The sequence below is a fragment of the Daktulosphaira vitifoliae genome, unplaced genomic scaffold (genome assembly GCF_025091365.1).
Source record: "Daktulosphaira vitifoliae isolate Bord-2020 unplaced genomic scaffold, ASM2509136v1 Scaffold_1, whole genome shotgun sequence".
Classification (NCBI taxonomy): Eukaryota; Metazoa; Arthropoda; class Insecta; order Hemiptera; family Phylloxeridae; genus Daktulosphaira; species Daktulosphaira vitifoliae.
This window is the reverse complement of record NW_026099572.1, coordinates 75,542,927-75,687,105: the sequence shown is the minus strand read 5'-3', so window position 1 is coordinate 75,687,105 and position 144,179 is coordinate 75,542,927. Positions and strand designations below refer to the sequence as shown.

Here is a 144,179-nt window from a genome sequence, read left to right as displayed (position 1 = left end):
AATAATATTTATAATGATAATTATAATTTTTCTCTTTTTAAAAATTGTAAGTTTCTTATAGTATCTGAGAAAATGAGTGTCTTACCAAAAATTAATCATTCTGTATATTTATTGTTACTTAAAATAAACGTTATAAGCTGGGTGATAATATTATTAGAACATTTCCCACTCTTTTATATTGGAAATAAAGGTCTACTCGGCAGCCTCCGAGTACAATTTTTTGATATTTCATAAAAAAATGATACAACATTTTATTGTTCATTTTCTTAATTAGATGTTTTATTATTTTTAAGCTAGATAAATATGATTGTTAATTTTTCAATTAATAGTACGTATTATTATCACAATATGATGATATTGTCTAAGGAATAATTATTATATCACTGTATATGTAATAATAAATATTTGAAGTGTGATAGAATATTTTTGAGTAACAATTGTTTAGTTTTATATTTGTCAAACGATTATTATGTAAAATGTGACTTCAAATATAAAGACTTACACTTCTATCAATAAACTATTTTTACTTAAATGGTATATTTAGTTAAAAATAATGATTATCGAATAAAAAAGCGTAATACCATTGACTAAGAATATAAAGTTTGAGATTAATGTTGAATGCTTTTTCACACCTAATGTTTGTGCGTTATTTGTCCATTTAATTATGTTATTAATTGCTTCAATTTAAAATAATTAAATAATTACCTCATTTGTTTTATTTTTTTTATCGTTTTTTATTGTTGTTTTGAACAGATTTTATGCGTATAAAAAAAGTTGGTCTACAATCAAAACTTGTACAAAACTTAATAAATTCGTTAAGACGAGATGTTTTGTTGTGCTATTTTCCTGTAGACGTACAAAAACAGCGATTTTCGTCAAATTATCGTCATTTATTGTTTGGCTCTTGTTAGTTCTCCTTCACATCTACCAACATTTTTGCTATTTCAGTGCTCCGTTTTCTATCCAGTACCCCTCAAGCAAAGACTTTGTGTATTTATTTTCCTTTCGTGTGTGTTTGTGTCTGCTTGTTTACACGTCTGAACCGTTGACTGCAATTGTCGTGTCGGATAATTCGCCAAAAAACAACCATTTACGTGACCCGATCGGTTTGTAGTTTTACCCTTCGTAGTCCGTACAATCGAGTAAACGCATAGTTTATATATATATATATATATATATATATATATATGGAAAAACTCTACTAAATAAATATCATTGACAATAATATGCATTAAAAAAATTATTCCTGAAATTTTAATAGAATAATTAGAATTTTTATTATATCAAATATCAATATGAAATATCGTTATGAACATGTAGTCGCCGTTGTGTAATATATGATTAACAGATAGTTTTATTATTTGTCTTTCAAATGTCTTTTTTGAAACAGTATCTTTGTTAGACTAAAAATTATTAATTTATATGTCATTGAACTATTGAATATTAAAATCTCTTTTTTAATTACTGAAGAATTTTTGATCTTTTTTAAACAATTCGAAAAATTACTTACACACTTTTTGCATTCATTGACTACACAATGTGAAAAATGTATATAATTTGTTTTCAATCATAATGGAATAAAATTTAAATAAACAAGCTCAATTTATGAAAATTAAATATTCATGAAAAATTATTAGTTTTTTTCACTATAACTCTGTTTATTTAAAAAACAAGAATTTTGTTATTTGTGTATTTTTTTCTCAATTACTATTGTCAAGATAAAATACATAAATATCTCTTTTTATCGGAATTAAGTTTGAAAGAAACGTTATGAGTGAGGTTTACTGTGATACAGTACATTACTTTTTTTTAAACCAATGTAAAATCGCCAGACTGTAAGTAACAGGATTAAAAAAAATACTATTAATGTGAACATCTTGTTCGTCCTAATCTAAGGGGTCCCATCAAAGTCAATATAATTGCTTTTTACAACAACATTTTCTAATAGTTCAACATGGTATGCAAATAGACTAATATTATTTTTGCGGCAGTGTTTATATGAAAAAGTAAAATGTTACCGTTGAGGGTCGTTCTAATGTAATTACTTTATAAAAACATTATATCGCTACTTTATTTTTAAATTGTATAATTAACATTTAAATCATTCTTGCAACCATCAAGAATTTTTAAGAAACGTAAATAAATAAATGAAACGTGTTTTGTAATTATTGTGATTTTTTGGGACATTTTTCTTTAATGCAGGGATCAAAGAAAATTTCCAAAATTGTGCCGCAAAAAGCTTCATCTATGTATGATTTGTGATCTTTTGATGTATCGATGAGTAAAAGAGGAGTATTATTATGGACAGACACAAAAAAATAATATATATACATAAATAAGGGACTTATTGCTTAGGTTATTATTCAATCGACTTAGGCCGTAGTTTAACCTATGATTATACGAATGACCCAATGTATTTTAATTTAATTTTTAATATTATTCTGTTTATTTCTAATATAGAAGCTATATCAATTATACTATCCCGTATGTAGTATACTTTTTTAATTAATTTTTGATATTTGATTACAAGGAATAACTAAAAACACTCAAATAATCTATCCCCAATCATCTCAAATTTTTATTATTCTCTTAAATTTTTTAGTACAATAATTTTACATTTTTTTTATGAGTTTCTTTAAATTTTTATATTTACAAGTATATGGATAGCTCTAACGTATTCAGTTATACAACTATTACATATGCATATTATATTTGCACAACCAGACCAGAAAAGTGGCATCTAAAGTGTCTGAATTACATGACCAACAAAAATAACGGTAATAAATATTAAATTCTGGGCGTTGAAAAATCCTCTACGACCCCTTAACTACTACAAACCTTCCTGAGCAACGTTTCGGATCCCTCTTCTCCTATCACCCTTCATCCATTTAAATATTGTAAAAGTTTAGGCACTGATGAAATATTCTTTTCTGTAACACTGGAGAGCTGCAAAAATAAATCTGGCTTAACCTGTCTGATTTATATCTGTACACTGCTGTTTTATACAATGTTTCATTAAAAAAAAGAAAGAAAGAAGGAAACAATGAAATTTATTCATATATTCTATCGAACTTGTTAAACGGTACTTTTTTAGACAGTGGCCCTGACATTAGATAAAAAATTAATAGTCTCGCAACAATATGAGTGTAGTATTTACACAGTAACTGCGTTCATTATTTTTATATTAAATTGACTTTTTGCAATTTAAATACCAATCTTGGTGTGTAATATAATTTCAACACTCAAGTAAATAAACGGATTAAAATCTTGTACTTTTTTACAACGAATCAATTATGAATTGATAATACTATTGCGAATCATAAATCTGGTATAAATAATAAGTGAATAAAAATGTGTAAGTCCGTAAATTTATCACAAAAACATTTCATATCTAGTTTTTGAAACGGAATATTATGAATCTCATCACGTGGTCATTTCTCTTTTAATATCAATTTTATTGATTATTGATTCTACGTTTAAATTTTAATAAAATTAAGAAATCTAATAATATTAGGTAGTACTTTAAAGTACTACATTGATTTACACTTAAAAAAACTAACCAAAAGGATATTCATGCATTCACATGAACATTATATCGCTTGACAAAGCATAAAAAAGCTTTCAACAAAATAATAGCTCCAAACTCATATTTTATTTTAGATTTAAATTTAATACTGCTAAATCTATGTCGGTATAAATTTCATTTAGTATTAAGAATTTATTTATTATCATATTTAATTGATAAATATAAAAGAATTATAATTATAACTGAGAGATAAAGATGACCTTAATAAAACAATTATTTGAAATCATCAAAATCATCATCAAGCATTTTCACATATTATTTGAAAATGGGAATTTTAAAAAAGTATTTTACTTCACGTGTCGCATTAACGAAGTATCGTTAATCAATGACAATCGTTGAAAGTCTTATTTAAAATCAACTATATATAACATATTATAAAAATAAAATGATTCGCTGACAAATGTATTAAATTTTAAGTAACAAAGTTAATAGTTAAACGCAATAGAACTACACCCAGAGAAAAACCTCGATCTATATAATAAATTCATTGTTCAATTTGATAAATATATCATTACTATTGAACCTATGATATATTTATCAATATGATAATTTTTTTCTTGTCTTGAACAATAATTATTCATAAGAATAATTGTTTTGTTCGTATTAATAAAACATTATCATATACCCTTGATAAAATTTCTCTATCAAAATTGATTGAGGTTTTTCTTTGGGTGTATCTAATAATAAACAATATTTATTTAACTTTTATTTTCGATTTATTAAATTACAATACTCCAATATGGATCATTTATTTTAAACATGAGGTTTTTAAAGCAACAAAAATTCAAACTTGAATGCCCAGGATTTATAGAGACAGGTTTTAAATAGAAAAACTGATTAGTGAATTAGTGTAAAATCTGTTTAAAGCTTAATTGTACGTTATTTATAATATGAAAAAAATGGTGAATGTACTATTTACGGTAAATGTCTACAACCTAAATATATTTCACGAATATTGAGTGAGTATGTTAGTAGGGAAATGTCTGTTTTATTAAAATCTAAACGGAATAAAGAAAAACAACATTTGAAGACAATATTTTTGACAAAATAAAAGAATGACAAATCCTTAGAACGCATAAAGAATTTTAGGACTTTCGAGTTAACATTCTCTTTTGTGACAGGGTACTCAGATAAAGGTTATTCCACAGCTGTTATATGCCTTTAACGATGACCACACGGGTGTTGAACTGGAGGGCACCTGATGCAATCGCGTGATTTGCATAATTTATAAAAGCGGTGTCGGCTGTTGCCGATCTACTTCACTGCTCTTCCGGAAAGGAAGAAATTCTGTTGAACGTACGTGAGTTGAAAGCATATCAGAAGATTTAATAAACCGTCGGCGGCACCAAATTAAGAGTGGCGGAAAAAAATTAAGGGTTTTAACATTGATTGATACTAGTCATCATCTTATAAAAAACCAGAAGAATTAGTTAATCAATTTTATCTTTTAAATTTAATTTTAACGAGCGAGTCAGACAAGAATTGGCTTACTTGGTAAAATTTATATTTTGTACGTTAATAGTGTAACCCTAGTTACTAAATAAAAGTGGTAAAATTTGTCCCTTCTTCATATGAATGTTTTAAGTTTATTATTATAAAATATATTATACATAACATAAATATATTAATAACAATTTTTAGCTATAATTTCGCCGCAATCAGTTTTCTGGGATTAATAAATATTATAAGTTTAAATAAAATTTTGAAATATTCTTAGAATATCTATTATAAAATTTTTATTAACATTATTTTAAAAAATTGCGTTATTTTTTCTGAAATACATACCTTATGTGCTCCAAGATTTTCAATTGTACAGGATAGTGTGGCTCTTCGGCCTACTGTGGCTGTGACGTTTTCTACAGTTCCATTAAATTTAGGATATATTTTCATAACATCTGTCTTGATGTCTGGTAATTTTGATCCTATAATTAAATTCATTAATGAAAATTTACTAGAGATAAACTATTTGTAAATTAGTACATATAAAATGAAAAAATATGCTAAGCATACTAGAAAGACATGAATAACAATACAACTGAAACATTGTCGTCATCAGGCAATGAGCCAGTTCAATTAACAAAATTGCATTAAATACACTTGAATTTGAATAAATTAAACATTCTTTCAATTTTAACTGAATAGTGCACCGTAAAAGTTAAACTACAACTTAATTACATAGTCTAATCAGCTTTGTAACTTTGTAAATGTATGGTAAGAAATTCCTAATATTTATAACGTATAATGTTTTTAAATTATTTTATTTAAAATTAATGTTGCAAATTTGACTTAAGTTGTTGGTTACTCCCAAATTTAACTTTAGAGCGTATATTAAATCAAAAATAGAAAAATAAATAATTAGTTATCTTTTATTCGTCTAGGTCACATCTCCAATTTTATTTATTCAAGTTACCGGAAGTCTAAGAAATAAATTTGGTAGTGGCCATTTTAGGCGCATTTTACGTTGGTATTAAATTTTATTTAAAAAATATCGAATTAGTAGGTAATTTGGTTTTATTTATATTTTAATTATTACATTTAATAAGTAAACATTTAAACTGTGATGCTTTGAGCGGCAAAAATTTACATTTTTCTGAGACATACACATTTGAAGGTAACAATAAGTGAATTTATTTACGACACGACGCAAGTCCAGAATATTAAACTAGTATAAAATAGAAAACATTTTTATTAAGCTACTCTTAGTGTGTTACGTTTAAACTGAAATGACTAAAAGAAAATATTCGATGATTTACAACGAATTAGTGCAAAAAAATAAAAAATGACTTTATTTTAACTTAAGAGATAAGGTTTGAAAGCTCTGATTTCCGTCCATTCTACAATAACGTTTTGCGATATATAAATGCACAAATGATTAAAGTAAGTTTATATTTAGAATATTTATTATTACATGTTTATTTTTATGTACATGTATTCTTCCAGAAGTGTTTAAACATATTTTAAAACTTTCAAATTTAATGAGTCAAATTTAATTTTCAAAAATGAATTGTCCGTACTAATAAAACACACTGCCCTCGGAAACTTGATAATTTTCAAATTTTGTTGACTTGCATCGTTTTTCAAATAAGTGATTCAAGTATTTAAATTATTGTGTATTTTTTTTCATCATTATTATAACTCAAAACGTACTAAATGCATTGTATCGTAAAAAAACTCCTATAATGTGAAGAATTAAATTGATCATGCAAGAACAATAATTAAAAAAATACCTTAGTAATTACTATATATAATTATATAACTATACATGACAATACTTCTTTCATTTCTTTTTTCGTGAACGTTTTTATTCCACGTGTTACTACTATGTAATTATCCTTTACAGTTTAACTAATTAGAAGTCTGACCTACATATACAAAGTTATATCTCACTGAACCCAATTTAAACAAAACTGTTGGTTGTAAAAAGTATAGCTGATTCTCTAAGAAAAATGATTGATAAATAATTAAATATTGTATTAAAAATAAACCCAACCAATATACTCATTGATACTTAGAAATTGGAAAATAATCATAGTACATAAATAAAATAAAAAATATATAAATAAATTTTAAATTGATAGCAGAGATCTTAAAAAGAAAATTTCTTCACAGTCAAAACGATAGCTAAACCAGTATGTCATCAAGATAATTGGTTAGTTCTGGAAAAGTTATTGGTATATTAATTGACATTAAAAAGCCCTTGATTTAGTTTTACCATTTAATTTTAATCAAATAGTTAGAATTTGCTAAAATACGTGTTAATGTTCTAGATCTATTCATATCTTTATATTAGGACGTTTTCAAAATGTAAAAGTAGATGAAATAACTAATAAGTTTATCGAGACTAAATATGGAATACCACAGGTAATTGTTTTAAGTACTTTACTATTTCTGACTCATGCCAATGAAATGTTTGGATTAGACTTGGAAGCTTAAATAAGATCATATACTGATGATACTTTGGTTTTAGTAACTGGAGAATCTCTGGAGAAACTAATAATATTGTTTCAAACAAAGCTTTTTGAACACTTAATAGATTGAAAATATGGTTTGATAACAATTTTACGGAACCTAATATCAATAAAAATGTATAATTATTTTAGAATTTATAATATCGGTTTATCTGGAATCTGGAACTATTAATTATTCATAATAATAATTGTTTTATATGGAATAAATATTTATGTAACAATATTGAACATGTAAGTAAAATGAAATATTTAAGGATCATTTTCAATTCTAATTTAAGATAGGATTCACAAATAAGCCATATTGATTCTAGAATTAGAAAATCATTTTATAATTTTAAGCTATTAAATAACATTGTGCGTATATATGTTTAAGAAGTGTAAACTTCATACCTTGCCCTAGTTCAGTCAATAGTCAATTAGGGTATTACTTTTTAGGAAAATGCTTCTAATAGATAATTGACAATCTTAAAATTTACTGTGATTTCAATTTTAAGATTTATTTTAAATTATCCTTTTCACTTATAAATAAGTAATTTATGTTGTATTTTAAAACTAAGGAATGTAAATGGTTTATATGTTTCAGAATATGTTTTTAATTTTGATTTATGCAATGTTAGTCCGGATTATAATTATTTTACTAGGCCTAAATGTAATGTTAGTTTAAATATGTCTGTAACGCAAAAAAGCTTTGGACTTAAAAGCTCTAAATTATAGATATTAAATTGAATATAAACTTGGAAATTTTCAATAATAAATTTTCATTTTTTAAGTTTTTAAAGAATCTTAATTTAAATGAAGTAAATATTTAATTCATCTTAAAAACATTTTGATTGCTTACAATATTTTTTTAATTTTAATTAATACTATGAATATATTTTATTATTGTTTTCGTTGATGTATACATTTCTATACCCTGTTACAAGCTTTGTTTTTTGTGTAGATTATCTATTGTTTTATTTTCATATTGTAATTATAATATTTATACATCTGTAATGTTTCTTGAACAACAATAAAAATATTATTATTTATTGTTGAAAACTGAACGTTTTCTGAAGAAATTGTTTTTAATGGGATTTATTATGCATTATGTGTCTTTAAGGTGTAAATTGGCGGAAGTTGACGACAAAAGAGAAATTTGAATATTGCTGATCTGGCGGTACAGAACACCAAGAAAGAAAAAAAAACAATACCGCTGCTCAACATAGTTATCATTATTCGTATATATGCGATCACAGTAAAACGCAAACGGAACGAAGTAAAATAGACGTGGAAAAGCTAAACGGTCATTTCGAAAATGTTAATAGGTTTTCCGGTCCGTAAAAAAGGGGATCTGTACTCGTGTCACGTCTTCTAGTTCTCCGAAGCCGGTTTATTATACAATGATTCGGCCGCTACTGGAATTGTCATAGAAATTTGCACAATGCTTTAGGTTGAAGACGATAGTGGGGTACTTCCAAAGTTAAATTCTGCCATGCAGTAGGACGCCCGAAGGGTCGTCGAAAAAGATTGCTTCTCATTAACGACTTGTGCAAAATAAAAATGACAGCGACAGCGACTTGTATTTTTTTTTCATCTCGGTGCTATTACTGTTATTATCATACTTAAAACAACGTGTACCTACTTTTTACACGGGCCACCGGCTTCAAAGCAGTTACCGAGCGGGGCACCACATTCGATTACCGCTATGCACGCTTTACGACCAGAGGTCCGAGTTTTAAATTTATTTCTCACCCCAATGCGAATTACGGGTATAAAAAGAACAACATTTTTTAATACCCTGGGTTTTATTACTACACAACCGCAGTTCGGTGACGTTTATGAGTAAATACCCAGAGACTAAATATAGTATTTGAAAAATAGTTGACAAAAATACTGTTAACCATCAATTAAAACGCTAAAGACCAAACAAAAACACGCAAATTACTATAAATTTATTTATTTATTTAATGAAAATTAAATAAAAGTTAATAACGACATGCTATAAAATGTCTATTAATACTGTGTAAACTACTCATAAAAGATAAGACAGCATCTTATAACGTCTATATTTAAAATTGAAGGTTCATAAGTAGTTACAAAATTTTAATGACTCCGAACAAAGTTAAATAGAAACTTGCAAATTTATTAACGAATAAAACATTACTTTGTTTATCTTATTGTCACATGAATTTATTTTATGAACTTTTTATAAATAAAAGTAAAATCAAATAGCGATATTAATACCACAGATTTAAATACCTTTTAATATTGGTTTCTAAGGATTTAAGTGTTGCTTTTCATAATATATATATATATATAAATAGTAGTTTTGGTTAAATTCTTTTTTAAACAGAACTCGTTCCAATTTCTCTAAAAAAAACTTGTTCCTTTTTTTCTTGAAAAAAATATTTAAAACCCTGCTATTACTATTATATTAATACTATAATCATAGTTTAAAAGTATAAATTATATTTTAATAAGCTTGTGTTTAGATGCAATTTAAACAAAATGTTTGGTGGATCTAGCTTAATTTTTCTCATTTCTAAAAATTAACATGTAATTTGTATAATTATTTTTTTTTTGTAGGAGAGCTGCAACTGAATAAAGGAGTTAATCTCCATCTAAACCCCCAGATCGTACTTATGATTCTGTGCTTTCCTGATATTATATTTTTAGTATAATTATTGAAAAGTTTATCAATATCAGAGTTGTATATTTAAATTATAAAATATTGATAATATAATGGAGATATAATAGAAATATTTTTATAATTGGAATAGTCAGATTTCAAAACAAAAAATATTGTTATTGGTCAATGTAACAGTACATTTTTATCTAAAATACAGAGAAAAAGAAACCCTATAATTTAAAGGAATTATAAATTTCATTCATGTTTCTCATAAAGATGAATTTGTTCACGTTCTATCTTTCTTAATTATTAAGGGAAGTATTTCTTAGCTTCGTTCCTACTCGTTATTTTTGGAACGGATTCCTTTTTAGCACAGATCAATATAGTAGTGTAAGCTTTTTCAAATTATTAAATAATTAATAATAAATACATAATTTCATTTTAATACATAAAATTCAGTCAAAACAATTTGAATGAAATATATTCTTTGCTAAGTTTGTGTTAAGTAATTCATTAAAAATATACACGATTGATTAATGTTTTATAAAAATTAGTAAATATTATCTAAAAATGAAAAACGTATACGGTAGCTTGTCAGATAGCCCTAATTGTTACTATATTATCAAGTTATATATTATTTAGAAAATATACAGATAAATCTATGTCTTTAGTTTTGTGCTAAAGTTTCAAACTCGTTTCAGAATTCATCATCCTTGTACATCTATTTACTAAAATGAGCTTATTTATTAAAAACATAACTTAGTCAATTTTAATTTTATTTCTACTATTTTTGATTACTATACTGTACTACTGCTACTGTTATTGTGAATTTTTACTACCCTTGGTAGTATTTTCCATGTATGAGGAATGATAAAGAGGCATATGATATTGCCTAGAAAATTATAATAATCTGTAAAAAAGACGGATGGAAAATTAATAAGAAATGTTATGTATATAACAAAAAAAAAGACAACCAAATAATAAAGAACAGAATGTGTGAAAAAGTCATATTCGTATTATCTGGAAATTACTGCTGTAGTAAAGGAATTATAAAATGTCAAGAATATCGAAAACATCAACAAAACTAAACATAGGTCAAAATAACATCAATAACAAGCAGTCAGTCAGTATCAACAACAACACAAAATATTCATATTGACGTTATCAGTTATCAACCGATTAATTATATAAAAACAAACAGAACACATTCTAAGCCCTCAGTGTAGTTACAGCTTCTAAAATGTAAATATCGCTCCTAAAATGAGTTCTTAACGCCAGCACAACTGAATACAGGGATATATCTATAAATATTCTAAATAATAAAACAATATTTGAAAGCTTTAAAACATTCAAATTATCTAGTTTTTGTTAATTTAAATTAACATCATGAATCAGGAAATTTTATAAGGATTTAATAAATAGTCTTGTTTAGATTCAAACGTTATCAAGAACTTATATAATTACTATTAACAGTAATTTATGAGCATAGTTCAAAATTTTATTAAATTAGCTTTTTTCATTTATTTCTATTGTAATAAATCATTTTAATAAAAATTTTGGCGATAAAAACTATGTAACTTATTAGAACAATGGTTCAATTGAAACGTTAAGATCTTAATTAATATTTTAACTATTCATAAATAGTTAGTAAAAATATTTGTTAAAATGAAATCCAACAACACGTTAAAGGACAGAATGAAAACAAAATTTTATTTTATAGATTAAGTCACAGATTAGACTTAAAACCTTAAGCTTAGGCTAAGTTTAGTCTTAAAACCTATGTTTAATCAGATAATCTAATATTTAATATAAAATTAACTTAAATAATGTTATTTATAAGAAATTTATTATCTGTCATAATACTTATGTTATTACATATATTAATTGTATACATATCAACTCAATCATTATTAATCATGAGCCTTATCTTAAAATAACAATTATGTAATGTCTAGTTTTTTCACAATAAGAATATTTTCACTAAAAGGTACTGACAACAATATTGTTAGGTTGAGTGGTATTTCATATACCATAAAAAGGCCTTACAGTCCCTTGAACATTAGCGTTCGATTGTTTATCGAATCTCATTTTTTACTATTAGTATTCGACACGTTCGCATACATTTTATTATGACAAGAAACAGTCCCGTGTTGTCATCGGCATATTTTTGTGTATATTACTAATCCGTCATTTGTGTCAAAAAAACTTTGTTATAAGATATATCTTTGATATCTTCATTCGTGTGAATATTAGTATATTTAAACGGAATTTTGAATTAAAAATGATTACGAATACGCAATTAGCGCTCAGGATGTACACACATGTGTGGAAATTATAGAAGAATAAAACTTATGAATCATAGTATGAAAATTTGGAAAATGGTAATAGATAAGAGAATAAGAAATGAAATATCGGTATCCAAAAACCAGTTCGGATTTATGGCTGGTAAGTCAACAATAGAGTCATTATTTAGTGTGAGACAACTAATAGAAAATTATAGGGGAAAAAAGCTGTATGTGGTATTTATAAATTTGAAGAAAGTGTATGATAAAGTACCGAAAGAGATTTGAAAGTGTTAATTAATGAGAAAAGGAACATTAATATATCAGAGGATATGTATGATGGCAGTTGTACCATGGTAAAATGTGTGAGTAACAGAAGATTTTAGGGTAAGAGTAAGAGTTCAGCTAGGTCCTAGGTACTTTAAGCCCTTACTTATTTTTCATAGTGATGAAAAATTTAATTTGTTCTATCTCTATAAAATTAATAATCTGCGTAAAGAATAATAAATCAATATATCCCATATCCACCAATTTAAATCAATCACTTCGACTGGGTATAAGACAGGAGGCCTCTGGCTATTGCAAGAATAACTCTGTGAGGAATCATCTTCAAATAATCATTAATAATTAACTTGTTCTGACATTTCAACTGGCTGTCAGAAAGGAAGCCACAGACCACTTTAAGAATACCCCAACGTCATATTTATAATGCTAGTTAATTATATTATTACACCTCAATAGAGAATAACACCTTTTTTTTTTTTATATCCACTTGTCTTTATTGTTCTAAACCCTCGGACTCTACAACCTCGATAGAACCTCTATGCTCATCAATTGTCCAAAAATCCCAAACACCCCAGATTGGTCGATATACCCCCATATATTACTTTTATTCTTTACATTTTGATTATAACAAGCATCATTTAAGTTGTTCGGCTTCCCAGAAATTTCGATGGTTTTCATTATACAGAGAAATTGTTGTATTTGAAATCAAATATGTAAAAAACAATATATAGCCATTTCTTTTTTATATTGTGTTTTAATAAGATTGTTATATCCATGTAGTATTATTAATGAAAACACTGTGTTACCCTTAAAATTTGTTTATGAAATCAATCCTTAGCAAAATTGTAGGTGCTTATTTATATAACGATGTGTAATTATGTACTTACATTGTAGATGTACTATTAAATAATATAAAGTATAAATGTGTCTTTATTTAATTAGAAAAGAATTAAGCCGTTACAATGTCTATATGTCATCTATACTTAACGACACCATAAAATTGTTGTAAATCTTTTGTTATTTTGTGTAATTTAATTTTTCAATATCTATAAATTTTATAATTATTTAAAATATTTTAAAAACTATATAAATTATTTTATATAAACTTATAAGTCAATTGTTATTAAATAACATCATTGATGATGGTCACTTTTACTCCTTCTATTTTTCAAACTTAATATGTTGTAGAGAGTGATGGACTTCTTTAACATGTTAGGGTTCTTAGCTAGGCCAATAATAGATGGAACGGCTAGCACCAAAGACCATCCATGAGAAAATTACAAGAAAAATTTTGTCGGCACCCTGGCGATCAAATTAGAGATTCCGTGCACAGGAACATACTTTTCTACCTACTAAACCAGGATGACTCCTGGACATTATTTTCTAAAACTCAATTTAATTGGATCTTATTTTAAATTTTAACAAATGGTATAAATAAAAGACATTTTTAACACTATTAAATAACATTAACGTAATGAACGTTTTCAATACATTGATTACGTTATAATATGTCATAGCGAACAATCTTTAAAATACATCCATGTAACAATTTATAATACATCACTAGTTAATAATTTATGAATACTTCACCAGTGAAATGGAATATTATGTTTCTGTAATGTGCTTCAGAATTCAAGATAATATTTTTTAGTAACATCCAATGATCATATTCTGCACAGTGATTGTAATGTATGAATTGATTTTTTGTTTATTTGTAACCTATGTGTTAGAATAATATGTTTCTTATTTTTTCAAAAATTATAAAAACTAATTATACTCTTTTTAGTTTTAAAAGTCTAACTTTTTAATTGGATTTTTTTTCTAATGGGTTTTATTTAGATTTTGTGTTTTTACGATAAAAAGTGTTGTAAAACTGGATTCTGCTATTAATGAAATCACAACATTATTATGAGGAATAAAGCTGTTATTTGTTTAAGTTGAATCGGTAGCTTAATGTCTTATGCCATAACTAAATTGTGTTAACATACTTTATAAATGCCATTAAACTGGCTCGACAAATCTTAAGTTATAATGTGTTTGGTACCTCTTAAGTGTTTCAGTGTTGTAAGGTTACTAAATGGTTTTGTTGAAACATAGTTCAGAATTATGTAATTGTCTTGTTGACAAGATTTATGAAATTTTAATAATTTTTATAATTCTGTAGCTATTGAATCATCATGTAATTAAATTATATAAAATTTTGTCCAAAAATAAAATGTTTGTTTAAAATTTTTTTTATAGATTCTAAAATAATCTTTTTGTAAAAAATTTTTCTTTAGTATTTTTCTCTAATACATGAATATTATCCTCCTACTTAACACTTTATGCCCATTATTTAAAATACTGTAAGTTCCATAGTGATGTAAGTTTTTAATGACTTTAAATGCACGCAATTATAGGTATGAAAACGAACACAATTTAACTGCATGTCATTCAAAAACTTTCATGTCACTGAATAATGCATTGTTATTAAGTTAAGTTAAAAATTATTATACCCTTTGTGCATGGAATGGAATTAAAAGAATAGAAAACGCCTACTAAGGAATTTAATAATATCATATTAAACTATTACATTAACCGGAATCGCAATGAAAATTATACTTAATTTTGACCTCGACGCGCCTAAATGTTCTAAACTTATTATTATACCACTTTAAAAGTTTTAAAAGATGTGAAAACAAATGGCAGTTATGACGTTCGTGCAAACATTAGAAGTGTCGCTGGTTTCATGATTAATCGACCGAATATAACAGTTATACTGCAGTACAACAACATTAAGAATTTTCTGGTCAAAGGTATAGAGCATATTTGTCATTTAGTAGTTGTACAACTATTATGACTCAATACATATATTCCAAACATTATCACTCGGTCACTACATTTTGTATAAGAATGAAGTTAATTAAAAAAGTCATAGATTTTTGTAATTTTTCTTTTTGTTTTAGTAGTTGTAAAAAAATATTTCAAAACAAAGTATTGATTTTTACTTATTATTTGTAAATTTAAAGAAAAGCATTTAGCGAGAAAAAATAAAGAATCGCATCTTTGCTAGAGGCATGAAAAATATGTGTTGGTATGTTTCAAATATATAAATCTGATAAGAAGAAGCCAGTAAGGTTGTTGGTCAAATACTCAAAGGGCTCTTTGGGTGTTAAAACAAACGTGTGCGTTCAGAGTGATAAATATTTAGTCATTTTCCGTACGGCTGTTATATAGGAGAAGGCCATCGTCATTGTTGTTTGTGTGTATTTGTACGCGTTTGCTGACAGCGCATTTTATTGGGCGATTAATGAAGCTAATTCCAGGTGGAGTTGGGGTAAAGCTGATTTTCTTCAGCAGTCGACGCTCCTTTTTTATTCTTTAAAAGCACTTCCCTGCCTTTGTTCTCCGTTTCCGGTTTCTACGACTACCGTTTTAGATCAAACCCAAGATTTGTACTGAAGACTCGGGTTTGTCCGAGACGATAAATTGCTACCTTTCTTCTCTACAGTTTTCCTTGCATTTCTCAACCTCAAATCGTCGTGCACCATTCATATACCAACATTACTCTACTCACTCACGTAAACCTATAAAAAATATTTAATGTTTGGAAAAGATTTTGTCACATTCATGATAAACCACATCAATTTTTCACTATGAAATTAAGTTGTAATACTAGACAAAAATGATTTGTAATATTACAAATATTTGATACTTTTAACAGATGTACGCCTACCGAAAAAACATGTAAATCACATATTAGCGGTACTTGTTAGTTATTTTTTAAAGTGAATAATATGGTCGTTCTTTATTTTTGATGTATTTCAAATGTTATTTAATATAGGACACAGTTAAAAATATTAAACAAGTTTTTCTCATAAAAAACATCGTTAATTTTCAATTTGTTCACTCTCGTGACCACCACGGCCATAATTTATTTCTTGTTTAATTGCCTTGAATCATATAACACTAATATAACAACAACAACCCTTTAGTTTAGCAATTATTTAAATAGATGCGAGTAGGTGTTTTTAAAATCCGCCACGACAAAAATGTTGTAAGTGTATACACTTTCAAAATTTAATTTATTCACTTAATGATAACTCCAACCATCTGCAGATGGGAATCTATCAATATTCAAAACATTTTAAGAATTAAACTATTTAATTAATAAGCACTTTTGTAACCAGGTTTTTTTAAGAATATTTTAATTACTAACGAAGTAAATGCCTTAAATATACAGGGTGGCCCACCACTCACTGACAACTTAAATAACTTTTGATCCAGTTAATATTTTTAGCTGATTTTTTTTTTAAATAATAGTTATACGTTAGGTCTATAGCTATATCTCAATAATTAATTTTTTTACATTTTATTAAAAATATTAATTATTTTTAAATTTTAAATAAAATGTAAAAAAAAAATCTAAGATAGCTATTTTGTAGAGTAGAATTTAAGAAAAATTTTAGTAAAAAAATATCTTAATAATATTCAGTAGTAAATATTCTGTAGCGTTTTGAAGTTTGTGAAAATTTGAATTTTCATGTACTATTTTACGGTATTAAACATTGAAATACGTATTGAGAAAAGGACAGAAGAAAACGCTATCTTTTCATGATTACTGTGTATACATATGATGATAGTGTGTATACATTACAAACTTGGCATTAATACCATGATAAGAAATTAGATAAGGCAATTATTACTTATCACTCTCATTCAAAAGTATATTGAAAAGATAGCGTTTTCTTCTGTCCTTTTCTCAATACGTATTTCAATGTTTAATACCGTAAAATAGTACATGAAAATTCAAATTTTCACAAACTTCAAAACGCTACAGAATATTTACTACTGAATATTAATAAGATATTTTTTTACTAAAATTTTTCTTAAATTCTACTCTACAAAATAGCTATCTTAGATTTTTTTTTTACATTTTATTTAAAATTTAAAAATAATTAATATTTTTAATAAAATGTAAAAAAATTAATTATTGAGATATAGCTATAGACCTAACGTATAACTATTATTTAAAAAAAAAATCAGCTAAAAATATTAACTGGATCAAAAGTTATTTAAGTTGTCAGTGAGTGGTGGGCCACACTGTATATTATTTGTTAAAATAAATGATAATGGTAATGTATAATAAATGATAATAATAATAATGATTGTAAATAATGTATATTATACTTATGTTGCTCATTTTTCTTTTTGATTTACTAAATAGCTTCAGTTCTAAATAGTAATTTATGCACGCAATCGCTTCCTTTGACCTCAGTTTGGTATTTTTAGAAATTAGAAGTTTTTTTTATAACTTCTATCGATATTTGTGTTTAATAAAAGTTATATTATTGTAAAAATAGTCGTTAATTATTAAGCTGAACTTTTATACGTAACCCTATGAACAAGGTTTAGGTCATTGTGTTACTCATCGATTTAAACGCTACACGACAAGATAAGATATTATTTAGACGTGGCTCCTGTTATGTTACTTCCAGGAATCCATTAAATTTTATTTTATCAAAAAATATTACATCGTGTTAGTTATTTATGAAATAACTCAAAGTAATATTAATTTTGAAACGATTCTGCCTCTGGCCGTGCATGCTAGTTACGATTTAGGCAGAACAGAATTCAATTTGGAATTTATGTTATGTAAAATAATACATCAACTGTAAAATTATAAAATATTAAACTGTACAAACTTTTTTTTAACGTATAATAAATTATTAACATTTAATTTATTTGACAGTGATTATAATATTATTTACAAGGTTTGGATTAAAACTATTTTAGACATTTAAATTACAAGAGAGAAATTTTGTTGGAAAATATTTTACTTTCAAGCTAAAATTCATTTTTTTTTTTTTGTAAATGATAATATTTAGTTACAGTATTACAGTATTTATTCGTTTATTAATTAACTTTTTATGAAATGTTTAGGTTTTTGATAATTCCATGTATAAAAATCAAAATTAATTAGAATAATCCGGTTGGGTGCAGATTGTAATAATAAATGCATTTATACCTATTACTTGTAATTCTTTTATTTATTAGCAATGCCTTTAAAATTAATATAAGTAAAATGAGTGTAACTCACTTTATTCATATTACAGTATTATTATTTTTATAAAGATGTTACTTGTACTAATACCACTAGTCGTACAGTCATAATCATGATTATAAGAGAACTCCGTGTAAAATAGCTTATTACAATTTTTTTTTAATTCCTTCTAAGAATTACCCAGATTTTTATTAATTTAATTTTAAATTACTTATAGCCTAAATTTTGTTAGAAATTTTTATATGTTTAAAAAAATTAGATACTGTTTTAAATTTCTTAATTTTAATCATTTTTATTAATGTGAAATGTATTTATTACATTTACGCATCTATATTGCATACTTGATACGCCGTCTTAAGCATATGAGCTATGTCAATATAAATAAATGAACATATACATTGTATAATAATGGATTATTATTTAAATATAAATAGTTGTGATATTAAAAAAAAAATTATAACTGATCTGAGAAAAAAAAATAACGAATCCAAATGATCAATTTAATTAAATTCCCGAGTTTCCTGTAAATATTAGTAAAATTTACCTGTTTATAGAATTTTTAATAAGATGCGAGTCGGCTGTTTAGTTAGCGTCTCTTGAAAATTGGAAGTTGCGTATTATATTTATAAATATACTTATATATATGTATAAAAATATATAGACTTAACATTCATTTTAGTACAGCGCAATTGAATTAGACGCCTCAATAAACAAACTACAATTCAAAGTTTTTGTCACGCCACCAAATGACTTTTGCTTTGAAGAGATGAAATTGAAAAAGTAAATTGATGTATTGAAAGTGTAATCGAATTGGAGAAAAAATAAAATCTAAATTTAACAAACGATTTATCCATCAAATACTTCTTTTTTTTTAGATCTGACAACTTAACTGAAATTTCACTAACTTACGCAATGGGTCGAGTTCTTTCCAATTGGTGTTTTCAGTAATAATTAAAATTAAACTAGAATAAATTTATCATTATGACGGTTATTATTTGTAGCTGCATATACTGAAAAAAAAATTAGTAAAATGTAACTTATTCAACAATTACCAATTATTAATTGGTTCAATGTAAACGATATATCTTCGGAAATAAAAATATAATCAACTTTTTAAACTAATTGTTATACTAAAGCAGTTGTAAAATAAGAAAAGAAAAAGTGCAATAAACTGTACAAACAAAACTTGATAAATCTTCGACTACTTTGACTATAGACAAGAAAAATATATAACGTAAATTATTCAGAATATTTTTAATGTCGCTCTAACTTCTAAATATTTATAGTCAATAATATGATAACATAAAAGGTAAATTTACATCATTTGAACTTGTTCGTAGCTTTTTAATTAACTTGGAGTAATGGCGTTTATGTAATCAAATACTACGGTTGGCTGTTTGTAGCTTTATTTACACTTAAGTTACTTAGGAAACATTTAATATCTTGAAAGTATAATTCCATTTTAAGTGCAGGTTTGTGGTGGATAAATTAGTATTATTTCGGATGCCACGAATTTGACTAGTTGTTTGTTTAAGAATGATTTATTTAAAGGAATCCAAAATTTGTGTTTAAAAATGAAAATATTTATTGTTTTTTCTTCTGGTTACGTTAAGAACAATGGATACGCAAACAGCGTAAAAATACAATATTTATTTGGTTTCTGTTGTGTTTAAAATGCAAAGAAAAGGTCCAATTGTAAACAACGTACCGGAGGAGAACGTTCCGTACTTAAATACTCGTTGTTTTATATGTGACATTTGTTTTAGCAATAGCAACGACAGCGCTGTCGAGTGCGAATGAGGGTCGTTTAATCCAGATTAGAGCACATAGCTGTTTCCCCCGAAGTGGTTCTATTCATACCAAAACTTCACGCCAACGTCTTTGCCCGGTAATGTTTTATCACTGGCCAAGCCATCCACACTACAGAGTTATACTGTTCAACAGTCCGGTAAATTAAATTAACATTTCTGTTTAAATCCATACGAATACGTAAAATCATTTTAACAGTATACTACAACGCTTGTTACCGCGTTTTGTTTTTTATCATGTGCCAAACTGAAATACAACAACACGTACATTTGTTTCGGATTTCAACAAAATATTTCACTAAATTCGCAACATATCAGTGCGATTTTCTATTAATTAATTATTATTTTTACCCAGATCACCCAGTGAAGTAATTACCAAAAACCAATTTCTATTCAATAGTTTCTACTAATAGATAACCAACTAATTATGTCGTTTGACATTAGCTATAGCTGTAAAATGTGATAAGATGAATATACATATGCATTTGTTGGTTAACTCTAGTTTTAAGTTAAGTCTATCGCTTTTAGTTCTGAGACGGATACACAAGTTATAAAGTCGGTAAACATCTTGGTCTTTTGGAAATCTTTACATTCGACGCTTAATCAAATTATTCCATTTTAATTAATTAATCACACAGTAACTTTTAATAGTCAGATGAAACTTTCGGAAAAAATTTATTTTTTAAGTAAATAATTCACAACATTTTTATATTATCAAGGCGGTGTTTAATAATCATGGGATTTGAAAATAAATTATTTGTAATCACTTTTTTTTTTTTGTAATTATCGTAAAATATTATTTCAAATTATAATAATATGTTACTAGACATACGACTGGTCAGTAATTATTTTTTTGGAAATGCTAGTAAACTTCCTAAATTACGATATTAGTAAGTAGCGTTATCCTAAATTTCTTTAAGTCGTAATGCACATAAAACATACATTTATTTAGTCCAATATGCTATTTAATAAAAGTATAAATGGCAAATTTTATCAAGTCACACGAAATAAATATTAACGACGTTGACGAATGAACTTTCATAAAAATCATAGTGTGATATGAAAACTTATGTCTATAATATTTTATTAACACATGAAAGCATTAAATAATTGAACTTGTTTTTTGTAATATAGCAAGCACTAAAAGAGTAATCCCATCACTTGAAGTCACACTGGATAGCGAATACCGTTCAAATTATCACGTGTACTCATAGCACATGTAATAACTATTAAATATTGTAACAGATTGTATAAAAATAACAAAAAATATTTATTTGTAAAAATGAAAATTAATATAGTATATTTTTTTTTTGTATTAAAACATTTATTTGAATAAATAAATGTTATAAGAAATAAGAAATACTTTCTTTACATTTGAAAAGTTTTACAGTTCAAATTTTGTGGTCATATATAATACTGTTCACTTTTAGACTTGTTACGCTTAGATAACGTGTATTTTGTTGATAAAGACGTCGCAATAGAGTACCCAGGATTATAAATTGTCCTTTAAGGTTTGACCAAAGTTGCGTGTTTAGCGTTCTACAACATGTAATGAATGAAAAATAGTAGCAGCGTGTAGGGGCGAGACAAATCGTAGAAATGCGGAAAAAGGTTTTACCTGAATAATAAAAAACCTAGCAGAAACAACAGTTTTTTTTTTATATGTTTTTTTATTATTGTTTCGTTCAATGACAATAGCCCAAGGGTAGAGACATTAACATTTTAATACGTGTTTAATTAATGGACAAGCCCTCTCAAGTTATCTTCTCTATGGTAATCTACCGTAGTATACTTAAACTGTAAATCCGCTCTTAAAGTGAAAATAGGCCGAAGACTCGACACCTATTGTGTTTTCATAGTGTATGTTTACAATAGCCTAAAGCATTTAATTAGATATGTTGGTTATGTTTCCTAATATAGATAACCGAAATATAGTTTCATACTTGCACAAAAAACAAACGAACTGAATAAAATCGACGATGGTTTCGTCAGAACGCTAAAATCAATTATATTGCTGTCGTTAACATAAACCCTCTACATTTAGTTACATGAATTGTATAAACAAGCGTATTACATTGCATTATAACACAACAAATTTTACAACATAAATTTATACTGATTGAAATTTCAATATGTTTTAACGTATAAAAGTTGGTGTAATGTTTTTATCAAAAACTAACCAGATGTAAAAGCAATATATTTAACTGTATTAAAAATATTGTCATTAGTTTAAGGATTTTTAATCGATAATTTAATACAACAAAAATAGCGTGGTGCAAATATAGTTATAAATTACCTAATGGTGGAAGGGAACATGATTAGTCATTAGATATCTCTAGATAATATTGCGATTTAATTAATTAGATTCGATAAAATTTAATTGGTGATTTCATAATTATTACAAAGTCAAGTAGTTAATTTTGTATATTTATAATAAGCAAAACTCAAGTTACGATTTAGTAGAATAAATTATCACACAGGGCCGCATTTAGAATGTGGGGTCCCTGGACCATTCAAAAAAAATTTTCCTCACTCCACTCAGAATATTGTTCAATTATTTTTTCATGTGTAATATTTCATAAATTTAATGAAATAAAAATTATACGTAACAAGATATCCTAAACTTAAAATTCATTATTTCTTTTTAAATAATTATAAGTTTAAAAAATAGCTAAATATATACCATTTGGTTGAATTTAAAGACAAATAGTAGAGATTACGTTTTTCTGATTGTAAAAAATAACGTTTACATTAAAATAGTTGTAATTTTGAATTATAACTCATGTTGACTAATTAGCTAGTTATATCTTAAAAACATTTATAATTTAATTTTAAAGGACGCAAGTACTCCGGATTATAGTCAGATAAAAAAATTGAAATTACCCGTTGCTATGTTTCAAATATCAATACATTTTTCAAAAAGTTATACTGATTTCTATAACTTAATATCAATATAAAACTAAAACTGGTCAAAACTATATACATTACTTGTCCTTTTAATGATAAATGAAATATATTTTCAAAATATTAATCGATGTATTTTACCATTGACGATTGATTAGTAAACAATTACTATACTTCGGTGGTCCCTCATCACGATCTATGAAAATTAAAAAAAAAGATAGCTATCTCTAATCTTGATATCAAATTTAAAATAAACCTTCAATAATATTTAAAAATATATTAAACACATGTGTGTACATAATTAAAGAATAACTAAATTATAAGCATCTAGAGATTAGTGCCAACGCTGTCGACGTCGTAATTTTCTGAGAAAAACGTATTCGATATTTTTATTAGAATTAATACTTAAAAATGATAATAATAAATATTTAAAATTGCACTAATCGGTTTGTTACATAACTCTCACGTTCATTCGAATTCGAAAAAATGGTTTAAAGAATATACTTATGGGGTTATAAAATGTAAACATGAATATATCCCCTCCGTCAATGTATTAATTAAATCATTATTGACGTTATCGCAAAAATTATATTAATACTTTAATAATCTATTTAAAACTGTTTTATGTTCATTATCATTCGAGTTTATTTATAAAATCGTTATATGTTTACAATATACAAAGACTAAATGAAATACTCGTCATTATTCGTGTAAAATCACAAAAGAAATTTCACAAGTAGTTCAATTTCACTGATTTTAGTATTAAATCATAAAAACATAAAGCAAAACAAAATACATGATGTTTTGTGAAGACCCAGGGCACACTGGCCCTCTCGGTGTTGGTGAGTTGTTAGTGTTGAGGTTTTTTTTTTAAGGTACGTTATCAGCCTATATAAGCGTTACCCAAGAAACACTACCAGGAGGTTGGCTGTGTAATTTTTCGATGGAATTGTTAGTAGGGGGTGCTCAAATAAACGGGGAAGATGAATATTGTGTCGAATTAATGATAAATCATTGGTTGTTAAAGTCGGCATATCTCTATTTTTGAATTCCGAGTGAATAAGTTTTGCTGGTTTGCACGAAATGTCATCTGATGCTTCATTTTTTTTTTTCAAAGATTAACTCAAAATATTTCTATTTAAGACATTTTTATCAGTTTTACCGTGGCTGTAACCACTATTACTCTCTACTATTTAATTTGAAGGAGACAATATCAAAAAGCACTCACTTATTTTTACACAGCGAGGTCATCTCCGTACACCCTCTTTAAGTTTTGAAATTTGAAGCCTCCATAGTTAATAAGTGGCTTCGATTTTTAACTCCATTGCAACTGAATTTAAACTGACAGTGTAAATGTAAAATGCTATACTATAATATGAACGTTAAATAGTATCTTTAGTATCTAAAAAACCCGGCATTGTAGGTTGTTTATCATTACTATAATTACAAATGCGACAATAACTCGAGCCGCAAACTCAACTCATGACAAAAAGTCATCGGACCGGAATTCACCGATGTCCGCCGATATTGTAAATAACACGACGTCGGCCGCAACCCACTCACACCCGCCCCTCTAAATTCCACTCCGCTATGACGACAGAACGAAAAATGATGAAGCTTAAAACTATGATGATGTGCTTATTTTATTAGTTGTTTAGATTTCAAATATTTAGAAAACTTTTTTGAAAGTTACATTGTATTTTTAAAGAGTTTTTACCGATAAGGGCCGTAAAAAAGTGTAAATGAATGCGACAATTGGCTAAGTAAAAACTACTGTAACGCAAAGTTTTTCTAACAAACTTTTAGTCATTGCAGTAACTAAAGAAAGGTTATTTGTATGCCACTTGTTCGATGCCAAAGGGTTTCTTTTACCGGTACAACTTGACTAATACATATAAACGGAGCCAAATAAGTGTACGATAAGTTTTTACGGGGTTTACTTTGAAGTTAATTTCATTTGAAATAATACAAACATAGCAGTGAAAATAATTTTGCTATTTATGTAAATAGTTATGGGAGAATACCGCAATACGGAATAGGCGAATAATATTAGTAGGCGAGCTAAGAATTTCATTGCTCATCCACAAATAGATTGGTATATTATAATCTCCTAATTGTATTTCAGATGGAATTTCTATATATCCTATAAATTTATACATATAGTCATCCTAATGATAAGACTATTGCGCTTTCAACTGATTAATATAGTGTGGTAAACTATCATTATGAGAGATATGAAGAAAATAGTTATCTCCTATTTATTATATTAGAAACATCAACACTGTTTATAATTTAATAGATTTTTTCTATTTTTTTTCCGCAAAATGTTTTCTTTAATAAGAAAAAAAAAATGAATTCTTTATAAATGTTACCCTTGTTACGAATTCAATTATTTTCCAAATTGTAAGTACACTATAAAAAATGAAATTTGTTTTATAGGTTACATGCTTTTTAAGAAAATATACATTTTATAAAAATCAATTTTTCAATTGAAACATACGTTTTTAACCACTAGGCCAGGCCGACTCCATTTTATAATTAATATTTAAATGAAAAATAATAAACTATTCATTATTTTACAATAGCGTAAACAAAAGAGGCTTAAAAGTTTTTGGTACCTCAGTGGTCATGTTAGTCTAAAAAAAAACTGTTATACTGCATGTTTTAATGGGTACCACTTATTTTAAACAGCAGATTTGAATTTTATCATAAAATGTGACATTATATAATAATAATAATAATTGATATTTTGTTGACATTTATCTATTTCCCAATGTAAAGTATTGAGAGTAGCTTTATCACTATAATTTTTTTATTTTTGTATGAAATGTATTTTGACTTCAATTTAAAACTTATTTTTAATGTATTTTATTTCATAAAATTCTTTTATTTTGTCAAAATTTGAAGTATTTAATTGTGTTAAATCTACTACTACAACAAAAATATATTTTTATGACAAATAATTTAGTTGAAACTTTGATATCTAAAGGTTTAAAAGGGCTAATTATTAAAATTATACTTATTTACTTTGAAGCTCAAAACTGCAAAAAGCTTCGAGTGTAAGTTAATAAAATAATATTTTTTATAATCTTTGTGTTAAAATAAAATGCCGTAGATTTTTATTTCTTACAAAAACTTGAAACATTTCTTGCAGATGCCACTGAAAAATAAATTTATAGCCGTCTATGCGTAGGAAACAATAAAAGTAGTAATAAAGTTGCATATATACTTATTACAGATTTCCTGAAGCAATTTTTTGAGAATGTCAAACTTTAAGATTTTATTTTTACTTAATTTAAAAAAGCTCAATGTTGTAAAGTCGTTTTTTTTTATAGTCTATTAAAAATTAAATATAATTTATATAATATAAATATTTTTAAAATTTTATTTCTATAAATTAAAAATTCGAGTATTTTTAATTACTGTAATTAAAAATAACTTCAACATTTTTTTGTGTCACTGCAAATTATAAATTATATTTGTGCTTCATATAAATTTTACATTTATTTGTCTCATGAGAAAAAAAAACAAAATTATATTAATCCCTTTTGTTTTTTCTTAGAAGTTTATTGCATTTTATAATCTTAGCCGAAGTGAAACATAAACTTCTAGTACAAGTATTGAAATTGTGTACTCGCTACTCGTCTCTTTTAAATTTTCGTATAACACAATAACGACAACAGGTAGATAATTCCGATTGCATTAGCTCTCCAGACCTTTGCATTAGATTTTATTAGCTAAGCAGTTTTATTATCCCCTTAAGCGTCAATAATTTTCACTAGAACACCGTGCCGCATACAAAAGGTTTGTTTTCACAGAAATTTATTTCCGTTGTAATTGTTGCATGTTGTGCACTGAAATTTTAAAACAAATGCATAATAATTTATATACTTGTCTGGGCTTTCAACTCAGACAGCTATTAAATGGACTTCTATCGAGTAATGTGAAATAGAGTTTCTGTCATATTACAACAATAAAAAAATAATTATTTTTTGTTTTTTTATTTTACCGCGTTGTTTCTCTATGATTCTATTTATATGTGTGATATGTCGGTAAATTTAATATAACGAAATTTTCATTTTGATAAATAGGAAAACTGTTTATACGAGATCACAGTTACTGAACTAATATGTCCTATAATAATAGATTGAATAATAAAATTAAGATGTTTCATATACAACTAGTTTATTTAGGCCTAAGGAATAGAATCATTAAAATTTATAAATAATGAGGAATTGTAATTTCACCGTCACACTTAATAAAAACGTTAAAGACATTCTTAACTCAGAAAATACTTAACATATAATGTACATTAATTATACATTCGCCGTCTTCGGGGAGGGATTACATTTATGATAAAGAGTGATGTATAATATAATAGGGTAAGTTACATAAACAGTAAATAATTTACTATTGAATTAAACTGAAATAATGTATGTAAAAGAAATGCCGTATCATTATTTTGTTTTGTTAAAATTAAGTAAAGATAAGATTTAAAAAGAGTTTCATAAAAAATTTTATATAAAATATTGATGGTTCATAACGTTGAAAATATAAGTATTTTTTAATAAATATCTTTAGTGCGTTTTATAGGTAAATGTAAACTAGGGATAGTCTATAATTTCTACTTGAAAGCAACATTTACAAAAATATACATGTATATATGTCGATCAATGAAAAACGCTTGAAAAACTGAAGTCATAAAAACAAATTTTGTTTATAAAATAAAATGATTTCATTGAAAGTTATCGTCAGGTTTTCAAAACAGAACAAGGATTTTATGACATGAGGGTTGAGTCTGTTAAATTTCACTGTATTTTACTATAATATTTTGGGTTTAGTACTCTTCGAAACGTTCATCTGGGAACAAATCTGATCCCACGGTACGGGACTGAACGAGGAAAAAAACTTATTTACTATCACAAGCGTATGTCGTTCAAGTGCCCATATTCATGTGCCACTTTCTATACTTCGCTGACTTTCACGCGATTTCAACTCTTCCCCCACGTCTATAATAACAGCCGATTGTTGAAATTTATGTAACTGAAGAATTCTTGTACAAAAGAATTTTCCTTTAAACTAGAGGAAAATCTATCAGGTCTCGAGTAACACGCGTAATAGTAAATTGTTTCCTCGAATCCGAGACACATTCCATGTAATTTTCCAAAAGTAAAATTTCTTTAAAAAAAATTATTCTTTTGTAATAATAATTTTATTTGGTTCGTTCTGATGCAACCAAATAATACAGTAATTATAGTTCAAAAAAATTTATCTCGCAGTTTATTGAAACTTAGTTATCTAAAATTTAATACTAATTTAAAACTAAAATAGTTTAAATTATTATTTATATTGTATCTAAGGAATTTTTAACAATATATTTAAAATTTCCGTAAGCGTCATATTATATTAATTTAATTATACAAATATACACATTAAAATATGTACAAAAAAATGTTTTATTACAAATTTTTCTCTTAAAAACACTGTGTGTGATGCCTAGGAGTATTGAAACTCATTAAATATTTTTATGTGAAACATTTTATGCCCATGTAACGTTTATGAATAAATATTGGTATGTAAACTGAAGCTTCCCTTTAGTCCAAGAGTTATGGTTTCACAGCAACGTGTCGGCACAAAGTGAAAAAACACTTCGATGAAAAAATGAGCTACGCAGCGATAATTTATTACTTTTAAGCCTTTTTAAATTTGTTTTTATTATTATTATTTTATTTTTTGCAGGGAGAGGAAAACTTTTAAATGCTTTCATAAACGTTTTTATGTATATTATATTTTCTCTAAGTATAAATTAATGTTTCGGCTAATATTTTTATAACAAAAAAAAAAAAAAAACTTCCGGTACCAGGAGTACAATGGCTCTACATAATATTATATGGAGCCATAATGCATTTATATTGATTAATTAACATTACACAAGACAATAGTAATCAACTTGTATATTTCGAATGATAATTATTAATTTATCTGAGTCTAAATACAGGTATGGAAATGTATTTTTTATTTTTGTTTTTATAATAAAATATTTTTCATAATTTAATTAAAATTTCTACTATAGAGGCAAATGTGAATTGAAAACCAAAAATTCAAATGGCCTTTAATATTTTGTTACGGATGCACGAGTTGAATTAAAAAAAACGATGTATCGTTTTACATCAAGCTAACAATAACTTTGTTTACAACATTATTTTTTTAATTTTCCAAACATATTTATGGAACATTTATGGATTTCAAGATAATAAAACATAAATAATAGCGTTCTATTTAGCTTACTTGCAAATATTTTTGCGATAAATATTTATTAGTCACGTCATATGCTTTTGTTATAATGTACAGATACACATTATCGTAAAAAAAAATTTAATTCGTTAAACCTTAACCATTCCTAGATAAAAATTATATAATTATAAAAATGCATAAAAACTTCATGTTTGCAAAGTGTTGTCTGAAAAAAAAACGTATCAATTAAATTTATACTTCAATTGGCTAAAAGTGTAAAATTTGAATTCAATGAAATTAGTATGATATTTGTAAATTTTATTTATTTAAAATCTTTCCTAGTGCACTATAAAACGAGAGAATGATTTTGTAAAAAAATCTACGCGCTACCTCTTTAAACAAACATTTTATTGTATAACAATCTTATGAAACTTTTTACATTTGTTTATTTTAAATATTAATCAAGAAATAAATCTAAAGAAATACTTCAAAATATAATAATATAGTTTAAAAATAGTTATTAAGTTTGAAAGTCAAGTTTAATATTCATTTAATGTGTGGATATTATTTGTGCCTTAAAATTTATAAAACACAAAAGTCTAGATAATTTTATAATTTAAAAAACTAAATTTTTATTAAAATGTGACTGTCAGTAATTGATAACATGAACTGTGAGTAACTATTGTTTCATTAATATCCTTCAATCAACTAAATCATTTGTATAATCAATATAAATGTATTCTGAATTTGTTTTGATGAAATAATTTTTAAGTCGTTGACAGACAGCCAATTATTTACAGGCCAGAGCACGTTGTTATTTATTTTCCTGATCAAATACAGTTATCTATTTTGTTCGAAAATTAGATTATTTTAACACAATGATTTATGATGAATTGATAGATAAAATAATATTTTTATCTGAAATTTCATCGTATTTCCAATTTTTTCTTGGTCAAAAAAAGTAGTAATTAAAATTTATTATAGGTTCAATACATATTAAAATTGGGCAGATAATTATCATGATCACATTAAAATTAAAAATGATATAGTATAAACTTCTCGAATAAAAAATGAAAATTTTAGATATTTTACTATTTATCAGATCAAATACTTTGAGATAAATTCAAGATATGTGGATAAATATTTTTACTTGGCTAATTTAGGAGGTGTACAATTAGAAAGTTTCAATAATATTTTAAGATGGCTCTGTTTGATCAATATTTTTTATAAGTCTTTTTGAAATAACATAATTAAACGATTAAAATATTTGTAAAAATACGTGCTACTTTATTATATTTTATATTTAGTTAGTAAAATTATTATTTTTAATTTAACATAACTTTAAACTAGTTATTTAAATGATTCTTAAAATTAGACCTTTGTATTTTAATAAGTTTGAAAAGTTTAACAAAAATTTGTAGTTTAAGTTTTTAATTGGAATTAATTAAAAAAAATGTTTAATGCTTATATTTGCAGTTCTCAAACGTAAATAATAACTTAAAGAATCACGACTATGGAAATATTACTTTATCGAGCATGTGGTTTTTCTATTGGTATAATGTATCATTCTAATTTGTTAATAGAACTTTTATTTTTCTATAATAATTATTACACTTTAAAAGCGAATGTATGTATACAAAACGTTCAACTTTTGAGTGCTACAGTATTTTTTTTAAAATTAAGTTATTTCGAAAGAATGTTAAAATGATAAAATTTATAATGAATACTAACCTACTACAATAATGAAAATGTTGACTGCCAAAATAATAACTACCGACAAATGACAAGTCATTGTTTTTCGAATGCGGCACAATTCGTTTATGAGTAATATTAGAGCGCGGGCTCTCTACGGAACAAGAGACCGGCAACGCACGTGTCCGATGACTAACTAATGGCGAGATGCGCCGGCTTTCTACAACTGTTCGCTCTTTTAGTTGAACGTTGCGCTTGATCAACGTGACCTTTGAGACAAAAATCTATCGTATATTGTCATTTTAAATGCCCCATGTCATAAAAATGTGGTTCAAATAATATTGAATGTATAGCATAATTATTTTATTCAAAAAAACGTTCATTTACGTGGATTCAATTTAAAATTGCTAAATTAAATAATTGAAAAATTAATATTTATTTTTATCACAACAAAAATTAAAATTAATTAATTTATATATTTTTAAATAATTTCGAATAATTAATATAATATGTACATTTCTTTAATTAGTTTGCACATAATCATGGACCAAGTATAACCCCTGCGTTTTATACACTACTAAACTCTGAGTTATTTTTAGTAACATTTAACAATTTTTCAAATTATTTATATTATCTTAGTAATTTATTTTCATTCTTTTTACTAAGAAACTGAATTAATCTTGTAATGTTAAATCTTACATTTATAAGTATTTAACTTGTGTCATAAAATTGTGTGCAATAAGAAAAAATAAAGTTCAATCTTAAAACTGTATAAAAATGTATATAGTGATAGATTATATATATAAAAAAAAAAACTGCATTAAGTTATAGATAAAAGTAGTTGATTTACAGGGATAACTCGCATTAACACGGCGTAATGTATATGCAATATTGATGTCGCCATGTAGGAGATAATAAATGAGGTTGATTTTTATAGCAAATTTTAATTTTAAAATAATTTTTTTGTTTATTTTCTTATCATTTGAAGTTTTTGTTAAAAAAATTTGCCTAAGGTAAAAATACTGTCTTATTGTAATAAATTACCCAAAAATGTAACAAGGAAAAATTATTTTGCTATTACCACGTTCGTAAACTACTAAATTTTTAATTAATGGTTATAACGAATTTAGTTTTCAACAGTATTTTATATGAGTATGCATAATGTATTTAAACATTCACTGGATATATTTAATAAGAATATATAAACGAAAATTGTAGTTGAAAGCATTCCAACAATATTGCAATAAATACAAAATACTACTTTACTTTTGCACAAGTTTTGGTAATAAAAAGTTTCTAAATGTCCAATAGAATACTCTAAAACAGTACGTAGATATTACGAACACTTTATTTATAGCGTGTAAGATATACCAAAATATTTTCAAAGAAAAATGTGAATTTATATAATGCTAGTAGAATTATGACGTTTTTAAATTTCATCTAAAATTATTTTGTTTAAATCTTGCGTTAGCCAAATTTATCAAAGTTATTTGGTAATTTTCATAAACATGTCTCCATTTTTTAATTAAAAATGTTCTTTTATTGTTTATAAGTATAAATTAATCAAAATATTGTGTATTATAAAACATATATTTATAATTATACATGCCATATAGTTTAAATGGCTGAGTGATAGATGGAAAAAAGAGATAGCAGTAAATAAAAACAAATTTTTTTGTATTTACGCATGTACTATAAAATTAGTACATTGTTGAGTTTTATAGAAATCGAGCGCTTTAAACACATCTCAAAATTATTTTTATGTTGTTTTATATTGATATTCATTGGAGTTTTTTTATATATTGTAGGCAGTACTGAAATTAGAAAACCAAAAAGTCATCTAGATTGAATATAGATATTTTAATAAAAAGTCATCTAAATGAAATAAAAATATTCGGTGAAAAAATTAGCTAGAAAAAACTCAAAATAATTTGTCTATTATCTAAATAAAATACACATAAATTCCTGTTTTTCTTTAATAAATATTTTTGTTGTTGTTTTTCTTCCTCCCTTTTAAATATTTCCCAAAATATTAGCTGAGTTAATATTTTGTTGTGAACATTTTTCCTCTCAATAAACTTACAAAAGCACTTTTAATCTTCACTTCTAATAAAAAATACGAACAAATTATACATAGTATTCATTTACGTTATAGAAAATTTTACCTTTTTTTTATCTACAGATTGATATATTAAGGATACTACTTTCAAATTTTAGATAAATAATAATTTTTTCATAAAAAATGTATATATTTAAGTTTGATTTATTTGTATGAACCATAGTAAAGATCTTTCAAAAGTTGTTGTAAGAAAAAAATTATTTTAAGGATAATTTTAGGAGTAACTTTTAAAAGTTAAATGTGAACTAATAATTATTTATTTACCACTAAATAGAGAATTCATTAAATAAAATTTTGACTGGGCAAAAACAATTTTGTAACATTACTTTATGAGTTCAGTCATCAAGAGTTTAATGATTTTTATAATAATATATTGTCAACACATATTGTAAATCGTATTTGATACTACTATTGTATCAAAAAAAGTTTATGTAAAGTTGTAACTAACTACTATTACAAAATAAGTTATCATTAAAAAATACTTGAAAAAGCAAAACTGTCTAATGTGATAAATAGTGATATCCTAACGAAATAGCTAAGATGATAAAATAATAGTGTAAGAATAAATATAAATAACTTTTTGATCATTTTATTTTCATTGATATCATGAACAAAAATGATAAAAACATAAAAAAAAAATGTTAAGATGAAGAATAACAACAACATAAATGATAACACGAAGAATAATAACAACAAAAATGATAATAACAAGTAGAAAATAAAATAAGCCGTCAGTATAGCTCCAACTTCGTACCAGTAAGTGTCGCTATGAAAATAAACACTACAGCGAATTACTTATATGCCTCAGCTTGCTCTGACGAATATATTTCGATACTTTTTTTTAATTAATTTTTGAGAATGTATTAATTTTTCATTTTAATTAATTTTTTATACATATCCCCTTTATCTGATATACTTTTTTTTATATAGGATCATTTTCTCTTATATAGAGGGCGTTAAAATCTTGAAACATACATTTAAAAAGTAAAACTTTGTCAACTTAAGTTTTGATATTGTTCCAGAAATACACTGAAATTCAAACATAGGTTAAATTAAAGCTTATGTTACATACTATAAGTTAAAATGAACGTTAACGGTGTACAATGTTCTACAAAAAATGTTATTTCAGTGTAAAAAATCATTGTTATTCGTGTTTTTATAATTTTTTATTTCAATTTATATTTTTAAATTATTTGTGCCAATACATAAGGTCCAGCAGTATAGATATATAGGAAGAGGAATTAAGTACCTCCATTTACCATTTAATAATTATAATAAATAAGATTTAATTAAATATTGTAAGGGATGATTTTCACCCCATTTATTAACTATACTGTAATGGTACATTTAGACAAGGTAACCTAAGTATTGAAAATATATAACGTGTGCACAATATCGGATGAGAATTTTCAGTTCTTTTTGTGATGGCGTCGCTGGTGAGGCGTTGTCATGGTCGAAGGAGCAATAAGGAATAATAACGGGTGATCTGTTATGTTTTTATGAACATCATATTTTTATCCTCTCCAATATTAATTACAGAAAATATATGAATTTCATGATGCGTAAATGCATACATTATTGAACTATATTAGAGAGCCATGAAAAAATCTGCACAGAAGTCAAATATATTCGCACCTGAACCAAATGAACATGGCATCACTAATACAAGTGCAATTAAGGTAAGAACTTAAACGTCTACTACTAATGCTCAGAACACTACACAGCACATTACAATTAATATGTTTATTTTTATATGAGTATTTGTGTACTTGTTATTGTCAAACTCAGAAAACTATTATTTCTACTGTTAGCAAATTGTAAACAAACCAATTTTTAATATTTAACTTAAAATAAATACCATTTAAATACAGTAAGTATATTAAAAGAACCCTTATAAAAGAAATGTTCTAGTACCAAATGGCTTTTGATAAATTACAATTTCAATTTCAAAACTGAAATAATAATTAACTAACGATGGTCAATAATAATAATTATAATAATTTCTTCTAAAAGCTAAACACAGTCAACAAATTTAAATTGAAGCATTATTTAATGAAAGTAATTTTAAAAACTATAGATATCATCTATTCTTGTTCTAACTAAGTCGCTTTCCCTCTATACTGTGACCTTACTTTGATGGTTTTTTATTAATTTATTAGAACTTTCAATATTCTTATTTTTTTAAAAAAATGTGTGTGAATAACAACTCTAAGATAAGTAATTATTAAGTTACAAACATTTTAATACATAAAGTTGGTTTGTAGTCCGGGCATAGAGCACATACACCACTTGAGTTATATACTTATAAAAGTCAAGCATTAATGATAAAAACCATACATTTTTTGGTAAAAATGGTTGATTTTTGTATAGAAATGGAACATATACGTAACTTAAAATTAAATTAAATTTAAGGATTTCTTTGTATACTATATGATTAAAAAGAGAAAGACATGCCGACGACATCATTTATGAGTAATCGATCTCTTAAGTTTTCCACTTAAATTTAATAATTTTAACAATTATTCATCAAGTCATATTGACAAATTACTTAAATTTTTATAAATTTGTTTTAAATGCCTATAAAACATTTTATTAAAAAAATTAAAACAAATATTTTTTTTTAATATAATCTAAACTATTTTTTTAAATATCTTTAATTTTTAAATACTTAAATTTTAAATGCTTTACATTTTTTAGAAAAATAGTATTGAAAAAACATTGTAAAAATATTATACACATATCAAGTCATTTGCAAGACGAAATATATTTAAGGTATTTAAAATATTTATCAATTCTAGATGACTTATTACATTTTTTTTCGATAAGAATATTAATTACATCAACTCTGTTGTTTCATTTTTTTTTTTTTATAATGTCTTATATAACAATGTAAGTAATATGATAAGTTAATTTATGGCAAATATCTTTAAATTTTATTATATTGCTGAATTTCTCTTGACTCACAGTTTAATAAAATATCTAGAAAACAAAAACTAACATTTTTAAAGTTATCTAAGACAAATAATAAGATCATATTTTACCTTGAAAATAAATTTAGATTTTTCCAACTTTAATTGTAATAATAAAAAATTATTCACTATTACTATTAAATTTCATTAATTATATATTTAATCATAATCAAAATTTTAATTATTCTGAGTGTAATTAGGTTCCATTGTTTTGGCCTCTTCTTAAAAGTATACATTTTTATGAAATTAACTAATGAATTAAATTTTTATTTAATCAATATGTATTTATCTTTTTATTATGCTGTTCATTTTTTTTAAAATAGCTCAGCTGTTGAGTTTTTTTTTTTTTTAATGGATGAATTTGTATAACATTTTTGTTACATATTTTTTTTTGAGAGAACTTTTATGCGTTTTCCTTTTTGCACATATTTATATTATTTTGATATAAGACTATCAATTGTTCGTAGCGTGAGAGTAAACGTACGTCTATTTATTTAGTTAAGTATAAGAGTGTACGGGTTTTGTGTAGGTGTTGTATACACGTACGAGTTTATCTGATTTAGTCCTGTCAACAAGATAGTACAGACAACTTAAGTTGTAGTGAAAGGGGATGAAATTTGAAAAATGTGTCGTCATACACAAAGCATTAAAAATTTCGATGTACATTGTACTGCAAGAGAATGGAAAAAAATTGATAAGAATTATAGAACACAGTTCGAATACCGAGATTTGTCTATAGCGGAAAAGTTTTGTATATAAATCAAGTGAAATGTATTTAGTTAGACCACAAAGTTTGTAATTACCTACTGAACAAATACAATATATACCTAGTAACACATCACAGAGTTTATACAAATCCTGAAATGATACACCCGAGAGACTATGAATATTATTGAGTTATTTTGAGCTCATAAAATATTTACTATTTATATTATGTAAAAATTATTTTAAAGAGAACTTAATTCATTAATATATGCTTTCATTATTTTTACTCTGATTTAGAAGAAAATATTAAAATATTTTTTTAAGCAGCATTTTTAATAAAATTCAAAATGATCTTATGGTATGCAGTTGTTTTGACGGTCACTTATCGTTAGTTTAAATATCCAATACTCACCACCCTTATTACACCCTTATTAGTCAGACATTTAATAATACCCTAACTGTTCAGACTTTCTTATCGCAAGCTAGCAGCCAATCTTTTCTCTTCTGGTTAATAAATGGTACTGTAAAAGGCGATCCTTTATTAACTACCAGTATTATTTACTTGTCGTCCGTCATTATTTTAATATATATATAAATATAAATTTTTTTTCTTTATAGATCTACAAAAATAATTCTGATTGATTGGTTAACATAAAATAAAATAAAATAAATATAATTTTATCATTATTAAATTTTTTTTGAAATACTATTACTTAAAATAAAAATAACAAGTTCTCAATAAATCAAACAAAAAATGTATTTTTATTTTAAATTTATCAATATTGAATATAAACTGTAATTGTGTTACAATATGAATGTTTAGTTTCTTATTATTTAGTTTTGTGAACCAAAAACATAAAATTTGTTATTTATAGTGCTTTATACGTTAAAACATAACTGCCATAAAAAAAAAAAAAAAACACTTTATTCATTAAAGAATATTTAGTTTCATATAAATAAAAACTTAATAATCAGATAAATAATAAAAACAAAATGCGTGAATAAGAATTAGACTCTATTTCTAATACTAATTAATTTACACATGGCAAAGATTCTATATCTACTGTTGTGTTACCTATGATTTCATCGTACAAGATTGACATTTCAGTTTAAACTCGGTAAATCACTATTCAATCTATGTCAGATTGAATAGCTTAATGGACAACAAGATTGTAGATGTTATTATTATTAAATAATGTATACAACCGAACTGCTTGATACCGTCAGAGAACGTCATAGAGAAGAAGTGAAGTAGCGCTTCCCGAGTTTAAATGAGGCGCTTATGCAATTTCCGCGCATTTGTGTAATGCGTTCAGCTCTTGCCGTTGCTGCTGATGCTGATGCCGATGCCGGCAGCGTGTTAAGCGTTTGCCCATGGGAAATTAAAAGGCACCGTGTCGGTGGACTAAAGAGTAGATGGCAAAAATGGCCTACAAACTGCATGCAGTAGAACATTGTACAATAATCACAATAAAGCACCGAATCGAAAGGCTAATGATAAATGACAAACTTTTCCTTGAAAATTCGTAGAAAATAAAAATAACAATAATAATAAATGAGTTTTTGCATAAATAATATTTGATGGGTGAAAAAAAATAATATGAACTTTTGTTATACCTTAGTATAATTAAATAATTATATACACAATAATAAAATAAAAATCACGTTTTCGATGGTTTACTGAAAAAATAATTAATAATATATTGGCCTCTTATTATCACGGCCTTTTAAAATTCATCCTATCAACTTGGTATGTTTAGTGACAACACTACTAAGACTAATCAGATCAAGGTCATAACATCTTTTTGAAAGAGGTGATGTACAAATTTTGTTGAATTATTCCACTACAAATATATATTTTATTAATAAAAGCATACACACGACAGAATCAGAACAGAAAATGCATTTGCTGTTGTGCAAATTATATTGTGTGTAACTTAAAAAGTTGTACAATAAATTCGTAAAGGAATCTCAAACTACTTGATACTGGTCATATTGTATAATTTTTTTCTTTTTCTACATTATATAAGGCGTCCTGGAACTTTAACTAGACAGTTTTTCAGAGTTAGTACGCATAACATTATCAAGAGTATAAAAAGTTCCTTAGTCTATTTAACATTTTACGAGTTTTCATTTTTAGGCTTATGCAAATGATAACAGCAATAATAAAAGCCTGAACTAAATTATCCTGTTTTCGGCTATGATCAGACACAATGTTTAGAGCCATTATTTGGGTATTATTACTTTTACCACGTGTAAGATTTGTATTGTAAAGACTAAAACAAAACAATCTCTTTTGGAGTGAAAATATTTCAACGAAAATTTTATTATGAAAACGTGTTGGTATACAATTTATTGAGTATGTTTCATAGAATGATACTGTTTGTGCTTTGAGTGGATATGTTTATGATTATGATGTGTGTCATTATATTAACAATACAATACTTTAAATAAATTAAATAGATTAAAAATAAAATTATAAATATATTATTGTAAGAAAAGGACTAAAGAATGGCTATTTTAAATATTTAAAATCTTAAAAACATATAATTTTATTCTTATTTAACAAATAATAATATGAATTATCCTTTAAATGTAGTCTAAGAAGGCTATAATTAAAATAAAAAACACTTGAACAAAATAATTATTTATAAATAAATTATAAGCGTTGTCGTTTAGATATAATACATTTTGCACGTATTATTTTTTAATGATATTTTAACTATAAATTATTATTAATAAAAATGATATAAGCTATTATTAGGAAAATTTAAATCATACAAGTTTTTAACAAGTATAATTATACATTTTTGTGACATTTGAATAAAAATATAACTCCAGTATTACATCATTAAAAAATAAGTGGTAAATGCAAATCGTAATAAATGAATAAAATACAGCACTTTGATACTTAATTCTGATGTAGTATATGTTATCCATATCTAGATACTTCTATTGAATAATTCATATCATTTACTCACAGCAAAAGTGATCGTTGTAAAATTATTACAAGCTTTTAGAACAGAATTCAAAAGAATATATTAATCGAAGTCTTTTAGAAAAAATTCCTTCGAATTATTCTCTTTGACAGTATAAACTTCAAAAAATTGAAAAAATAATGTGGCGTTTCAATACATTTATTAGTACATACTGAGTGATTCATGATATTTTGATAAATCTAACAACTATTGATCAACTAATTATTTTACGTAACTTTTTTATAAAATAATTATTATACTTTAAACTCTGAAATTATCTTTAAAAATGATATTTTATTCATTTATTGATATTTCTTCTTGTAATTGCGAAAAATATAAGTAAAAAATCAAAAAGTAACTTTTTAGAGAAGATTTCAAGACAAAAAATTGTGGTAAAATCATATTTTAATAAGATATTTTTACCAAACTGTTTCTTAAAATCTACTGTAGTTTTTTAAAAATGTATACATTAATGAATCAAAATTCTTAATCAAATTCGTTTGATAAGATAATTCTCTTTTCAGTGATAACTACTTGAGTGTACTGCAATACTTTAAAATAAATTGAATTATTTTGAGAGTTATATAATCAGTTAATGAAATTTGGTGTATGAATTAAAAAAATTTATGAAACTATGATTCTGAAAAGTTATTCATTAATTATTAATGTGAATTTAAGAAAATAGTATGTTGATAATCGTAATTTAATGTAATTAAATTTTCTTATATTGGTTAGTTTATTACAACTGTTGGTTAATGAAAATAAAAATTTTTATTTCAATTAAATTCATTACTACACGTTTTAAGAGATTAATGAAAAGCATATTTATGGCAAATAAAATAAAAATGTTTTAATTGATATGTAAAAATAAATACCAACCATTTAATACGATTAGACAATATAAAAAGCAATTGAATTTTTTGCTGTTAAACTATGTTTCATTTTAACATTGCGGTCTTGATATTTCAGGAATGGGCATTAAGTTTTTTAAATACTTAAAATCAATTAAGAGTTACATTTATAAGCAAACTTTCTAAAATTCCACAAGATTCATTTCAATTGAACACTAATGAAAAAAGTTCTGTTATTTCCTTCCGCTAAAATAGTATTATACCTACGGGTTTTTCTTGATTTAATCTAAAGCGCGGTTTTTTCCTTTCCAAAATTCTTCCTTCTCCCCTTGTGTTTGTCTTGATTCGGCTACTACATTCTTCTACATTTGTTAGAATGCTTCCGTATACTATTTTGTAATGGTCGTTTTTCCTCTCATCAATCTTAAAACTAAATGCATTGTAGTTCTGCGTCTTCGATTGACAACAATTCCATTGCATTTTGTTATTGGAAGTAATGAATACGAGTTGTATTTTGGTAATCAATTTAATGATTTGTAATAGACAAAATGAAATAAATCTTTCAGTTATAGCTTTGCTATTTTCTATCATTTTTCTTACGAATTATTTTTTTATCCAATTATTATTTATCTATATAGTTATAGTTGATCCTAAATATGTGATTATACAATTTTACAAACTATTTGAATAAAATAGTATTTAAGTTAAATATGCGTATTAGAATACAAAATGATCAAAAATTCTAGATGCATATCAATCAATTTCTCTTTAAAAGTTTTTTTGACTAGGTATGCCAAATTGTTTATAAATTTTAAAGTAATTTCAGACATAACATAGTATGTGGTCAAAAAGTTTTCTGAAAAAGCTATTTTCCACAAACAATTTAAAAATTTATTTAGGATGTGTTGACTTATTATAAATAATTAACACATAGTAGTTCCTAGTAAGATAGTGTTTGGACAACTATAAAGTTTTTAGTTAGCTCGTATAAAATTTAATGTTTAATTAAATATTAATAATGAATAACATTTTACCTAAGTATAAAAAAGTTTAAAAGAATGAAAGATCAGAAAAAACATACATCATTGGTATTTTATACAGTCATATAACATACATATAAAAAAAGTTATGTTTATAAAAACAAAAAAAAACATTGCAAATCCATTACCAAACACTGATAATTTTATATTTTAAAGACAATCTGAATTACTTTTCTTTTAAATTTAAATGAAATATTCATTATTTCAATATGTTTTGAAACTTAGTGTATATTTGCCTTTCTTTGACAACATTGAGACTATAAAAAATGTCATAATAATAATCCTTCTTTATAGATAAATATATTTGCGAACCGTTAATTTTTTGTTATATTACCACTATCATAACATTAATTAGTTTTTATATTTTGAGTATAGTAACGCCATGAAAAAATGAACGCCATAAAGATATTTTCAAAAAATATTAATATAACAGATGTGTCGTTAGGTTTTCATATTTTTAATAACTTTTGACCCAGTAAATATTTTGGGTTAAAGCTTTTTAATATTATTTTTATAGATTTAGACTACATTTAAAAACATATTTTTTATTTCTTGAATTTAATAAGAAAACAATAAAAATGCCATTAGATATCTTTTTTTTATTACATTGTAAATTTGTTTTTTTTTAATTCAATGAGAGTGTATTAATTCTCTCTTGAAGGTCTGAGAATTGTGTTCAAATTGTTGGACATTCCAAGTCTCTCACACAACCATCTGCACTGTTTGTACTGAGTCAGAATGTGTTTAACTGTTAGCTTTTCTCACCAGGATTGGCATATAAGTGATTCCGTTTTATCATGAGATATCCGTAAGTAAGCCCACTGTAATTTTCTCATTAAATAAAAATAATCAGAAGTATATTTTAAATGTAGTCTAAAATTGTATAGTATATTTGAAAAAAAAGTTACACAACATATTCATTGGATTTAAAGTTATTAAAGATGTAAAAATCTGACGGGGCACTCTGTATATATATTTTAATAATTAGAGCATCTAGAATGTAGGTCGTGTTGTAATAAACAACGTATTACAATATTTAAAGTATTTCGATTGATATTTTTAAATAAGTTATTTATTTCCTTGACATGTTTATACCCATCATACCGGCAGAGTCACGTTAAGCATAAAAAATATACTTTTAAATAGATTGTATAGGCAACACAAAGCACGACAACAGGCCGTCAATAATTACACGAAGCAACGGAATTTACGAAAAAATGTTAAAGAAACCCTAGTAAATTTCTCTTAGAATTATACATACTTAATACATTACGAATATTAGGAAATTTTATGTGGAAGGAAACTTTAATGATTTCAAATAGTTTTTAACGATATAAATGAAGTTATAGACAAAAATTATTATATATTATTGTGGTAATTTTAGAAAAAAAAACAATTAATATTTTATTGGAACCCCCTCGACTTTTATTACGATTTACCACAAGTGGACGAGGGACACCATTACCACACTCAATATATTGTTTCTAATGTATTGAGTGAACGCATTCCACGTGACGACACTTGATATGTTTTCGGCGGTCGGACTGGCGCCCTAAATATTTCTGATATGTTCCTGTCGCGCCATATAGAATTTTGGTAAATACTTAAACTGACACTAGGAATAGGCAAAATTTTTAGATTATCGATTTATTTGTTATTATTTTTTTTTTATGTCTAACTACGAAAGTTCTCAGCTGTAACTGGACTGATTTTGTTGATCTATGCGTTAAAAAAATTCGATATTAATCCATTTGAATCTAATTTAGCCCCAAATTAAAAAAAACTCTTTCGATTCTAGTAATTTAGAAAATATCTCAAATTTACGCTACCTTAAAAAATAACATTTTCCAAATTATTTTCCTGTATTTTAAAACTGTTTTACTATTTTCTAATAACATTGATCCAAATGAAATTTTAATTGAATATAGAGACAATAAACTTTGTTTTGTTATAATTTTTGAAAAAAATTAATAAAAACCTGAGTATAGAAAGGGTCCAAAAGAGAGTATCACTTTTTTTCAACTCGATTTTTGATTCCAGAGTTGTTATCGATCAGACATTTTCTTAGTTATATAATTTTATAACATTTAAGTTGGTAAATTATGTATGTTGTCATTAAAAAATAAATTCATATGATATCCTTATAATCCTGTTTCCGAAAATACGCCGTGATTTTATCACAAACTATCACTCTCAGATATGTAAATGTCTTAGAAACTTCTCCAAAATAATCCTGAACGTACAACGTCTAGTTTAATGAAGTTAAAAAATTCTCAAAAGTATTATTATTTTAGAAGAAATCTAGTATTCAACGATAAATCAATCATTCTTTATATAATACAGTATTTCATAAATTTATGACAGGATCGTTTCAAATAATTGAAAATATGTAAAATGCTCACGACTGGTTTAGTTTTAATTGCCAATATTAAATATTGTACCCAAAGTTGGCATAAATATTTTTTTTATAAATAGGATGACATTGTCATTTTATGGTGGCGAAAATATTTATTTTCCTCGCTTAATGCATCCCTTAATTTTACTGCAAAGTTAAAACGCTTTATTACTGCCCAATCATTCATTAAACTGTTTTTTTAAATTATTCTCTGGGGTATTTATGATCAAAAAGCTTTACATACATACATTGTGGAAACAAGTATACAAAAATGTATCCGAAACATAAAATTACAATGAATTCTCAAAAATGAAATGTAATTTTTGTTTACAGTTTAAACTTTTTACTATGAAGTCGTATTCGTTATTTTAAGCATGTAAAATTAATGTATATTTAACAAAATCTCAGAAAATAATTGTATATAATTCAAAATACATGCACATATTTTCTGAGAGCTATTACTTATAGGGCCAGCACTAAAAATGACGGGAACTGTAGTAAAAATCTTTTGTGGCGCTTTTTTTATTTAATTTTCACAGTGTAAACTATATATTTTTTTGCTCGTTATACACGGTTTTCAGAAATCATTTAGGCGCGAGTTTAATATGGGAGTATACTTCGCACTCTTTTTACGTCGATTTCAAGTGCATTACATAAAAAAAGCTTGTAATGCCACATCAATATGTTTTATTACAATTTAATTTCTGAGAAATTTAATGTTACTTGAAGATTATTTTTAACAGTATATTCACGTTTTAAACTGTGATTATTATTAAAAATTGATAGCCTCTTTAAAATGTATAATATTTTTGGGTTTTACTAACAATGACAATATCGCCAATAAAGTGATCTAATAGAAAAAATAACATTGAAGTACATGGGCTCTTCAATTTTATTTGCCATTTATCATTGAATAATTGTGATTTTGAATTACGTGTTGATAGACAACAAATGTAAAATACCGAGTTCTCAGTGATGGCACCGAAAAAAAAAAAAAAAAAATACAAATATTGCAATATACATTTATTTCGAATAATGAACAATAATAATTCGTTAGAAAAAATACGGACCATAATAGGCCGCTGGAACATTTCAACATCATTAAATATGGAAAACATTAAAATGATGTCTTTAGCTTCTCATAAAAATTTAATCATAGAATGAATTATCAAACAGGATGGTTGATAGAGAGAAATTTATCATATATTATTATTATATAGTATCTAATATTAACAGCATACCGGAGTATCGATATTATTCGTCACTGTCTTATATAATAGTATCGTTGCTATTTTAGTATCGCATGGCAAGAAATTCGTTTAAAACTCAAACATTTTTAATAACTGTCACAAGTCGTGCGCCATTTATGCCGATACTTGAACTTTTTACGTCCGACCGTTGCAACGGTGTCATCGTTTTATTTGAAAATCTGAAAGATAAATCCGATCCCTCGGTTTCTCGGTCAGGCAACTATATGTCCGTTTTACCACTTGTACAAAGCCCTTACAATTGCTCCTTTACTCCAACGTAATACCGTACTCAATTGCACCGTCCACCTACACCGTCAGCGAATTTCGAGGTACAAAATGTCTTTTATACAGTTACTTCGTTGTTTATGGCGCCAGTATATTGGCCTTAACTTTCCCACCTGTACCAGCGCAACACGCAACCGTTGCCGGGAAATGAGATTTAAAATCATCATTATTGCTTTCCAGCCCGTGGCCCGTACTAATGTTCATGAAAAGTTTCTTTGGAAAACAGTACCGTCTCTCTTTACACCTCTTGTCGGTGAAATCGAAACTAAAAGGGGACGAACTACTAGTGTGTGAATATTAACTACAAGAAATAGTTTTTGTTTTTCAAGTTCTTGAAGCAAGTATGAAATCTAATTGCACGTCTCGTCCTAATAAAAAGACATTCTTTACTACAAAGCATAATATATCTTGTACAATATAATAAAGAAAATAATTGCATTGCTCAAATGAGAAATATGAATTTTTTTTTTAAGTTTTTAGTAAATTATGTGTACATCTAATAATTCATGTTTAATTGGACTGAAAACAGAATAATGATTATTTGTTTTAATATAATAAAAAAAAAAAGAAAAAACACATCATGGTAAAATTAATACCTTCTCAGCTTCACATTGAAGCTAAAAATATTTACTAAAAAAATGTATATATATATAATTTAATCTATGTGCGTTAAATTTGTCTGTATTATCATTAATTGTTAATTAGTTTTATTATAACTCGGTTTTGTGTTGCTTTCATCTTCAATTTTCTCGGATTTCGTTATAATTTACAACATAATTGGTGGCTTTTAAGAAGCTATTTCCTATCAAGATATGATAACAATGATTCCTATAATAATCCATATTTAGCGGGATTAAAAGTTGAACACCTGGTTTGATACACATTATAATTTCGAATTTCGCAAACACCGATTTTTACTACTTAGTTCTGTAAAAAATACAATAAAATTTCATGTATAACATTAAATAATTCACAATCAATGAACAGGGAAAACATGATTTTATATAGTTATTTTGACGAAAATTTAACGGGAATTAGAGTATAATATTTATATTAATAAAAAGGAAACGATTAATACTGTGACACTTTTGATTATTGGAATTGTTTGACGCATGACATTAATTTAAAGTTACTTATTAACTTTAAATTTCAGACACTTTTAAGTTTTAAACTTTGTTGCTCATGTTTAGCTTTATACACTCGGGATAAAATGTGCTACTATTAAATGTTTATTTGTTAAACTCGGGAACTACTGACGTACTCATATATTATGCATATTGAGAGATAACACATTTAGAATATTGAATATAATTCACATAATATTATGTTACAGTTTGAATGAATGTTTAAGTGATAACTAGACCCCATCTGTCAATATTTGACACCTTAAAGGGTTTTATATTCAAAAAGTTGTTAAATTGTTCGTGTACATTAAATTAAAAATATGTAAATACTATTAAAGTAAGAATTTATTATATAAATTTCAATGGTAGTCTGTAAATCATTTAATTGAATATTAATTAAATGAGGGACTGAAAGAAAAGGCATTTCCTAGAAAAACATGTTTTGAGGTAATCTGTTTTAAAATTTCAAATCGGCGTCACTCTTTTAGTACAGTCCGATTGATAATAAAATTTGTGTCAGAATAAATACTGAAAAATGTCTTAATATCGTTTTATATTATGTCAAAGATGCTTTATTAAATAAGATGTTTGGTAAAGAAAATGTCCTTCCAGCATCAAAAGCAATAACCTATTACAAAGGCCAAAAAAATTCTGTGATTTACAATATTTATATGAATTCTATATAGAATTTTGTTTTTGATTAAAAATATAATTACAGAATTATTTCATCACATCTAGTTTCTATGATAATTAGTAATTATTAATTAAATTTAATTACACACTTAAAAATTCATAAAAAATATTAAAACAATTTTTTTTAATGAAATTCACCAAATTTTATTGAATTATTTTGTTAGAGAGTTTTGAGATATTTAAAACTACAATGACAAGTGTAATCTGAGTTATTATGCTTTAAACTAATTACAGCAGTTATTTAATAATAATTATTAATACAATTTTGTATAAATATTTAAATAATAGTACATTTATTTTTAATACTTTTGGTGCAATTAAACATTTTTTGATCTTGTTTGTTACATTCTAACTAAATAGATTAAAAAATTAGAGTTTCATTGCTGAAATATAGTTTATAAATGTAATTTTCACTTTATAGACATAACCTGTTATATTTTATCGTTAAAGAACATTTAAATATCAAGAAGTTGATAAATATCTTGTGGTCGAACATTTATTGATATATAATAATGTATAATATATATTATCCATTAAAACCATAAAAGTAATGAAAAACTTAAATAATTACACAGAACTTAATATAATAGAGGAGAGATAAATTTTTAAAAATAACAATAATTTCATAAATTGGGATCTTATCTCAATTCATAGTATGAAAATTTGGGAAAAGGTAATATATAAGAGAATAAAAAATGAGACATTGGTAATTAAAAATCTGTTTGGATTTATGCCTGGTAAGGAAACAATGGAGCCAGTATTTTGTGTGAGGCAACTAATAGAAAAGTTTAGAAAAAAGAAGAAAAAGCTGTGTATGGTATTTATAGATTTGGAGAAAGCGTGTGATACAGTTCCGAGAGAGGTTTTAAAGTGGGCATTAATGAAAAAATAAGTCCCGAAAAGGTACATTAATATAATAGAAGATATGTTTGATGGCACTTGTACCAGAGTAAAAAGCGTAGAAGGAGTAACAGAAGGTTTTTGGGTAAGAGTAAGAGTGAACTAAGGCTCTGCTTTAAGCCCTCGCTTATTCTCTACAGTAATGGATGAAATTACAAGAGAAATACTAGGAGAAGTGCCGTGGTGCATGTTGTTTGCTGACGATATAGTGTTAATAGGAGAAAATAGGAAGGAAATTAATCAAAGGGTAGAGATGTATAAATCAGCTCTTGAAGGAAAGGGCTTAAGAATAAGTAGAATTAAGACAGAGTTTATAGAGTACGAGTTTGATAAAGAAGAACACGAGGTAGATGAAATGAGGAAATCAGTGACAATAGGCGAGGGGACGTGATTGGAGAGATGTTTTAAGTATTTAGGATCAGTTGTGAAAAAGAGCGGTAGTATTGACAAGGATGTAAGACACAGAATTAAGTGCGGGTGGTTGAAGTGGAGAGAAGCATCTGGTGTCTTAAGCGATATAAGAATTCCAATGAGACTAAAAGGTAAATTCTATAAGACTGTAGTGAGACTAGCTATGATGTATGGTTCAGAGTGTTGGGCGGTTGATATGAAAGTAGAGCAGAGAATGGTTGCAGTAGAGATGAAAATGCTTGATGAGTGGAGTGACTAGAGAAGATAGGATAAGGAACTAGCATATAATAGGGAGTATAGGTGTAGCGTCAATTGTGGATAAGATAAGAGAAAATAGATGGTTTGGTCATGTTATGCGGAGAGAAGAATCGGAAGCTGTAAGAACAGTTATAGAAATGAATGTTGAAGAAAGAAGAGGTAGAGGAAGACCAAAAAAGAGATGATCACGTCAAAAGATCACAAATCATATCTAGTCTAGGACATTACCCTCAAAAATTGAAAAAATTTACCTCGTTCCCCGTAGATGGGGTAAACCTCCAAAAAAATTACAAATTTAAAAATCCCTAATTTTCGAAATTTTCGAAAATTTTTTTACTAAAAACTGCCATAACTTTTTCATAAATGAACATATCAATATAATTTTTTTTTTATAGTTGCTTGATGTCTTTACTTATCATTTGGAATATTTTTTTCATAAATTTAATCCTTTACTAGCTCACAGGTGGGGGATTTAAAATGACAACTTTTTCACAAAAAATTTACTTTTTCAACTTAACTTTTGAAAATGTTCTGGAAGGTCTAACATTTTTATATATATCTTAAATTAAAGCTAATGTAATGTACTTTATTATGAAAAAAAAAAATTTGACCTCTGGACTTGTCTTCGTGGTGAAAATGGCTACCGAATGCTATTTTTGTTTGAAAATACTCGATTTTGTATTTTACATTTTTAACTTTATAATGCTATAACTTTTTAAAAAATGTATGGATCAACACAATTTTTTTATGAGAAATAATATTTTTTAATAATTCCTTTTTCATTCAACATACTTTATCTTAATCAGGATTTTAATAAGGAACTAGCAAATCATGTAGCTTTTGGAATAATCCACCAATTTTTTAAAATTAAAGATTATCTAAATATTTGCATTGAAGCGTTTTTTTTTTTGATAGTGATTTTAATCACTCTCAGATATCATTATAATTGATCCAACTATGCTACGTCACCACTGTACCGTGACCCCCTTGTGCTGGGTTTTCTTTTATGATGTAACAATGCTATTTTATGTTAGACTGTCAGAACAAATAACTAGAGGGTTGTAATTATTGGTTCAAAAACAAAATTTTAATTGAAAAAATTAAAATACAAATTACAGTAAATGAGCGCAATGCGAAAATTGATCAAAAACTTAAAAAATATATAAATTTATCAAGAAACTATAAATTAAATATTATTGTTTATGTGTTAAATGCAATTTTAAAGAAAGGGCCATTAATCATTTTTTAAATACCGAATTAATTTCTAATTTTCAACTCAATTTAAATTTTAATGTATTTTAAATTTGTTATTTATTGCTTATTTTAATTTTTAATATATTATGGATGTTTTAAATTTGAATTTTTTTACATAGACTCGATGTACCCTCAAGTAAAAAACTAAAAAAATAGCTGGACATTGAAAAAACATTTTTACTATCAAATTTAATTTTGGTGACACATAACATATATTATTACACATTATATGAATAATTGGAGATAAAACTACAACATGTTTTATACAAAAAATTAAAAGAATTTGTATCCTATCATAAAGTAACATAGAAATCTGAAAAATAAAAAAGTGTTACTATATTATTACACTTTTTTCATTTTTTATTTTATTTAAGGATATCTTGCTTTATAAATGTTCTGATTTTTAAGTAAAAATAAATGATAAAGTACAGTTTTTTTTTTTATTAAGAGAAAAATCAAATACGATTTCTTCACAATTGTATCCCCTCAAAAATCTAAAATTGTTTTCATTGTTTCTTTATATAGAATAATTAGTTTATTATAAACAACTCGAAAACTCAGAAAGTAAATTTAATAATGGAAAAATAGTTTTTGATTTCTTTTAGTTATATATAGTTCTTCGTTAATCAGCAAACAATTATTTATATGAATCATCCTTTGAAACTTAAAGAGTTGTGAACTTAATTTTTTTAAATAGTAAATACATATTTAATTAGCTTATCTAATTAAGAAAATGACTGGTTGATAAAAAATATTTGATCAGTACTTTAGATGTTATTCTCATTTATATAATTAGGTAGGATTAAAAAAAAAGGATTTGATTAGGTGACAGATAGAAGGTCACTACCATATGACAAGAATACCTCAGTGTATAATACTTATATAAGAGGCACTTTAATTATATCTTTTTATATCTACTTGTCTTAAATATTTTATACCTTCGGATTCCACAATCATGATAGATCCTCTATGCTCACCAATTGACCAAAAAGCTTGGATTAATATACTCGCGTATATTTATACTTTTGATTATTACACATCATTTATAACTTAAAGGGGTTTTAATTTTATATTTTTAAAGCGGCAACATATATATTTAACTAGCTTATAAAATAAAAAATAATTTAATTAAGAAAATTACTGGTCGATAATAATTTTTGTACCAGTCTTTCAGAAGTTATAAAAAATTTAAAGTAAATACTGGAGGTGTGGGTGAATGTTGCTATTTTTATCACGAGTCATTTATCGGTTGTACTATTCGCCCTGTCTAGGTAATGAGAATAACATTCAAAGTACTGGTTCAAAAGTTATAATCAACTAGTCATTTTCTTAATTAGATAATTTTCTATTTTATACTTATAAAATACCTTAAGGTAGTTTAATATTTAATAAAAATTCTAACAAGTAATTAACAACTAAAATAAAAAAATACAAGTATCTTAAAAAAAAACAATTTTTTTATCAATATTATATTTATTTTGATAGTTAATGAGTGGGTTTATAATAAACCGATCACTCAGTATATAAATCTGATTTAATATTCTCCAGAGATTATTTTTTGTTACTTTATGAGAAATTAAGATTATTTGAGTACATAATAATTTAAAGTCAAGTATTAATTTGATATGTAACTTGGTAACATTATTTTTACATTAGTTGGATAAAAGTTAAATTAATTTTTAATAATACTACTTTGAAATAATGTAAGAATATTTTATTTAACTTTTTATTACAAAGACCAAATTTCAAAGCAATATTTTTTTCAAAACAATTAGCTCAAAATAGATGTGTTAGTATGTTGTACCACGCATTTTAAAAACTTTTTTTTTTGTAGTTTCATTGGGTTTCACAACTTGAAAAAAATACTGCTTCAAATTGATGTTATTACTTTCTAAAATAAGATTCACAAAAATATTTTGCAAAATTATTTTTCTTGTTATTCCGTATTCGTCAAACTTTCGAAGAAAATTGAGTGTAGTTAGGTAAGTTGAAGCGCTTGGGACTAAGGAGAACAAGGCGATTCAGTAAGAGAAAAAAATGTTAAACACTCAATGCGTTTGTTTTCTTATTTTTCGCAGTTGGCTGCCAATTACTACAAACTTTGTAGGACAACTTTTGCTTATAAGACGGGACCCCGTCGTATTTACATTTTCAATTTTGTAAAATGTTCTTTTTACCATAACCGCATAGAAGCAAGTATAAAATAAAAAAAAAAGGTGATAAAGTAACCTTTCAGATTGAACTTGTCTTTTCTGGATCGGTTAAAAAATATCTTGGACGTTTTTGTATTCACTGCAAATAATTTTTAATCATAAAAGATGGCATATGAAATTTAACAATTATACACCAAAAATATATATCCGAAATTATAATTACTCTTTTTAAATTTTAATTTAAACAAGAACCACTGGATACTACACTTAAATACTTTCGACAATACAATACCGTGAAAATTTAAGGTTTATTGTATTTGTTTATTTGGAGTATTTTCTTGTAAAATGTTAGTAAATTTATTAACCTCAGTAATAGCTACGGTTATACACTAAGAACATATTTCCGGAAAAATGGTCGTGAAGATGTAATGTACAATGTCCAATAAAGACACTGTCATATTTCATAAAATCGTCGATTTATGCGTCGTAAGGATTCTTTGGATGTTACTTTATTGTCATTTCTATACCAGATGGGCAAGTTTTAATTAAACGGGCACAAGGAAAAACTCGATTTAACAGCCAATTTAATAACTCAGTGTCGTGCTGAGTTTATATTAAAAACAAAGCAATGAGTTATCGTATGACATGGTTTTAAAACAAGTGAATTATTTTATCATAATCATTTAAAAGGTTATTTGAGACACTTGATTAACTTTAAGTTATATACTTAATTCTAGTTTTTTTTTTTAAGTATGTTTATTAATTTTTAATTTTTTTACATTAATTTTAAGGGTGCAGAGCGCTTTAATTTATATGCTGCCCCATTTATGAACTCTGATCTTTATGCGAGTCCATAAATTCTTGGATACCAATCTTTCGCCCTTTTGAATTACATATCTACAATTTTAACATCAATTTTACAGGAGTTTATTTATATATTTTTTCCCTCCCTAATATTTATTTTTATAAAATTTATAAATTTTTTTTTTAATTTTGTAAGGGCTGATTCGAAAATTTTTGTGGTTAAGGTCTTTCAAGCTCCCCCAATTTGCACCATTGCTAAAATAGTTTTTATATAAACAATACCAAAAACATAGTTTATTAATTATATTAGAGATGATTCTGATATTTGTATCGTGATTAAGCTTTGCTGTATAGCCGTTAAGGTTTTAAAATCAGGTTTAAATCATTTAATATATTAATTCAACAAGCGTATTGTTTGACCTTGCATATTTGAATGCTAAATAATATAAATGGTGTTGGCTAGCACACTCAGTTGTCACGAATTAGCCTATAAATCTGTGATATCCGTTTTGTCAAAAGGATGTTATTATTAAAACATGAAAGGGCGGTAGAAGATAGTACAACATTAAATCGAACGCATAGCCAAAAAGGATTATCAAACTTAATTGAACTAGATGAAATAGCGTGGTCATCCAAGTTATAGCGTTTTATGTCAGCAAGTCCCATTGATAATATTAATGACTTTATAATGCGACAATTTTGACCATTTACTAGTAACAGTTAGCTCTTTATGAACGATTGCTGTAATAGTTATATTATGGAAAACCATTCTGCTCAATTTTGATCCAGCTGAAGTGGTCATCAAGAACATTTTTGGAATAGTTTAACACAATAATGACAAAAGCTATTTGAAAGTATAATTTTCAAAAACTGTTTAGGGAAGTACATTAACATTGATATCGTGTGTAAAAACATATCTAAGATCATTAGGCGTTCTGATTAGTGTATTTCGAGTAATATATTTAATATGAAGTGTTTATTTTAAATTAATTTATTTTTATGAAACCAATTTTATTGTAATACAAATCGAATAAACAATTAAATTTAGATAAATATTCGTTGAATAATTATTTCTATCGTAATATTTTTAGCTTAAATATATTTTATTAATAAGTAGAAATAAATTACAAGCTAGCATTGAGAATTTTTCCATTAAATAAATATTTAAATTATAAGTTTGCTAAAAATTATGAATTAAACAATTATACAATCTTTTTCTATATTTTAATAAGTAATGGTTAACGATTATCAAATATTAACCATTGATGTTCTAATTTATTTTTAACTTTTTTAAGCTTAAAAAGTATTACTTTTGCTATGATATGTTTATTTATGAAGAAAAAATACCTTAGATGTTTCCTTTTCATTAGGTAGAATTTTTTTTAGAAAATCTGACCTATACTTGCTCAGAGAATGAGATTCTAAATAGCAGATTATTTAGAATTGATGTAAATTTTTTTGGTTTAATAACAATTTCGGTTAAATGACAAAACTTTTTTTTCGTTAATACTGTAGGTATTTTCTGTTTTACAATCATTATACAGTTATTCAGTTGACAGGATGAACGATTGAGTTTACACGAATACTTTGTGGTCAGTAAACGTTTTTAAAGCCACCGTAAATTTATTCGGACCTTTCTAGGAACCAAAGCCGTTTTGGTACATCAATTGCAGACCACAGTCCAATGTTTCTGAGTTAAATGAGAGGTCTCCTTGTGGATCGGAGTATTTGAGAGGTGTAGCAGTAAAGTCAGCGTCAGTAGAAATGCAAGGTCCGTGCAAAAAATACCTAATAAATTTCATACGGCGGTGGTCGTTCGCGTGACGTGTGTTGGGTTGGGTGGAACGAATAGTGAGTTTTAGTGCTGTTGTTTTGTAAGCAATTAAAAAGTTTCAGTTCTGTAGAAATACACATACATCCCAGTAAAGATCGATGGCACATTTCCTGAGTAGACGGTGGTGTTAGGGCAAACGACGCTTGAGGTTTCCTAAAAGCGCCAAAAGCAACTGAACCACGAGCACGTCTAAAGTTCGATGGATTGTAAATTATCGGTGACAAAAACAATAAATTTCAACGGGTGTTATGTTCGCCGAAATTTATAAAACATCAAAAAACGCAGTTACTGTATTATTCTAGAGGTTAAATGAAATAAGAACGGTTTGCAATGTAATTGAGAATAAAAGTTGTACAAAAATATTACTTTTAGTCATTACAAGAATTTAATTTATAAATTTCTATTGTATAAAGCTTATCGTGTGTGTTCTAAGTTTATCCAGTTCTCGTGTTTAAGCGAGTAACTAGGATCCTTTTGGGAGATTCACTAAAAATAAGTCAAGTTAATTGGTGGAATTTACATTCTGTGTTTATTATTTGTCTAGAATTTATAGTTTCAGTACTGTTTTTATATATGCATCGTCTACTTGATGTAAAAACTTATTAGTGGTTATTTTTGAAAATATTTTATTGAAAGAGTGGCAAGGGCACGTATCCTACCCATTGACTGAGCTATGCTAAATAAAAATGTTTTGTTGGCCTTTTTTTGCTCATAATTAACTCAATACTAGTAAAAAAATGATCATGGCAGCTTGCCAATCTAAACATTTTATTTGTGCCTTTCTCACTATAAATTTCTAAATACATCCCTGTTGTCAATTAATCGTATAATAGTTTTGGTATAAAAACAGTATCAAAATGAATATTGGGCGAGATGGGACAAGTGTGATTTTTGTGTAAATGTGTCTGCTGTATATTTGGACATGATAACATTTGTGATTATTAATTAGGAAAAATATCATTAAAGCCTGTTGTTTTCCTCTTTCGGCAGTTCAAATTTTCATGCTTGTTGGCCTGTTTATTATATAGGTAATAAGTATCGCATGCCATAGTTTGTTATTAATCGTTAGTAAAAATTTGATACCGTTTGGGGTACATGTTCAATACTGATTTTTTCATCGAATTAATATCATCTAAACAATTAACTACATTTAAAATCTTCTATATATTAACATTTTAACAATTAAAAAATGCAAAATAATATTATAGCTTATAGAAATGTGATTTCACAGTTAACCCAGTACATTTATTTCCGGGGTAAATGTGGTAGCGATCTTATTAATTGAGAATATTATAACTTGGATTATTTGAGAATTCATCGTTTATTTTTGTCTAATGACTTAACCAATAAAAAATTTCAAACATAAAACTTGAATAAATATCATTAACTTAAAAAATCAAATAATTTATAAGTTATAAATAATAAATTTTTGTGTTATTAATTCAGGTAATGACATAAGATATTTACTAATTTTAAAAAAATATTAACATTTGAATAGAGTAAAAAATATTTCGCAAACAAAATGGGCCTTATTATCAGTTTACGTGATTTAGATAAACAGTTTTATTTTTCTCGTGTAAAATTTTACTTATTGTGAATTAGTACCATTTATTATAAATTTAGTAATTAAAATAATTTTAAATCATTTAACATTATAATATCGAATTAAAAGGTTAAATAGTCAAAGTTACAAGTAATAAAAACGAAAATAAATTTTCTTATAAAATTATTTAATAATAAAATATTCCTGTCAGTATCAATGAATTTGAAAATTATTAAAAATTAATATATTATATTATTTTACTTTAAGAATATATTGTTATATATGTTTATATAAAAAATATTTATCTATCAATATAAAGCAGATCTGTAACCTAAGTCGAATACTTACAAAAATATTTTATTTATTATAAAAAAAGAAACAAATAATTATAGTTGATTTATTAACAGTAATAATCATTTTTAACATTTTTTAACTGTAAATATCTTATAAAACATATAGCTGAAATTATCCGACACAAAAAAAATAGTTTACTAGATTCCGGGTTTTCTTTTTTATCAGATCGAAATTGAAAAAATAAATAAATTAAGGCACTATTTTAAAACATTATAGTTATTTGTGTGTATAATAAAGCATAAACAAGTGATAATGTAGTGAAGATAAAATTTAGAATTAGCATTGAAGTTTTAATCATCTTTTATAAATTGCCGTCACGTATTCAAGTTACGTGTATTTTCGTCCTTATTGTTTTAACGTGAAGCGTTGGAAGGAATAAAGTAAATTCATTATCCATGAAATATTGTATAATTATTAAAGTCTTATTTTTTAGGTGTAATAATTTTTTTGTAATAAGCAAGCAACGTTTAAAAAGAGTTGACAAAACACGTTATTAATCATTAGTTACAGATTGTCATCAGGTACAGACAGAAGGGTTGGATAAATTTTGTTGAACTAAATAATAATTTATTAAACAAAAGAAAAATTTACGTTCTCTCGTATTGTGTTAAAAATTTATTTATTTTTTTTTTCATAATTATAACTTTCAATTTATAATGTGTTGCCTATTTATGTGATACTTAAATGTTGAGAGAAGTTATTAACTCTTATTTACTTTATCTACCATCGTTTCTTGTTTAAATTATAGATTTAAATTTTAGTAAGTCTAATGTTTGCTATACTAATATTTTTATAGCTATTATATTCAATAAAAACAACAAAATATGATAGTGATATACTTTTCGCGATTAATTGGTAAAACGTATCTTTCCTAGATTTGTATACTCTGATTTATTGTTTTTGTTCTCATTATGAAAAATAGTGTTGAATACAGATAAATATTAACTGAACAAGGCATACAACTTCCGCTACATTTAAAAACATAGAAAACTTAAATGTATTTTTTGAGTTAAGGAATTTCTTAATTTCGTGTTATCACATGGATTTAATTAAAAATGCTCTTCCGAGTGTACTGCCGACTGCGAATGAAGTTTTGGCGATCGAAATTAAAAAGTTGCTCGTAATAGTAAAATTTGTGTGGCACGCCGTGACTTCGCGTATAGAAGAAGACTGTAAATCAAGAGTTGCTTCTCTCCACAGATGCTCATCTCTAAGGTCAACAAAAGAAAACTATTTAAACCGTAACGATAACGGGGATCAGATGGGAGTGGAATGCAAAGACGAAACTTTTTTTCTTAACGCACCTGATAGAAAGAAACAAGGACTGACCGGGAAAGCTCCAGCAGTGGTAGGAAACAACATGTTTGTCAGACTAAAATTCTTTTATGTTTTGCGGTAGCATAGTCATAAATCCTTCCAAACCCGTCCCTATAATAGAATCTCTTTTGTTGTCAGTTAGCGATGGATATATGTCTATGAAACAACCAAGAAAATACGAGTAAAAAAAAAATTAATATACGTTATTAAAGGTTAGAGGAAATATATAATCTTCAGACTTTTTTTTTTATTATTACTTTAGTCGCGTTTTTCTCATTATTATTATATTTTTAGATAATCAATTACCTTTCTATAATCTCTATACATAAATATAGTTAAAAATAATTAAGACGCTTCCTACTAAGTTATAAGTTTCTAGAAAATAAACCAAACATTAAATATAATTTATTATAATTTTTTACGTGATAAAAATTATTAGAAAATAGTATATTATTTATACTTTTTTTAGCTTCGGTACGTAACTGAAAAGTTATTAGTTTGATTTTGTCGTGTTTCTTTGTATGGCTTAAAATTCTTTATTTATCTTCTTTCTTTATCTATAATAAAGCTGCGCAACTACTGAACCAATTTTGTTTGACAATACATCAAAAGATCATAAATCGTATCTAATTAAAAATTACAATTGTTATAACAGACGATATTGAGATTTTTATTTTCACTTTGAAAGAACTTTTTAAGAACTCAACGAATCATTATGAATTTTCTAACGATAACATTTTAAAAATTTACCTTTCTAATGACATACTTTATTGGATATACAAACATTAACCAAGAGAATTAAAGAGGGAGACTAAACATCATGTTAACTTTTTTTTTTTAATTTTTAATAATTTTTCAAAAAATTGTTTTTTTTTTTTTAATTACATTAAATTAAAGTAAATACAATGTATTTTAAAATGAGAATAGAAAAACTACCCGAAACTTACATACTAAGAATATTGGCCAACTAGTTTATAAATCATCATACAATTTTCGTTAAAAATAGCCGATTTTGAAGTGCTTTGCATAGCAAAAAAATATCAACACTATTAAAAACTAAATCAAATAGAGAATTTATAAATACACTATAAGATTAAAAGAAAAAAACGTCTAGACTTTTTCAATAAGTAATTAACTGTTAATGTAGAAAAAATGACGAGATTTCCTTTGAAATACTTTCATTGTTATTCATTTTTTAAAAACTCACAAATTTCAATGAAATTCTTGTAGTGAATCGAAAATTGGTGGATGAATAGTGTTTGATCCACTACAATAGAAAAACAAGTTAAATAATATAATATACCTCTTATCAGGGCGTATGGTTCGAGGGTATTGAGTTGAGAGATAAAAATTAAAACAAGGTAGATACTTTAACTCATATTGATACCAATAAACCTTTTTATATTGCAATGAAAATCAATATTATCGTTTTATTTCTAGAGTGATGACTTCGATTAATATACTTTCACTTAAAATATAGTGTCTAGTAATTTAACTTATTATTGTTATTATTTTTATTATAATTTGAGTAAATTTAGGAAAATTAAATAAATATAAACACAGAATATACAATGCATATTCAATAAAATTGAAAATAAAACGTTGCCGACAATTAAATTTTAACAATTAATTTAAACACGTGTTTTGAGAACAAGGGTCCGGTATCTTTGACGACTACCTAGTGGACTGAACCTACAGTAGAGCTTAAGCCTACTACTGATGTTATTTGACAAAACGATGAAAAAAAGAATTTTTATTTTACTCGATATATATTTACTATCTCTGTTTCTTACTTAATGCATTGTCAGTGCTGCTTGTGTTTATTAATTCATCAATGTTATTAACTTGTACATCGTATCACAGGTTAAAATAATGTGCTTGTATATAAATATGTTTCTATACAGTAATTGAGTTAATTTATGAAAGGTTGAGGAATACAATGTAATATGGTAATAGACATATTACTACATTTTTATCATTAATATTGAAGACAACTATTCTTTTTAATGTGTATTTCATAAAAATCGTATCAAAACTAAAAGTACAAAAACTGGACGTGAATTTAAAAATTTTAGTTAGAGTTTTTCATTATAAACAATTTTATTCAAGCGTTTTATATTACTAATGTAAATGACTGTCAAATTTTAGTCAATACTTTAGTCTACTATACAAGGTCCTGAATGTACTTGGTTTTTAATTATTACCCTTATATAATTATACTAGAAATATATTTATATAAAAGTGATTGGTTATAAGTAAAAAATATTTTTTTTAAGAATTGATTGAAAATTAATATTTTTTAAATTATTATTATTTTAGTTTTGAATATAGGGTTCAAACTCTTTTTTAGTAATAAAATCAATGTTTTACTTACTTGAAAGAAAAACTATTGACGTTTTTATTTCGAATGAGAACTCTTACATTAAATTAGATGATACAATAATTATTATAATGATACTTAATTATTAAGTAATCTAAAATAAAATTGTAGTTTTAAAATTTTTCATTTTATTGCTTATTACTGATTTAATAATGCTAAAATATCGTCCATTATTGAGACTGTGTTATAATAACAAGGACAGCTATAATTTGTTCCAATTAAACAAAAAATAATGTCTGTGGTTATTTTTCAAAGATAATATATCAATTTTATCATTTTTGTAAGAAATCAAAAAAAAAGTTATTAATTTTAATGATGTGTTATACAAATAGATATTTTTGATATAATCCCTTTTATATAAGCCCTTTAGATAAAACTGATTTATAATTTTATTTATTTTTCTTTACATGCGTAAATAAAATATTGACAAATCTAAATAAATATTCAATGCTTCATAATACCAACAAAATTTAATAATACCCTTTTGCAAATTTACTGAAATCGTTACTTGCCCCTTGGTAATTGTAACTACACTGAATAATATATTGTATATCTGCCATTCACACACTATTCATAAAATCTTCAACATATTGAGCCGTAAAACTAATAAAAATTATTTTTAGTTTTTGAATGCTAAAAATACTGTTAAATGTTAAAGCCAATGGTACCTTATTAATATTATAAGTGGCAGCAGGCAGATTGGTGTCAAAATAAAATAAACGTAAAACAACTTTTGTATTGTTTGTTCTAATATATAAGATTTTTATTTAATATTTCTCTTTTAAATAATCATTTAATTTTATTATTTTTTATTGGTATGTATGCTGCTTTCAATGAACTACTTTGTATGACATTTGAATTTCATATAATTTATCAACAGATAGCACTACAGTGACTACAAAACGTCTTCGACTTTTAAGTTCTTTTCTCAGGAATAATTATTACTATAATAGTAATGGGTAATTATTTGTAATAGTATAATTATTTTTTATAATATTTTATGCTATCCAATAATAAGATTTGAAACGATACAAATGAACTTAAATCAACGCTATGTATGAATGAGTATTTTATATTTTTTTATAATTCTAATAGTAGAACATTTTTAATAGAAAGTCTTTTCAATAAACTAAGGAAATTAAAAATAAATTATATAGCTTACTTCTTTTAATAACGTTATATTTCATAAAAACGTGTATTATGCTTGTCATAATAATTTCCTTATACAGTGGATCATACCGATTCAAAAATCTTCATCCGATTATAATATAATATTATGAGGCATCCGCTTAACTTAAGTTAGTAATTAAAATAAGTATAAACCCTGAAATGTTCAATATATAGAGGGTAAACTCTACAGTGTGCAGAAATGTAAACCTGGAATTTATTTCAGAAGTTATTAACAATTTAAATTAATGACTGTAGTGCTGCTATTTTTATTACTAGTCATTTTTCGATCGTACTATTTTTAGATATAAAAATCAGAGTATTATCCAAAATACTAGTCCAAAAGTTGTTATCGATAAGTCTTAATATTCTTAATTACATCATTATCTATTAAATAAGCTTGTTAATTATGTAAGTTGTTGTTTGAAAAAATAAAGTGGACACCCCTATAAGTAATAAGGAATAATTCTAAAAAGTAATTTGTAACTGAAAAATCAAGAAATATACGTAACTTAAAAGAACATTTTTTTCCAAATATTGAATTTATTTTTAAAAGAAATCCAGAGATTTATGATAAACCGATTAGTCTGAATAGATAAGGTTGTATAGTTTAAGCACTCTTAGTTTGAATGTAAAGAGTGTTTCATAAGTATAATCACTAATAATTCTAATATATAGGTGCTGCATACGTACAAACACCAATAATTTTATATACAGAGTGTTTATAAAGCATATATTTAGAAATGTATACAGAGATAAATCTATATTCCCACAATTATTAAGATCAAAATGTGAAGTATTCATAATTTTAAAAAAATGATTGCACCCGCGCCTTTTTTTTCAGCTGTCGCCCTACTACGTGTAAGTGCTAGTTTTACTGACCAACTCCACGTGCCCATACGCCACAGTACAACGTCCAGCAAGTGCTGCACGGCCCACGCGACCGCCGTAAAAATATTTTGAAGTCATCTTCGTGACACATAACTGTACGCGCCGTTTTTAATTCCTGACCGTTGGTTTTTTACACCGTACCGTACTGCCGTACCACAAAGGATCATTCAACTATTGTGAACTATTTATATTGCCTTTGTACGCGCACGGCTTGTCAAAGAAATTTTGTAGTGTTAAATAGCGATAAAAAGACCGGGCGATGATTTTCTGATAAATTCTTACGGTAACGTGTAAGGTACGAGATCGAAATAAGTTCAGTGGGATCGAAATCACGACTTAACAGTCTTAGTATGACTTTATTATTTCATTTATCTAATAGTTTATATACTTTGTAAGATAAACGGCTCGTCGCTACAAACTGTAAATACTTTGTCGTCTACATTAGTACGTGTCACACAATCCTCGTCATACTTTTAAATCTCTTTAAATTGTGTTATCCTGTCGGTCATAAATTGTCTACAAAATTTATTTTATCTTAAATATTAGCATTAACTTATGATTCATATTCAATGCTGTATCAAAGTGTAATTTTGACCATTATTTTAAAATATATTAAAAAAATAATGTATATATTTTTTGTTTTAGAAAATTTATACTCAATAGATACATTTTGATAGAATCACTATACTTGGTATAATTATCACAATATTTGATTAGTAAAAACTACGTTTTTTGTTGAACATACTGTTAACTACTTAAATTGAAACCTTTGTAAATTTAAATACATTATTTTAGATAGCTATAATACATATTGTACGCAATTAATGTCAAAATTTTAAAGTAATTACGTTAAAAAACGACGCTTGTCGTAAAAAATAAAATAATTGGCCATTTATTCAAATAAGTGATTTACTTAATGATGCTATGCTAGATTTTGAAGTATACATTTTTCAAATTAGTTATTTGGCAAATTATTTATTTTCTTAAGATTTTAAAAGATACAACATTTTATTTAAAATAGGTACTAACAATTGTTTAATTTTTATATTATTATTATTTATGCAATATTAAAGGTGTCTATAGCTTAATTATTTAATTTTTAATAAAAAACTATTAATTATAAACATTTTTTGAACTCATACATATTCTAATGGAAAAAATTTAATTCTAACAAAACATTTCGATCAATAAAATATGTTGAAAATATTCAACTATAGTAATAAAACAAATGCATTTGTTAATAAGTTTAGATTCAACTATAGATATTTTTCATAAGGCGTAATGAACCGTAGCATTTATTCATAAAATAGTTTAATACGTTACAATTAATTTACTCTTATCAAATACTTACTCTATCTAAATATAAATAACAGAACAGATACTAGAAGAACGGAAGGTAGCAGTAATATGTCCTATATTTAAAAAAAGGGACCCAGGAGACTGTCATAATTACTGGAGTATATCGCTACTCAATGCAGCTTATAAAATATTATCAATGTTATCTTAAATAGACTAAAACCATATACGAAAGAAATAGTAGGTGAATACCAATACAACTTTAAATCAGAAAAATCTGCAGTTGATCACGTGTTTACACTAAGACAGCTAATAGTAAAATATTACAAGTATAATAAGCCATTACACCTACTGTTTATAGATTTTAAACAGACATATGATTCTATAAAGAGAAAATCACTGTGGAAAAGTTCGGTGTACCAGCGAAATTAGTCAAAATGGTTAAAGCATGCATTGAGGGATTGAGTTGTAAAATCTAATTCGGAAACTATTACTCAGAAGAATTCGAGACAACAGTAGGTTTAAAACAAGGGGATGCTATTTAACATTGCCCTAGAGGAGGTAGTTAGGGAAGTTCAAGAAACAGCGAATGGCGTCAGTTTCAATGGAAAAGTGCATGCATTACTAAATTTGGACATTGAAAATTATTGTTTCGAAAAGTAGAAAGATTTAAATATCTGGGAGTGGATATAGTCACAATAATTACCTTGACCCGGAATAATCAGCAAATGATCGAGAGGAATGGAGGAGGCTGTGTGGAGCAGTGATAGGCCTTAATGGCCTATAAAAGCTGAAGAAGAAGAAGAAGAAATATAAATAAAATTAATAAATAATGAGGAAATAGTCTATTTTTCTTAAGTTTAATTATTTCATCAAGCTGTTTTGTTCATGTGAATAAGTTCTTTTCGGACTATCTGTTTTTAATCATAAAATATGTTTTATTTAAATAGTTTTTAATAAAATTATGACTGAGCAATGCTCACAGAACACGTATCACAAATAAAAACATATCTATAATATTATTGATATAGAAAACTACTATTATTTATTAATTGGTATTTGTTCAATAAAACATTAGTTTATTTGCATAAATTATTCATTACGAAAAAAAAAGTAACAACACTAGCTTATTTAATTAAAACAACTATATGATTAATTACTTTTATATAATTTAAATAAATACCACAGTGTACTACAGAGTAATAACCAATAACAACGTTAAATTTTGATATGATAAAATTAATAACACAAAATTTATTAAAAAAAAATCATAATTTATAGTAAAAAATAAAATTACAATATGTAGTAAATGTATTATGTACATGTTTTACTTCTTAAAAGTAATTATGTACAAATTTTACAATTTTTCGATAATTATGGCTTTAAAAATCGTAAAAAAAAGTTAACGTCACAAAGTTAAATTAGCTTACCAATTTTTGTCTCTATTTTGAGCAAAATTTTCATCATTCTTGGTTAATTTACAGTTGGAGCAAATAATATTTACAAATATCATAAAATTACTGACGTTTCCAGCTATTCCAATAAGCAAAAAGAAATAATAAGGTTTATGAATGAGTTTGTAAATATATTTAAGAAATTTTACTGATATGTATTGGGCCTTAAATGTTTTTATCTAAGGCATAATACATAATAAGACTTATTTAAGCAGTAAAAACATGAGTTCGTATATTTGCATGTAAAATATATTTATTGATCCAATATTTTTTTGCTTTGTAATTGTATTCCTAAGCCTTTTACTAATTTACACTTATCTTACCATAGACATCACGTTTCATAGCAATGCACCGCCATGAAATATTAGAAATGGTAACTGAAAATCATTGAGAATTCTAATACATGCAATAACATAATATGATATCACTGATATCATTATAATACATTATACTACAAAAAAAAATGTATTCACAATAAAAATGTTAACAAATCAGAAATAACAGTTAATTTGGAGGAAAAATAATAATAGCTTATTAGGCATTAAATTTTAAATAATTTTTTATAAGATATAAAAAGCTAACAGAACAAACCTGTCAAGGTATTGAACTTTTTATTTATAGATACTAATTAGCAAACGCATTGACTTTTAATTTTTAGCTAAGTACCAACTTAATTCATTAATTTTTCCTAAATAGTGAGTGTATAAACATACTTCATAAAAATAAATTTAATATATATATTATTATACATACATTTATAATAAGTTATAATAACAAAAATGTTTTACCACAAACGAAATATGAAATTAAACATTAAACAAATTATATATTTTAAATCATTATATTACATTTCGTTGTATAATGAATGATGTATTAATTTGTAACGTACTCATATAAAATTAATAATAATAAAAACGATATGGTATTCATCAGTCGTAGGAACTTAAATATTTTTCAATAATACAAAATATAAATTACTGTTGTTGTATGACTAATGAAAAAACAATAAGTCCGAGTGATGATATTTCCTGGCAACTTGATGACCATGCGGTACCAATTAGAAATAAAAACTCAGCTATTATTGTAAATATATGAATAAAATGTGATTTTTGTAACCAACTAGATCCAGTATTAGCTCGATGACTGCTGCTCTTAGTCTCCATTTCTATCTCATTCATCCGTCTTCGCGTTTTGTCCAAAGTTTTACTTTCACCTGTAGTAACATAAACAATTTTTAATTACAAATGGTTAAAAATCAGATCATAACATTTAAAATGATGTATTATAATTTTTAAAACTATTTACTTTTTTTATTGTTATTGGTAGTTTTCAATGTATAAAAATAATTAAAATAAAACATGTATCCTTATATTTTAATTAAATTAAAAATTTTTATTTTGTAAGAAATTTTAGTAAGACATGATATCAGCATGTTGACATATCTGAAGAGTCCTCTGCTGCTAAAGCGGAAGTTAATACAGAAAAAGTTGAGGCAAGCAGACTCAATAACATCAAGTGATGTCAATGTATTAAATTATTTTTCAAAATGATGTAACATATTTTTATTTTATCTGTAAATATTTTTATATAAATGACTCATTACGTAGACTAACTACAAAAATACCTTTGAGATTTTTATGTACCTAATTATATGGATATAATCACATCTGACAGCACTTCAAACTTAGATATGCGATACGACTACCTAATTATATTGACATACATAAATGACAACCGAAATTGACATTACTAAATTTACTAGGGGTAAAATATATTTTTACTTGGTATTTATATTGTAATAGTTAGTAATTTACATAAAATATTCTTGAAAATATTTTAATACACATCATTTAAGTTTAGAATGGTACCTTAAAGGCATTTATTTAGATATTTCAAAATTATTTCAATTCTTATTCTTGAGAAATTTTGGGCATAAAGAAACAGGTTTGAATCACAAAATTAGTCTTCCACCATAAAATATCCAATAAAATGCTAACTGTAATTAAAAAAATTAAAAGAAAACATTGACATGAGCACTATTTCTTTTAGCGTTTGAAAAAAGATCCCGTATCTAAATTTATAAAAATTACTATTTGTATATATTTTTGTTTGAATAATTATTAAGCATATATATATAAATACTTTAGTAAATGTTTTTGTCTATTTTAGAACTCGTTTACTATTTTTGAACTAATATAATTACTTAATTAATGTCAAAAATGTTGGTAATTATAAATGCGAATTAATTTACTTAATTAAATAATGATGAAGTTTAATTTTAACTTGTTTCCCTTTTCATTAATAAATAAAATCTTAGTGTAAATTAATGTTGATACAAAAGGAAACAGGATATTTCAATACATTATTTTACATTATTGGAAAATGTTAAGGTGTAACATTTAATCCACGTGACAATAAAATATCGATTATGCAGCAATAAGACATCACAGTCAGATTATTTTGTAATATTGTTTGAATATAAAATGAAATATGGCAAACACGTCACAAAGTCATTTTCTCAGGACATTAGCCGTTCTATACAGATCGCAATTACATGAATTCAACATGAAATTCAATATTACATATTTCAAAATAATATTCATAAAACATGCAAATTATTACTTTACAGAATGGGGTAACTATTAAAATTATATACAAATCAAAGAATACCAAATAGCATGTTGAAAACTAAAATTTTATTTCGAAATAATTAATAAAATGAATGGATTACACAATTCAATTATCATTAAATTTATTCACCTGAATATTTTTTTGTGTTGTTAAGATTTTTAAACTATTTGGTATTGTTTAATTTTCATAATATAGGCCGTTCTTATGAGTTCAAAACTACAATAATTATTGGCAGTGACTAATTGATCTACAGTTTTAATCTAATGGAAATAGGTTCTAAAGTAAAATCAACCACACTAGAAATGGTCAAAGTGTGAAATTACCTATTTTGATTTATAGTGTTTTTAAAATAATTCCCTTAAATAACATAAATTTAAAAATTTATAAAAATTTATAAAAATCTTAGCGCTTCATTTACATTTGTACTGTTCAATTATTAATAAAAATAATACAACCAATGAAAAAATTGAAAATTATCACTTAATATATAAATAAATTATTTGATAAAATTAGAAATAGTCATCTATCCAAAATATTGCACTAATGCATTTATTTTGTCTAAATTATTTGTTTGTTTAAATTATTTAAAATACCTAATACTTATCAATATAAATAAAATTTTTGCTAAAAAAAATTAATAAATATTTCTATTAAAATTACATAACTTTTAAGTTTACTTAGTTTTTGTATTCCAATGAAACTAGGTAGAAAATGAATTTGTTAAATAAAGAATTTCTTAAAAAATGTTAATTTTTTCAAAGTATATCATATTTATTCAGTTCTTTGGCAATAATTTTAAAAGGTATGGCGTAAAATGATCCGTATCGCTGTCTTTCGTAAATGTATATTTATATACCAGCAATGCAATAAAATTTAACCATACTCTACTCTATTAAATTATGGAAAGTAAAAATATAAATATAATTCAATAAAAAGTATTATTTACAGATTTAAATAAACGACCTTATAATATCGAAAATTACACTTCTAAGTATTTTTTTCCAAACGTTAATATAAAAAAAAATAAATAAATAATAATAATAAAATACGTGATATTAATAAATGTAAAAATAATTTATAACGTAAAACAACAATTCTTATTAAAACAAAAATTAATTCATTTCAAAGATTATATTTAAATGATTCTATGTAAGAAAAAAGTAGTTATTATTAAAGTACTGATATTAAAAACCACTTATCGTAGTGAATTATGTTTTGAATTCTTTAAACGTAAAAACATAGTATCATTAAAATGTTAAACGAAAAAATTGAATAATGTTTTAATATGTTTATTTATAATATATTATGATGATAACGTCATAATATATTTAAACGTTAAATAAAAAAAAATTTAAATCGATTCCTGGTTAGTAAAATTACGAAATTCAATTATATGCATACATACTTTCAATTTGGTGTTTTAATTACTTTGAGTAATATTTAATTATTTTTTTGTCTTAAAAGTGTACGTGTATACATTAAAAAAAAACTACAAAAATATTAATACCACTTCAAAATAAACATAAAATTGAATATTCGCCTAGAAGTGCCTCTAATAGACATCACATGTTGGTAACGTCATGACTTATATAAGATAGAATTTTTTAAATTATGCTACCACTAACATTTAAAAACCAGGCATTAAGCTTCCATGGTTATAACAGTGAAGGCATTGATAGCGTCACGTGTCTCATAGTGATGATTATGTGATAATATCACCATGTAATTTTCCATAATTGGCCCTGTTTAATTTGTAAGATTTATGTTCAAGTAAAAATCTCACTGCGTAAAAGTATTAGTTTGATAATACTTAAATATCTCAAACATTAAAAGTGTTAATAATTTTAATGCTCATTTTTAATTAAACAATGCTTATATTAACTCGTTCCATTAATTTTTAATATTTAAATTTAGAATTAACTTGCATTCAAATATGGAAGCTTTGTAATTACAATTGTATTTATTTATGTAGAGAAAAAGCTAAATTTGAAATTTCCTTTGAAGCCATGAAATTAGTATGCAAAATAATGGGGTATTTTTTCAACGTATACAAAAACGGAAGGATTTAAATAAATTCTCCAACGATTGGAACAAAACTTAGGTGAAGTAAAAAAGGAACTATTCAAGTAGGTATTTGTTGAAATTGGCCTGCTATTCTGCTCCAAGTTGCTAAAAGTCATTTCACCTTAACCGTTTCATGTTTTTATGACTCAGTCGGTAAAAAGATATTCTCACAGAAAAGTCTTCAATATTTGTGTCGAACACACTGTAGTAGTGTTAAACAATCTCGGTCCACAATCTTCCTTTTATTGCGTCTTTTATATTAGGTACACATTTGTTGTCTCACTTATTATTTTTTTTTTTACGTACATCGAACTTATTCACGGGCATTTTTTGGTTATTGCATGTGATGAGCATATGCTCATTATACATGATTTGAAAATATGCATATTTGTCATATGTTATTAAATGTATATTTAATATTTTCAAATAAACGTAGAAGTAAGATGTTCAATGACAGAAAATTCTAATTTATAAATATAATATTTTCAATTAAAATGAATAGCTACGTTTACTTATTTGTATTGCTTATATTAGTTGTTTAAGTCCTGAAGTTCGTCATAGCTAGAAAACTTTAACTGTCGATAATTAAGTCCACTCTATCAAAATTGTCGATACACTGTAAATGGTTTATGTTTATTGATAATATTATGAATAGCCCAAGTATGGTCGTATTTGTTATTATTAAACAGTTAATACTTTTATTTTCATATAAACAATTGAATATATTAATAAACACGAAGTAAATTGAAAACTTTAGAAATATTATACATTTTGTAAGCTATTAGATTTATAGAGTAATGATGAATCTTATAAAGTTATTTAATGTAATGTACAAATAAATTAATTTTTTTTTTTCATTTTCCCTGTGTCGATTTTATTGTCTTAATATAATATTATAATTAAAATTGTATATTATTTACTTAAATTTTATGTACAAAAAAAAAAAAAGTAATACTTAAAAATTGATTTTTCAAAGCATAATTCTTGTAAAATTATTTAACTTTCTATTTACGTATATTTTACGTTTTCACTAAAATAACTATACCAAAAAAAAGTTAATACTGTATCTTTATACATGTTTATTAAATGTATATTGATTCAATATACATTTTAATCACATATATTTTAATTTTTTGTCAAAATACTTATTCACAATATTTGAGAAGGTAAAATAAAAATATTCTACGAATTGGAAATGAAAATTAACGTTGAAATTATCATTTTTTTCCTATACCTAAAGAAACTTAAAATTTTTGATATATTAAACACCATTTTCTTTTTTTGTAGGAAATTACTAAAGAATACTTTATGATAAGAAATTAATAAAACTTTATAATCAACAAACATTATCAAGTTTGTAGCGTAGTAATAATTTATTTTTTAATATTTGTTAAGCTTCTTTTAATACGAATACTAAACCACATTTAACCTACTTTTGAGAACCACCAATACATAAATAATATTATATTAGTTAAAGTTGTAGTTAAATAAGTAGTTTTAATACAGACTTGCAATATTGAATGAATTATTGTTATGAAATACTTACTTTCTAAGCCTTTACTGTTTTTCCATTTCGTCGTTGAAGGAGGCATAGCTATAAGAATCGAATACCATATATTATTTTAATTATAAATGCATGAAAAATATGTTTTAACGCGTTAGATTGGAGTGATTTTAAAATGTGATGACTTAGTTTTCCTTGAAAATAAATGAAAAATTCTATAAATATCAAAGTCACATGGGTAATTGATGTTACCCCAATATTCACTAAGTTACACAAAAGTACATGTTACCATAATTATAGTGTTAATATTTAGACTCGCCTGTTGTATGAGCTAATGTAGTTGTCGATGTAGCCATTGTTGTAGTAGTAGTAGTTGAAGTAGAAATAGTAGTTGTTGTTGTAGGCATTGCTGTTGTTGGCGCAGTTGTTGGTAATATTATTTCTAAAACAATCAAATAAAATAATGAAAAACAATTGTCACTTTTTTAGTTAAAATAAAATAGTTATTTATAATCGGGTATTACTAGCTGAACATTATTGCTTTTACTATAACAAAATAAAATGAAATGTTTAATTAAAAGGAAAAGTGAACGAGACAAAAGTTCTATTATTTTATATTCCCTTCTATACGTGACTGTTTTAATCAAAGTTTCTTTTCTTTTTTCTTTCTGTCCATTGTCGATTCATTGAAGAACCATTGTTTCATTCGTTGTAGTTAACGTATGTGGAAGAAACAGACGAATGCCAATTTTATTAAAGTTCTGAGTACTTTGACTTTTTATATCAAAAACTACGCTCATGTTGCATCAGAAAATTATTATTATTGTTATTCGGTAAAACGAAACTGTTCTATAAAGTTAGAATTGAGCTAGTGAAATAATATATGCATCCGTATTAACTTTCTATCATTTTGAACTCAATAACAAAAAATTAAGGGTAAAACTACTTTTAGGAAAAGAAGTTGAATTATTATAAGTATAACTTTAAGTTAGAATTAGTATTAATTTCAGTTTCAATAATAACATTTATTGCTATTATTTTAATAATACGCAAAAAAAGAAAATATATTGTGTAAAAATATTTATTGGTTTCAAATAAAAGAATTTGCTATCTTTTTCAATTTACGACAAGAAGGATCAAATACAGTCATATGTAGAATGTTTTATCTTCTAGTTATGTCGTTATATTAAATAATTATTCATTTGTAGTGTTATTAAAATTTAAAAAATGAAGATAAGGTAATTAGTATGATGGGCTAAGAAATTACTAAATATATTTAAAAACAGTATTACTCAATCAATTACTAAAAGACGCTAAATATAATTTACATATGACTATGTCTATAAAGAAATGAAATATCCTATAAAAGTATTCAAAATTATAAAAAAAAGTTAAGAGTTATTGTCACAGAGTTCAAAATTTTAACTTTTAATAATCGAATATTCCATGGATTTACTGATAGATACTCTACACTAATAAAAATACGATTGACACTACTGTGAATGATTTGCCATATTTTGTACTCTTTTTCATGTATTTAAACAAATTTATGCAATTACACATTTTCACTAAACTATCAGTTATATAATCGATATTTATGTAAGATTTTGTATCAATTAATAAATAATAAATTCTTCAATATTAAAAAAAAAATATTTAGAATTTGTTTATATTTATTACGTAAGTATAATGTTTCCTGAAATATCTACTCTAATAATCAATTAAATCACTTTTGTTTTTGAACATCTTTTATAAGGATTAAAAAGTTATTAACAATATTAATTAATGGGTGAGGTGCGGGTTTACTTTTTTTATTATTAGTATTTTCAAAATGCACTCCTCTCGTTTAGGTATACGAATGTTAATAACTTTTAAAATATTAGTCAGTAAGTTATCATTTATATTATGTATAAGGAATAAAAATAAAAAATAATTTATGATTGATAAAAACATGTAATTAACCGAAAATCCCAAAAAATGTTAAATATATTTTTCATTTTAATTTAATTAAATGGATAATGATAAAATAATCACGATATATGTATTATAATTTTACTACATTTTTAAGAATAAAATGATATGCACGAATACTGTTTTATAGATAAATTAAAATATTTAATAATACTTTGATAACCAATTTAACAAGATTTGTATTAAAATATCGGTATAATTTTGAAATGGTCAGAATATAATGTTAGTATTTTCTCAAAAAGTATTAAATATTCTTCCTTAATGTCTTAAAAAGTCAGTGAAATGTGGTAAAAATATTGTTTTATTAAAATGTATTATCTATTATCCTATTATAATTAAAAATATACTTTTATAAACAAAAAAAAGTTAATAAGGCACTAAATTAATTATTGCTTTTATTCAGAATAAAAAACTCGTTCTATTTAGGTCTATATAGATCATTCAAAATTAGTAAGACGCTCATTTTCTTAGAAACTATTGGAAATTTTTGATTTTTAAAAAGAGAAAAATTATTAGGTTTAAAAAACTATACAATAACACAGTTAATATGTGTTTCATCTCTTCAGGATATAAAAATCTTAAATTTAAATTTCTAAAATGGGAAAATTATAAAAAAATTTGTTAGTACAATTTTTCCGATTGAACATCAAAATACTTAAAGTTTGAATATCGAAAACCGTAAAACAGAAAATATTAAAATTCATAATTAAAACAATTATATAAAACGTTTATCGTAATTATATTATTAACATTTTAATTGTCAAAACGTAGAAAAAAAATTTCTATTTATGCTTAGAAAATAGGGTGTTAATTTTTTTAGTATGATGATTCTTTTTTTATATAATAAATTAATTTTTTTAAAAGAAGTTATAAATCTACTTTAACAATATTAAATGCCTTATATTTCATGAAAATTTTAAAAGTGTAACAAAGTTTTAATTGTCTAAATTTGATAAAAAAAACACTTCCCAGAATTTTAGATCTTTGTTGTGGTTACAACATTAACTGAAAACTGAGTTTTAAACATAATAGTGTTCTTTTTTAAGAAAATACATTATTTAGATTAGTTAAAGATATAATAATATTGTCACCTAAACTATACTTGAAAACGTTTCTCTCAAAAGATAAATATAATCACTCCAAGTATAATAAAAAATATTAAACACAACCTCTACAATAATCAATCATTTTTATCGTATAAAAAGTAGACAATATTGTTTTTATAGGGTATTGTTATGTCATGTTGGTTACGACAATAAAAAATGCATGGTCTTTTACAAACTTCCTATATTAGCGTTTTATTTTTGTTTATAACAGGTCAAGTCAAATTTTTGAATAATTTTAAAATTATAACGTTTAAATAAAAAAATTGTGTCAAAATGTAATAAAAATACGTGATATCAATAAACGAAAAATATGTTTAAACATGATTCACTTTACAACGTGAAAAATTCTTATTAAAATATAAATAAATTCTTTTCAAACTTTGAAAAGGTTGAAAACTTTTTTACGTAAAAAAAATGTAGTCATTTACTCATATTAAAAACTGGTAATGAATTATGTTTTGTATCACTTTAACGTTATACGTGAAAATGTAGTAGCCGTTTTAACATTAAAAACGTTAAACATCAAATTTTAACAACGTTTAAATGTTGAATAACGTTAAACTTAATTATAAAATAACGTTATAATATATTTCAACATTAAATGAAAATATACATTTTTATCTGATCCCTGGCTTATAATGTAATATGGAGTAGATAACCTCATGGGTGTAGTCACTTTTTCAAAAAACAATTTGAGACCAAATAATTTAATATGTTAAATTTTCTATTATGTAGTACATGAGATTTAATTAATTTTAAATTATATTGAAAAATAGAGTTATTCTGTACATGTATTGAGTAAGAAGTATTATTTTGAATTTTTAAATAAAATAGTATAACTACATTTTAATCGACAAATTTTGTCCTCAAAGTTCAAAGAAGCCTATTAAAAAGAAAAAAAAATAACTAATGTAGGCTCATGTTATAATAATAGTGTGACACAAATTTGCCGAAAGGATATTACTAGCACCTGCAGTAAAGTTGGGTGATAACGTGACGCCGTGTAGGCATTGAGGACCGTGGGTCACGCATCATTTATCCAAATTTAATGTATACAACGGCTAGTTTTTTGGGTGGACGTTAAAAAAATAGCCACTAACATGTGAAACTAATATAAGTTTTAACCATCTGTTGTGTTATGCTGCCTTAAATAACTACGTGAAAATTTAGCACCTTAGGTTATTCCCAGGAAAAACATATCTGAAAATAATTTTAGTCCTACGCGTGGGGTTCATTATATAGATGGTTTTTTATTATTATTACTATTACTATACTTCTTGATATTTAATATAACGTTTAAAATATTTCATTAGTATTAAGTAATAATATAGTTTGTTTCACATTATCGCTTAAGTCAAAGTCATATTATTTGTAAGTAAACAAAAAATAATAAATCGAAAAATGTTTGAATAAGTTTTACAGGTAATTTATTGTTTTTTGTTTATATTTACAGAAACTTCAAAAAGCTGTAAATACGTTGTACGATCATGTAGTTACAAGTCGTAAATGTAAAATACTTTTGTGCATACATGTAAGAAGACGTGTATGTTTCAATGTTTTTTCTATGGATTTCATTTCTTTAGAATGTTAATAAAATACGCTGAATGATATCGGGCGGCAAAGACTAAAACGATGTGCACGTTAATTGCAAAAGGATAAAGTACTTTGGAATCCAGCAACTACTATTACAGCTATAGAACGTTTTAGTTTCTTTGGTAAAAATAAACGAAGGATTATTGAGAGGCAAAAGTTTGTGCGCGATACTCTCTCATCTTCGCGATTGAAAACGTGCACGTAAGCCTTTGCTCAAGGCAGTAAAATTTATCATCGGTATTTTCGACAACTCATTTCCGACATGTACGAATATTTTCACTGCTACTTTTGCCCGGATAGTAAAGAGTATTATGCCCACGAGACTAATTTAAATTTAATTGGATCCTTAAAAAGTTTAGTAGAACAACGGTATGGGAAACGGATAGTAAAATAATTTGAAATAAAATTATTTTTTTTACTGTTAATTAAAATAATATAAATATTACCATAGTTGTAAAAATAATTATTTTTCGTAAACGTTTCTGTAAAAATTACCAGTCATTTCTTGTACCGCTAAATTTTAAGTACAGATTATGATGTATACTTTTTTATTTATTGATTATATACTTTTGATGAAATAATTGTTAATAGAATTTTTTAATTTTACTTATAAAGATAAGTAAAATAATGTTCATTGTAAAGACAATGAACATTATTTTTAATAATTATTATTTTCACAAATTTATAACAGTCATCAATTTGTTTAAATAACTCACCATACACTCGTATTGAACCATTAGCATATCCCATTGAGTTTGTTGCTGAACATTTGTAAGTACCCAAATCTTTATGGTTTAAAAATTGAATTGTCAGAAGTAGTCTGACGGCGTAAGTGGTTTTAATCTCTTCAATGTAATATTTTGGTCTATAGCAATACAAAAGAAGGTACATAGTATAAAATAAATAAATTTTTTAAGTGTATTTACACTAGAACCCAACATGTTTTATAACATTTTTTTATCTTTTTTTTTATATATATTCTTAACCTTTAGCAGAATAATTTGTGCTATATTAGTAAAAGAAAAGAAAAATCTGTAAAGCCCAGCGCAACAGATTCAAACTCCAGTTTTTATAATGCGTTTCCCAGTGAAATTTATATTTCCTTAAAGTTCAACTACTTTTTTTAAAAAGGAAATTATTAAATCATAATTAATCATGTTAAAAAAGAAAACTACCTTATTTTAATTTCAGACTGAATGATTTTTATAAGGTAAGGTCTTGTAAACAATAATTATAATGTAATAAAGTAATATATGTAAAAATATAATTTTAAATTTATAGCCAAATCAGCATAACCTAAATTGGCGCAGGAAAAACAGATATCATTAATAGAAATTTGTAAGAATATTTAAGAATAATTAAAGAATAATCCTAATTTTACTCATAATTATTCTTATATTTTGATTTTACTACTTGAGCATACATTTAATTATAATTCACTGAAGGTAAAATGTATCAAAATAACGTTTGAAAAAATAATAATTGAATTTTGTATTTCTCTGGAATTTCTTCAAATTGTCTCTTGGTTTGATACCAAACAGCCCCATATACATAATGTTTAAATTATTTTATATAGCTTGGTAATGCTAAAAAATTATATGGTTGATTCTTGGTACAAATATAGTCAACAACATAATTATTTGATATGATTATCTAAACAAAACAATTTTAATACCCTTTTAGACAAGTATTAGATAAGATATACTTTAATATTCGGAATAATAATTATTAAAGTAGCTACTTAATCGTGTATCCCACATTTAATTATTCTCCAAGAGAAACAACTGTGTTTTCAATAAATTTGCAAATAATTCTTTAGTTGATGCCTTATAATCTCAACCGTACCGTAAAATGATCACTATAAAAAGTTTAAATAATTGATATTCATAAACTTTTTTTACGTCAAGATGTTTAAAATATTTTCATATTTTAGTAGAATTATTAAAAAAATTTGAAGCTTAAGGTATTAATATTTGGATTTATAAATTTGTTTTAATTTATACATAACAATGATATTTCTTGGTATTTTACAAATATTTCTAAAAATATTTTTGCGTAGATTTGTTTGCAAAAAATAATAGAAAAAAATAGAAACTTCAATGATGGGGTTATATAATTGCTCGTAAAATCCATTCAATAAATATACACATGAAAAATGTTTACTTCTTAGCTTCTGGTGTTGTGACAATAGCATAAATGGATTTATGTGACACGTCATGCAAACGCCATTAAGCAAAACACCATGCCCGTTTAGTATGTCTAAGCACTTCTTTCTAGTAGCCGGAGGGGGGGAGGGGGGTTCGGCCCGTAGTACATTTCATAAACTTGATATATGTTTGCGCGTATAAATGAATGTAGGGGCATTATATAGAACGGGTCTTGATAAAAAAACGTCAGTCGTGTGGGAAATCGTGACGGTATTGGACGAATAGCCCTGCGGAAACGGCTTGAAGAAGAATGATGACGGTCAACCGTTCTCGCAAACAGTTTTATGCCATCTCTGTGCGGTGGTGGTAATAGCATCAATTGCTTTAGCACGTACCCCTAAGTACTTTAGTTTGTGTGTTTTGGGGGTGCATTCATATAGGAATGGATGGAACCGAAGGTCGAACCCACTGTCACTGTGGTTAATGGCGTGAAAATATGTGTTCGCCTCCGACCGTCGCCGGACTGGACGTGAACGCGCGAGGCAGTTGTCTGTGTATTTATTGTAGCGCCGTGTTTCCGCGGAATCGCACAATATTTTCTGCGGATTTAATTACGGCGACAAAACGGTCGGTTCGCATTGAAACGGTCATATCTCATTTGTATTACTGGCCTTACTCTGGCACCCCATCCTCCACTTGACCCTCGAAAGCGCATCGGCCAAACACGTAATGCTCCATATAACAGCAGTAATAATAACAATAATGATATAAAACATGGAACATCGAAATAATATATTATTGCGTAAAAATTAAAACTGACCAGAAAATGGATTTGTATTATTATTAATAATTAGAATCGAACCGTCAGTACAATTTCATGTCCGTTTCGTTTATATTAATACCCACTATACCTGATAAGCTATGATAAACACAATAGTTATAAGCCCTCGTTGAGTACTCTTTGTTTTCGTCATAGGTAATAATTAGAAAATCTAAAAATGGTAAACGAATTTCGAAATTAATTAAAAATATTGATTCAAACATATTTTTTATTTGAATAAACATCAAAAACAAATGAATTAATTTCATATTAATTGAAATAGTAATTGTTTTTTTTAGACATGACATTAATCTATCATTTGACATATTAACAAACTACAATTCAATACAAATTTTGTTTTTAAAATATCACCATTTGGATGTACAGTTTGTCAAATATATATATATTCGACATAGTCTAGAAGAAACAACTTGTCTCTGGAACTACCTTTATAGGATATGTTTTAATCACTCGTTCAAACATTTTTTTAATGGTGTTGACCATACTTAAAGGTCTTGTAGACAATGGAAGTTTAAGAAGTAAATTTTTTTTTCTAGATAATGTCCGAATATTTGCTTCGCTCACTGTTCACAGCCTGTAACCTTCCATCATGATGTCTGCCCATTATTCTATAGTTATGAAATATTAAATTGTTCAGATTTTCCATTTCCAATACCGATATCAGAAGAAAAGTCATTCTTTATAAAATGTTCAGTTCATGTTGGTCAATTTAAATCAAGAAACTCCGTACTTTTATAAGTTTTCATTTACATTAAATGGCAGTTGGTATGATCTATTTAACTATTATATTGAAAAGCTCAAACTAGTTGTTGAGGATATATATTATTATTACCCTATTAAACCGGTACATGGTTGTTATCACTATATCAGTGGCCAGTGTGTACAACAGTGATATTGCAACAATAATAATAATATTTAATAACACAATTACAGAAATTAAACTACAACACCTTGTTGTTTTACGACTCAATGATTATTTTTATTGCGTTTTAAAAATGTATACTAGAAAATATATTAATTGTAGTTTCTTGTTTTATAATAATAGTTTGAATATTTTTTTGAAAAACTCCTACATAACTCTAGATTTTAAGAAATTATGTCATTTCTATACATTTATAGTATTATGCAGTAGAAATACATACAATTTTATCAGTAAAACATTAAAATTTAATACAATTATACAAATTGGAATATATTTCTTAATTATAATATGGAGCTAACTAAAAAGCCATGTACCAAATATTGTGATAATTTTTAAACACTATTTGTTAAATAATGTTTGCTTACTATTACAATTGTTTTGAATACCAAACACTTTTCTCTATAGCAGATATTAGAATAAAAATAATTTTTAATTAGTTTCATATTTGAAGTAAAATTTTTAATCAAATTTTTACTATATACTCTAGTACTGGTTTTTCAATGCTAAGGTTTTATAGAAATATATATATAATTTAATTTTTAAATTGGGTATGTTGTTTTGTTTATTTTAATTAACCATATTGACAGACATTTTTATTTGAATTATCAATATAAAAAACGTTGTTATCGTTGTTCATTAGTATTGATTAGAAAAATGAATTTTCCTTGGATAAAAATGGCAGTAGATGTCTGCTCTAATTAATTTTACGTTAAAATAAAAACGTGACTGGACTATCGAATAACAAAAAACTTAAATATATACTTGCTGAATCAGATTGTTTTGACAAGTAGGAAAAAAGTAAATAATGGATAAAATCAGTACTTTTAATTTGAATTTTTTTCTTCCGATATTGATTTTGGAATTATATAAGTTTTATTATTTCGGTTTTATCTCAATACCGGTCTTGGACTTTTTTCGTTTATGGTATTTTCTGGTTTCAAATTTTAGCAATAATTTAGGATTTGTATGGTATGAGATATAACGTTAATTCATGTATAAACTCTTATCAAATTTAAATGTATCTGGTAAATATCCAATACAGTTCACTAAAATATATATAATAATAACTTAATAACCTCAAAAAAAATATATCCATAGAAAATTAATTACCTACAGTAAATCAAGTAAATATTTAAACATCATTTAAAGAAAATAATTTGTCTCTCAAACTGCCATCGTCTTACAGACCTTTAAATATGGTCAACTTAATTAGAAAAATGTTTGAACGAATGATTAAATTATACTTTATACTATAATTATACAAATTATTTTGCCAGACGATATACAAAATAGACATTACTCACTGTATAATTTAACCAGTAAAAATCTCAAAACTGTTAAAAATATTTTTATTTTAATATTTTGACTAATTTAACTGATAATACATTTATTGAATATTGATATTTACCCTCCAAGAATCATCTCTCCTTTTGTGTTTGACCAGTAATTTATAGAGTTTGGGAATGATTCTACAATACATTCTAATCGGACATTCGTGTGTAACGGTGCTCCTAATAGCTGATTTGTAACTCTAATTACTGGCGCAACTGTAATAATATAATTATAATACATAAATATATAAATAAAAATTTTAATGTAGTATTTTATTACGAAAAATAAACAAGGAATGCTCACAGTTTATATTCAGAGTTATTCTTTTGCTGACAGCCGGTGGTACATCATTTGAAGCTATACACAAATAATGACCCATTTGACTACGATCAACTTTATTAAGCAACAACAGCTCACCACGAACCTTTTCCACTTAAAATAAAATAGAAATTTGAAATTTCTTATGGTGTCAAACTTTAAACTTAAAATTTTGTATTTCGAAACATATATATATATTTCTAAAGCTGGATATTAACATATTAATTTTAACGCATCAATGTTAATTTAATTTAATTAAGTTAGGTAACTCATTACTTTTTATTAGAGTTTTTTTAATTTAACTAGTTATTTTTTCAATCTGAATAAAATGCTTGCTTGATTTTCATTAGAACAATGTAAAAGTAATTTTTTTATTTTTCATTTAACTATCGAAGCTACACAAAATGATTAATGAAAACACTCCCCAACTTTAGTTAAAAAATGTTTTTTGCGTAAAAATTAATAGATTAAAATTTTGTTTATTTTAATGAATCATAGTAAATATCAAGTTCATTGTACGAACATTTATTTCTAGTGGTAAAGTGCAGGAATAACTTTCAAAAGTAATATGGAAATTTATAATTAATATATTAATATCGAATAAATAATGATCAAAATGAAATTTTGTTTGATTGAAAACCTATTTTACATAATACTTTTTGAGATATTAGCATTTAAAGGCTTAGAAAAGGGGAGGAGTCGGGTAATGTTTCTATCTTTACTATAACACATAGATAAGAATTCTACATTGAACAGATTCAAAAATCTCATCATAATAAAAATATTTTCAGCTACACATCAAAGTTGATAAAATATTTGTTGCTAATAATGTTGTTAAAAAAAAAATCACTTACCCATTATTTTTTTTGGCTTGTTTTTAATAGCTATCTTTTGACCGTCTTCTCTTCTCCAAGTTATTTTTGGTGCAGGATTGCCTTTTGCTTTACATGATAAAGTAGCATTTTCTCCCTCTTTCACCGTAATGTCTGATACTGTTTCTTCGTCTTTGATATCTGGTGGAACTATGTAAATCGAAAGCATTTAACTTATTTATTTTATACGCAGACTAACAATAAAACGTTTTTATTTACTATTCGAATTTTCGTATTAATATTTTCGTGCTGAATTTTAAAGAGATAAAACGTTCATATCAATAACAAGAAACAAAAAAAGGTCTCAGAAAATAATGATATTAATGCCCAAGGGTAATATCTTTTAGTGTTTAATATCGTAGATATTTTTTATTTAACATTATTAACTTGATTCATACAATAAGCGATAGAAAAATGTATTTTTTATAATATTTCTCATTTATAAATAAACTCGATTTTAAAATTAGTTGTGTATAACTAATTGTGCAACATCTAGAATATGACTATTATATGAAAATGATAGTTAGAATAAATTAATATATTTTATAGTAAATATTATAATATAGTTTACTAAAGAAGAATAGAGTTCATGTAAAATTTTAGCAATGTATAAATTAAGAATATTTTTAAAAATAACCATTGTTTTTGTCAAGTTAATGTGTGTTCTATGACGTTGTTTACACTAAAATTGAGAAAGATACTTGTTTTTGTGAGAATAAAACATGACACATTGTATTCTTTTTTAGCATATATTTTCTCCTTTGTGGTGATTATATACTTATAAAAGTAATTTTTTTTATAAAGTACTGCGTTCCTAATAAACTTCTAAAATTACTTTATCAATAGGTACATTGATTAACATGAATAGGAAAATTTAGTTGGTCTGCATTACTTCTATTCGATTTTTTTTTTTAATGGGAACACTTATTACGAGTACGTTTCCTATTGTATGTTTTTAATATTTTACCTAAAATCGAAATAATATATAAAAACTATTTGTAAAATAGTTTTTTCCCGAAAAAAATTATAATGTCATTACGAGATTTTTACAAGACTTTGAACAGTACTTTGTTTAGCCAACCCTGTGTAGAGATTAGAGTTACAAATTATAAATTATTTTTAAAATATTGTGATCCGATATAAAAGTTGTCAAAATATGAGAATGTGAATATCTATGAACTTATAGTCTTATACAATATTTTCATTCTTTACTTATTTTATTTGATTTATTTTTGTGTTATTTAGAACGTGAACATCGATCTAAATCACTTTTAATTAAATTATTACTACTATTGAATTCAAATTATAATTTTTTTAAACTTAAATTAGGTACAAATTATATTTATTTATCTGTTGAAAAAGTACATATGTTAAAAGTTCAATTATAAAAATTATACCTTTAACGTCAACACAACCAATTTGCTTTTTCATTATTTGAGTATTAATTTGACACATATAACATCCTTTGTCTGACCTCTGGAGTTGTCTAATTTTTAGTCTCCAATAAGTGTTGTTGACTATATCAATATCAAATCTTCTATTTTCGGTTACGACTCGCTCATGTAAACTTAAAATAGTTTGGTCTTCAGCTTTCAACCAACCAACCTGTAAAATAAATAATAGTTTCCAAAATAATTTCAAATATAATATAATATACAGGTATCCAGTAAGTAAGAAAACAGGTCAATTGTTACAAACAATGATAGAAATAGAATCCTGTTTCCTTATTTACTGAACACTCTATATACTATAATAATAAACTATATCATAATTAAAATATATTTTCTTAATACATACATTTATAATATATCTTATATTAAAGGATACAAATCAATATATTTTAATGATAATTAATATGCATTGTCTATTAATATATATATATCAATGTACTTTGTCTATTGATTCATTTTTAAATTAAACATGTTTAAAAAATATTTTTAGAAATTAACACATAAAATTACTACTGATTTAATAGTATACTATTTAAAAAACGGTTTGCCATATTTTAAATTATTATTTGTAAAATAATTTATTCAAAAAAATATGTTACATTGTATCGAATGATCAATTAAAAACTGATAATCGTAAGTAAAAAATTAAATTTAGGTGTTCAGAGGAATCTGGTGGAAAATTAGTGGAAAACTAAAATACCAATAGACTCATACTATTATTTAAGCATAATTCGGCTTATATTTTGCTGTTTTATTGATGCTTTTTATAACTGCTACAATGAGGAAAAATAACTATAATAGATTATTCTATAAATTACAATAAAATATGAAACAGTTTTTTTACATTAACAGCTAAATATTATATAATTATAATAGTTAAGACAAAAATAATTTCTTTAATCAAAATACTTTTTTCGTGTTAAATTAATATATATATTAAATTTTGCAAGTCAACACATTTTGTTAACTTTTTAAATTAATTGAAACAAGTTAACCCACTTATATATATATATACTTTTTTTTTTTTTGTTTTTTGATTACTTAAGTTAACAAAATCTTATTAACTTAACGAGATAAGTTAAGTTAATGCAAGTACTAATAGGCTTGTAATAATATCACCAGTTAGTTGGTATAATTTTTGGGGTAACTAAATCCAATTTTCTCTTTTTTTTATTTTTACTACACTATCGATGATTTTTGTTTTTAGTTTCGACTGAATTAAAAAAAAAATAAGATTTTATTGTATTGAAATTTTATTAAAAAAAAGTATTTTTGAAAAAAAATAAAAAATAATGTTAATTAGTCGTTAAATGAATAAACGAGAAAATAAATTACCAAAATATATCTAAATTTTATATTTTAAATATTTTAACAGTTTTATAGTATACAGATTGTAAATTAAATGGAATAGTTCAAAAATCTTAAAACAACTATAACATAGTTGTTTTTTCTTCATTTATAGAAATCGAAACTTATATTTACTTAAAATAGCCTAAACTAAAAAAAAAACGTTATTTATAATGTAAACAATTAAAAATTTATATTTTTCATTTTTTTACATTAAAATATATATATATGTTATCAAAAAAATATATGAAATAATTAAGTGCTTATACGAAAACTTGAGTCACGTTTAAGACTTAATTTGACTTTTTAATAAATACGCATATCAATTTTCAGCCCATTGTAATAAAGTGTGATTATTTGGCATAGCTGTAATCATCTATAGAGTGTTCAGTAAATAAGGAAACGGGTATCTATTGTTCTCATTGTTAGTAACAAATGACCTGTTTCCATACCTCGTGAACACCCTGTATACTTACACCCACACTTGGTTACATATTATAAAACATATTTACAAATCATAAATTCTGTTAAAAATATTTAATTAATCACCATAATTTAACTATATTAAATTAAAACAAATTGCAATCTTGTTTGTTTGAACAAATATACAAACGATATTATTTTATTTATACACTATATGTTTAAAAAAAAAAAAATTGAGGATATATATATTATTTTAATATTTCTTTTTATTTATTTTATTGATGGATCTGTCAATTGTTTAATTTAGATGCTATTTTAACTTGATATATGCCAAGGTATATCATTTTGAATTACATGATTAAACTTTTAAATCAAAGTACACTTTTTAAAAAAAATCTTTTAACTTGCATAGGCGCAATGGAAGTATAGCAATACAAATTTTTGATGAATATTATTAAAAATGTTATATTTGTGCACAAATTTTTGAAGGTTTATGATAAAAGTATACTACTTGTGAGTAAATTTAATTGGTGTAATTAATGTTTCATACTAACGCATTTTCGGATTATTTCGTACAGTGTAAGTAATTGTGTTAGATTACCAAAGGACGACAAAATATATAGACAATATATGTTGATCAATGAATTTACGTATCAGATAGTATACTATAAAATCGAATTTTTTTCTCTTTGCTATCATAAATTATAACTCTTTAACAAAGATTTACTCTTTTGTGTAACACCATAATATTTTTAAAAATATGAAATCTCTCTGTTTATTAAATAAACACCCTGCAGTGAAAGCCGTTTTATTGTAATATACCTTGTGTTCTCCAATGTTTTTCACTGAACATTCTAAAACCGCCTCCCGACCTAAAGCAACAGTAACGTTATTCATTACATTGAGAAACTCCGGTTCTGGTCCGTCCTTTTGTAAATCTAAAACAAGCATTTTAAATAAAATAAATTAATAAATGGATTTTATCGACAAACTGAGAGCAATAAAGAGTACTGTGGGAACAACAAGTGGTGTAGATAAGTATTATAATACACTAATAAATCATATATATATATTAGTTAACTATGTAAGCAAAAACTTTTTTTCGATTTCTCATTTGACATACGTAAATTAAATTATCAATATGATAAATTGTAAAAAAATTCAAGTTAATATTAACATTTATAAACTTCATTAATTTTATATTTTGTATGTTAAACTGCCTTTATAATTTTAGAGTGAAGAGGACATCAAAGTAAAACTAAAATGTTAAATTTTATGCTCTCAGGCTTAAAGTCAAAACATTGTAGTTATATCAAAGGAAAAGTGAAATATATAATCTTTAGAATTTGTTTGGGGAAAACGTTTCCTATAGTAATGTTAAAAACATGTTTTTAGAAGATTTCTAAATTAATCTTCTGTACTTTTTACTTTTATTTTGATATTTTATAAAATAATAATGCTTGCGTTGTCACCAAATATATATATATATATATATTTCATTATCAGCACCGTTTTTATGAAATCAATCACACGTCAGAGTCTAACAAAGTCGAAAGACAAATTAAACGTCTTCGAATAAAATAAAGAATTACTCGAATAAAAATTTCAAACCAAGTAAACGTCAGTTAGTTAAATAAAACATGATAAGAAAAGGACTTAAGGGTTGTGAAATAGAATATTTGTTTTGTTCGGAACGTTTAGAAATGTCATAGAAATTCACAAGTAAATGCACAAGGATATTTAACGAGCACATAAAGTCTTCATTTGTTACTTATACTAGTGAATGGCCAACTATGTTTCAATAGCCCGTTCGGTAGATGTGGCGACCGAGACGCACTAACAATATTCAACACTCGCAGGTTACGGTTGACGCAACGCCATAAATTGTTTACTTTTTATTATTTTCCGCAGCAGCTAGGACTACGATATATATTATAAATGACTTTTTCGAAACGCGAAAGCACTATGTACAGAAGACATAATACGTTAAAGCTATTTATTTATTTCCGTGTAAATCCATTTTATTGGTAATTTTTTTTTTATTCAACCGGCAGGTAATAATTCTTGTGCAAAATGAACGACGAACGACTGTCACGATTCATTGCCGACTGGAATTCGTGATGGTAATCTAAGTAGAAGGTACGAAAATAAAATCGTTGATAGCGAGCTTCGATAACGGCGTTGCGTTGTTGTAATTATTTACACACAAGCTCAACGATTTTACAGATGGAAACCAAAGACGCATTAAAACATTACAAACGGGTTCTTCAAGGAAGATAAAAAAAATCACCTAGTAATATCTCATTTTGTTTGAGAACAATGAATAATAAACGAATAACAGCCACCTAAATTCAGCAGTTCATAAATATCCATTATTCACTTAAATTGCATTCTCGCGCACAGTTGAACACGCATGTACTTGTCATTATTATCAACAGTAAAACCTATATTCTAGGTACAACAAAAAAAAAAAAAAATCAACGTTTAAAACAAAAGTAAATAAACCCTAAAATATTACAACATAATATTATAATTTACTGCACATCGTGACAAACGGTGCGTGAATTCGAGTTTTTTTCAGCTGTAATAAACATATAAATACACATATATTAATCCGTATAGGTATAGTATTATGACAATTGCAATTTTGAATATAAAACATCAAAAATTAACTGTAAAGATCTAAAATACGGGCGATAATATTTTATTTTTTTTTGCTTATGGATTGGTAGGTTTGTTAATGTAATGGTATTATTGACCATAGCCACAAACGTGGCGGCATGAGAGAACCTGACTAATTCGTATCGTTTAGTTTAAAGCGACGTGGGACCTTTGTCGCCCACACGACGGGTTTGCGGTTTTGCCTGGTTGATAAAGAGTAATAATTTTGGCGGCGTCCATTAGTTTTCCAAACCGACTATCACGTAAAACACAGCCGAGAATGAAACAAAAAAAAAAAAATGTCTTGACTGCCGATCTAAAAGATATTTAACGCTCTTAAACGTTTGTATAAACTCATGTAAACGACCCGACAAATGTTTTCTACCTTATGATGAATATGATCAACTTGAACACGATGCCATTTTTGTTTTATACGTCTAAAAGCGTTACAAAAAAAACTATTAAAAAACAAAATGACAACAGCAAACTGTGTTATAATAAGACAATTAGTAGCAGAATGTTCTAATGCGGAATTTCAAGGTATATACCAACTCTTGAAAAGAGTAAAATTAGCCCCTTCCGAAAATGTAAGAAAACTATGCATAATGAGGTATAACAATTTTTTTAGGGAGGCATAAAATTAAAAATAGTCTATTCAAATTTTTTTTCAAAACTCCGCTTTTATTGCCTGTGTTATACTTATGGGCGGAAGAGTCTCCCTGAAATTCACGTGGTGATCTTTTTTGCACTTAAATGATACCTTAAAAGAATAATAAAGAAAAAAATAGTCAAAAATAAATTTTAACTTTTAATTTTTCAATGAAAAAATTGTTTGTAAACATGCCTACTAATTGTTTTAAGTAAAGAATAATTGTTGATGAATATTTCACAAAATAATAATTGCAATATGAATGTAAATAGATAGAAAAAACTAATTTAATCAATTTTTAATTACAAAAAAAAATAAATATTGTTTAATTAATTTGCCAGGTAATAGCAGAAAATCATAACAACAAAATAATTATTGCATTTTATAAAAAAATGCATAAATTATTTTATAATTTCCAATTAATAATACTGCAAATACTGTATTAATAAATGAGATTTGAACTAAATTTTTGAGGCGGCGAATCTACATAGTTCTTGGGTAGCTAATTTTAAATAAGTCTTCGATCTCTATTTAAAACGCAAAAAAATAAATGTATTTTTAATGATTTGCATTATTAAAATATTTTATTCTCAAAATGTGATTATTGTCGATAAAATGTTTTAATATATTATGATAATATTTTCTAACTCAGAAAGAATTTTACAATATAATAAAAAGAAATTTCAAACGTTACTTAAAATTGTTCATTAATTGAATAAATAATGTTAAACTAAATTATTTTGTATCCAAATTGTAGTTTTGTTATGTTATTATAGATATTATCATATTATCAAAGTTACCTTATAGAAACTTATAAGAACTTCTCATTTACGGTCTTGTAAACTAGTATAATGACATGTTTACAGATTTTTAATTAAAAAAACTTAGATACTTTGTTGTTTTTTTACTGCAGTGAGTTCAGTATTATTAGCAAAACTAATGATAAACTTGTTACAGATGTCTTTTGAAAATACCCTGGAGTTATAAATACCTCAGAAATTTTATTCCCATTACGATGATTAGCCAATTATTCTAATTTTTGTGTTACATATTTGTTAACAGTACTTTCATCATAATAAACATTTTTAATGACTAAGAAATATAATATAAAAATATAATGACTAAAAATAAAATATTTTCTGATGAATAATGATAATGATACAGTGATTTAGTGTTATAAAGTTGAAAAAAATTAAATAATTCTTAAAATATCAAACAAAACAATGCGATGATTTTTTAATAAAAATATTTAACTTATAAAGCCATATAAGATATACTCTTAATAAAACAGTTGGCTAAAAATTACGCTGTTGAAGCTTAGTCGGGAACGAAATGAAGATTCTTATAAGGCTCTACCAATGAAATCTAAATAGGAGTTCGCGGGAACTTTATTAGAATATCTGTGAATGAATGTTCCAAAATTTTGAAGCTTTTCGAATAAAATATTTATAAAAATTTTATTTATTATTTAAAAAGTGTTTATTATTTATTGTTTATTAATTTGCACATTTAATACGAACATGCTTAATATTTAGTTTAATATATGATTAATAAAACAGATATTAATAATGGTAAACATTACCCAATTATAGTAAAAAGATAAAATAAAAACTAAAGTCATTCAATTACCAATTTGATCAAATTAAAAATTACTCAGCTCCACACCATTGAATGAACTTAAAATTTTAAGTAAAACATTTATATTACATTTCCTGCAAAGGTGAATTGGATTCCACGATAACCGATAAATTTCTTGGTAGGCTGATGATCATAAGATACGATTCATCATCAGATAAATATAGATTCCTAAGAAAATTAAACATTAAGTCAATATTTGAAAAATTTAGATAAAAATATTATCTTTTATCTTAACGAGATGACTTTATAACTGGTTATTTAAACGTAGACTAAGATAGGTATTTTGTTATCTAGATAACAAATATATCTAGATATATTATTAATCTACGAGTAAAGAGATGTTAGGCAATGCTTAAAATTTAATGATATTTTTTAAAACTTATTTTATCACATTTTTGCATAACTTATTATGATAAAACTATAAACTACAGAGGTGCTATGAATGTATTATGGTAATATGTGTACAATTTACTCAAAAATATTTCATAGTTTTCTTTGTATAATAACCGAATTTGTACATATATGCACATCATAATAGCTGGATATTGTGTCTATGGTATTTATACACAAAATAGTCTTAAAATAATTTATATTATAATATTTATTGCAAGATAAAAAACCTAATGATTTTATTTGAGATATAATGTAACTATTAATAATTTTTTATATAATATAAAATTAGTCACATAAGTAATAATAATTAATAAAGTAATAATATTAATTTTTGTCATGAAATGATAAAATACCTTGATAATTTAGTCGTAGGTTTTTTCATTCAAAGAAATGAAACATTAGATAAAGAAATCATTTCCATTTATATCTGTCGCTTAAAACAAGATAGTTCCAACTAAAAATTTTAAATTAACAGTTGTTTATTCAGGTTTTAATGCTTAGAACCTTTTTATTCTATACAACTCCCTGAGTAATGAATATTTTTTAAATATTTTACAATGTAATTATAAAATGTAAAAAATATAATTATTATAATATAATGTAATTATATAATGTAAAAACAACTGTCAATTAAAATATACCATTTTGCGAGTTAAAATCCTTCATACTAAGATGACAGTATAGTAAATACTGTACCGAAAAATGGTATGACATTAATTTTGAATGTAACTTTGATAATCCTGTATTTATTGAAAATTTACAATTAGTAATTTTTTAACCATTTCAAGTTACCCATTTTATTGTATAACAATAGCTAGTGGGTTATCGAGTGTATTACGTACACTTAATACTCTTGAAAGTGCCAGGTCTATTAACTAAATGAAACAAAACATTCAAAGCATTCTCTTAGAATCAAATATTGTAGTATAAAATTATCTGGCACCTTCTGATTAACAATTAAATGGACAAGAAAACTTGCTTAGCCATTACTTTTCCAATTGAAAAACTCATTAATATAACCATTAAAAAAAAATACAGTCAAAGAAATAAAAGAAAAATACAAGTCCAAACTTTCGGAATCTTTGGAACGAAACACTTAACGCTAACAAACATAAAAATATATTTAGAAATGATATTTGCTCATCAATACTACAAGGAGAAAGAAGCATATTTACAAGAGCATGGATTGGGCACAATTTTCTGACTCACTAATATCGTGTTACAAAAAATTTACAATCAATTTTGCACATATCTTCACAATAAAAAATACTATCTCTGACTATTCAAAATACTCAATTTTCAAATAACTCTAGGAAACACTCATTGATCTAATAATAACTTAAAAAAGAAAATAGAAAGGTCATATATCAGTTCTTTAGTAATATAAGTTTAGCTAATTGATTGTAAAAAAACAAAAATACTTTTTATATTTATCTGCAATAATTATAAAAATTACTGTAAACATTCATAATTTATATTAAAAATAAAATCAGAGTAATGATCAATTAGGTAATTTACACTAATTCAATAATAATTAAGAAAAAAATTTATGATTAAAAAAATGTTTAATATATTCGATTGAAAAATAATATGTTTAATTAAGATATAATGATGTTCAAGTTATTGAGGATATATTCAGATTAGTGATAGACGGAGTCAACAAATTTGGAACAAACGAATTTATTTGAACTTGATATAATTTAGTATTCGCAGTCGAATGTTTGGTATTATTCATTTCAGAATATTTAACAATTACTATTACAATGTAATACTATTACATTTATTTATTAGATTTTTTGTTTATTGATTTATAATAGTTATTCCCTAGATTTAAATATGAAAACGTAAACTATATACATTAATCATGAATCGCTCAATTACCCCCAAATTCAATTTTTAATAGTTTCATAAGAAAATAATTATCTTTCTTTAATGAATCCATCTGTATATCAAAATTTGTTGTAGAGTTTATTTGGAAGCGAAATTAAATGGCCCAAAGATTGACTTGTTTTTTTACTAATTCTTATCATTTTTGTTAATGATATTTATAAAAAAAACTTCTTAAAATGTTATTTATATCTACATTATTCTAGGTTTTGATCATCTAATTCTTGATTTAACTTTTTCTTTATTTTCACTCTTACTTTATTATTTTACCATTTTAGCTATTTCTAATAATATTGTTTTGTAATATCATACTACTAAGTATTTTTGGAGATCATTTATCCTGTAATAATAGCCACTCAATATTATTGTAGTAAAAATCATTAAACTCTTGTTGGCTAAAATTGAAGATTTATTTCATTAATTTTGAATTTTGAATAATATACAGTTATACCAACTGTAATTTTTTATCTACAATAGTTAAATGTAGATATAAAAATAGTAACATTTTCTATATAACTTTAATAAACAGTATGTATCATTTGCTTGTTTTTATCTTTTTTCTTTTAGTAGTGAAGATTAAAAATGCTATAATAATGTAAATTAGAAGGAATAATCTTCTGCATATTGTTGATATAAAAAAAAAAAATTATTTACCAAGAAAGGTAGTGAAAAACAAAGGTAAGAAAATTATTAATAAGAAAAACAATTTATCTGCATTTTATCTTGATAAAAAACAAATTATTTAGTCATTGATACAGATATATTTTTTCTAAATATCTTTATCCCAACTAGATGACCTTTTGGTTAACTATTCTCAAAACTGATTATAGTTACTCTGCTCACTACAAACACCAAGTTTAAGTATACTATTATTTTATATGTACACACTTTTAATGGTATGCCCAGAGAAAAAATTCAATAAATTCATGCAGTAACTTTATTTAATAAAATATTATAGCACACATCAGTTCTTTAATAACAAAGAAATTGAAAATACTCATTTCTAAAGTATTTTTATGACATTTTATAGAGTAATATCGTTTTGAATGTTTAAAAGTAGTTATTATGTAATCATATACATTTTCATAGCTTTTCTTTAAACACTATTAACTTTTAATAACAGTTTTTCAGTAACTACGTGTAATTAAACACTTTATGGTAAAACAACTCAAAATATTATGTGGTTAATTTTGTATGGTATTAATTAAAACGAGTACGTATAATGAGTAGGGCTGTGAATTATATGCATTTATAAATTTTGTTAGATCCATTTTAAAGGGTCCCAAGTTTGTGCAACTTTGTTACAGGATTATATAGTAACGAAGAAATATTTTTCGTTTTAGGGGCATATTAACCCCTCTAATCACCCCAAAACCTATAACATAGGAAAATACACATTACTAAGTTTTCAAGTCAATTAATAAAAATGTATACTAGCTGATGGTGTGTTCGGATTAACTTAACAAAATTTATAAATGCACATAATTCACAGCCCTGATAATGCGATTTTCATTTTACTGCAAAGTATAATAAAATTCTATTTATTGAGCTAATTTAACTTACGTTTTTGTAAAGCTACTAATATAATAGAATCAATGAATGATCAAACATTTGAGAATTTGTATCAAAAATGTGTAGAAATGTCTTCTTATTACAATTTTAATTTCACGGTGAGATTTTCTTATGTAAGATTTATGCACGTGTCAATTTGAAAATTATTTCAAATAATTTCTGAAAATCTCCAAGATAAATTTAAATAACATTACAAATTAACAGTTTTGAATTAAGAGAGAAATCTGAATACTTCATGTTCTGTTCGCTTAATTATACTTTAAAAAGTTTTTATTAAATTACTAATTCACTATAAAAATCAGAAGTAAAGTTTTAAGAAATTTAATTTGCATAATTACGAGAACAAAAGAGATTATACCAATTGACTACTAATATTATTTGAATATTCTGAACGAATTTACTATTGAAAATTATTTCGTCACCTTTATTATGTGATATTAAAAAGTTTAATAATATTCAAACAATATCCCTTTAATAAATGTAAATTCAAATTTACTAAGAAATATTTTCATTTAATTAATTAATTTTTTTTATTTACTTATGCTTAATGTAACTTATCTCATATGAAAGATAAATATTTTTATGTCTCTCAATAGCAAAATTTATTACGTTTTAAAAATAAGCAGAAACGATTTAGTCCTTAACTAGTTATATAAGGCAGTCCGTATTTACGGAAACATATTCGGGCCACTTACATGGGTCCACTCAAAAGAGAGTCTCCCTGGTATAATTTGATAGAAATAAAGTTTTATCGATAAGGTCCTGATATTTTTAATTGTACTCAACTCAAAATGGTAAATCAAGGTTTATACATAAGCGTCATGTGTTGTATTGGACTTTAATGAAATTAATACGTTTTTAGTTTTCTTATTCGAAAAATACTAATATATGCAATTTAAGAATGGATTACAACTTGTATATCAATGGGAAACTTTTATTTATGACTTCCAAGTTACATTTTTAATCTTATAATTTATTTAATGCTCGTTTATTTAGTTAAGAAAATAAATAATGATGACCACTAATGAGATCTAATTTCATTGTAAAACGTCCAGATTTTCACAACATTATCCATCTATGTCAGTGCGCACATCAATTTCTCATTGTGTTTATACACTCGCACATCCCATTAAATATCTCCCATGATACGTTTCTATACTCTCAAAAAATTTTTACCATTATGTATGTTAACTTAATCATAGTTATAAAACTATATTGCAGTGTATTAATCAATTTTTATTTTTTATGACATCAATTATCGGTGTTTAGGTTATTTTAAAAATAATAATTATAAAAAAAACTAAAGTGGTAAATGTAAATTGTAATATAAAAAGTGAACTGAGAATGAATACAGCTAAAAGGGCTTTTTTAAGGTATATTTTTATCGATTAAGAAACTAAAAGCACAATTTCTTACTTTGATATGATAATTTGTATTTGAACATTTATTCTGATATTCATATAAAACAGTAGGATAAATGACACGTGCCTAATAATATTTGTCTCGTAAACATAATTTCTTTAACGTTAGCTGTTAAGCATATAGCTTTTAGTGACATACATAATTCAATTTTGATATATATCAATAGCAATAAGTCCAAGCTTATTATTTGATTAGACAATGCAACCATATGAATGGAACAAAAATAATCTTTAATGAACTACACTTGTAATGGAATACATTTCTTTAATCTTACTATTGAATAAATTATTTTTATAACGTGTTAAAGTACTTCCAATTTTAAGTAAATAACTTTTATTATTATTGAACTATTCATTTCCTAAAATTAATATCTAGAGTAACGAAACAAATTGAAGTTTATCAATATCACACATTTTACTCCCAATATTTTGATAAGATAATATTTTAACTAATTTAATGCTAAACTGTCATACGGCACAATTGTAAAATTGAAATTTATTTTATTATAATTGTATTTCAAGGTTTTCATTTTATTTTGATTTTTGTTTGTTGGAAGACAAAAAATAAATAACAGAATTATATTATTTCTGATCATTTATTTTCTTTAAAAAGTACAAAATAATCTTTTAATTGTATGTAAAGTAGATACAGCGAATAAAAAGATAAACAAATATGTAAATGCAACAAGCTTCTATTTACAACTAAAATAATATTTAGTTAGAAACATTTTAAGTTGATTAAAATTGTCGCTAAAAGATTGTATTGTAATTGGTTCGTAGGTTTTTCAATAGGTTATTTCAGAAAACTCAAATAAATATTTGTTATATATCTAGTAAAAAAAATAACTCTAAAAGTAGAGTTTTTTTATTTCAAAATAAATAGCAATTATCACTGAGTGTTTCACGCTGAGTTTTTTATGGCACAGCGTGTGCAAAATACATCAATAAATTTTAGTAAATAGAATAAATTTATTATCAAGTATAGCATGCTGTTTTAATAATAAATAGGTTATATTTTAATATTTTTTTGGTATACAAGGCTTTACTTAAATAATAAAAGTTATAAATATAATTAATTAGAATAATTAAAAGTAATTGAAATAATAAGGTGCCTATCAATTTAATTATTTTTATGATTACCAGTTAACAAACAAAATTAATTATTACATAATAAATATAATATATTTGAAATTATAATTCTGATAAGCAATCGAAAAATTTTATGTTTTCTTAAGTTAATGTCTTATTAATAATTGTAAAATTAAGTTTTATTTCTTATTCGCCTCATGTAATTAATAAACGATACGATTTAGTCAATTGGTACGCAATTCTACGCCAAAAACAGCCGCGCAGCACTACATTTGTCACCGAATTATATTGAATATTAAGGCAAATTGTTTGGAAATGATCTATCTGCGTACTAAGAAGCAAAATGTTTTATCTGTGTTTTGAATACTAAATACTTTGTGCAATTTTTAAACGTCTTTATTCAACTCAAATTCCATTCATTGAACATCAACATTATAAAAATAATTTTTTTTTTGAAAATCGAAAATAAAATAATTTATAAAAAGAACGATTAGTTTTTTTTTTATCTACACTGAATCTTATAGTAACGAATAAAATAAAATGTTAATTGACACTAAAATAACAAAAAACTTTTTTAAATAAAAGGTGAATATATTTTAACCTCAAATTAGCATACCAATCTGTATTAGTAAAAATATTCTATAACATAAATACGATAAAATAAATTTGTCATGAAACTAGAAATATAACAGTAGTGGAAAATATGACATTTTTGTATGCATTTTTTTAACATGTGTAAAAATATGATTTTATTCTCTGATAGGGGGTAACTTAAAAAAAATCATAAACATCTTCGGGTATAACAATGTACTCTTATTCTAATATATAAAATTTCCATTTTCAGATGGCTTACTATCAAAATGTTTTTTCCATAAACTGTTATCTAAAAATTAAATTTTATACGTATAGTTCTATGTATCCAACCAAATTATTTTCCATGTAAAAATCTTTTCAAGTTCAAAAAAGCTCAAAAATATTTTTATGTTTTTATAAGTTATTCTTCATGAGGAAAATTAACAATACAAATGATCTAGTTCTTGTAAAAAAGGTCTTTACGCTATTTTTGGCAAAAATAATTTAATCGTGAATTTTTACTGTTAGGGTGTAGATTCAACGTTTTATGCTAAAAAAGACCTCCTTCAGACATTCCTTGGTGTAGAAAACAGCTTGTTGGTTTTTCAATTCATGCGAGAAAGAACTAAGGTTCCTTCGAAGGTCACATGAATTTACTAAATTTCATATTTCTATATCCTGTCTGTGTTATTTCTTATTTTTATTTCATCTTTCTTATTAACATGTAGTGTTATTTTACTATCAATTGATATTTTGTACTTGAGCAATCATTATGGACAAAGAAATTCTAGATTTCAAAAAGTGGGTGGACTACACATTTTAAGAGAAATCATATATCTGTTGAAACAAGCGGCAAGAGAACGAAAAAAAAGATAAGGTATACTTTGGAATCAGCAGTTTTCATCACTTTACCTACAACAGTGTGTTTCCAGGAGTGGTAAAGGCTTATCCTTTCATTGATGAGTTAATTTTTTATACATTCAGCATGAAGACGTATACTGTGTTGAAATTTCCAATTCAAAATGACTACCCCACAGGGAAAGTCATTCTAAAGAAAAGTAAGGTAGATAACCGAGTAGTTACATTTCAAAGAAACACATGTCTTTTTTCATATCACTCATCAATTGATCGAACATTGCGGATAAAGATGAAAATTTAGAACTAATTAATTTGCAATTATTGTTATTTATGTTTTCCATGTAAATTTTGACAAGAAATTGACTTTTTATCACACCTATATTCATTTAGGGAATAAGGGGATCGTAGTTCAATTAATTTGTTATATTTTATTATTTTAACTATAATATTTAGAGTCGAAAGAAATTTGAATCGTTGTCACTCATTTCTATATGCACACTATTAAAAAAAAATCATTAATAAATATTAAATTCATGAAGAACTAAGAAGTTTTTTTTAATTTTCCCAAAATTAAATAAATGTGATAAAGACCTTTATGAACCAAATCCAATGAAATACATTGGTTTTAAAAAATTACTTGTTAATTAATGATTTTACCATGTAAGTAAAATTAAGGATAAAGAAAAAAATTAATTAATTATTAGTTAAAATGTCTACAGTAGTTTAACGTCTTCGTTCACTTAATAATTGTAGGGTGGAAATTTTTTTATAGTCACTCGTATAAACTTTTCTCAAGTTACTGCGTCAACGTTCAATTTATTTTGTCTATAAAAATTTAAGCAAAGACCGTCGTAAAAGGGATAAGGAAAATATAGCCGGTCAACGAGTATTAGTAGTGTGTTATTTGACCGGCTAAATAGGTTTGAACATCGAAGGTAATTGTGATAAATAAGACTCCACGGTAAAGCTTCACCAGATTGAATCGACATTATGTAAACTTACACGGAAAATTATTATAATTTTATACTCAGAACTGCTCACTGTAAAAGATACTGACAAACGGTTGTATTTTACATAAGCAAAAAATAAAAATATAGTTTCTTTTTTTTTTTGTTGTTGAAGCAGTTCAGGGCACTTGTAAAATTATTACTACCTTTAATATTTTTCACAGCGGTTAAAGATATTGGTTTTTCAATTTAGCTCAACGATCTTTTAAAAATGATAAATCTTCTAGCACAGAAACAATAACTTATGCTACTTTTTTGACGCCAAATAGTTGCATAAATATGTATTATTTTTTTTCAATTTTATTATTTATGATAAATTACCTCATAGGTTTGAATGAAACATAAAACTACTCGGTAGAATTTCTATAATTAAAATTCTGACCACTGTGTTAAGTTAGTAGTATTTAGTTGAGGCTTAATAGTATCATGTTAAACAAAACTAAAAAAACTTTTAAATACTAAAAAGTATTTATGTATACGTATGTATACAAATTTTGTACATAATACAACATAAACAATAAAATTTAATGAAACTTATACTTTTTTGTTGGTTGGATTAAAAAGTTTAATACAATTGCGAACTTTTGGTTAAAGCTTATCGTTTATTTAAAAACTTTTTTTTTTTAGTATTATGCAAAAAATACCACGAAAGTTTTATATAAAGTTAAAAAATAAACTAAAAAATTCTGCGCTGTTGTATTTTATTAAATATTACTCGTATGTATGTAAACTGTTCAAATAGTTTAATTGATGATTTTAACTACTGCTCTTCATATGTCCAGCATAAAACTATAGTAAATGTATACTTATACTTATAAACACAATAGTAAGTCCTAGATAACGTTGGTAGGCACTAGACCAATGTCATTTAGTCATTTTACAAACAAATCTATTAAAAAAATCTTTTGTTTTTCTATTACATGAAAAAATGTAAATTCTATACCTAATAATTAGGTATAGATATGTAAAAACAAGATACGGTGAAAAACTAGAATCATTTATTACCTGAAGTATGACTATTAAACTTTTTTTTTTTTTACAAAATATTCCTTTAAAATTCATTATGTTTATGAAAAATGTAAATTTAATAGTATTCTATACGAATTAATTTATACGTATTTGCATATGTACGTAGAAGTTACTGTACAATTTTATTCAATTTTTGTAGTTTATTTGATCTCTTACAATACCATCATAATACAATGCTAACATTTCAAGCATAAAAAATCAAAGTACAGAATATTAATTAAAATTACTTTTAAATTAATCATAGCAAAACCATTCCATAATATTAAAAAAACAACAACAGTTGGAGTCTTACGTTCGTATACAATGGCTTCCGTAAATACGTGTAATACTTTCTGAACATAAAAAATATGCAATGAATAATATTTATATAATTAATTAGTTGAATAAAAGTATTAAACTATCTGACTATTGTTGACTAATTTACTTTTGTAATATTAAAAAAATTTAACTATGCGTGTCTTTTTTAAGAATTGTTCGTCTAAGAAATTACGCAAAGAAATTCATGTAATTATATAACAATTTTTACAAAATCACAGGCGTAGTAATTAACCGGTATAATTCTCGTCAAACTTATTATGAACTCATCAAGGTTAGTTAGACGTGTCTATTTCCTTAACTGCCGAGACAATAAGATATTTAGCGTTTTTGGAATGAATAATTAACGAGATAAATTGCCTAATGTTAAATGTTTAATTCGAGAAACAGATTCACTTGAATTTATGCAAACTACCTGGAGAGTAAACTGATTAACGATAGTGACACTCTGCAGATGCATGTGTACCCAGTGGAATCATTGAAACTTTTAATGTTCATTTTTAATTACAATTGTAGAATGAGAGCTGTGAACAATTCGACAGTCTCGTTTACCAAAGTTTACAGAAACACACGAGGACGTTGTTTGTTGTTCGATGGAAATCCCCAACGCGGCTTGCAGCCTAAAAGTTTCCTTTAAAATTATGGAGTTCTCGTGTCACGTTCGACTAAGTGCTAAACAGAAATATCGAAACTATGCAAGTACGAGAGGGGGCGAGTTTTTAAATTTATTGGTTGATATATTGGTCACGTGTGAGATAATTAACATCAAACTATTTGACAGTATTGTTTGAAAGTTTGGTCGTGTGGAATTAGTGATTAGAAACAATTATTTTAATAATAATTACCAATAGTTTTGTTTGTGCCAAGTGTAATTTATTAAGTAAGGTGATTTATCTTTATATAAATTATTATTGAATATATATATATATGTATTAGAATTGTGTTAATCATTAAATAAGTGTTCCCAAAATCGGAAAATAGATGTAACACATTAAAATTATCATTTGATAGTTTAAATTCTACTTCTAGCGAAAAATACACTTGGTTCGTATTTCAAACTAATGTGAACATTTGGATTTTTCTGTTTTGTCCGTAAATATTAATTGAACGGGAATAAAATATTTTCAATACTCAAAAATCTCAAGTCTAAAAAGTATGAACTTGAGTTATTTGCAATATTATGACTAAAATAAAGATTCATAAGCAAACGATTTTGATGAATGTCATATAGATTTTACACATATTTTTTAGCAACATTATGGAAATTTATCTGTTTAACGGACCAAGTGACTTTTATTACTTGTATGAATCATGTTCGTATTTATTTTTAGGTAATGTTATTTAGCGTATCCCGAGAATGGCATTCAACGCGTTTTGTTTACGGGCAAGTAACGAATTTCACGAGCACAACTGTCAGCCTGTTTTATCAACGCTCCGTTAAGTTCGTATTTTAAGGACATAAAAAAAAAATTCATTTTGTACAGATCCTGTGGGGCCGGAATCACGTTCAAAAGGTCCAGACACGTCTTGCAAGCGCCTCTGACGTGCCCCCGACCCAGTAATTGAGCTAGTTTATATCCAACTCCGCTACTCGGGCGTTTTTATTAATTTTATCGGAATGAACTTTTTCGACGCTTGTGTGTATTTACCCTGCTCAAAAGTAGCAACCAATGCCCGAAGTCCTGGTTAAGTTTAATTAAAATTTTTTCTAGAACGAACCCCCGCCGGCGTATACGCTCATATAATAACGTAAACGCTGATAGACTTTCACTTCATTGAAGACGTTGGTAGAAAATTAATTGAATTGTTATTATAGACACTATAGCAAAATTGAATGTATCATATATATATATATATGTTTGTTTACTCAATAAATAAATAAAATAGAATAGACCGTTTGTTATCGGTTTAAAAAAATATTGTCTCGTACTTTTTCAGTTCCATAAACTTGAATTTTCAAAACATTCTAATTTTAATTTTTACAAATAATTGAAACGTAAAACACAGTTTACCTGTATCGCACAGTAACATGGGCATGATTATGAAGATTCCAGTCCATGCTCTAAGACCAGTAGAGATGCATGCCATATCTCTAAAAGGACACTAACCGATGACACTATTTGATCACATTTGCGTGCTTAAATAGTTCATATCAAAAGTGATAACAACTCTGTAAAAAAAAAAAAAAAAAATGTAAAAAATATATTATGCAAGTATTGCTATATTACAAGTTTATTGTAAGTCGCATTGTAAGTTATGTGAAAATTACTTTCGGTTTTATTACAATAATAAAAACAAAAGATTTATTGTCATAGTTGAGGTTTGAGTTTTTGTCTTAGTATGATTGCAGGTAAGTTGGCCAAATAAACATTTTATTTTTTATCGACCGCCAAACACTGTTTTTAGGCTCAGTAAAATCTGCAAGAGGAGGAGATGGAGACCAATAAATCTTTCAAAACCAAACACGCCCCGCATAACCGGCCCTATTGTGCTATTATGCTGTTGCTGCATTGGATCGCCTGCCGTTAACAAGAACTGTACAAAACGTTTTAATCAAAGTGTACGTGTATTTACATAACCAAATATCATTCGGTAAACTATAATTATGTAATAAAAACTAAGAACCTAGAATGAAAAAAGGAAAAATTGAAGACGTAACAGACAACATGATTTTGACAACAAATATTTAGAAAAAAATATATTTTAAATAATATAAAAGGAAGATATAATTGAAAAATAAACGAATAACTTGATTAGCCGGAAAAATAATTTAAGATATTAGAAATATCTTAAATAAATGGATTATATTCAATTTGATTTTAAAGTATTATAGGATTATAAAATGTAAAAATAAATCTAATTATTTGTATTTAAATATTTTTAAAATACTTTTTTTTTTACAATTTTTATTTGAAATATTAAATCTTTTTACTTTGATCACGTTATTTTTGTTGTATATTATTTTATTGTTAAAAACAAAAGTATCAACACATTTTAGGACTGACACATATTTTTAATTTGCAGTTAAACTTTCCGTTGTTGATACAGATGTGGATCCTAGAACAAATGTACCGAGAAAATTTAACTATTTCCTATATCGTCAGTTTTTTTTCAGTCAATAAATTGTCATTAAAGTGGCCAATTTCGGAGAGGCTATTGTTTCAATTTTTACCTTATATAAGTACTTGCACCGAGAACGAATGTGCAAAACTTATTTATGAAAATCTTATATAGCCTTAAATTTCCACAACTATATTATTGTTTGAATAATTAATTTTTTTCGTAGGCATAAAAACAATATTACATTTTTTGGTCTACGAGAACAAATTTTATTTATGAAGAAATAATTTTAACAATTTTTAATATTGAGATAACTACCCTGCTATTGTTCACAAATTTCATAAATTAATTTTGTCTAAAAAAATTTGAAGTGGAGAGAAGCGTCTGGTGTCTTATGCGATAAATGAATTTCAATGAGGCTGAAAGGTAAATTCTACAAAACTGTAGTGAGACTAGCTATGTATGGTTCAGAGTGTTGGGCAGTTGATAAGAAAGTAGAGCAGAGAATGATTGTAGCAAAGATGAAAATGCTTAGATGGATGAGTGGAGTAACTAGAGAAGATAGACTTAGGTGGTTTGGTTATGTTATGAGGAGAGAAGAATCGGAAGCCGTCAGAACAGTTGTAGAAATTAATTTTGATGGAAAAAGAGGTAGAGGAGGATCAAAAAAGAGATAGAGAGGTGTTGTTGAATGCGATATGAGGACAGCTGATGTGAGCGTAGAGGATGTGGGAGATCGTGTCAAGTGGAAGTTTAGGATAAGGTTAGCCGACCCCAAGTAGTTGGGATTAAGGCGAGGAAGAAAAGGAAGAATTTTTTCTAAAAAAATAATAAAAATAAATGATTAAAAAAAATTATTTTAATGTATAAATAATACAATTGAAAAGTATTTTAACTAGTATGTATTTAAATACTTTTTGTTGAAATGTTCGAATATATATTCAAAATATATTATAAATTATTTTAACATGCCTGATAAATCAAGTTATTTAATTAAATAAAGTAAAGTCATATAAATGTATGGCACTAACATTTCTTTTGTTAATTTTAAAATAAGTTATTTATACAGAGATATTATTGTTGGTCAAAAAAATTCTCTAGAAAAAAAAGAGATTTGCCTTGCTATATATATGACTCATATAGTAAGTACTTAATATATAACCCCAAACAAGACAGAGATGACATATTGTAAACTATAATTTAATTATTTATATCTTTAAAATATATTGTGACTTAAAATCTTTTAATAATATGGTATTTGTTTGTCTCTCTATTATTCAATGGATTTAACAGTTAAGTGATAGCTTTCAAACATACATATAATATCTTATATATTTTTGCACTCAAATTACTAATTAACTGTTTTTTAATTACGCTATAAAATCAAGTTTTAAGTAATAATGAATATTATCATAAAAAAAAAAAATTCGTTCAATTTAATACAGTATCAATTTTAATACAATTTATCATTTTTTCACCTGTCACATTTAATATTCAACTAATGAATCAATATTATTCTAATGTTTACCTTTGATCACAAATTCTAAATTCTGTTAATTTATAAATTTAAAAAAGTCTCCTTAGCCTCATAATTAAAGAAAATTTATATTTTTGAATAAAAGTTATGGACCAAACTTAATTTTTTTAAAAATACCTTTTCTTAAGGAATATTATTTTGAAAATTTGACCATATTTCTATTTATAGAATTGGTATTAAAATAGCAACATGTATACACAAACTATTTTAGCTTCAAAATTAAAATCACATATTACATTAGTTGTTATTTAATTACCAATTATTCTCATTATATTTAAGAATTTTTCTTTCAAAATAGACAATTTTATGGCAAATAATTTCTCTAAGATAATTAATTGAGCCTTGAGGTTGTCAACTTGTTCATTCTTCTCTACAAGCATCAGAGATTTATCTGTCTAAAATCATTTTTACCATTTTCATGAAATTAGTTGAACTGTAAAATAACACCTTCATTAACGTCATTGACAAACACTTCCTTCCAAGTTATTAAGTTATTTCTATAATTATATTTCTTAAGTAATTTAGTAATTCAAATAGATGATATCAAAATGAACCAAAGACATCAAAGGCTAATGTATGATAACAGTCATCAGTAAAAGAAAAATTAAAGCTAAACTAAAATAAAAAATATAATTATATAACTACATAGAATTAAAAAAAAATTAATATTTTTTTAAAATAATAATATTAATATTTTATGAAATATTAAAATTAATATTTTATGAAATATTAAAAATTTCTCATGTTAATATATTTTAAATATTTTTTTATATTTTAAAACACTTAAAGTGTGGTTAAAAAATGAATTCATCTAATTATTTATATATTTTATATTCATACAATTATTTATAATTGACATTTTTTTAGTTTCGATGCGAAGCTGAGAAGATATCAATTTTACTATGATGTGATTTATTTTTTTATTTTAATGAGCTGTTTTTTGTTTATAACCTTACAATTCTATATTAATTTTAAAATAATAATAAAGCTATCTGTGGTTATATTTATATGTTGTAAGAATGATATATATTAACTTTAAATTCTAAAAAAATGTGTAAATTTCCATTCATTTAAGTTTTTAACGCATACAATTAAATTTTAATTTAAAAAAGTATACATATTAGTTAAAGTGACGGGATAAATTACTTAAATTATTCTCAATAAAATATCTAGGTACAAAAAGATTTAAAAATAAACAAACAATAGATATTTTCTTAAATTTTGACCCTGAAAGATAGGAAAATTTTTGTTTTGAATAAAATTTCAAACAGGTATTACATATTTAACTTGTATAATTTTTGAAACAATTAACAACTCGCTGTAGTTTTCTTTTCTGTAATGTATACATTAATGCATAAAAAAAATTATCTACGTATTCTAAGGCTACGTTAAAATCCTATACTTTATAATTTTTATTTAAATAATAAAATGTTATAATTTAAAATTTTTCAACATTTCAAAATAAATAGTTTTTTGTATTTTTCTTACAAAAATGACTTATGGTCATATGACAAATATTTAATGAGTTACAAACATTTATTACAATAATTTATACCCACTTTTTTCTAGATTAGAAATTTTTTATTGGTAATACTGTTGACATAAACATTGCCGATGACACATTTTATTTAAAAATTCAATTATTAACTAAGATGCTAGAATGATTTAAAAATTATATCGACATTGTTTCTTTTTTAAATCTACATTAGATAAAAGTTAATACAATGTTATTAGAAATTAAAAAAAAAAACTTGAATCTCGATTTTTAAAAGTTATTGGTTATTAAAGCCAAAAATAACATAATTTTCAGTAAATAAAGTGTTGCCATTAAAAAAAATAAGATTGACCTCCTTATTAAGGTATATGGGATGAATTAAAAAAGCAGTTAATAGATGATAAATANAGTAAATAAAGTGTTGCCATTAAAAAAAATAAGATTGACCTCCTTATTAAGGTATATGGGATGAATTAAAAAAGCAGTTAATATATGATAAATNTAAAAAAGCAGTTAATAGATGATAAATAAAAAAAACTAAAAAATACCAAAAATTATTTTCTCATGATAATTATGACTTTAAGAGAAATAAAGTGACTTGCGTTAATAAGATAACTCTGTATAAATACAATCTGGATGAGTCTAGACTCCATCAGATTTCTAGACCCGTCAGAGTCTAAACTCATTTCTAGCTAGTGGAGCCTCTTTAATTTTGTCGCATTGCACCCAAAAAAAAAAAAAAATGAAAATTGCACGTAAATTTATATTGAAATATTTTTAAGGAATAAAGAAACTAGTTAAATCTCTTAAAACTCTCATTTAAATTCCACTTATGTTTCTATAATGTTTTTACACACAAAGGATAAATCAATACGGCCATAAAATGAAACTAAAAGAAAATTCTGGACCATTCCATACAAATATAATAATATTCAGTATTTTTATAACACATGGTGTACATCACTATCTTATCAATATTCATACGACGGTGATCGGCCATGGAATTTTGATAGTAACAATAAACAAAGCATAATGTTCCTCGAAGATTACAGCTGTTGCTACTAAACTCTAACCAAAGGTTGTCAGTTTAGATTATCGTATCGTTATTGTACTATTATAATTTTACTTAACAAAATTTATTCGTGGTCGTTGGATTATTAATGTTAGTGTACAAACCATCACTTTACCTTTTTCATGATGATAATCCTCAATACGTGCGCTTTTTCCCTTAAAACTCAGTTGAATGTTTGTGAATAATAAGAAATCTTAGACAAGAGCAGTTATCTCGCATTAGGATTTTCTACAACCTACGCAATTTAGCAAGAAAATTAACGACTAAATTGTCCAGGAAACAAACGGCTATCTTCTGTGACAGAAACATAGTGTCTATCTCAATTATCAATTAAGATTTTAATAGCGAGTAAATCATTTAGATGAGTAAACAAGATTTACAGTTGAGAAAATACATCCGTGTCAGCATATTATTGAATTATATTCAAGTAAAAAAACACAGGGGTTTCAAGAGTAATAATAATAAGATAAATGTAAAAGAGTTACAATAATACAATTATGACTTAATAGTATTATAGTAACTTTTTTATTAGTATTATTGTAAATTTTAATTGTACTTAGTGCGATTACTGTTGAAATTTAAAATCTAACATGAAGTAAAACATCTAATAACATAATGGATAACAATTAAATATGTACAAGATAATAATTCTTAATTTGTATTTCACAAAAAAATCAATAAAAGTATTTTCACGATAGTGGTATTGAAGGATTTTTCGATAGCTTCATTGCTTTTTTATTGTTTTATCTATGTTAACATAAAAAGAGATAAAAATAACGTTTTATTTCAATCTAGAAGTAAATTGTATCGAAACAGTTTTTTAAGCAACTATTTCACATTTAATGTAGAATGGTAGCTTAAAATATGTAGCTAAATAAATTTTATTAAGCTACATATTCAATTTAGTCAAAAAAATTATATACTTTTAAAACTGTTCACTCCTTTTTAGTTTTTAATTAAGCTCATATTTAAAATATTATACATTCCATATTTATTGAATTTTCCAAAAAATATGTTTTTATAAAATCCAGGTTATTTTTTCCAGGTCCATTATTTTTTTAGTTTATAAAATCTTTAAATTTCCCTTTAACAATTAAAATTTTTTTTAATCATCTAATTATTACTAGTAAGCTTACCCAGTAATATTGTAAACTAAATTCGTAAACTGATTACATAATGTATATATATGTACAAATATTTGAAGAAAAGCGCGTAAATAAAATTTTTAAGTGGTCAATTACATTTAATAAGTCAAATCATTTAAGCTACATTAATTTACGATATTAATCTCAAAGCCTTGACAAAATATTTGTATATAAACACACCAGAACAAAAAGAAGTTTCATAAATTTGCAAAACACTTTACTAAGTATAAATTTTATCTTTCATCAAAATGTACCGTAAAATGTTTGATATTTCAGTGATAACAATATTTGTATTTTTAATTTTTCCGTCGTTTTCCATATGCGATTCAAAAGAAGATACGAAGTTGAGTCAAGACGACTTAAAAAAGTATATGAAAATTATGGATACTATTAATGTCGATGAACTTATCAGCAACGATAGATTAATGAATACTCACTTCAAATGTTTCTTAAACGAAGGACCGTGTGTTTCACAATTTAAGGATCTAAAAAGTAAGTTTACAATTGTAACTTTTATACACATTGAAAATGTTTGCACTATAAATATTTTTTGATTGTTTTGAATATATTATTTCAATTATTTAGATTGATTACTATATATTATCAAAATATATTCCCAATACGGAATAATACATTTCTTAATATTCTAGTTACATAACTAAATGTATCGAAGTTTACTTAAACTGTTTTTTTTATAAGGGTGACGTGGGTTAAACTTATTTTCATTTTTTTTTTTATTTATTCAAATAACAATTTTTAATTTAAATTTAAGGTAATTTTGATTTATTAACTCTATTATAATATGTACTTTAAATATATATTTAAAATAATAAATATTTTATTTATGAAATACTTTAAATTTTCTCCTGGTGTTAATAATCCCCCACTAATTCTAAGTAAATGTGAATAAGTATACATATATACAGGATAATTAACTTAACACTTAAATTAATGACTGGAGGTGAAGGATGGATACAGATTTTTTATAACTAGACATATACTGGTCGTACTCTTCTCCTGTCTAGGTATAAACATGTCAATAACTTCCGAAATACTGATCTAAAAATTGTTATTTTAATTAGAATATTATCTATGAAACAAATTAGTTTATTTGAGAAATTAAAGTTGACACTCTTATAAGATATAAGGAAAAAACATAAAAAATACTTAATGATTGATGAATTAAGAGAAACATTGAACTAAAAGAAACCACAAAAAAAATTATTAATATCAATTATATTTTTCGATTAGTCAAGTGTTTTATAGAAGTGAATCACTCTATATATATATATATATAATTACTCATTTAAGTTAATAAATAAAAAATAGTATTTCGTTTTATTTTTATGTCTTTTAACTCATATTTTTTAAGTATAAAGCATAAAGCTGTTTAACAATAAAACTTATTTTTTATTTTTCCAATGATCAGTTAAATTCTAAACAAACAATAATTGCCATAAATACGCATTTGAGATTTTCATAGAACATTCATTTATTTTTAACTACATATAATTTAAGCCTTTATAATTTAATATGAAATATACCAACTATCTTATATGTAATGTTTATCAATAAATCATATATTTGTAATACTTATCTTTAATTTTATAATAAAATAAATTTTATGGATCTATATGAAAGAATTTAGATAAAATCCATCCATTAATAAAATTGTTCAGATTATTTTTTTAACACTTCATTTTTGATTTCATAACATTTTATAATAAGTTCAAAAATTGTTAAACCAATATATTTTGCCGATGAAAATGATCTAATTTATTCTGTATTTTAATATTCAAATCATGATTGTTTATTTAGTTTAAAATTTTTATTTTTGTTTACAATAACTCTATTTTATTCTACTTAATATGAATCATTAATTCTGGATTTAACTATTATAATTAAATATGTAATTACTATTGTTTCCAATTCGAAAAATAGCATAATTTATTAGTTACCCAATATAAATAACAATGAAATAAATAATAGAAAATACCCAATGTGTTAGGTAGTGATATACGATCACATTAAGAAATTTTAAAAGTAGAATTAGGAAGTGCTATTTTGTCTAAATATATATTTCAATAGTGTGATTTATAATTTAACATTACATAAGAACCTTTTTAAGAGCTAATTTAATGTTGTTACATTTTGAATGGCTTATAAGTAGTAAAAGTTGAAATGTTTCCAATTTTAAATAATTTGAACGTAAAATACATGTTATTTTGAGATAATACAAAGAAGTTACACTTTGACATTTATAAGAATGTTCAATGAGTATTCGTTAACATGTTATGTGAAGTTTGAATGTAACTTACATCTAACGGAAGTAAGAAAGTCTGAGTGTTTCATCGTTAATACGAAGTAAAAGTTAAGTTAAATGGGATTTCTAATTGAATATTGATTAAAAAATACTTACTTATTGATGATCCATTATAAATTAAAAATAAAAAATTACTTTTCTTTGATTTTAAATTGCGTTTTAGTATTACATATTTGTAATAGTTTATATATTAACTTTATATTAGTTAAATTGATTTCACGTTATATCGTTGACTTAGAGCGGAAACTCATTAACAGTTATAATTATTTTTTTAATTTAATATTTATGAACTTACGATGTACAAATATTTGATCTTTATTTTGTTAAGGCAATGTAAAAAACAATTAAAATATTTATAGCATTTTTATGAAAAATAAAAATAATATATTTATACATTTAATGGCAATAATTGAAAATCAAAAATAAATTACAAAAGTAACTCTCATTGAATATTTGCATTAAGACGGCGATATATTTGAATATTATTAATAGGGTTCTATGTAAAAATATTAGTTATTTTTTATTTTAAGTAATTCTTACTGAAATTTATTGCCTTATACCTATAAAAAATATAAAAGTTTTAAAAAATTAGGAGTACATTCCAATTAATAATTAATATATTTAGCTTTACATTTGTTTTACAGAAGTATTACCGGAATTGATTAAAGATAATTGCTCCACTTGTAGCGATGCTCAAAAAACAAAAATGTACAATTCAATTGAAAAAATAAGAGCTAAAAAACCTGAAGAATTTGATAAGTTTACAAAAATATATGATCCAGAAAACAAATACTTCAAAAAACCATAAGACATTATATCATTCTTAAAAATATAATACGAATTTCATTAACTTAGTTTTATAAAAATAAATCTGCTAACAATGCATGTGTTATAAGTTTTAAAACTTGTTATGAATTTACAAAATATTTTATGGACTGAAATGTTTAACTGTAATTAAATTGGTTGATTATTCATTTTTTATGAGATTAACTGAATAATTCAAAAAGTTGTTTTTCATTTATAAAAATAACACATTAGTTTTAAAATTAAATTAAATTTACTGAAATTTTTATTAAACGTTGCAAAAATAGATGTAATTTTTGAAAAAATAAAATATTAGAAACATTTTAATAACTTGTCACAGAAATATTTCTATGAAAAATATATTTTAACAAAATCACAGATTGACTATAAAAATTATAAACATTTAGAAATATTTCATGAATGAATAGTTTATTAACAAAAAAAAACATATTTTTTTTCAAGTAATTACAAATTTCTGTCCTAATAGTATTTATCGTTAATATTAAAAATTAAATCTTTGTAGTTTAGTTAATATCATAGAATTAATTTAAATTGAGGTGTAAAAAAGTTAAGGTAACTGAAAAATAAAATGATTATACAAATATTAAGTTTATAATTATATTTATACAAAATAGGGCTACTTTGAGGATCATACAAAAAAATATTTACTCTTTATTAAAAATGAACAGATCTTGAATTTTTTTTCTTCTATTAATTCTTATTTTTAGTTGAATCTCATATCATGAACACAATGTGAGAATGTTGGATACCACAGCATATAGATATGTTTTAAGGCTGAGTATTATGTACTATCGAATATGTAAAAAATATTTAAAAAAAGAGTAAATAATACTGATATTTAATAATTCTGATTTTCTTTTAAGATAGTATCCTTACCGATCAAACATGGAAATCGTTCTTTTGTATTTATAAAATTGTTAATGTGACATAAATACAGTTAGCCCCCACACGATTATTCATACATATATTAAAATTACTTTGTGTTTTACACTGATTACCAATTTGCAAAATTAAAATGACAGTTAAAAATAGTTGAAAAATTACAGTACTATAATTATAATTTATAAAACGATGTTATCAGGTTAATCGAACTCCATTATTAATCTTCCTATAGAAAAACTACTTTACATTATTTTTTTTATCGTCGATTAATAAAGAGACAGTACTTAAATCGAAAGTACCTATAACTAAGATTGTAATTTTGGTAACGTTTAATCCTTCGTTGTAGTCTTTAAGTTTAATTTTTCGGTATTTTTCAAATCATTTTACATTTTTGTTGCAAATTTATAATCAGTATAATAAATACAAGACAAAAAAAACGTGTAGAAACTAAACTCCATTTGTTGCAAATATACTAAGTACGAATCTTACATTATCTACAATCAAATTCCACAATTATTAAACGTACCGAACACTGACTTAGTAATGGTACCATCATTGATTATTATCTGATACAAGACATCCAAAATATTTAGCGTATCTCAATTGCCAAATATATTTTATGGAATTTATTCCGTAAAATGAATCAATAAATGAAATTAAAAATGAATCAATTAATCGTGAAAAGGCTTTTGAATCTTTATGACATGTTAGTTTATCTCTAATAATAAATAATAACAGTTACTTAGTAACTTTGATATCGACAAAAGATATTATACAAACTATATCGGGAACTCCTAAATAACAGTCATAATACTAGATAACACAATCTCCTACGTTCTATTCCACAGCTATTATAAAGTATACGTCATACATGTGACAATAATTATATCCTTATGTAAAACAAAAACGCCCAGAAACGAACAATAGACAAGTATTAATTAAACTGTCACAAGCACGACAATAATAATATAATCCTTTCATGTAAGTGTATGTTCGTGCAAGAGATTTGGCACCGGCAATTTATTATTCAGGTAACTCCCAAGAGAAGATGTAAACAGAAACGACCAAGTTAGGGTTCATTAAAATTTTGAATGTGAAGTTCTTATAATACATGTTTTTCTAAGAAAAAATCTATGAAGTCTCTTATCGTTGAATTCAATAAAATTAAATGCTAATATTACTCGTACAATCACCATTTATAGTGCGCATAATTATTATTAAACAAATGAGTACTACAACATTACCCTTAAACACTATTTAATGTTTTACGTGCACAAACACAGAACGACATGCCGTAAACTCTACAAGGCCATACATTTATTATAATCTAATCAATTGTTTATAGAATCAAAAGGATTTCGGGAAATTATTATGAAGCATTTTTATTAATTATATATACGGGAAAAACTATTGTATAGATATGGTTAATATATCAACAACATAATTTAAAATTGGTAGAATAATTCATGTAGCTAGCTTAACTATAACATTATTCGAAATTCTAAACAAATTTAGTTTACTATTTTTTATAATTGGCTCAGTCATACTGTATTTTAGTTTTTCTAACTAAATAATTACGTGTATTAATATTTATAATATAAGTGTAGAGTTTTTTCTGTGTATATTTTTTGTATTTATCAGTTAGTTAATACCTTTTTATGAAACATTAATAGTATATAAATAAAATGTATACAAATTTAACAAAAAAAATTTCTCGAAATTATTTTTATTCGATAAGTAATTGAGTGGATTAATGGTTAATTAATCACTTCGTATATATTTCATACAAAAGACCATGAACGGCCAATAGTCACTTTTAGTTTAAAGCTTTTAAAAAATTGATAGAACTAATTAAACTTTTCTACCTTTAGGTCATATTAAACTTTAGCAAGTAATTATAATATCCAAGAGGCTTGACCGCTTAGTTTGTTATCTTGATTACCTTGTGGCCAACACATATTGCACATTTTTACATGATATTTTATGCTCTTAATAAGTTTTCTCCATGTTGTGTTAGACATACGGCTGAGTGATTTAATAATGTACGTCATTGTGTAAAAGCACATAATCTCATAATTTAGTCATGCACTGCGTGAGGAATCAAATAATAAAAACATAAAATTAAATTTTAAAATGGAAATAAAAACAAAAATAATCATTAAAATCTCCATAAATTCTATTAAAATAAAATATGTACTAAAGTTAAAATACAAAAATTTATTTAGAAATAATTATTAGTAATTTAAAGAAAAAAATTATTCAATAAAATAAGATAACATGGAAATCTACTGTAGAAACTATAATGATTAGGCATTTAATTACATTGTAATTAAATAAACGTATGATGTAAAAAATAACTAAATCCTATAATGCATAAATTTTAATTTTAATTGCAGTGTTCCAAATGCTAACGTTTTTAAATATTACTACTTTTATTGTTTGAATTTCATCTGCGATTGTATTGAGATAATTAATTTTGTGGTTTATTTGCATTTTAGCATTAAATTGATTTTTATTAGTTTTTAAGTTTACTGTTCAAAGTAACTCGAGTTACTTTGAACAATTTTCGTTTAATAGATCTATTAAATGTCGAAAAGAAATTAGATTAAATTATACATTTTTCAAATTTTTATTTTTTAATCCTACCGCTTTCCTAGCAGTTTTTTTTTCCTTTGTTGTTATACTCCTCAATCTGCGATGTACCAAGAAACCTATTAATCCAGGTGTTGGTGGCAATAAATCGTCTTTTGTCGCCTGAACGCGTCTTTACGAAAAAATCTAGTTGATATATGTCGTGAGTAAAGTAAATTCGAGATTTCACACTATCAATGAAAACGGTGCAGCATAAAATGGACAGACTACGTTGAGTTGAAAAACTGTGAAATCCCATTGTACTTCAGGGTGTCGTGCAGCGATGAGTACTCTTCCCTATATATGTATATAGGCGAACAACTCAATAGTTTTTCTTTTCCTTTCTTTACTTTTTTTTATATGTAACGGGATCATTTGGGATTTGAAGAAGGATAGTGAGCAAAATCGTTTGAGAACGCTTTTTATAACTAGAGAGTTATCAAGGGGAAAGATTTTAACACTATGGCTCAGATTGATGTAATTTGTACTTTTTTAAGTGTTAAAAATCGCATAGTTTTTATTATTTCACAGATCATTAAACACCGGATTCGCCTTTTAGTGATAACTTATAGCCAAGTGGTAATTAAAACTATCCTTCGAAAATCGATTAAATTTTGAATCAAACAGATTATTGAGAACTTTGCAAACACTAAAACTTATGGTGTCCTTTAAACTGTATTTATCAGTATTGTAGGCTATTTAACGGCTGTGTATGGGTCTAACATAAACTTTTATGTAAATCTTAACGGCCACTTGGCTATTTAATGTATTAATGTAAAAGGAGATTCATAATGTTTATTACGCGGGCATTTATAAAATTAACTCAGAACTGTTAGTAATTAATAGAAAATTTTTTTTTTTCATTTTATGCACAACAATTATTAATTGCGTGATATAATAATTATTTAACACTGGAGATCAATTTTTGAAGTATGTTTATAAAGCCAATCATTCAATTATCAACCAAAAACAATAAAAATCTTTAAGAACAGTTATGATGATACAATTTTCAAGATGATTGTTTATTTGTATATAATAAAAATTCAATTTAAAATTACAGAAACATCCGAAAGTACTTTTTAAATAAATACTTTTTAATTATGAAACTAAAATATGTTCTATGAGAAGTTAATTTATAATATATAAAGTATAATTTTAGTTAAATTTTATAATACTTTATGATTGATAACGAAATTCAAAGCTAAATATTGTTATGGGAAGTTTTTACTTAATTCGTGCAAATACCATGAACATACTTAGATATTATGCAAAGGGATTCGCACGTATAATATACATTACCTGGGTACCAAAATTATGGTTACGTGCTTAGATAATGAAAACAATGTTTTATTTAGGGTAACCATATGATATAAGTTAACTTCACTATGAAAAAAATGAATGCATTTAGTTTTACATGAAGTAAGGGAATTTTTCTGTTTTTAAAGCTTAATGCTTTATTTTATTACAAACGAATGATTTATAACTCAATGGTAATATATATGGTAATTATAAAACAAGTAAACTTTACCGTGATTAATTTTTTACAACTTCAACAAGTGTAAATATTTAAAAAATTAAATTTATTTTTACGTTTATTGTAGACGTCTTGTATCAAAAACTATAGTCAACCATTTGTAGTACATTGTTATAATTGTGGTAATTTTTTTTTTATATAATGTATTGGATAACTTAAATAGATAAATATTATTAAATGTGTACACTTGGTATTTAGAATAATATTGTTTTTTTAATATATTTTAATTTCTAGATTTATACGCAAAATAATTTTCTAAATTATAATTAACATTATTATTGTTTAGAAAAAAATTAATAATTTGGGAATTTAAAAAAAAAAGTTGAAGGTTAATTAAATAAAACGCTCTTTTTATCCAGAACCATATTTATGTAAGATTGAAAACAATACAATTTTAGTTCGATTATGTCTTTGGTGAAAAAACATTTTATGGCCTTAATGATCTTTCCATTCTGCTTACTTGTAAAGTGGGTTAGAGTTATAACAGAATATTTTACTACACTTATTAAACTAAAATATCGCTAAAAAAACTAGGGTAAGTTGAACACCTGTATTTTTTAAACCTCAACGTTCCGAATAATCAATCATTTAACCTGTCAAATTTTTAGTGTTGGGCCCATTAAAATCAATTTAAAATATTGATCTAAATTATATTTGTATTCGTTGAACTGATATCATATAACTTTAATTAATTTACATTACTATAAACAATAAGATAGAATCAACAACTTGTAATTAAATTCATATAAATATTTTTCGTAAGTTGGTTTTGCTTATTAAACATTTAGACTGGTTATAGTATATCATTTCTCATTTTATATTTCATGTAGTTTATAATTATTATTAATTATATTATTTTTAGTAATAAAGTCTCAATATCGTAAAATAATAATAATAATCACATAATTTTAATTTTCTGCAATCACAATATTTTGAAACACTTGAAGTATTATTTTGTAGGTCAACGATAATTCCATAACTAGCTATACATAATATACAACCTTTATTAAAAAACGAATTGCAATAGTATAAATAAAATATTATAATTGTGTTATTGAGTTCAATTTCACATAATTTTTAATTTTATCTGGAATTAAATTAGTCTATCTAATACTTATGTTAATTTTAAGAGTGTTATGGAATAAACAAAAATTATTAGAACAATCCAATTTTATATTCGTATATTCATACACTCATTAAATAAAAATAAAGTATTCACATATCTAATAAACAAAGTGACTTTGTCTACTTTAATAAAGCTAGTATAGCTTTTGCTGATTCACGAGCATACTATAAGAAAAAAGGTTGATGAAAGCTCAAAAGTCGTTAATGTGGAACTTCGAGATGAATCATTTAAAATCGTAAACTAAGTGTCGTTCAACTATATATACAATAAATGACATACTCTCAAACATAGAAACCAATATAGCAGTGATAGTCTTCTTATTATAAATGACATATTGAACTTTTATATTGGATTTTATACCCAATAAATTTTCCTTTTCTGATATAACAGTTCGCAAACTTCTTTTAATCAATTTATCAGTGACAACATTTTCTAATATACTCTTGACCACACATATGGTGAAAAATAATGCTTAAATTGGCTAATATCAGTTGTTTGATAGTTGAAAATATATTTGGGTCATTTAAACATAGAAGAATAAACACCTATAATAAAAAAATTGCATTTTAAATTTTGTTTTTTTTTTTTTTGAAAAGTTATATCATTTGATGCTTTTACTAAAATAAATAAATAAATATAACACCAATGATGTTTGTTTTTCACTACACATTAAATACCTAATATATTTTAATGACAACGTATAAATAAGATTGGTATTTCTAAAGATTATTTGTAATTGCAACTATTCTGTTCTTTAATCCAGATTTTTAATTTGTATGAAATTTTACAAAAAAAAAAGCAATAGCGTAGGTTCAATTAACTTTAATCTTGAAATGGTATTCTTATTTAAATTATTAAAAAAATAATATATTCATTGAAAGAAGAATATTATTTTAAACTTTTGTTTTATTAAATAGAAAACTTTACTTGTTTTACAAATAGGTAACAAAAGATAACAAAAAGTAGGAAATATGTAAATAAAATTATTTATTGATAATACAGAGTATCAATAATGAAAATTTCAAACATTATATTTAAACTTATAAAATTTTGTGTTAACGTATTGTTGTACAAAAAGTTCCAACTAAAAAAGTCTGCAATTTTAGGTGTTTTGAAATATAATAAAACTAATAATTACTTTATAAATAACTAAATTATAAAAAGGATCGTCATTGATTATCAAATATCGATAAAATTTCGATATTATATTGATATGTTGTGATGTCACAGACATTAATATTACATTTCAACATCACGATATTTTGGATATCGATTTAAATAGGCTTGTCAAAATTAGAATATTTAGTTTGATTTTAAATTTACTTATGTCTATTTCAATATTGCATTAATTCTGAATCATTTATTTTGAACATCGACATTATGTGATTTCTTGAATAAATTGACTATTAATTCTACATAGTCATTGGCGCACATTTATAATATATAATTTTTATAGATGTCATCTATAAAAATGATTGGATCTGTAATACTAAAGTTTAGTAGTTGGCGCCAATGAAGATAGTTCACTTTATGCTTATCAACGCTTGTTTTTTTATTTGTGATCTTGGACACCAACGTGGGGTGAATAGTTTTAATAATAGAATTGAATCTTAACTATGGCATACGTTTCGTATCTACAATGTATAAGAACAATCAATTTTTGCAGACATTTTTTCTTATAATCTGTATTATCTTTATGAATCATAAAACAAAGAATATCTCTTCTATAAATTCATCATTTATAATTCTAAAGTTTCTCTTATAGGTTGAAATTTGCATGATTAATTTAAGTGTGATACCAAAATGATTATAATATAATTATTTAAAAAACGATAATTAATTTATTGTGATATTAACATCGAATTATTTTCCATATTGTGACAAAATATCCAAAAAATTGAAACGATATCAATTTTCAAAAAATATCGTAAATGATTCCTAATGAATATTCCAAATGATTGTCTTTATTAAAAAACCCACATTTTGAATCTATATCCAACTTAACTATTTCTTTATAGCCATAAAAGATGGTGTACAAGCATGTATATCTTATACAAATATGGTAAATAGTAATACTAACAAACTGCAATATTCACCAAGAATAAAATATTTTATTTAAATAAATTTCATAACATTACAATTGCTTTTAAAATTTTCAATTTCATGATTGAATGTTAAAAAATATTGTGGCAATTAATTCAAATATGTATAATACCCAAGGACAGTGTATCATTGAAAAACATGAGTTCCCATTGATACCTAAAGATAATATGATATTGTCTTAAGTCGTTAACATAACATTTCATTTGAAGCGTGTCAATTTTCCATTAATTCAATTGGTGATAGTAATCTTCATTGTCTGATAATATTCAGTGAAAAGACAATATGTTTTTTCACGTTTATAGAATGATTATTTTTTTTGACTATTTAATTCTCCAAAAAGAGTATTATTACTGTTATTGTTTTATAATTTGTCATTTTTTTTCTTCTTCGTTAAGCTTAAAAGTTAAACTTAACTTAATTTTAATTTATTTACTCGTTCATAGCCAACTTAGTTAATTTTACTATTCTATTAAATTGTATAGTTATTTTTTGTGAGTTTTGAATCGACTTTACATGAAATGGGTTAGAATATTCAAATATCTTATATAATACATTTTTTTATATTGACAACCTTAGGTTTATAAAAAAATAAACCTACTTGGCCGTATAATTTGACACAGACATTAGTCGTTGTGATGCCGTTATAAAAGTTTTATTATCAACATACATAATATATCATCTACTTGAAAATTCACTTCTGACTTTTAGGTAATTTTATTGATTTCATAAAACATTTTTTCACAGAAAAGTAATTTTACAACGAGAATAAACAAACTGATCGAAAGAAAAAACAATTTTTAATATAGAGATAAGCGATATTGAAAAAGTATAAATATTTTACCAAATACTAACAGTCAACAACGAACTTGCCTAAGACTATATTCAGAAAATAGTTTTAGATACAAAATTAATCTTTAGAAAAAGAGAAGTATAGGATTACCATCATACTAGTCTATTGTCCATGAAACATTTAATAAAGGTAGAAAACCTTTTAGTAATTTGGCATTATTACAAAGATATTTATCTTAAGAGTTGGTTATTCGTTCGCGAAGCGAATAGATATTTCAAAAGAATAACTCGGACTACTATTGTTTAACATTAGAATTGCCTACAAGCTTATGATTTAAAAATAGATATTTTTTATTTTTATTATTCAAATGAGTAAATAAAAATTAACATAGTTATTACAAAATTAAATTCATTTTCAAATTAATTCACATGTTCTATTATAGGGTTGTCTTTGGCATCCATTTGTATGTTAATTAAATCTTAGAATAAATACATTTTTTAAAAACTTATAACAATTAGTTGTTTCTGTAATTAATTATTTTGTAGAGATCGAGTAAATTTCGATTTAGGTTAAAATAACTATATTTGTATTCAAAATTTTATATATAAAAAAAAAAAATGTTAATTTTTAATTTTAATAGCCCCATTTTGATTTTTTCAATCAACTACTGATTTTAATAAGAAAATAATAAATAAAACTAATTTAAATATAATGTGCCCAAATTTATTATAAAGGTATAAAGGTATAAAAAGAAAAATTGTAACGTCCTAACCACTACATAAAATTGTTAAATAATGATTTAAAAAATAATAATTTATAGTAAATACAAAAATACAGTTTGTTATTAGTTTCCATGTAAAAGTATAAATACTTTAGATTCTAATATAGGTTCAATTTTGAGAAATATACCTTTTCCTACTTTATAATTAATCTCACTCAAAAAAATTGAAAAGTTTTAGGTTTTGGGCATAAAATATTTTGTGAAAGTTCTTAGAACCTTTCCACCAAATTGAAAAATATTCTAAGCAACCTATGGTTTATACTTTAAAATAATGTAAATATGCTCTAAAATTATGAGCTACAAAAAGTGAATATTGTCTAAGTTTCTTCAAGCACGATAATTATAATCACAGTTAAATGTTATCTTATCTGTGGTCTATCGTTCAATACAATTATTCTATCGAAACATTTTGTAATTGAGATGTTAATTGTCAGATTTCGATATCTTTAAGTTTATGTCCAATCTATACTGGTTCTCAAACTAATGATTTTTATTTAAATAAAATATAAAATATTTCTATGTTATGAGTCACCAAACAAAATTTTTTTAATTATTAAAATTTTCCCAAATAGATAAAATATTTGTGAATAAAATCACCTCGTATAAAATATGAATTATTATTAAATTTTATATTTGACTATGGTTTATAAAACATATATTTTAATAGTATAACCAAGTGATTATAATTTTTCTACATTTTGTTAAATGTATCAATTGACGGATAAAAATTCATTAATATAATTCACATGACCAGCGTAACCCACAAAATTCACCCAACCAAAATCAGATGGTCAACAGTGGCTGAAAAATTTTCCAGGGTGGTATTTTTAAAATTTTCAGTAAATAAAAATAAACACTCGATTTTTCTTAAAATTATAATTATACTAAGATATTTCTATTAGTAATTTTAGATGTATTTCTCTATGTATTAATTGTTTTTTAAATTGTCCCTTATACCTCATAAAGGTATCAATCTTATTTTGTTTAACTACAATATACAAAAATAAATATAAAATAAAAAATTATCTTATTAAATTACTGGTCGATAACAACATTTGAAATAGTATTTCGGAAGTTACTAACATTTATATGTATATATTATATATATAGTGGAAGAAGAGCGTAGCTTAGTAATGTTTAATAATAAAAATAATAAACATAACGAACGTCTGACCTCCAGTTTATGTATTAAAAATGTTAATAACTTTCGAGATACTTTTTTAAATGTTGTTATCGACCAGTAATTTTCTTAATTAGATCATTTTTCATTTTACAAGCTAGTTAAATATGTAAGTTACCATTAAAGAAAAATGAAATTGACATCCTTATAAGAAATAAAAATACTTATTAATTGATAAATAAAGAAAAAATAAAAAGATATCTAAAATAACTTTTTTAACATAATAATTATTTTAAGAGAAATCGAGTGGCTTATATTAAAAAAATTTCCCTATATAACACGATGAGCAAAAAAAACTATCCGATTTAATTTAAAATACGTTTGCTCTAATGTTGGAGAGAAAAACAATAATATTATTCTATTTTGTCTAAGTAACTTTCAACTGTTAGTAAACAATAAATTCTGAAATATGCGTAGGATAAGCCAATCCGTTTACGAAATACTTTTGAAGACAGTAAATAAACAAGATTGATACTTTTTTCACGCAGCCAATTTTATAATCCTTTGATTGTATTATTCCAAATAAGTCCAGAAGAAATTACAATGAGCACAATGTATTTTTATCTGTAACCTACAGAATATTCATAAATAATTGCAACCTACTCTAAAAATATTCCAATAGTTGTGATATTATTTTCTGTATAGAAATATCTTTTTGAAAACAACATTTTCTGGCTAACGTTAAGTACGTTCTTAATAATTTTGTTTACACTTTGATTTGAAATGGTTAATTAGATTTTATAATGCTGAAAAATATCAATTAAATTTTAGTTGAACAATGTGTTATTGAAACAGATAACATACACAGTTTCCTGTTTGTAACACAACTTTTATGGTACTCACTTGTGATTATTATGTTTATAGAGATTTTGTCGTAATTAAAGTGATTCACATTTGATCACGGAAGTTCATGTCTACAACTTTCTAATTAAGTTAATTTACATACGAGTATTAACACGTCGAAGACATGGGATTTTCAAATTACAGCACAGGACACGCTCGTTTCGGGAATTCGTGGCGAGACGACTGTTGGACCCCAACACGCTCCGACGTTTTTGGTCCAGACGAGGGACCCGCCTACTTAACGTCACCATCCACCCACAGGCACCCCGGCGGATCTTACTTCACACATTTTTGCTCATCGTCATCTTCACATCAAAATGTTTTTGCTAATGGTACCAGATAAGATCATTATCTTATTGTATATTGTGCAATTCTTGTACGTGTGTTAAGCATATCAATGTCCAAACTATATTTTATAGTTGTTTTTAATTTGACTAAAAAATCATTCAAACGCGAAATTTAGAATACCTAATCTTTGTGCACTAATCCGTCATTTAATTATATAATAAACCATTCAATGTATCAGTATTGATATTTAAATAATCTATCGACTAAATACAATAATAGCGATTTGACGAGTTGTTTGGACAGATAATTTTTATCGTAAGTGGGCATTAACATTTTAAAAAGTCAAAATTAAGTTAAATTAGTAGAATAACTCTCTACTTAGTCTTTTAAAAATTAACTTAACAAAATTAAAAATATGTGCAATTTTGCCAACCTTGTTTTTTAATCGTATTATTGCACAATGAGTGTATATTTGTATAAATTTTGTTTTTATTTTTATTTCATATTTCATTCTTAATGATATTTGAGGCGTATAAAATCATTATTCCCTTTGGGTTAAGCTGATAACAATAACTATAATTACTATAGTTTAAGTTAACAGTTTAACCGTTAACGGTTTAACCCCAAAAAAGTTTATTTCGTGAGTTTGTCTGTTATGGTTTTACTTGCATTAATTTAAAGGTTTGGGTTAATAAGTCAGAGCTTTACGTGTCACAGCTTATATGTATTACATAATATGTGATTTAAAAGATAAAATAATTGTAATTTTTTTTTTTTTAACGTAACCTTTAAATATTATTCATAATTTAAAAAGAGTGAGCGTTTGTAATTTTATCTGGGTATTTTGCATATTGGATCAAGAGGCAAGTGTGTTTTATGTTTCATTTGTATAATTATATTTTATATTTGTCTGTGGAAACTTTAGCTAAAATTAGTACTTATCTATGAAACTTGATATAATTGCTTCAAAGTCTTCTGTTTCAAATATTTAAATAGTTAAGCTTTAAAATCAGCAACAATTTTATTAAGCTCATAATTGATATTAAACACATTTCCTTTAAATTATTTACCTAATTATATAAATTAGTGTGATTCTTTATTTATAAAACAATAATTACTAACTGTTCCTAAAATAAAAATTCCTGAAAATATCCGCAGCTTTAATTATTATTTTTGATGAGATATCGTTTTTATGATAGTTTTTTAGCCGTAATGTAAACTTGTACTTTAACTACTGCATTTTTTCAGTTACTATGTGAAATTTGATACCATTTATTATTCACAATAAGAGTAAAAACGTTTTATACTTATGGAATTGTTGTATAAAAAATCAAAAATCAGCTTTTTATCATTTAAATTAAAAATTGTAAATAATTTGGGGAGTATTTAAACAACATATAATAAAAAATTTCAAATTTTTTTACGTTATGCTATTCTAAATCCATTAAACTTTTGTTTTTTACTCTATTCTTTAAAAATACCGTTATGCTCGAGTATTCAATATTGTATATACATATTTATTAATTTTAATGTATTGCATTTTTATTATGTCAAAAAAATAATAAAAATAGTCATATTTCAGCTCATAAATATATAACTATCATAATATATGGAATAATAAAATGAATATTGAAATAGTTGACACTTGTTGAAATATATAAAAATACAATTCGATATTGAAGGCTATTTCCTAAAATATATTTATGTACACTTAATTTACAGAATTTTCGCAATTTCTTTTATACCCAAATTATATTAAAAGTTAATTACCAAAAAAAAAAAAAAATGCATTATAAAATAATACTGCAATCAAGAGGTTAAGGTATATGTTGAAAGTAAAAAATCTTAATTCAAGAATTTCGTTTTATTTGAAATAATTTCTAGAGCCGTATAAGAAAATAGATATCTAATAAAATACATTATGTTTAATATCCTTGAAAAATTGTAAACATCTTGTTCATATAGTTAATTAGTTCCGTGAGAACTAAAAAAAGTTATTTATTTTATAAAAAGTGAGAACATCGTTATGTACGATCGTAATTGACACAAAATCATTTAAGTGACAGTCATTCGCATATAAATTGAATTAGTTGAGTGTCAATAGAATCGTCTGGGTACACTATTTCGTCAAGACTTAATTGCTTATCATTAATTAGTGCATGATTCTGAATTTTTTTTTATTACAATGGAATATGCATAAATTGCTCTTGATAAATCAATTAGCAGAGGTTAAAAGCAGCGACGACGGATAACATTGACAGTCGTTGATGTGANTTTCGTCAAGACTTAATTGCTTATCATTAATTAGTGCATGATTCTGAATTTTTTTTTATTACAATGGAATATGCATAAATTGCCCTTGATAAATCAATTAGCAGAGGTTAAAAGCAGCGACGACGGATAACATTGACAGTCGTTGATGTGAAAAAAAAAATGGGATTTATTTAACTGTCATGTAATGGCTGTTTAAAAACGGCTTACGAATTTAAGGTCAATTACCTCATAAATATGCCAAATATGGTCATTGTCTCTTGTCAATAACGAATTAGCTTTTATTTCTTTGGCCGTTGTTAAATATTAAAATACTAGACGGGCCGTTTGCTAAAAATTGCAATGTAGTAACAGAATTCGATGTTTGCGCAAAAATTAGTCGCCAGCAGGTGTTAATCGGCAGTAGAAGCTAACGATGGGTTTTGTAACGAAATTCGCTGGCTATTATGGCCATCGGAAAGGAAACTCAGTACGGCATCCCAAATCAACGCAATAAAGTGCATGCATTTGTGTGTGTGTTTTAATTAAACTGGAGAATGCTTATAACTCCACAGAGTCTTGAAAAAATCAGCGATAAAAAGCGCACGAAACGTTTGCCGGTCGTTAGAATTCCAATCTAAATTACTTGTTCGTCACATTCTCTCCCTGCGGATGTGTTCAACAAATGTATAAAGAGGATCTTTTTGTAAGAACAACGGAGGATGACGTAAAAGTTTTTGTATTAAAAACGCCGTGACGAAAGAGGACCGAGGAATACGCGTAAAAATGTCGCGTTCCGCCCGACAAGCACGTCGTTTTCCTAACTAAAACCGATAATTTACGACTGTAGTTGTACACAGCAATTTTTAAAATGAACCCGCCGTCGAGTTTGCCCTGTGTCAATCGTCAAAATTACATTTTATTTTTTTCCTCTCTGCCCTCTACTCCGGTGACACGGTGCAAACCTGCTGCCGGCATTTTCAAAAGGAAACTGTTGTTTTTTCTCGGTCCTATTACCTCAGCATTATAAAACGTAGTTACAGTACGGTCGTCATTCCTGAGCACGACAAGTGTTTAAAGTAAACGAACCATATTACCTACTTGTACCGTGTGCCTGTCTACACAAAACTATCAAAGGACCGAGTTAACACGCCAACATTAGTGTCGTTTATTTATTCTTACTGTTTTACAGTTTTAGCCATAAAATCAATAGTACCCACTCCAATAAAAAATAAAAACAGCGTAAAAATTATCTGAGATGTAATTATTTGACAAAACAATTTTGATTTCATGTAACGTGTGGAGCTAAAATAATTTATAGTTATTAATATACTTATTATTTTTTTTGCATAAATTATTTTAATAAATCGATGGTCTCCTTTGATTTCAATATGATGTTAAAATGCTTATATAAATAATTAATCATGAAATATAATTTTTATAAAAATGTTTGAATTAATAACATTAATTTTTCCCGCTTAACATAAATAACTGACTTCCTTTTTTAGCAATACACTTGTAATATATCAATTATTACCTTTAATACACAAAACATTCTGTTTTTAATTTATAAATAATAAATACGATATTATGCATAGCATTATTTCTATTTTAAAACTTGGCAAGGATTTAAACATCTTTATGACTATGAATGAGATGATATTAAACCCGGAAAAGATATATATTTTTTCAATTTATATAGTCAAAAAAAAAAAAATAAAAAAAAAAAAAGGATCGGTAGAAATTTGGCACAACTATTGTTAGGAAAATATCATAAATTATTTACCCTTGTCTGGTCAATATGAATAATATGGATATGTTGAGACCCGGTTAATGTCAGCTGTCCAAATAAGGAAATAGTACTAGAATATAGAATATTTTGAATGCCAATAATGAAATAGAAAAATCTTGAAACATAAAAAAACAGTTTGTTACTAAATTCACCTTAGAAAATATTTTTATAAATATAATGAAAAATAAATATTTGTTTTTGTTTAACACAAATAAATATAAATCCTCTTAAAGTAGGTTTTGGTGGATAAATACTTAAGCATTTCTAAAAATTATTTTTAAAAGTATAATAAGAAGTCAATTTTTAATTTTCAAAATAATATTATTTTTTCTGTATAATAATACGTTTATCATTGCTATTGGCTCTATGCTATTTCAATTCAAATAGCTGTACAATGTCTACTTTTTAAATTAAAAAAATTATTCAATTTATTTTTAGCTATAGGACGTGGTTGAGTGTATTAAACAATATACACATATGTATGATCAAAGTATTGTGCGATTGTAAAAATGTATGTTCTAATTAATTTACAGGGTGTTCAATAAGTAAGGAAACAGATAACAAACAACGAGAACAATGGAAACGCGTTTCATTACTTACTAAAGACTTATATAAATTTTACGAAGTAATATGATACTCACAAAGCCATTCAACAGCTATCAAATAGATTATAAACATAATAGTTATTTTTTATAAGTAATTTTTGAAAATTTACTTGTTTACTTTTAGAATAACAAATAATATTATGTTTGGTTTAAACAAGTATAATAATTTTTAACGAATTGAATAAAATAAACAATTTTTCTTTGGCTAGTTAAATAAAGAAAATAAATTCATTCTACACAAATCTTGTAAAATATTTCATAGTATTTATAATCATTATTACTATTATTAATAATTCATTTATTTATTCACATTTTTATTTGAAGTTTCAATTATTTTTAATATTAAGTAAATAATAATTTACAATATTTTGAACTATAAAATAATAAAGTTTATTTTGTAATCTCTAATTGAGTACTAATAATTAAAACAAACAAATCGTTTGAAATGATAATCATAATAAAAAATTGTTTTCATACGGATAGCGAAACATATTATATAGTTTGGCCGTATTGTTTAGAGTCACATTAAATCAAATAATATTTAAAATAATTAAAAAATACGTTATAACCAATTTTAACAATATACATTATGAGGATAGAAAAATTATAAAACAAATAAATATGAAAATACAACTTATAATTTATACAACAACGTGATATCTTTTTAATAATCAAATTGATATCGTTGATAAAATAATCACAGAATAACCCATACTGAGCGCATATTTGTATATTTTAAACACATTTTATCATGTTCATATTGATGATAACAATTTTGCGAGCTGAACGGTTAACATTGCACGAATAACAGAAAAACAATAAATCACTATAAAACAGCAGCCGACACTACCTAGACGCGTATAAAGTCACTATATTCTCGTACAGTTAATTTGCATAAGTCGTTTCCCGGTGAACATAAGGATGAGATTTATGAACGTTAGTGTGGTCTGTGACTGCACTGTGTCTGCAAACTAGAAACTTTTCTGTACCCCAAATATAACTTGAACGTGTGTTTGTGACCGGCCTGTGGTTACGTCTGAATGAATGCCAAAGGAAAAGCCGTTGATTATTTAATTTAGGGTTTTACTGATGTCATAGCTGACAATCGTGCGATTTAACAGATTCAGCCACTGTTTGTTCATAAATGCTTCTAAAAATGGAATACTTATGAACGTGTTAAGGCTTTCGTGGATACATCCGAAAACGTTTCAAGCAAATGGAATACTTTTTAGAAAAGTTTGTCGTCTTACAGGTTGAGAATAACTGAAATTGCATTGTGCCGGTAAATCATCTCGTTCAGTGATTGATCGACTAAAATTATCGAATGTGCCAAAAACATGCGTATCCAGTCGATTATAATACCATAATTGAACGGCTCATGACTTTTTTTCTTTAGATCTCACTCTTTTTTTTCACTATAAACATTTTTACTTCTCGTCAACACATAAATATAAATTAACATTTCAAACACGTAAGCTTTGGTTAACGTAGTTTTCATAATTAACTAAGCATATTTCACTATCATAACAAACTCCCTTTAGGACAATAGTACGAATATAATTGCGATGCCGCGCCAGTTATGCGGCATACTTACAAACTTGGTATACGAGGTTCGAATGTCGCCCGTCGAAAAAAATAATGCTGAACAAACTATTAAAAAAAATAATTCAAACATAAAACTAAATATTTTATACACCTAATAAAATAAGTAAAAAGAAAACTTAGACAAATATTTTGTTTTTTACGATATAATTAATTGAATGAATTTCAATTTAATTGGAATTTATTACTTCGCAATCGATAAGAATTCCAATACTATTTTTTCAATTATTACTGTAAAACACTTTTTATTAATGAGACATTACAGTGTTTTGCACTAGCGCTTGATTTTTTTTTCTATAAATTATTAATAAATAATATATGTTGATTCTTCTGATATTTAATCACATATTTATGTTTGTTCATCATATTTTTGTAATAACGACGAAGAGATGATGCAAAAAAAAAACAAAGTCCTCGTTTGAACGATTTTTCAATAGAAACAAATATAGCAATAAATAAATTTTTTTATTATTATTTATAATAACAAACATTAATAATTTAACATCACTTAAACTTGACTTAGCGTACTGTTATTATTAATTAATTTAAGTCGGCGGATTGTTAATGTTAAAAATCAAAAGTAAATTGAAACTGCTAGTGATCAACGATATTGTAACTCCTCAGATTATATAATCTAAACGCAATTGTCTGCGAACGGAAATTTTATATGAAATTGGACATAATTTATCTTTTTATCGATAGGAAAGTAAAACAATAATAATATTTAAATGTCAAGATCTCAAAGGTTACAATATTCAAATTGGAATCACGTATATTTTTATAAAGGAACTATTGAGGATGTGAGCTTTTACTGGGATGACATTGGAGAATTGTTCATATAAAAAAATACTTTAACTGTTTTGGAAAGTAAATAGAAAAACGCATTGCTTAATATTGTCAAATTGAGCGTACCTAGGGTTGATAAAAAAAATAAAGTATTCGGACAAAATAAAAACATTATTAATATGATTTGTCTGAAGGGGTTATAAAGGGTCACAGATTATTTATGTTTTTATTTTGTAACATTCCCTGTTTTATATTCACTGGTGACCAAACATAATGCATCAAGATTATAGAAAAAGTCAGAGGATCTGTTGATAAATTGAACAAAACAACAATCGCACTAAATGAAAAAAAATCTCTAAAATAAAACAACACGTAACTGGAAATGTTATAATTGAAACAAAAGTTGGATAAGCTTTTGATGTGATGCATCATACATTTCATTGTGAAACATGCAATAAAGCTATTAAAACAATTTTACAACAATCATTTCGACAATTTCGGATAAGTCTTTCAACAAAGCAAAATTAAAACAATTATTGTACTTTTAAAAATATACTCGCTTTTAGATAAAAATAAAACTATACCGAAGCTATTACTGCAGTTATAAAGAAGCAATTAGGATCTTATTGTTAAAATTCCTTTAACATTATTCGTTAGTAAACTTTTATGCTATAACATGCATTATATTTAATTTAAAATAATCAAGTTCAAAATAATTTTTTTTCTTTATATTAATTGATTTAACATCTTCTACAATTTTATCAGGTAAAATATTTAAAATAGCTATTCTATATCTATCTATAACATAGTATAGTATACATGTATACATATATTATAATATACGGGGTCAATAAAACTATATTTTTCTTGGGGTTTCCTTTAAATTTGTAACGTGTGTCTCAAAAATTTTAAAAATATCATAAATATATTACCTATATTTAGTGAATAATAATGGCCTAATGAAATCTAGTTTATGTTACTATGATTATGTCATTAAAATCGATCTAGTGAGAATCGAGAAAAAATTATGTAAATTAAATATTTTGTTTACTTAACTTTATATTTAATTTTTTGAAAAAAAAAAAACGGATTAACTTTAGCTATTAATTTATTGGCTTTCTCTTATTAACTTAAATTTGATAAGCAAAAAAAAATCAACGACTTCTACAACTTTTGCTAATATTGTAATTTTAAATTAAAAGGCAAAAAAAAGTTTAATCAAAGATATCACGTACTGTCGCAAATAAATAGAATAATAAGGTAATATTTAGTTCCGTTTTTTACATAATATGAACTAACATTTGGTACCAAAAAAATTTAAATTTAACAAACTTCAAAATGTTACATATATATATGTACTTATCGTAGAGTTCATCTCCAGTAGTAATAGTTACAGGACCGAGGTTGGAGCTATACTAGCAATTTAGCTTGTTTCCTGTTTGTTTTTGTAATTTTTGTTGTTGTTTTTATGGTTTTCGTTATTGTTTTCAAAAAAAAGCAATGTGTATTTTTAACCGATCTCCTGCAACAAATTTCCAATAGCTAAGTTGGATAAATTAACTTTTCGTGGATAAAAGTTGCTATTTGGAATCCCTCTATGTGGGCAGGTAAAAGATTAAATTTCAAAAAACAATATACCTAATTAAAGGAAATTCCATAGGTATTAACCTTAATAAAAAAAATTTTTTAAAAAGTTATAATGGTTAAAATTAAGTAAAGTAAGCCAAAAAATTTTTGAAACTTACCGATAGTAAAAATCGTAATTTTTTTAGGGTCCTACTGCGTTTAAGGTGAATTAGTGATTTTTTTTTTATTTTTGTGTGTAATGTTTTCAATTGGATACGATTTTTGATCTTTTGGCATGTACAAATAGGTCTAAGAGAAACTGACACAAATAAAAGTCAATCACACAAAAAAAAAAAATACATCATAGTAAAATTAATATATATTACTTAATTTCACATTGAAGCTAAAATTTCTTCTATCATACAGTTATCAATCAGTTTTAAAATGCAAGAAAAAATGTTTGAAAATGCTATTTTTTACGGTATCGTAATTTTGGCACTGAGTAGTTAAATAATATTATAATCTGGTCCTTTTGACGTATTGATTATTAAAATCGGTCCAGTGAGAGCAGAGAATTTTCATGGATTGATATAAAAACATACACTATCACAAAATCAATGCCTTCTCTAGTTACATAATCACGAAAAAATTCAATTTATTGGTAAATCTTTATTTTGTCCCTTAAAAAAAGTATTAGACAATTGAAAAATGCATGCTATTAGGTTAGATATTGAAAAAGTTCTCATGCAAATTTTAAATTTAAAATCATTCACAAAAGTCAGAAAAAAATCATAGTATCATAACCTTGATATCTCACCCACCTTAAGTGAATTTTTTAACCGTGTAAATTTAATTACACTGTAGCAAAACAATAGATTTTAATTAGTTAGAGTAGTTTAAATTTTAATATTTCATGAGCCATGTTTATATGAACTATATTTTAATAAATTAAAATATTTATGTAATAATTAATATTTAATATAATAATTATAATGTATTCTTATTTATTATTCAAATTATTTATGCTGCCCTTCCGAAAAGATTTGGACTCCATATCTAATTACATTGTTATATTGAATGTTTATTAAATACTTGCCTTGAATTAAAAGAAGGAAAGGTATATAAAACAAAATGTTACCTTTCCATACGTAGTTGTAAGTTAATTTTAAAACGATACACTCGAAAGTAAAAACCGTTCGAATATAATCACTTAAATAAAAATGAAATCGTATGTAATACTGTGCGCCCTTTTTCAACTGTTTATTTTAACATCATCAGCTCCAGCAAATGGTTCTAATAATACTGATATAATAAGTGCCGAGGAATTAAAAACTCATTATGCAAACATACTAAAATATGAAATAAAAAGTGCAATGGAACTACATATGAAATGCTTCTTGAATGAAAGTCCTTGTGCAAATCCACGTCTTGGTGAATTTAAAAGTAAAAAAAATTCTTTTCTTACTAATTCTAATCATTCTTCTTTATTTCTAAATTAATTTTTTTAAATAGTACAAAATGATTCTTAAATAAAATAATAATTACTCCTAAATTAAATTATTCTATATTTTTCAAGTATTAAGAGTTCACATATATTTTGATCATTTTAAAACAAATTGATTTTTTTTTGTGATATAAAAAATTATTAACAAAATATTTAATTAACAATAACATCAACAATATTATTTTTATTATTGCGTTTTATATGACTCATTTTTCTATCGTAAAAGTTTAAGAGGAAATATCAGTCTTAACCAGAAAAAAAAGTAAAACGTTAATTTTTTATTATTTTTACTACATACGATAAAATTTAACCTTTTTTTAATTATTAAAATTAAAAATTATATTATTAAAAAACCATTTATCTAGAAGTATGAAAAAAATTGTAAAATTATTCACGCTATATTTAAGGTTTGTTTTTGTTAATTTTAATTTTAAAAAATGTTTATTTTAGAAAAACTATTTAATTTCATGAAAGACAAGTGCAGCGTATGTACCAATGAACAAAAAATATTCTTAAGCAAAGGAATAAAAGATTACAAAACAGAGCATCCCATTGATTATGCAAAATTTTTGAAATTATACGATCCAAATGAAGCATACTATAAACATATAACAGAGAATTTGTAAATTTCGTCTAAAAAATGATTATTTATTTTTAAAACAAATTTGATAAATTTAAACAACGAATAATGAATTTTTTAATGAGATTAAAAAGACCACTTTTTATGAATATTACATTATTTAAGAAAATTTAATAAATTAATTAAAATGCACAAAGTACACACTTTATATCATTAGAAAAAAGCTTGTATTATTTTTTGCGGTAATTACATTTTTTTTTTTTTTTAGATAGTATATTGCAAATAATTTAAAACAATTTAATGGTATATATATATAATATCATTTTTTACAAAAACAAATATGGCTATACAAAACTTTTAAAAGTGAAAATTTGATCAATTTTAAAGAAATTTATTTGTCATATAGTTTCCTTTTAAATACTCTAATTAAATTTATATGATTCCCACTAAATTATTATATATTTATTAAAATATTATCGTAAATCATGTTAAATATTTTGAAATTCTAAAAAATAAATTGTTAGTAGTTATGTGTCAAATTCTGTTTCCATGTAAAGATGACAAACTTTTAATGTTAAAATTTTTTTTTATTGATTTTAATTTTTAAAGTTATTAATTAAAATGATCAATAATCGAAATTAAAATGAATAGTATTAATTTTTAAATGTTCAATGTAATTAAATAGGAATCAATTATAACGACCATTAGATACTTTAACATTTTTTATGTTAGTATTATGAACTACTTACTTAACAAATACATTCTTTATGGATTACGGTTTGAAATAATTGATACTCAAATGATTTTCTCTAAACAAAATACCATTAAACGTAAATAGAGACTGGTATGAAATAGCGTCTCTACTATTTGCAGTTATAAATAAGACAACGAATTTACAGAATAATTTTCAACGAGTTTTTCATTTTATATTTTTAAACGAAAAAAAGTTATATTTATCCAAAAACATTGACTGATACATAATTTACATTTATTTAGATATCAAACAAGATATTAAAACTTTAGTAATTTCGTTATTTTTCTTTGGCATTTGAACAGGAAAAATGCTAGTCCATTGTTATGCAGACCACAAGACTTGCTAAGGTTACAATGACTGTGATCTAGTCGGAACCAGCCGAGATTCTGTCGAATCTCTGAATCAATTCGTATTACACGCGCACCCGTTACACGTTAAGCAACAGATGTGGTTTAGACTATTTGCAAGTAAAATAATATTATCATTTTATATAAGTGTACGAGAAAATGTAAATACACATAAACAAATACACGGCAATTCTAACGTACGATAATGTGTCAAGCTGAGTTTATATGCATATATATTACTTAGTATCTACACGCGCTTTTGTTAGAACAGTGTTGTTATTACATCAGAAACTTAAGAGAGCTTTTCCTTACGTGATAAGTTGTTAATGTGTTAATAATACTGCTTTATTAATTTTCTCCAACTTTGATCAACCTAAAAGCAAAACACTGTCGCCATACTGGGAAAGATAAAAATACATTTTAATTAAATATTTATACTCTTCAAACAGTAGTCGACGATTACTCTCAGCAATGTTTTGACGACGATAATAACTGCCGTTGTAAAATTATAAAATTATATTGTGTAAGAATAATTATAAATTACTTATAATTTCATGAGTATAATCATATTGTTTTCTAACAAGTTAAAGGATCAAGTATATTTTGTAGGATAGACACTAATTATTTACCGTTAACACAACTGCATCTATTTTGCATACTGTAAGCGCCTTTAAATCGAAAATGGGAGAAAATAAATAAGTAGTTTAAATCTTAATAGGATTAGATGTGTTTTACACAACTAATAAGTTTTTAATGAATTCATTTTATATGGATCATATCCAGCGTACATATATGCATATTACGTTTTTTATGATTGTTTAAATAATTACATTGATTTTCAAGTAGTTTTGAATACAACATTAATGGTGCCAAGTAACGATGGTTTGTTTGAAATTTTCTGTTACTGTATCTAAAATATTTTATTCGTTCTACTTTGACTAAATATTTCTTTAGAAGTGTTCAAAAAACGTGTTCTATCTTCCCACGAATACGGTTATTTAGACCGTATTTCCAAGATCAAATATACATTGCTCTGACAAAAAAAAAAATGTTAGCAAGCTGTAAATTATTGCTGAACAATTGTAATTATTTTGCTAGTGAAAAAAAAAAACAAACAACATAAAGCCAATATCCCATAGTTAATAATTTAAAAAGGTTTGTTGGTTACGCGTGCGAATTCATCACGTAAAATAAATACAGCGAAGTATAATATTAATAAAGTAACGACATTCGTACGTGGTAGTTTTGCAGAAATATATACATCTTAAAAAAAAATTTCCCATTACTCGCAATGGAAGTTTTCAATGCATACAACATAATTTGCGTATAAATTTTCGATAAATTATATCAAACTTGCAGTACTCGAGTGTAAAATTTACATGAATTCAAAAATATCATACTTACTCATGGGAATTTTCGGATAATTTCTTACCGTGTCTTTTTTACACAATTGTTTGAAGTCTAAATGATATACAAATAACGTTTGAATCTCAACGTTTGAGTCTGATAAATAATTATAAACACCAGGGACGCGAAAATAAAAACATATTATTTGACATTCGCCCTCCTGCTTTTTTTTTAGAATAGTTTATATGATTTGCTGTCTAAATATGACGGGCACCGCATTTCGATTATTACAAACCATTATTGCGATGTTCGTTCGTCTGGATTATCGTAGTTCTATAGAACCATCAAATGCCATCGGTATAGACAGAATGTATGGATTCAGTCCAGAATTTTCCCACAGACGATACAATGATTCTGCGATAATGTAATCTACTTCAGTAGATCACAAACAGCGGTCTTCTGTAGCTAACGTCGGTCGTGTGTACAATGGAGACATGATATTTTTCATTATGATTTACCTACCTATAAACGAAATTAACTCTGTTGTCATTTATTGATCGCCGGAAAAACATTTTTTTTTCATGCGTGTGTTCTATAAATAACTAATTGATAGCTTTTTCACGATAACACAGATTAATAAAGATAATTTTTTAGCTTCGATGCAAAGCTGAGGAGGTATTAATTTTTCCATGATGTGTTTATTTTTTGTGTCTGTCACTACTTTTTCTCAGCTGTCAGAGAACCGAGAGCCGAAATTTCTAAGAATTAAACACTATCTACTGATTTGCATCGAAGCGTTTTTTATGATAGTGATTTTATGATAACTGTCAGATACCATTTATATTTGTTCCAACTATGCCTTGTCCATAATGTGCCGCAACTCCACTGTGCTACTTTTTTTTTTCGTTAGCAAGATATGAATTATTTTGGCGATGACAATATCTTCCAAAAGGATCGGTGTATGTCACAATTTTTTGTTTTAAGTTTGTACAACTATCGTTAAAACATTGAGTTACATATTCAAAATAGTAATATATATAATTTTTTCTAAAATTGGTTGAAATATAGATCACATTTATAATTTATAGAAAATCTATTTTTTCCTCCTCTTGAAAAATATGTTTTTTTAACATAAATATATCTATATTTATTATTTTAAAAATGTTAATCAAAAGAATCTTCAATTAATGACAATATATTGATCATAAATTAGCAATAACATAGAATATTATAACAATACATTAACACTTAAGTTTTAACTTTATAACACATAATTTTTATTAATAATTTTAAGTACTTATACATTTAATTGAAGCATTAACTGAATATATTATATATAAGAATAGTAAAAATTATAAGAATCTAACTGTAACTGCATACAGTTCTCTAAATCAAGGTGATCGTCCATTAAGCAATAATAACACCTGTCGATAAAAAAAACAATATTAATTTGATTATTTTTGCTGTTCAATCATTTTTTATCACCGTTGGATATAAGGGTCTCCAATTATTGCTACTTCATAGGCCAATTTGGGCTCTGAATCATCCACAACAAACTTCACTTTTTGTGGATAACTAAAACGACGATTATAACTTACATTTAAATTTTTCTGAAAAAAAGATAATTGTAAATTTTAGGATCTATTTAATCAATATATGTTCGCCTCTGTGCCAACCTGATTATCTCGATATTTTTGAGGAATACCATAATACACTATTTTATATAGCTTTAAATAGAATTTTTTTTTTATTCTTTATTATCCCCCGAAAAAGATAAAATATTTTTTAAGAATAAAAATCTTAATATATTTCAAGATTATAGTTGTTACAATAATTGTAAATGTTATAAATATATATAAAACCAAAATAAAATCTCAAAATGTTGATTATTAGTTTTGTCATATTATAGTTAAGACAATAAAATAATATGCTTACTTTATAGAATTTATAACATTCCCCATTATCTATAATGATCTTGCCAAAATTTCTTTTTTTTTTCAATGAAGCATATAATACCTTCTTTAAGGCTACAAGTTTCCACGAAGGCTGCTCTTTCTATAACTATTATTTTAGGCTCTGTCATATTCAGTTCATGAACATTTTCTTCTAACTTATCACATCCCTTAAGAATATTTTTAGGCTTATTATCTTCAATATCTACTTTCTCTTTTGTCACATCTTCTAACTCCGCCGTGATTTTAGTTTTTAAATACTCGTTCTGCATTGTGTCAGATTTCATTTCATGATTACTAACTTTATTTAAATAACACTCCATGCCTTCTAATTAATAACATATTAGTTTGCAATAATATTTATCATCTCAACAATAATTAGACTAATTATAGTTAATTTTTATTAAAATTATTAAAGAATTGTTTAATACTGATTATATAAATCTATACTACATTCATACGTTCAAATGAATGAGTGTATTAATTCTCTGTACGTGTTAAAACGCTAGATACCGAGAGAATTTTTGTTGTCTATCGTGTTAAGCTAAGTTTCATTAAAAAAATACCTGGGCTAGATTAAGCTAAGATACTATACCATTTATATTACGCTCCTTTTTGGAGAAAGAACACGTGAAGACTCTTGCCAACAGACGAAAGAATCTTTTTACATTCATTGTAATGTGATTATTTGCAAAAAATCAATGTATCAAAATACTTTTTTCACAATTTATTGTGTCTGTCAGTAATAGTATATAAGCATGAAAACTAGCTCTTTTCGACCAAATTCAACAACAAACTAATATGTATTTGAAAATAAACATTAGTGTATCCATATTAAATAATCCTTGACAACTTGATTTAGTATTTTTATGATTTTATGATATTTAAATATTAAATTAAGAGATGGTCAAACATTGAATTTTTAAAGAACTATGTTCATAATAAAAAAATTAATTATTATTATAAAATTATATAAAATGTCTAACTTGGGAATGTATTTAAATAATTAAAAAATTCAAGTTAATAGATAATTATTAGCTATTTATAAATAAAAAATATCATGCGAACTAATAAAATATCACTTATATTAAAGAAGTTAATAATTATTTCGAAAGTCAATATTTTTAAACATAAATTGGTGGTGAGATACTGTAGAAATATATTTTTAAGCCATCAAACTAGGAAAAAGTTAGGTTAGTTGAAGCTGTCAAAAGTTTTGGCATACAGTAAAAAAACCAGTCGAATTAATAGAAATTTGGATTAAATAAAAATAAATATTGTAAAATAACAAAAATTTAAATGTTACAAAAATAATTATGGTTTTCATGATTGAAGTGCTAAGTATCTATAAGAAATAATTTTCAGAAAGTTCTATATTTTGTTTACCTTACATGTCTAGTTTTTTGTATTGACTCGAAGGACCGTTACTAAAATAATACATTTTTTTACAAATGGAGTTGTTAATTTATGTTGGGTTGGGTTTTTTTTTAAATGAATGAGTCTTAATATGATATTTAAATTGTATAAAACTATTCTTGGTACTGGGGAAAATTCTATATTTTAAATGTTACACTTTTTCTCAAAGTTTATATTTTTAGAGTGTATTAAACATATACATAAAGTGTATATAACTAGAAAATTAAAAAAAAAATTGAAATTAGGTCTCATACAAAAATAAATCACCTAGAATACGTGTATTTTTTATAAAATTTCTAACTTTTTAGGCCTCGAAATCCGAAAAAATTGTTTTAAATATTTGAAATTTAGTAGAAACATAGATTATACATGATAAAATATCATATTTAAAAATCACTATAAAATAATAACATCTTAATGGTTTTAATTGAGCTCAAATACGCCAATTACACAGGAAGTCGCCATTTTTAAAAAGTCATGTAAGTTTAGAATTTCACATAATTTTTTTTTTTTTTTCAATGTAATCTTTTAGTTATAATAAGGTTAATTCTAAAATTTAAATTTCATTAACTTAATATTGAATAATCTGTGAGTTTTTTAACGTTCAGGCTGTTTTTAACATTTTTACATTTGAAATAGTCATAAATATGGGAAGGTCATAAAAAAAATATTGTTTTAATCTAATTACTATCGTAACTCAAAGATTAGCAAAAAATAAAATTAAAAAGAAAAAAAAAGAATTAGAATGAGAGTTGTATAAAATTGAGAGTGTTAGAGTAAGAGTGAGAGTTACTTGTGATTCAAGGGTTATGAAATAACATAAATTTAGACTCATATTGATTTTTAAAATCTTACCTGATAAATTTCCTGGTTCTTATAATATCTTAAATAACAATGTCAATCAAGAATTAATAATAAAATAATACAAATCAAATTAGTTCACAATTTTATTACGTGAGAACTTTGACAATGATGATTGCAATATTCGCGTAACGGTATCTAGAGCACGAAATAAAGATTTGTTCTGCCTTTTTATAATATTTTTACCCCCGAAAATTGTCTAACTCTTACAGTATAACTGTTTATTGATAAATAAGCATAAAATACAGAAATTATTACAGATGAATGGAGTATATAAATCATTTTGACATTCTATATGTATCATTAACATAGATTTTTACAAGTAAGATTTGTTTTGATTCAATGTATTTAATTATTAAAATCAGAATAACAAAGATGATAAAAATAATTTATAGATTTATTTTCAAAGGAACGATTTTCAAAGTGACTATTAATCAATTTATGATATAATTGTGCGTATTATAATATAATTAAACAATGTGTGTGTGTTAAATGTTTATTTTAATTATATTTGTTTGAAAAGGATTATTTCTTTCTAAGAATATAATGTATAAATATCCCATGTTATGGTAGTAACGAGTTTATTACGACATTACAGAATAAAGAATAAACCCTGCAAATTTAAAAAATAAAATGAGGTGGTCCTGCAACCAGTTCTGGATGATTCGGCATGAATTGACTCTACAATATAATTTTAAAACTTCCTTTACAAATATTACTATTCATAGTTTTATTTGTAAAAAGATGGATGAAAAAAAATGACGGGAAAAATAATTTTTACACTCCTTAAATAATACGATATACTTTAACATACTTATTTTATGAATGTGTTGAAACTTTCATGGATTGCCATGTTATTTTAGACATTAAATATTTTAAACAAGTATAAAAACTATAACTTTTGTACTATTTAAATATTTTGAATTGAATTTTAGTATGTATAAGTATTAAATTTAAAGTATATATTTCAACTAAATAATAATCCATACAGTTTTCAATGTAAATGAACAAAGAAAATAATTTTCCTGGCGTAACAACAGCACTAGAAAAATTAAAGTCATCTGATATACTTCAAAATAAAAATATTAAACAATTGTTTTTTATACTCACGTAATAGTTAAAACAAGTTATTGAAATTTACTGTTCTTTTATAGGCCATTCTTAATTTTTTTGCTTATTCGACAACGCTAATTACATTGTTGGAAATTTCATCTGTGCTTATAAAATAATAATCCTATGTCTTTTTGCTCGTAAAGTACATTCACAAAATCCTATGCTATAAAACCTTAATACCATCTATTATGGGCGATTATAATAGGAGTTATTAGCATAAATACATTACAGTCAAGTCCCAGTTATTTAGTCGGCAAAGAAGTCGAGTAATAAAACTTATTCTCTAATGTCCTTTGAGATTTTGTGTTGTAACCAGTTAGCTGTCAAAAACAGTTCATTTTATAATTAACACATGTTATACCGTCTTACAAAAGTTCCTGTATTTAACTGTCATTATTATTTTACAATAGATACAATGCTTATGTATAAACTTGATAAAATTTATGAAGAATTAAATTTTCTTTGTAATTCAATGCATACAAATACAATTTTATAATAATCACACATTACTAATATTTTAATAATTGCTATTGAATTTTAAAATTTTAAAACATTTTGAGTTGTGGTCAAATTCAACATATCAAACATTATTTCATATAAATCTTATGGAGTAAGTTTTTATTTTAACCATGCTACTATT

At 25.1% G+C, this 144,179-nt stretch overlaps 5 protein-coding genes and 1 long non-coding RNA gene across 9 annotated transcripts in view; 2 read left to right on the top strand and 4 right to left on the bottom strand.

Moving 5' to 3' along the window:
• The window catches only part of LOC126896771 (lachesin-like), a 107,408-nt gene extending 75,786 nt beyond the window's left edge, over positions 1 to 31,622 (bottom strand). For all 3 annotated transcript variants that reach the window (XR_007701932.1, XM_050669840.1, XM_050669841.1), the window contains exons 1-2: positions 31,450 to 31,622; positions 5,372 to 5,508 (exon numbers count right to left, since the gene is read on the bottom strand). Coding sequence is in view for 2 of the 3 variants with exons in the window: in XM_050669840.1 (XP_050525797.1) it covers positions 5,372 to 5,508; positions 31,450 to 31,510 (198 nt within the window). In the remaining variant the exon portion in view is untranslated. The remainder of the gene's footprint in view (positions 1 to 5,371; positions 5,509 to 31,449) is intronic.
• Positions 31,623 to 65,567: 33,945 nt separating this feature from the next.
• On the bottom strand, positions 65,568 to 124,973 carry LOC126896768 (lachesin-like). Of its 2 annotated transcripts, none has more exons than XM_050669837.1 (11): positions 124,777 to 124,973; positions 103,462 to 103,619; positions 87,180 to 87,295; positions 84,534 to 84,741; positions 83,119 to 83,286; positions 82,250 to 82,378; positions 82,023 to 82,161; positions 77,421 to 77,569; positions 72,354 to 72,476; positions 72,077 to 72,124; positions 65,568 to 67,048 (listed from the first exon to the last, which is right to left on the bottom strand). In XM_050669837.1, the coding sequence occupies exons 2-11, from the start codon at positions 103,535 to 103,537 to the stop codon at positions 66,810 to 66,812; spliced, it is 1,395 nt and encodes a 464-aa protein (XP_050525794.1). In that variant the 5' UTR covers positions 103,538 to 103,619; positions 124,777 to 124,973; the 3' UTR covers positions 65,568 to 66,809. The 2 variants fall into 2 exon arrangements, with proteins under 2 accessions (XP_050525794.1, XP_050525795.1); XM_050669838.1 differs by lacking the exon at positions 124,777 to 124,973 and adding an exon at positions 106,303 to 106,419.
• On the top strand, positions 109,950 to 113,751 carry LOC126896781 (ejaculatory bulb-specific protein 3-like). The gene is made up of 2 exons (XM_050669877.1): positions 109,950 to 110,250; positions 112,726 to 113,751. The coding sequence occupies exons 1-2, from the start codon at positions 110,007 to 110,009 to the stop codon at positions 112,887 to 112,889; spliced, it is 408 nt and encodes a 135-aa protein (XP_050525834.1). The 5' UTR covers positions 109,950 to 110,006; the 3' UTR covers positions 112,890 to 113,751.
• An 8,614-nt stretch (positions 124,974 to 133,587) lies between the features above and the next one.
• LOC126896792 (uncharacterized) lies at positions 133,588 to 134,496 on the bottom strand. The gene is made up of 3 exons (XR_007701952.1): positions 134,052 to 134,496; positions 133,845 to 133,984; positions 133,588 to 133,621 (listed from the first exon to the last, which is right to left on the bottom strand). It is a non-coding gene; the product is annotated as an uncharacterized LOC126896792 (long non-coding RNA).
• Positions 134,497 to 134,799: 303 nt separating this feature from the next.
• LOC126896782 (ejaculatory bulb-specific protein 3-like) lies at positions 134,800 to 136,654 on the top strand. Its single transcript, XM_050669878.1, has 2 exons — positions 134,800 to 135,108; positions 135,620 to 136,654. The coding sequence occupies exons 1-2, from the start codon at positions 134,886 to 134,888 to the stop codon at positions 135,793 to 135,795; spliced, it is 399 nt and encodes a 132-aa protein (XP_050525835.1). The 5' UTR covers positions 134,800 to 134,885; the 3' UTR covers positions 135,796 to 136,654.
• A 3,024-nt stretch (positions 136,655 to 139,678) lies between these two features.
• Positions 139,679 to 140,933, bottom strand: LOC126895555 (uncharacterized). The gene is made up of 3 exons (XM_050667546.1): positions 140,745 to 140,933; positions 140,177 to 140,477; positions 139,679 to 139,772 (listed from the first exon to the last, which is right to left on the bottom strand). Exons 1-3 carry the CDS (start codon positions 140,821 to 140,823, stop codon positions 139,679 to 139,681), a joined length of 474 nt encoding a protein of 157 aa, XP_050523503.1. The 5' UTR covers positions 140,824 to 140,933.
• Between the last annotated feature and the right edge of the window lie 3,246 nt (positions 140,934 to 144,179).

What these genes read in the sequence shown, in the direction of transcription:
- LOC126896768 (XM_050669837.1), bottom strand. Translation starts at nt 103,537, where the DNA reads ATGGCATGCATCTCTACTGGTCTTAGAGCATGGACTGGAATCTTCATA. An exon ending in GGAGAGATGATTCTTGGAGG is followed by an intron (nt 77,570 to 82,022) that starts GTAAATATCAAT and finishes GTATTGCTATAG; the next exon opens with ACCAAAATATTACATTGAAG. An exon ending in TGGTTCAATACGAGTGTATG is followed by an intron (nt 72,477 to 77,420) that starts GTGAGTTATTTA and finishes TGATTGTTTTAG; the next exon opens with AAATAATATTACCAACAACT.
- LOC126896781 (XM_050669877.1), top strand. Translation starts at nt 110,007, where the DNA reads ATGTACCGTAAAATGTTTGATATTTCAGTGATAACAATATTTGTATTT. An exon ending in ACAATTTAAGGATCTAAAAA is followed by an intron (nt 110,251 to 112,725) that starts GTAAGTTTACAA and finishes TTTGTTTTACAG; the next exon opens with AAGTATTACCGGAATTGATT.
- LOC126896782 (XM_050669878.1), top strand. Translation starts at nt 134,886, where the DNA reads ATGAAATCGTATGTAATACTGTGCGCCCTTTTTCAACTGTTTATTTTA. An exon ending in ACGTCTTGGTGAATTTAAAA is followed by an intron (nt 135,109 to 135,619) that starts GTAAAAAAAATT and finishes TGTTTATTTTAG; the next exon opens with AAAAACTATTTAATTTCATG.
- LOC126895555 (XM_050667546.1), bottom strand. Translation starts at nt 140,823, where the DNA reads ATGAATGTAAAAAGATTCTTTCGTCTGTTGGCAAGAGTCTTCACGTGT. An exon ending in AAAGGAGCGTAATATAAATG is followed by an intron (nt 140,478 to 140,744) that starts GTATAGTATCTT and finishes GTTATTAATTAG; the next exon opens with AAGGCATGGAGTGTTATTTA. An exon ending in GAAAAAAAAAAGAAATTTTG is followed by an intron (nt 139,773 to 140,176) that starts GCAAGATCATTA and finishes TCGTCGTTTTAG; the next exon opens with TTATCCACAAAAAGTGAAGT.